The 144179-nt window shown below is 36.0% G+C and overlaps 1 pseudogene; it reads right to left on the bottom strand.

The window, feature by feature from the left end:
* Window positions 1–1386: 1386 nt before the first annotated feature.
* Window positions 1387–9306, bottom strand: LOC100719264 (small ribosomal subunit protein uS2-like; annotated as a pseudogene).
* Between the last annotated feature and the right edge of the window lie 134873 nt (window positions 9307–144179).

The raw sequence follows: 144179 nt of genomic DNA on the forward strand, positions 1-144179 counted from the left end.
AAAAATAGATCATGATTTATTTTGTGATAGCTTAACTATTAGAAAACAAAATTCTCTCTAGAAAAGTTCTGTAAATAAAGTAATTATTCTAAAATATCTTGTTCCTTTTCAAAACATCAATATGAAAGATGAAATAACTGTCTGCTGGCAAGAAAATACAGTAATTATTTCAAATATATCAAGAGGGAAGCTCAGTTCTCCTTATTTCTTTCTTCCATTTTGTTTTGTTTTATTTTACTTTATTTTATTTTATTTTTCAGTTCTGAGAATCAAACTCAGGACTGTGCACTTACCATGCAGGCGCTATGTCACTGAGCTATCTCCAGTCTTTTCTTTTTTATTTTTTAGCATTGTCTCCTGATGAGTCTAAGGGTTTTTTAAAAATGTTCATTAAATCATAAAAGGATTGTTTTCTTTCTCATTTTCTCATAAAGCTCCTTCCTCACTCAGCCAAACAAATGTGAATTGATTACTTGGAAAAGTATTTGAAGTTAATAACCAAGTAAATTTATGAAGATTCACACCTAGCTTTTGTATATCTGGAATGACACTTAGGAGTGCATTTCTAATAAGATCACCAGTGATGCTGACACACTGGTCACAAGGACTAGGAGAGTAGTAGGCTCAAGAACTTTTCTTTCACAATAGAGCAGATGTATCTTGGGAAGGTGCTGCAAGTACTATAATAGATCATCCCTATTAAACATTTCTTTGTGTGTTTTTTCAGCAATAAATCATGGATACAAAGTAATATTTATGAATTTTTGAACACAGAGTAGCATCCAATAGCACTGTGCACTGTGGTGTTTTTTCTTTTTAATTAGTTCTGAAAAATATTCAATATCATTTTTCTCTTACTCTACTTTCTAGCACTTTGATGCATATATAAAGAAATACTTTAAATTTATGTTTGAATACTGCATCCAGGTAACTTGCTGGCTCTTCCTACTCATTGTGATTTATTAGGTATAGTTTAGAATTTTTCTTTTATATTACTGTATATCAACCTCAAATAAATATATTTCCTTCTTTCAACCTTTATGCTTTTTTTATTCTCTTGACTAATAATTTTAGGAGAGTGCTAGGTTATAATAGTCTATGATAAATGTATCTTTCTTCTGTATTTGACTTTAAAGGAAATGCTTCCACATTTCATTTTATGTATAATGTTGATTTAGGGAATTCTCCGAATAAATCTCCTTTATTCTTTTTCTCTCTTTATCTCTCATACATGCACTTCTTTATGTGTCTGTGTGTATACACGAGTGGTTTAGATTTATAAAGCAATATTAATTCTGTATTTTATTTATTTAATTTTAGTTTTTAGAAACTGGTGTTTTATTTTCTATCATCCTCATTCCCACTTTGCTGAAGTGTCTGCAGAACAGCTCAAGACCACTCGGTGATGCTTCCTACCCATTCAGTGGTCTGCACAGTGGGGGCTGCAGACCAGTCTTCTGTGGCCGGCTGAGCACTCCAGTCTTCCATAGGGAACTGCTGGATGGGTAAGAGGGCACCTGCACTCCTTCAGACCAGTCTGCAACCTCAGGCTGAGTAGCAGTGAACTCGGAGGCTGGTGCAATCCATTCGCCCTGAAACTCTCCCTTGGTCACAGCCTGTTCTTCCATTTCAATCTCTTCAGGGTCCCTGTAGAAGTAGAGATCTGGCATAACCTCCTATGGATCTTCATGGGAGATGGTACCACACATGTGGAGCACTTCCCGGGCCAACATGCACATCACACCCACTGAGTGAGCTCCCTTATTGTTGCATGGGATGGCAATGTCCACGTGATGCAGAGGAAAATCTGTGCTACACAGAGCGATGAAAGGCAGGTTGACATAAGAGGCCTCGATGAGGGCCTGGTGGTCTGCCCCGGGGTCAGTAACCACCAGAAGACACCGCTCAGGGAAAGCTACCTGGTTAGTGAAGGACCTGGCACTGAAGCGACCAGTGATAGGAGTCCCTCTGTTGGCAGCGGCAAACTTCAGCACAGCTGGTGCTCCTGGAGTATATGACGCTGATGTCAGCAGGATTTTCCATGGCCAGTGTGGCTTGAGCAGAAGCTTCTCCCAGGTTGGCTTCAGATTTATGAGGTAGACCCCATCACTTTTCCTTTTGTAGATACACTGCTCCATCAGAAAATCCAGATTGGTGCCACTTAAGTGGGTTCCTGCAGCAAGGAATGTGAGGACGTCCTCCTTCTTTTGCAGGACATCAAGGGCTCCGGACACGTTTAGGTTACGATGGGAACCAAGAACAATGCCATATGGACCTGTGCCTGGGCAGCACGAAGAGATTAATTCTGTATTGATTCCTTTTATTCTGAATGTTTAAATCTGAAATTAAACACTGCATTTTTAAGTGACTTCCCAGCATGGAAATACCTTCCCTTTAAACAAAGTATTCTATTGAACTATATAGATATATTTCATAATCTTGAGTCATTGTTTTTCACTCTTGATCTGTACCTTACTTGCCATAGGAGAGTGTAGACTTTTTGATAATAACCTTCTCAAAGTAAAATTTATGTACAGCAAATGCATATGTATAAAATATAAAATCTGATAATCATGAGTGTTGTATGCATCTGTCAAAACCATCATTAGACTCAAGGTAAGAAATATTTGCACTACATTCAAAAGGTTTCCCCTTTTCACAGCTCATTGCCCTTGCTGCCCCTTGTTCCAGGAGCCACTGATTTGCTATCACTAAATATTAGGTTTGTATTTAGAATTTACATAAATAAAACTACATAGCATACATAATTTTTGTGGCTGCTTCTTTCACTCAACATGCTTTCAAAGTTGAGCAGTTTCATCACAGGTACATTCTTATTTATTGCTGAGTCATAGTCATTATACAAATATAGCATATTTCATTGTTCCACAAATAGCAGATCAGCATTTTCCCTCAAGGTTTTGGTAATTTGGGATAAAACTGTTTGTTTTAAGAATTTTCACAGAATAACTAAACGTTGTTTTTATTTTCTCTTGGGCATTACCTATAATTTAATTGATTGAATCATATTATTGATACATAGTTACTTGTATTTTGATGTTATTGTTGTTTGTTTGTTTGTTTTCTCTTTTGGAGACAGGGTCTCACTGTGTAGCAGGCTGACCTCAAACTTGCAGAGATCCTCCTGACACAGCCCACCAAATGCTGGGATTACAAGTGTGTACCACAAAGCCAAGTCCATATTTACATTTTTAAAAAACTTTGAAATTTTTTTCAAAGAAATGTCACCATTTTGTTTCCATCAGAGGAGCATGACAGTTGTTTGATATTGTCAACTGTGAGTAGTCTTTTTAATTTAAAATATTCAGTAGACATGTATGTCATTTGCATTTACTCTACATTTCTTGATGACATTGAGCCTTTGATTGCCACATTTTGGGCACTTGTAGATTACATTTTACTAAATATCTATTCAAATATTTTACCCACTTCATATTGGGTCATTTTTCCTCTTATTAAATATTGAGGTTTAGTAATTATTGAAATACTCTAGATTCAAGTTCTTGTTATGTTATATAATTTTCAAGGATTTTTCTTCATGTTGGTAGGTTGCTTTATTTTCTTAACTGAGAAAAGTTCAATTCATCAATTTTTAGTTTTGTATTACTGTTTGTATTATCGTTTAAAGTTGAGAACATTTGCTGCATCAAAATTCTGAATGTTTTCCTAATACTTATTTCTTCATCTTTCATAGTTTTTGCTTTATATTTAAGCCTGTCACCAATTTACAATTGATATTTTGGTATGTGCAAAATAAGAGCAGATTTTGTTTTTTTCTTTATTCAGCTAATTGTTTCCATACCATTTCCTGAAGTCTTTCCTTTTTACTTCCACAATCATTGTTGATTTATGACTATTTTTATGCTCTCTGTTCTGCCTTAAATCTTACAAGTACATTATCTATCAAATACAAATTATTTTTGCTACATAAGCTCTAGAGCATATATCAAAATCAGACGAGGTCCTCCAGCATCATACTTTGTTTTAAGATTACTTTGTCTCTTGTGCATAGTTCACATTTTCATATCAGTTTTACAATCAACTTGTCATTTTCTGTCTAAAACCCTTCCAGGATTTAGAGTGAGATTGGATAGAATCCATAGATCAATTGGGGAGAACTTGCATCTTAACAACATGAAGTCTTTCACCAATAAACACATTATGCATTTAAAAATTATTATTTCAAGTTTGCTGAGCAAACTTTACCCAGACATTTATCATTTTGACAGCTCCTGACATTCCCCTATTCCTCTGAGTACATCTAAATTTACTCTGATACATGTTGAGGCCTCAAAGCTTCAGAGTCACAATTTGAAACAAGAAACTTAAAAAAAAAAAAAAAGTAATCAAGCCACGGGCACTTATTGCAATGGTCTAAACAAATGCTAAATGCAGAACGTGTCACCTCTGTGCTCTGTTTCATTTTCTCTCAGGAAAGGGTGAGCCGGTAAGAACTGACTTTATCCACACCAGGCTGGAATCCCACTGCCAAAGGGGCAGTGAGGATAAAGCTTCCTCGCAGTTTTGTGGGATGGAGGCTGTGTGTGGGTAGAGCAGGAGGAGGCAGGAAAACGCAGGGAGAAAAAGCGCTGAGAGCTGAGGCCAAGCACTTCCTCCTGGTGATAAGGATTTGTAGGCAAGGTGCCTAAGGAAAGCCTTAGCTGAAGGGCCCAGGTAAACAGGTCTCACAATGCGGGCACCTGGATGGGCAGCCCAGAGAGTGTGGGCACAGACATCAGTGTGAGGAGCCCTTGTGTGTACAACACCCTTCAGAAACAGCAGTGCATTGGCTGTGTGCAGTGTTGGAAAGACAGTGTCCCCCAGTTTTGCAATCGCCTGTGGTTAGAGCTGAAAAAACAAAACAAAACAAAACAAACAAAACCCACATATGGGTTTTGGTTAGATGCACTTCTCAGGTATTATTTTCTTCTTCCTGAAGATTTTTTAACATTTGTATTGTGCACCTCTGTTGTCAAGACTCTCCAATTACAGACTTTATTTGCCTTCCCTCTTGATGTATGTTTCTGTTGCAGACTGACAGATTGATTTTACGCTGATAAAATGTTGCTCAACTGTTTTCTGTCTTGTGTAGTTGGATGAGAAGTCTGCTTTCTTCCTTGTCTTGGCCTCCTTTTTGTTTTGGTTTTTATTCTGCAGCTATTTTTAAGCGTATTTCTTTATTACAGGTTTTCAGGGATGTGATTTCGCTTTTTCTAGGCACGATTTCCATTATACTTTTATTATATTTAGACTTCAATAAACTCTCAAACTGTAGGTTTATGTTTTTATCATATTTGACAATCACAGACACTATTTCTTGAGCCATTTCCACCCTCTCCCCCATGACATCTTTGTTTGCTGGAGCTCCAGTTAAATTTGTATGACGCTGCTAGCAAGTTCCTGATTCTCTTTATATTTATGTATTTTTCTGTCCTTTCTCTGTTTTCTTCATTTTAGGTGGATTGTATTGCTATTTGTCTAATAAACTGATTTTTACTTCTGCAGTGCCTAAAGGCTATTCATCCCAAACCGTATATTTTTCCTTTCAGAGACTGCACTCTCCATCTCTGGACATTTTGTCTGTTATATTTTGGTTTCCATTTATCTCATAATTGTATCCATTTTTCTATCACTATTTTGAAGGCTAAGTAAAGTTTAATAATTGTGTTAACATTCTTCTCTGATAGTTTTGTTATCTGCTTCTAGATCACTTTACTGGTTGATTTTTCTCCTGGCAAAAGGCTGTGCTTTCCTGCTTATTTACATGTCTGATAATATTTTACTAGGCACAAGATGTGATAAATTTCCTGACTCTGATCACTGCATTTATTATATTTCTTTAAATATTATCTGATTCTGTTCTGAAACTTAAATATGTTAGTTAAAATCTTTTGGAATTTCTCTAAGATTTCTTTTTAGGTTTTTTTTTTTTAAACAGATTTAACCTTTTTATATGAAGCTCTTTTACCCTAAACTAAGGTAATTTGCCTTGGAGAGTCCTATCCAGTGCCCCAGGTAAATTCTATCAATGAGAAAATGGTCCAACTTCCAATTATGTGTGAGTTCCAGCTCCCTTTTTCTAGTGGCTCCTTCCCTTGTACCAGATAGTGTATCAATGCTCTTTTATATTTAGAAATCCACTTTGTTCATCTCCCTTTACCTCACCATCTGCCACTCACATTCCAACCGATTATCTGTGTCCTTGGCTCAGTATGACATGAAAGTTGCATTTGATTTTCTGCTCTTTGTACTAAGGTAAGTGATAGGGATCATATTGATTGCTATCCTTTTCTCGAAGCCATTGCCCTGTGCTACCTAATGTTCTAAAACAATTAGGTACTTACCTAGTTATGTAGGAAGGAATGGTACCAGCATCTTATTGTTCCATTTAAGCAGAATAAAAGTTCCTTTTAATAAATATAGTAAAACCATTGTTACTAAAATGTGCCTATCATTATATTTATAAATATTGTTTTATTATTAGTTATTATTATTCTTTTGTTTTGAACACCTTAAATAAGGCTGAAGGTTCTTTGGATGTAAAGTTATATATCCTTGTGAGTTCTTCTAAACTTTGCGGCCACCCAAAACAGTAAAGTGCTTGCAACTCAGAATCTCACTTTTCTACTCTGTTTTGTGGTTTCTATACAGTTAAGAAGCTAAAGTACAACAGGATCAGCCACATAACTTCTGTTATTGCAGTAGTCTGACTGACATCATTCTTGCCTAGCTTGCTATTTTGAAGTTTCCAAATTTATATGCTATTAATCTACCTAGTCTTTTTTCTTTGTTACAGTAGTTGTTTACGATTTCAACAACTTCAAATACAAATATTTCCCTTCTTTGGTCATTTATTTGTATGTTTAGATACACTCTCTCCATATCCTTTTGCCTGATATTTATGTTTTAGTAGTTTCAGCTAATAGGTACATTATGTTCTAGCTTTATCACTAACAAAATTTACTTCTTTTTCTCATAATCCTTACTGCTTTTGGAAATGTTTGAAGTAGGCATAAAAATGTCTTTTTAATACAAATTTAACTATTGAAATTCAAATGATATTTCAATTTAACAGTTTAAACTTTAAAGTTGTAGATATTTAACAACTGTGGTGCAAGAAATCAATGGCAAGCGTAATTGATTAACCAATAGTTAAGTGTGAAGATGGAATGTAGGAAAAGTCATTATATACACTTCAATGTCTTCTGTTGCTTTGGCTATTATAGTCCAACAATATCTGATTCTACAATGATATAGAATACACCTTTGTAAACTACAAAAAGCAAAACCATAAGAAAGTGTAAAATCAATTTAATTGATTGATCAATGTTTGAATCACCTCTATAATATCAAGTAATCATCCAATCAGATTTCATAAAAGTCCAGTTCTTGTAAAAAAAAGTACTCAAAGTTGTCTGCTGTCTCTGGAGAACTTTACTGTAGCATATTTATAGAGCACATGCCTTTCAACTAAATGTATCAAATTTTTTTCTAGAGTGTCTTTAAATCTGAACTCTACCTCATCTTGGAAGACTGTTACTCTCAAACTGATGCCTTTTTGACCTCTATGCGTATGACCAAGCAAACAGTTGAGGGACAGAATGACAGGATATGCAGTAGAAGTGTACCCACAAGATCTAGATAAGCAACACATTCTCACATTGCACTGTTAATACAAATTTTAACCTCTACATACTTCACCCACTAAAACCCATTTCTTTAGAATGGCAAAATAAACTGCTACTGTATAGAGCCCCTTCTCATCCTCATCATGGTTGAGAAAGAATATATTTGTAATCCCATGGATACTTTATTGGAATTCTAGCCAGTTAATTCCAATCTACCACTTCCAATGCAACCCAAGGCAAGAATAAAGACACTGAGATATTTATATAGTCATAGGGAGCTAGGGGTGTTCTAAGTCCAGCCAAGATGGTGGTTCACGGAACAAAGGCCACAACTCAGGGCCCAACCTAGGTTTTAATAATTCTGCATGAGGGGAGTGGCTCTGGGTGACAGTGAGAGTGGCAGCAAAAAGGCGCGTGCCAAGACCTGGGCTGGGTAGGAGGCCTGAGATTACCTCTGTGATATGCAGAGAAAAAAAAAAAAGTAGAGAGAGTAATCGGAATAAAACAACTGAATCATTATATAATATTTTGGGTCAGTGCTTCAGCTCTGGTGTACAATCTTTTCTGCCCTGGGAGGTCACAGCCTCTTATCTCAAAGTGGGGCATGGCTTTTGGGGGATAATTTGGAGATAATTGCTCTTCTTTCAAGGAGAGCCATCCAGTTGATTCCCAACTCTATTGATTGTATTTTCTTGGTTAAACAGTACTTGAAATTAGTGAACTAATATTTATTTGTTGAGATAAGTTCTAAACTGCCCCGTTTGACTTAATATTCATGATGTAACTGAAACTGAATAGCTTAGATTACAAGCATGCTGGATATTCACACCTATTTCTTTTCAAAAGAGAATCTAAAAAAATATATTACATTACATATAATTAAGTTCATGAATGGTTTAGTCTTACAGAATAAATATGGATGAGGAAGAACATGTGGTATTATTTTTTTCTTTCAACAGTTGCGGAGTAGGAAAACATAAAAAGCAGACTATTCAGCATGTTCAGAAGTAGCATCTCCTTTGTTTAAAGAAATAAGTAATTTATATACACAATTGTGGTAGATTGACAACTGATGGTTATGTTGTAATATTATAGGCAACCGAGTCAGATAGAAATATTATAGCAGTCAGACAGGGTTAGGCCTTCTGTAGTCCAGTAGCTACTTGACTTGCTTCCCCATTTGTGTCCCATTTTATTAATTTTACCTGAGCAATTACGTTCATACTCTAATTGGTTGACCATAGTTCTGTCCCACCTCATGCTGGCCTGCTTTGCCAGTTCCCAATTTTTCCCCACCTGGACTGCCTCACCTGTGGTTTTACCATATAAAAATCTTTGGAAAAGGAGGGATCCTCTACAATCCACTCGAGATGCCTTCTGTCTCTCTCCAGAACAGAAGCTGTCTTTCAATAAATATATTCTACTCTTAACCTCTCTTATTCCTAAAATTCATTATTCAATCTTAGAGAACACAAACTCTTACTGGGACATCTACTAGGTTGGGAGTTTCTTTCCTCTGTACCAGTAACAGCAGCTGAACTGAATCAGCATGGTGCTGAGAGTGGATGGCCCACCAGAGGATTGTTGCCAGCAACATAAAAAGGAGAACTGGGGAGGAAGACGTGTTGCTGTGTGGTGTTGCTGGTTCTGTTGCCATTGGCTGTCTTGGATGAGCTTTTCAAGTTTTTTCCCTGATATGAACTTGGTTGTTTTCATCAGAGGAGCTTGGGACCTGCATTTTTCAGGGGAGCACTAGTACTTACTTTGAGTATCACTTTCTGGCTCCAGTCAGATCCCTCAACCAACTGGCACAGACCTTTCATCCTGCCAACAGACATTCTAGCTTCCACCGCTGACCTTTGGGCCTCCCCATTGTAAATCCATGAAACAGAAGTGGGGGAGACATTTTTGTGAGCTCTAGGCCTCCAACTGGACTCATGGGAGGCATTGTCATTGGCTTTAGGGCTTCAGTTGGACTCACGCAGGACATTGCCATGGGATCCAGGCCTCAGCTGGATTCTCTGGGGTCTTTAGTGTATGCACAGAGTTCCTGCACTCTTTGTGTTTTGACTCTTTGGGTGACTATTATAAAGTAATTCTACAAATCGTATGTCCTGTATTAAATTGTTTTCCTTGCAAACCCTGACTACAACAACATTTTTACTTGAACAAGTAGTAAACTGCTTCAATTGGTTTGAAATAAGTAATTTTAAATGATATGAACCTGGGTTCAGTGTACCAAATTAAGATTATAATGATTTTATTATTATCTGATAATGAATTTACCTCACTATGATGAAATATTCATTGCAGTCTTTGCTAAAACAATAGTGCTATGTTAACCAAAGGTATTATGTGTCTTTAAGCATTTTATAAATTCATGCTGTAGCAAAATAATTTTTTCCTACAGAAATAATACAATAAATAAAGTCCACATTTGCCAGGAAATAGATTTTCTTGCATTGGGCTAATCACATAGTATCTCTGGGCCTTGATTTTCCCATTTGTAAATGCAAATGTTTAATCCTGAACATACTAGTTTTAAATTTTAATCATGGAATATATTTGCCAACCAAGTAAACATAGCACTCAACATATCAGAAATGTGTCTTACTAAGGAGGTGCAGGCCCAAGGAAAAAAGAAAGAGGAAAGGAAAACGGGACTCAGTAAGTCACTACGTTGCCATGAGCTGAAGGAAGACAGCCACTCAATCAGCAAAGACACCTGCCATTCCTAGGAATTTGGGTCTTTTCTAGAGAGGGCAGGACAAAGACTTCATCAGTGTGATCCTCCCTCCAACTCCATTCTGCCATTTGTCAAAATTTATCCTAAAGGTAGAGAATCTCCCCTTGTTCATAGATTACTTCCTACAACTCTTCCCAAGCTGCTCAATAAACCAGACTCTGTCTATGTGATATAGCATTTCATCCAAGTCAGGAGAGATTTAAATTCCAAAAAACGGTGGGAGTGGTAAAGTAACCACAGTGATGGCAGAAATAAAGTGAAGAGCAGAGATTCTTGCAGGTACTTGAAATAAAGGGACTCTGAAAAGCCTTATAAGATGTGCCAACACCACAGGCTCTCAATTAATATTTATTAAGGATTGACTATTAAGAAAATATGGGAAAATTAAATGATGAATTTCACATTTGATTTTTTCTATATATGTAGATATCATGTTGTATTCTGATGGTGCTACAGTTTCTATTAGCCAAAAATTGGTTTTATATGTTAAATTTGACACGTGTTTTGGATGCCAAAGTAATAACACTGGAGATGAAATCACATATGTGAATTTGGAGCTTAAAAGTAAGAGCTAAATTGCAGATGTAAAGTTAGATACTGTCAGTTTCCGGATGCTATTTACAAACATGAGAGTAGAGAAACACGTTATACCTTTAACTACTGCACAGTTGATTAAGTACATTATTTATTTTCTCTCTTTGATATAAAATCTATGGAAAAGGAATGTCTGTTTTGTTTACTGTGTGTTCGAGTGCTATGAGTTAGATAGAAATATAGGCAGTCAGACAGTTAGGTCCTCTGAAGAGCCAGTACAGAAGACCAGATACCTCACAACTGTGGGGCAGGGGCAGAGGGGAGGTGGGGGTGATAGGCATCTCCTGCTGTGGGCCAGATCTCAATACAAAAGATAAGACAAAAGCACCCACATACTTCCTAAGGATAAACATCAGGGATTGATCATCTGAACAGGTATGGATCACCCTGGGAAAGCCAAAAGGAGCCACTAACCCCACCCCCTATAGGAAGAGCCCTTGTTTCGGATGGATTCCTGTTCACTTGCTAAATGACTCACTTCCACAGTTGTCCCCAATTTAGTTAACCTGAGCAATTATCCTATTAATCTTACTTGTTGACCATAGTTCTGTCCTATTTCATGCCCACCTTGCGATTTTTCACTTTTTCCCACCTTAGATCTGCCTCACCCAATGGTTTTGCTCTATAAAAATTCTTAGAAAAGACAGTCCTTTGTCTTAGAAACTCACTCAGGAGCTCTTCTGCCTCTCTCTCAGACAGACGATCTCTTTCTCTCAATAAATATATTCTCTTCTTAACTTCTTTTGTTCTTAAAATTCATTCATTGATTTTGGAGAACACAAACTCATACTGGACATCTAGTTGGTTGGGAATTTCTTTCCCCTATAGCATTAGGAGTTTAGAATGGTGCCTAGTCAGTATGTGACAAAATATTTTCTGAATCATCTGGATTGGCAAATGACATTTGAAACCAGGCATGGTAGTAAAATTTCAGGACTCTGGGAGGCTAAGGTAGGAGGATCACGAGCTTTAGCCTCGCAAGAGTAACTTAGCAAGTTCCCGTCTCAAAATAAAAAATAGGGAATGTAGCTCAGTGTGAAGACCCGAGAATCACAAAATAAATGGGTATTACTTAAAATTAGAAGAAGGGAGAAAAACGTTGGAAATTTGGTGAAAGACAAGTCTTTAAATGATTTATCCACTTAGGACTTCAATGGGCAACAGAAAGGTCATGTTTACTAGACAAGGCAAAAGCTAAGACTTGTGATCACAACCTAAAGTGATTCCACTTTTTTTCAGCTGCCACAGGTGCAGAATTAGAGAATTAGAGTCCATAAGGAGTTGGATTTAACAAATAGGAGTTACTTCAAGTGACTACAGTAGCAGGAGATAAGGCAGTGAGACTCCTGAAATTTCAGCTGCCTGCGGAGTAAAGGTAGTGAAAAGGCATAGGATAACTAGATTAGAGATCTTGACAGATAATCGTCCACCTAGATCCTGTGTAGTAAACTAAAAATTAGTGTTCTAGAATGGAATAGTTGAGCTGGAAATCTGGGTGTGTTGCACTTATTGGAGTAAAGAGGAGGTACAGACAGCAGTATTTGAGACAAAGGAAAGGAACAGGTATCCTCAGTCAGGCTGAGCTCAAATTCCAGACAACTGCAAGTTACAGAAGTGCTCAGGTGGCCCGAGATGCCTTACAAAGTTGTAAATCTTATTCAGATTGCTGATCAAACATGTGCAGTGGTACATATAGGCCAGCTGGTCCCCAAAGTACACAGTAATTACAAAGCACAATGCCAGAGACATCTGCGTTTGCGAAGTTCTATAAAGAGACTCTTTTAGACTCCAGAAAAGAAAAACTTATATTCATCCTTCTATTGTAGTTAGAATCTATATCTAATTTAATTAAAGAACAGATTGAGTAGCTTAACATATTTCAACGTTCATATGGCATTGAAAAAATCCTATAGTTGGCAGCTGTGTAAATCAGCAGGAAATCAAGTAAAGTTAGGAAAGAGATGAATATTTAGAAGTGGAAAAAGATGAATATTTAGAAGATAGTGCTACTTCTAAAACATCCCTTGCTGCTTCCATGATAATGCTGATAACCAAGACTTGATTCTAATAAGTTACTAGAATGCACCATTGCAACACATTAGTAATTAAAGGATTATGATTTTTACTATCCACTTGAACATTTTTAATATAAAAATCTGAATACATAAAAGAGAAAAGCATGGATCTTGAGGTCTTCCTCTTTCCCTTAATATCTAAGTTTCAAAAATAGAAACATTATTATAATCAACACACTCTTTCAGTATCCAAAAATGCTTTAACTTTGCGAATAGCACCAAAATGACTTTCACATTAATCACCCTAACTATAAACCCATGTATAGTTCCATAATTATCATTGATTTGAACTTGGCTGAATCCTCTGTTTTACCATCTACCTTCAGTGTTTATCTGTGTGAAAATCCTCATGCCTTCTCAGAAGCAGAAAGAAATGTATGAAGGATTCCCATACATCTGTAATTTAGATGTTAAATTACCAAAGCTTTACCATTTTTTACTCTTTGCTTTTTTATTTACTTTTTACTAACCTACGTAAGATGTGTCAAATGTATTAGCACTTCATCCCTATGTATTTTACAACTACTAACTTGGGATTGCAGTGTCATTAAGTTTATTTAAGTAATTTTCAAATCTTTGATATAGTTTATCTATTGAAAAGTATATTTATACTTATTAATACATGCTTATCTCACACACAGAAAAAGCAAAAGTTTATAATTTTGAAAACTTGAGAGCACAATTTATTGGAGCAAAGCAGCCAATAAATAAGTCTTGTTTTTCATGGAACATATTTTAGGGAATTGTAGATTTGCATCCATTTGTAGGAAAGGTTACCAAACAATTATACTTACTTTTATTCAACAACCTCTTATGTAACATCTGACAAAACTGTAGCAGTGTCACCACCAGGATACTGATATTAATTCATTCAAAAATATAAAACATTTCCACCACCACCAAGTCCATCCCGTTGCACATTTACAGCCACATTCTTTTCTCTCCGGCTCCCTATTCCCTCCTTAATTCTTGATAACCAATAATATGTTCTCTATTTAAATAATGTCACTTTAAGAATAAAATATTAATGGGATTATATAATCTTTAGGAGTTGCTTTGCTTCATCTAGCAGTATTCTTGGGAGATTTATCTGGATTGATCAGTTATTTGATCCATTACATTGCTGAATCCTACCATTTATTGTACACAAGGTAAGGATGTGCCACCATTTATTAAACTTTTACATACTTAGAGACACATGTGTTGTTTTTAATTCTTCCTCTGATGCCATGTCTAAGAACTCTGTCTAGAGCTAGTGTTGAACACTGAGTTGATCAGTGGTGAGCGCAAACATCTCTACATTGTAAATCTGTAGTTACATCCTATTTTCATGCTGAGCATTGATTGCATCTTCTCATTTTATTTTTGTCAGTTTTTACAAAGGCTTGTCAAATTTATCTATCTTTGTAATGTATCAATAAAGTTATTGCTTCATTAATTTTCTCTACTGGATTCTGCTTTCAGTTTCACTGATTTCAGTTCTTATAAGTATTAATACTTTTATTAATTTATATATATTGTACTTATTTTTCTAGATTTATGAAGCAAAAGGTTAGTTTATCAATTTGAGACTTTATTTCTTTTTAACTATTTAAATTTATAATAGTCAATTTTCTCTTACTGTAGCAAATACCTGAGATGATCAATTTATACATAAAGTGTATTTTGGCTCCAGCTTCATAAGTTTCAGCCCATGATTAATTGGTCCATTTATCTGGACCACTGCCTGCACAATCCGCCATGTTAATCCACTCTTCAAATCTCTTATTTTGATACACACAAAACATTCAGTTTTGTATAACTACTATTGTATTGCGGCTTGAGCTTCTCTTCTGATTTCTTCTCTTTGTCTCTCTTTCATTTCTCGGGAGTTTCTCCCCTGTCTTTCTATGGGTTCCTTAAATATTTTTCTACAATTTCGTTTTAATTTGGTCATAATTTTTTGTTTTAATTTTTCACAGGGTCTTACTACATTACTAAGTTATCCAGGCTGGACACAGACTAGCAGTCTTCTTGCATGTGTCTTCTTAATTGTTGAGATTACAGAGTACTTTTAAATTTATTTCTTTCTGATTGCTTTAGGTGATGTTATGTATCACAGCTTTACTTTTACCAATCTGAGTGAAGTATGGAAACTTTGCCTACATTTATTTCCCTTTATCTTTCCTTGTTTATAATATAGTTGTCTTTAATATTTATTTCTACAGATACAATTGGATGTCACACATTGTCATAATTTTTGCTTCAACCATCAATTTATAATTCAAAAGAGGAAACAACAGTACTTACATATATCTTTCTTCCCATATTCTTTCTCCTTTCTTTATACCTTAAAGTTTCTTCTTTTACAATTTTCTCCTTGTTTAGAGATTTCTTGTAATTCTTCTGGAAGAGTTTAGCTGGAAATAAGTTTTCTCGGTTTTCCTATTTTGACTTCTTTCATTTCTGAATGATGTTTGTTTGACAGCTGCTTTTGGCTTTATAGTTCTCTTCCTTTGGCACTTAAAAATATTGAGCTACTTCTTTCCTGCCTCCAGCATCTCCAACGAACAACATTCTGTCATTTGAATTGTTTTATCCTCTTGTGTGAGGCAATGTTTTATTTTTTGGGTGTTTTTTGGGGGAGGGCTGCTTTTGCAATTTTTGTTCAATTTAATTTAATATAGCTGAATTATGATGCATTTTGTCATGGATTTATTCAATTTTATCCTGCTTGGTTTTTAATTAGCCTGAACGTTCAGATGGAGGTAAATCCATAAACTTGCAGCTATTATTTGCTCAAGAACTTTTTCCTCTGTAATCCTGCCCTCAGTCCTCTAACCTGCCACTCAGGTGACAAAACTTTTGGATGTTGTTGTTGTTGTTATTGCTGATACATGCGCTGAAGATTTTTGTTTGTTTGTTTTTAACCTTGATTCTGTCATTTAGAGTGGATTATTTTATTGTTTTACTTTTCTTTTAATTCATTCTTATTCCTGATTCTTTATTCTGTGTTGAGTTGATCCGTTGAAGATTTTCTCCTAGTTAATATATTTTTCATATGTCAAATTTTCATTGGATTCTTCTTCAATCGTCTCTTTATTGAAAATATTTTTCTTAATGCTAATTTTCATTTGTTTCAGGCATATTGTATTCATAGAAGTATTCATAGAAGCATCCTACCATTATTTTTAAAATTATTGTCAAATGATTCAAACGTCACTGTCATCTTATGATTATACTCATTATTTGTCTTTTTTCATTCATTTGTAGACTTTCCTCAGTTTTAGTATGGTGAAACCTAGACATATTCTTGTTTTGTCATATTACCTTTGAGCTTATTTTGACGTGCTGATAATGCTAGCTCCATCTGGGCACAACTCTACAGGGGAAAGGAATAGAGGCAGAAAGTCCTCACTTAATAGGGAAGAACGACTCCCTCCTACTTCCAACTGGGGGGTGTGACCCATTTCCCTCTTCCCACTGACACACAGGTGGGGATGAGTTTGTCAGCACCTAGCGATGGTTCTGACTCCTTGACAGGTCTCCTCCGAAACCACTTCATCAGTTGGGTGGAGAGGTACACAAACCCCTCTTTTTTAGCCCAGTGGAAATAAAGTCTCACTTTTCCATGTGGTCTCCATGGACTCCACAAGGATGGGAATGGGGCAGGAGGATACTCATATCTGACCAGTGAGCAAGAAAACCATACAAAATTTTAAAATTGTATACATTTACTGAGGTTACCTATTTGCTTTATAGCTCTGACAAAGTTGCCTCCTTTCTTGCTCTTTTTTGACACTATCTAGTTGGAATAGCCTGGTGTGGGTACAGACATACACACTAACTTGGCTCTTGTTGCTTGGATTGGAGTAGATTAGACCACCTTTTTCCCCCTACAGTAGAGCAATTATTACCTAATAGCTGCTAGCCTGGTCCTTACCTAGCCTGTTCCTTGGTCTACAGAGTTTAAACCTTTATTTTTTTGCCAAGCAATCTTTAGCATTTCCCGTTTGCTTGTTCATCTGTAAGTCTAAGATACACAATGCAAAGAGAAAATACAGAGAACCTTTCAATGTGTGAGTCCTCACAGTCCCAGCCCTGGAGCTGTCTGACTTCCTTCTACCTCTTAAACTTTTCTTTTAAAAATACATGTAATATGTAGAGTTTCAATTCATATTTAGTGGAAGAATAAAAGAAGTGTATGTATATGCCTTCCTCTTTAACAGATAAAATATCATTTTGAAGATGAAAATAAATAATGGTCATCTTTTATCTTAGATTTGTAACAACCCAACTTTCTATCACTTTTATAATGAAAAAATATAACAAATTAATGTTTCCCACATTCTGTTTCTTCAGTCATGCTTTTAGATAAAAGAAAAGTCTGAGTACCATTCATTCTAAAGGGCTCATGCCAACAAACTTGCTGGTGTATTCCATTTTTCAAATATCTAAGGGTGATTGGAAAACTTGACACATTCTAAGAGTAAATATTGAACTGAGGACCTCATGTCAGCCAGGTAGGTGTTATGCCACTGAACAACATCCATGGCCCTAAACAAAATTTTAAAATTGTATAAAGTTATCTATTTGCTGTATAGCTCTGACAAAGTTCCCTGATTTGAGATTGACTATTCACAATCCTGAGCAAGGTACTTAGTAACAAATATGACTGTCTATATATCTTTATTCTGGATAGTTATCAATATGGCCAAAGTTATAAGATAATTTTATAATCAACTATTTGTCTTAGGTAAAATCAAGATCATGAACTCCCTCAGAAAGAATTGTTAGAGGAATTTTCTGTTAGTTTATTATAAAATATACCCACTATCAATTTTTTTACTTGGTATTTCAATTATTAGTCTGCAAAATTGAACAATTATCTTAAGGTCATGACCTATTTTATAATCTATTCAAAAGTATAATAAAAATATGTTTTAGATATGTTTACTTTTAGACATGTTTTCTTCTTAATTTTTAGAGCATTTTTCAAAATATATTACAAGCAAAGTAAAATAGTTGTATACAGTGGTATGATGTGGGGAAAGATATGTTATAAATTACCCTTACCTTTGTAACTCCAGAGACTTTGAGCTCTACTAGGACACATGATTGCGCTGGAGGAAGGCTTGCTAAAGCACAATGTGTAAGAAAGTGTAATCAGGTCCTTAGTCCCAGTGGAATGCAACTGGGACAGCATGAGACACTTTGCTAAACCATGCCCTAAAGAATGGTGAGCATGAAGGCCAGATGTAACCAAAGATAGCCCCTGGGACAGTCAGTCAATAATGTTCTCACTGATCTTTGCATCACCCCTCTCATTTCCCATTTCTGCTTTTGTAAAGAGAAGAAAATAATAAAAAGCTGGAGAAAATTATGATTGAGGATCCAGCCCTAGAAATTGTGGCCCCTGATCTCATATGTTTACCTCTCTTATTTTCTTTTCATCCACTGCACCTCGTTTTCAGGACTTGGCTCCTCATACAAACCAGCAGTACGATCATTACACTTTTGTTTTTCCAGATTCTTGGAAAATGAGGTATTCGTTTCTTTTTCAATAAATGGTATTTGGTCCTTTCATCCCCCTTCTATTGTATTTGGTTTTTGTCTGTCTCATGGTTTGGCATCTTAACTAATTTTACCCATAGTAAATAATTCTATCATATAGTTAGTTAAACTTAGATTCACACGCCTTATACCAATGAATGATTGGAAGGCATTTCTCAGTAGTCTTTTCCTTCCTCTTAATAACTGCAAATTGTATTAGCAGTCGCTGTGTTTCAAAGAACACATACATGAGCTCTGAGAAAGTTAGAAAATGTAAGGAAACTCAGATTGAAAATCTGCCTTTAAAAATATTTTAAATCATAACTGTATCACTAAATAAAATGTTGTAACAATAATCTTTGATTCTTATTAAATAACAAAAGAAAATATAAAAAGCTAATGTGTGATAATATCTAAAGAGAGGGGTCATTAATCTTTCCAGCTTATATTTTGGTAAAAACCTGTCAAAAAAGAAGTCAGAAAGTTAGACAATATCTGACAGATTCTTTGAGCACTCTTTTATGTTAGTAAATAAAAGAAGGGGCAAAAAAGAGGATATTTTAAATTTGCAGCCTAAAGTATGATTGCAATATCCATGCCAGTTTATTTCTACTTTACCCAATTGGATTTATTTTTTCCCTATCAGTCTTTGACATTTTAGTAAATGTTGACTCTGAATTTGATAAATATTACTATTACTCTGCCCAAGCCAGCTGCTAAGGTTTATGGTTAGTGGAATTCCTGAACCCTTCTTTAGTCTCCTATTCCCAAGTCAAATAAAGAAACGGTTTCTACTGTGGGATTTCTAATGGTTTATTTGCAAAAGAAATCCCTTGACAATAGAAGCTACAAGAAGAGCTGTGACCTGCACCGTTTTGGACCTGGCCAGTAGTGTGAACTTTGTAATAGCAGCCGCTCTGCCACGAGTCCTGCCTCTTCATTTTATGGGGCATGCGTCTGTGGAATCATCTCTCCACACTACTCTGATGCCTCTGCTTGTTCCTGAATCTAGCACATGTTGTCCTTCATCAATTAGATCCAGATGGATGAACTGCAAGCTTATAATCATATTCTGCTTGGTCCTCAAAGGCGCCCTAAGAATGGTATTTCTACACCTGTACTTTACTTCAACTATAAATGGACTTCTGAATCTATAAATAACCCAATCAACACTGAACACTGTCCTTGTTAATGACAAGTCACTATTCACTAGGGGCTCATACTGAGTCTGCATGCTGTTTGCATCAGCAAACCTTTTCTTTTAAATCTACTCAAGATAGAGGTTTTGTGCTATTTACTTTGGAGTCTTTCAAAAAGAAAACTAGAAGAATCTGTCTATTAATCCTTTCAAAGAAGCATAGGAAATAATATTTACCAGGTTACTAGAACTGAGACAGCTATATGGTCATAATCAGAGAACTGTTCTTCATCAAAGCACTGTGTAAAAACTTGATTATTTATGTATATTTTATGTACGCTTTCTTAAGATTTTCATGATCTGTAACAATTTTTAATATTGTTATAGGAAACATTGGAATTCTGTCTAAATTATCTTAATTTGCACATCACATGAAACATGCAATTATTTAAAAGGAAGCTATTATTGAAACTATTGAAAGATATTAAAAATTGTTGAAAGAGCTCCTTTGTTCTAAATTTCTTTTTGAGGACACCCCACATTGCTCTGAATTCTAATTCATCTAATTCCCAGGAGAAATGGACCAAAATTTCCAAAGAAAAACAAAACTAGGGAAATGTATATTATTTCTGACACTAATGAAAGTCATCTTTTCAACTGTTCAATTTGAAACAATATCTGAGTGATATTTTATAGATACTACAATGAAACAAGAAAAATGTTAATGATCTGCTTATAATTTCTTTTTTGAAAAAAGCAATGTAATATTGTAGCTGAGTAAGAGAAATTTGAATGACCAAAAGCAACGACAGATTCAAGGAAAAGGAGAAAATATTCCTGGAAGCAGCTGACATCATTTCTTTATATGTCAGCAAAAAATATAAATAGCACTATTTGGAATTTAAGATTAAGATGTGCCATTTAAATTTTCTATACAGATTATTATCTTAGAAATGTTTAGAAATTGCCTGGCTGTATACTGTGGTGCACACACATAACCCCAGATACTCTGCAAGAAAAATACAAAATGTCACAATTTTGGACTATATGCAAGAAACCCTCACCTGAAAAATGTATATGCTAGCAACAGGGCAATATTTGAAATATTTTATGAAGCAATAAAAATACATGAAATGTGTTTATTTGGTGAAATATAATTCACATTTTTATCTTCATTTCAAAAATGTCTAACTGATAAAAGTTGTCCAAGTGTTACAGTTTATTATGTTTCCAACAAATGAATAACGTTCCTCAAAAGAATAATCTAAATCTTTTTAATTTTGAAGTTTTTCATCCTAGATTACTTGCCATATTGTAAGAAGTGTACGAATGATACTGAGTGTTCTAATTACAATTGATGTACAAGTTAGCCCCTGAACTTAATGTCATAAAAAAATCCATTTTATTACATGTCTATGTAAGTGAAATTTGCACAAGAATGGACTGAATTATTTTCAACTCTTTGTGCTGTTTGCTCGGGCTGCTTACTGTTGCTTCAATAGTGCACGGTTCAGTTTGAAGGTCCAAGATAATGCTGCTGACATTTTAAAGTGGATGACAGGCTGAGTCCCTTAGCACTGTCAATCAGAATGTCTACACATGTTCTCCCCATCATGGCAGTTCAATAGTACCTGGATTTTTCAAATGCAGGCTGGATTTCCCCAGAGCATTTTCTCAAAACAAAAGGAGAGCTTCCTGACATTTCTAACCTTGTCCTTGAAGCCATTAAACAACAATGTCCACCAGTCTTTTCTTGAATGTATATCATAAAGCCAGCATAGGTTTCAAATAAAGATTATTGCCCGCATCTTTATGGGGAATAACATCCTCATACTGTGAGAGACTTTATTGAATTGTTGATAAAGTTGGACTCAATTTTAGGAAAAATAATCTGGAAAATGCAATTTGGAAATTTTTTTTTTTTTATTTCTCATGTTCACATTGCTAATAAGTGACAGGTTTAAAATGTTAACCAGAGCCGAGTGTGATTCCATGAGAATTTTAAAATAGTTCTTAGAAAGAAAGACAGAAAGGAACAGAGAAAAATAGAAAGAGACACAGGCATGGAATACTCCATTATGAAAGATTTAGATGGAAAATTAGATTTTAAAAATAGCATGTAGATTGACATTTGCTACCTAAAATGTGTATCCATTCACTAAGAGTTTATATGCATCATTTGAATTAGAATCCATTAATGTGGGAGATTTATTCTTTTACCTCATCCTTTTTTTATGGTATAGAGTTTAATACAAAGCAGATAACCAAGAAAAGTTGCACGAATGCATAAATGTTATGTGAAAATACCAGCACAAAAAGACAATCTATATTTGGAAAATAAAGGAATAATAATAAGTAATTTTAAGAACTACAAACATTGGTCCTTTCTTTTAAGCTGCCTTTTGATCTATGAGATTATTTTTCTAAATCCTCAGTTTTCCAAGTTTAAAAATACACATTCATCACCCTCTTCTTATCATTAACTGCGTTAAAAATGATTAAAAAAAACATTTTTAAAAATAATCTCTGTGTACCATATGTTGGTTGTTTTGAATAATATCATGTTAAATTAAATGCTTGTAGAGAATTAAAATATTGCAATTAAATGGAGCAGCAAATCTTGACTATACTTCCGTATTTAAAACTTGAGAAATTGTGCAAATTTCAACTTGGTGTTGATCTTCAAAAAGTTATAGATTTTAAGTTATCTTTAAATAAATGTATATAAATTTATTTCATATGTAGAAATGCATTTAATAAACTTTTACAATGTTCCTTAAAAATAACAATGATTTTATTTCATATTTATGTATCTCTTCTAACACATGAGCTAGGTATGAGTAATGTTTGTTTCTAAATTCTCTCAGAACTTTCAAAGGCAGTAGAAAGGATTTTTTTTATTGGTTAAGAAGAAAGAATTTTATATAATTTGTTCGAAGGAAATTGTTCTATATGAGAAAATACAATATTGCTGTGACAGTATCTCAGAAAAATCATTCGTAAATTGCAATACGGTACAAAACCTACGCCACTGTATTTCAGAAAAGTTTTTCAGATTTTTAAAATATTTTTGAAAAATTTTTATAAGGAAATAGTTCGATAAATATTGATTTAATTAAATTCTAAACTTTTAATGACATCTTCTTGTCAGTTTTTATCTTTGCTTTTTTGAATTCCATTTCTTAATTTGAAAGTTGTCTAATAGTATGTGATTAGAAAGTTGGGATCACAATAGCTATGGGAGGAGCACCAAGGTGAAGTAGTAGAAAAGACCCTCTCTTGAGAGTTTCTGTCCAGATTCTGGAATGTAACAACAGGAGAAAGCAAGGATGAAGCAGGTCCCCTATACCCAGGAAGGATCTGAAGCTCAAACTGAAGCTCATGGAGAGCGTGAAGAGAGAACCTTCACTGAAGAAGAAAAGGTATCTGGTGATGTCCTCTTCTGCAGTTGGGACTCACTCTGCAAAAGGAGTAATTCAAACCTATGGACACACAGTGACCCAAGAGGCCTCCACAGAGAGAAGCAGCAGTAGAGGGGAGCAGTGGATGTGAAGGACTGCACGAGCTTGAGGGCTGAGTACTCAGTTGTTCCACAAGAGAGAGTGTTTGGCTAGGAGCCACCTTACAGAGGGGCTAGCTGAGCTTAGAGGCTGCGGGCTCCATCCAGGACTCCTAGGTGGGTTCAGGCCCAAGAAAGGTGCCCTGAAGGCTGCAAGCTAACTGAGTCTGGTCTTGGCAAGAATGCAGCCTGTATTTCAGGGGAAATAAAGGTAAGGCTTACGGTGATTATCCGCTACCCGCCATAAAGCTACTGCAGGCTTGCTGAGCTACATCAACACGGATCTGGGCTCTGTCTCCACAGGTTGCCTACCAGTCCAGTGACAGCAGAGACAAACCTGGAAGAGGACTTTTTTCCCTCGATTTTTTTTGTATTTTTTTCTCCTTCATTGTTTGATCTTATTTTAATATGAGTGTGATTATGATTTCTAGCCTCTTTGTGGTTGTTGTCCTGTTTTTTTTTCTTCCTTTTATCTCTTCTTTTTCTTTTTCCTTCTAGTCTTTTGCAACAGGTTTTCAAAGATAGCGCGATTCTCTTTTGTCCTCTAGTCTTACTTGTAATCTCTTCCTCTTCTTCCACTTCTCTATTTTGTCTCTAATCTGTTTTAAATTTAACATCTCAGGGTAAAAGTGATGCATTAAGAATTTATATATTGCAAATAATTTTCTGGTGTGTTTTAGATTTTGTTACATAACCACAAATCTAGTTCATATGGTTCAAGGTGGCAAATTAAAGGTTAGCTCAGTTTGTCATTTTCTAAGTTGTGTTTGGTGGTATCATTATTGCTGATGGCACCGCTATAGCTGAAAGTGACATAATTATTCTGAACAACTGTTCTTCCTGGTTTTCCAAGATCAAGATTGACTAAGGGTCATAGAAAATTCAGTGGCATGGTGCCAAAGAACCAGGTGCTAGACCAAGACAGCAACTTGTGATCTCCAACAAATTCAAGAGGGAGGATCTTGCAGCAGACTCAAAATTTTAAAAAAAATCTAGATAAACATTGAAAAATTTTTAAACAAGTTGTTCTCTCTCTCTCTCTCTCTCTCTCTCTCTCTCTCTCTCTCTCTCTCTTTCTGTCTCTGTCTTTGTCTCTGTCTCTCTCTCTCTCTATTTTTTTTTTTTTTTTTGTTTAACCAGGAATGTAACTCACAACCTCTCACTTGCCAGGACACTGAGATATATCCCCATAATAGTTATTTCTTAAGGATCTTAAATTCCATTAATAAAGAAACCAATTATAGATAATTTACAAACACCAACCCAGGAATTAGACTACAAAAAAAATGTAAAGAAACAAAAATGAGATACAACCCCAGACACCTAGAGGGAAATTAGGTGGGACTACCCCAAAAGCCACACACCTGGCTTCTCTGAAGTGACAACAAGGCAATTGAATGAGGCTTTACAAAAAATCAAATCAGAAATAATTTCTCAGATAATTGCAGAGACAATGTCCACAATGAAAAGTATGCTTAGTGACTCTAAGAGTGCTAGATACTTTTAGTGACTCTAGGGCATTAGAGCATTTTATAACAGATAAAAATAAGGGAATTTAAGAAAATTGTGGAAGCCATAAGTACTCAGCATAGCAAAGAAATGGAATTCATAAGACAGAATCAAGTAGATATCCACGCGAACAGAAATTCCATTGAAAGTATCCACTGAAGGATCAGTCAGTGTGAGGAGAGAATCTCAGATATAGAAGTCAGGCATGTAGTTTCCTGAAAAGAAAGATCTGTTAAAAATAGCAAGGAATGAGACATTAGAATACACATTCCTCTCAGGTCCACATGAGATGTTCTCCAAAATAGATCACATACTAACTTATAGAACACACTTAAGAAAATGCAAAGGAATTGAAATTATTCCATCCATATAATTAGATCATAGTGAAATAAAATTTGAAATCAATGGCAAAAGAAACCACAAGAATTTCATAAACACGTGGAAATTAAGTAACACCCGCCTGAGCAACCAATCGGTCATAGGTGATATTAAACAAGAAACTTGACAGTTTCTACAGTTAAATGTAATGAAAGAACAATATACCAGAACTTATGGAACACAATGAAAGTATTCTTAAGAGGGAAATTTATAGCAGTGCATACCCATTCAGAAAAACAGAGCAGGCACTAATAAACAATTTAGTGGTGAACCTCAAACTTTGAGAATAAGCAGAGCATGTTACACCAAAAGCTCATATGAAGGAGGAAGTTATAAAAAACACAGCAGAAATTAATACATTGGAGGCTGAGAAAATAATGTGAAGAATCAATGAATTGAAGAGTTGGTTCTTTGAAAGATTAAATAGCCAAACTTATCAAAGAAAGGAAAGAACGCACATAATTAGAAATATGAAGTATGAAATCACAACTGACCCTGCAGAAATCCAGAAGATCATCTACATCTACTTTGATAACCTATATTATAATAAGAATAGAAAATGCAGAAGAAATAGATTCCTACGTACATATGAGTTACCAAAGCTAAATCAACAAGATATAAAAATTCAAATTAAACCAATATAAATCAGTGAAATTGAAGATGTAATTAAAAGCCTACCAACAAAGAAAGGCCCAGGCCCTGATAGACGCACTGCTGCATTCTTCAAAAAATTTAGAGAAGACTTAATACCACTACTTCTCAAAATCTGTAATGAAATTGACAGGGAAGCAATACTCCCAAATTCATTCCTGGAAGCAAGCATTATTCTTATATCAAAACTGGAGAAGGATCGATCGAACTAAGAAAAAGGACTACAGTCCAATCTCAATAATGAATATAGATGAAAAATCCTCAGTAATAAACTGACAAACAATGTAGCAGATCATTAATAAGATTATACATCATTGCCAAGTTGGATTCATTCCAGGATGCAGGGATGATTCAACATGTATAAATCAATAAATGTAATACACCATATTAACAGAGCAAAGCACAAAACCTTATGATCATCTCAATAGATGCAAATAAAATCCTTTAATAAAAGTCAGTACCAGTTCATAATAAAAGCCCTACAGAACATTGGAATAGATGGTCTTCATTTCAAATGGATGAAAGCCATCTATGACAAACCAACAGCCAACATCATACTAAATGAACAAAAGCTGAAAACCTTGACTCTAAAATCAGGAACAAGATAAGGATGTCCACTGTCTTACTCAACATAATCCTGAAAACTTTAGCCAGAACAATTAGACAATAAAAAGAGATAAAAGGAATAACATTAGGAAAGAAAAGAGTTTATCATTATTTGTGGATGACATGATACTCTACACAGGGGACCCCAAAAACAATAAAAAGCTGCTAGATTTAATAAGTCAATTAAGTAACATTGCTACATAAAAGGTCAACAATTGCCTTCTTTTACATGAGTAACAAATTCACTGAGTGGAAAAGTAGGCAAATAGTACCTTTCATACTAGTACCCCCCAAAAAAGATACCTAAGAATGAATCAATCTAATAAAATATAAAAGATCTCTATGTTGAATACCACAGTACTCTGAAAAAGGAGATTAAAGAGGATATTGAAAAATAGAAAGATATCCCTTCTTCTTAGGTAGTGAAAATGGCCATAGTAGCAAAACTGTTATACAGATTGAATGCAATTCTGCTCAAAATTCTGGCAGCATATCTCACAGAATTAGAGAACACAATTCTAAAATTCATTTGGAACCAGAAGAGACACAGAATAGCAAAGGCAATCCTGGTCAACCAGGGCAAGGCAGGGGACATCACAATCTGGGATTTGAAATGGTACTATAAAGCTGCTATGATAAAAACCAGTGTGGTACTGGCAAAAAACAGTTCATAGGATCAGGGTAAGAGATTAGAAGATGCTGAAACAATTCCAGACATACTCAATCACCTTGTCCTTGACGAAGGTGCCAAACACATTCACTGGAAGACAGCCTCCTTAATAAGTGGTGCTGGAAACTGACTTTCCACATGCCAAAGATTAAAACTAGGCACATAAATATCGCAATGCACTATATTCCAAATAGATCAAGGAACTAAATATCAAAACGGAAACACTAAATCTATTGAAAGACAAAGTAGGTAGAAATCTTGAAGGCATATGGGTTAGGCAGAGAGTTCATGAACAAAACACAAACTACACAAGAAGTACTTGAACAAAGCAATGGCTGAAAAGACAACCCACAGAATGTGAAAATATTTTTCTCAGACGAAGGACTTCTATCCAGAACATAAAAAGATTTGAAAATGATCAGCTCCCCTGCAAATTCAAAGATCCAGTCCAAAAATGCATCTTAGACGATACGAACTTCTCAGGTGAAGAAATACAACTGACAAGTAAATATATCAAAAAATGTTCAACATTTTTGGTCATTCAAGAAATGCAAATTAAAACAACACTGAGATTTCATCTCACACCAAAAAGAATGGCTGTCATCAAGAAATTAATCAATAGCAAATGCTGGCAAGGCTATGGGGAAAAAGGCAGCTTTCTCCACTGATGATGGGAGTGTACATTGGTACAGCCACTGTGGAAATCAGTGTGGAGATTCCTCAAAAAAGTAGGCTTGATGGCCCCATTTGACCCAACTATTCCCTTTCCTAGTATTTTCCCAGGAGAAATGAAAACATCATACATACCACAGTGATATATGGACATCCACATTTATAGCAGCACAATTTGTAATAGTTAAATCTTGGAAACAACTCAGATGCCCATCAATTGAGGAATGGATACAAAATATGTGGTATTTTATTTTACTCCATATACGATGGAGTATTACTCAGCTATAATGAAAGATAAACTGGAGAGTTTTGTAGGTAAATGATGTAACTCAAAACCATACTCATAAGTGAAATTAATCAGACTCGCATGTGTAAATGTATTGTATCCCTAGTGTGAGATGCTGAAATAGTAAATAAAATCCAAAATGTACAATAGATATTGTAAAATGGAAAAAAAAAACTATTCAAAAGGAAATGGAAACTGGGATAGTGAAAGGAGAAAAACAGGAAAGGGAAAGCATATATATATATATATATATATATATATATATATATTAGTTAAGATAGTTACACTACTAATCTCTCTTAGTTCATTGAAAAGAAAGCTTTGTGCTAATATTGTTTGGCTATCTTGTACTCTAATAACTAAAGTATGTAAAAGGCAATGTATTAACCACTGTTACTCTCCTATTGTCTTGTTCTGAAATTGTTTTATCTTTTCTCTTTAAAATAAAATTTTAAAAGTAAAGAAACTTAAGATCATCTTTTATTGGCTTATGTAGAAGTAATAGAGAATATATAAACATCACATAACACTTATTTGATCCAAATATTCATGGATTTCTTTTGAGTATTCTTTTAGCTAAAACTAGCAATAGGTAACTAGTTCACTTTACTAGGTCTTTAGATGGAGGAGTGAAACTTGACAATTCAGTGAACAAATAGGTGAAACAAATTGTATTTGTTATTTCTCAGAACTAGAATTTAATGGTTGCTATTTTTTCAAAGTTAGCATTTACTCAATTACAAAAAGTTTGTACATTGGATTGCAAAACTGAATGTGATTTGATTTCTTTGGTGGTGGAATGACCCAAAAATTACTACGTATGGGTGGTGTAAAGCATAACTATCATCAAATTCATTACCCTTGAATCTCACCAGAAACTAGATACACATGGAAAACTGATCTTTACAGATCTCCCTGAATTTGTTTGTGCCTTCTATTACAAAATGATTATCAGTGCAGCAATCAGGTCTTAATATCTATTCCCTGGGCCCAAAAGAAAACACACATCACTTCCCATTTCCATAAAGACTAAAATTAACCTAGACATAAGTACAAAATTTTCAAATTCAAATTAAGTTCTTCCAAAGAAGCACCTGCTATAGAATAATTACAGCATTTCAACTTCTTTCTTTCCCTTACTAAAATGTCAACTATTACATATATATATAATAAATCTGGAAGAACAAGTTGTCTTGATAATTTAAAAATTATGAGCTCCTTTTTCATATTTCTCCCCAAAATTATTGCAAATCATACTTCCTTTAAAGTACAATACTAATTTTAATTCTTTGTTCCGTGTGGCAGATAGATAAGCTGATGCTACAGCTAGTTCTCTATAAATGCCATTTGAAATAGCAGTGCATTGAGACTAGGCTTTGCTCCTTGAAGGAAAGAGAAAATTAAATAAATTATCTCCAACAATCCCTGGCACCCATTGTTTTATGGATCTTTAACATATCTTTAGCAGCCATATGTTCACAAGTGTGATTCTTTGGTTTCAAAGCTGGAACTCATTCCTCACTTACATTTTCCCAATTATAGTAGAATGATTTCCAAATAGACACTCGACGGAAGAATACTTAGCAAAAAATGTTCTTAATCCATAGGAGTCAGTTACGATAAAGTGTCTTAGACAAAATACCTGATCTCCACAAGTTAAAGGAGGCAAAGTTTGTTTTATCTCAATGTTTGCAAAGGTTTCAGTCCATCATCTCCTGGCTCCCATGCAGGGTGACAAGGCAGAGGAGAAACAGATCATGGCAAAATAGGCAGAAAGTAACGAGCAGGGCGCCTGTCTGCCTTCTTTCCCCTTATATTCCATACTGGCTACCAGCTTCCTGGTTGGTGCCACCCACAGCCAGAGTGGGCCTTCCTAATAGCCACACCCAGAACTACACTAAATCAGTCAGTGGGTTAGGTATCACATACCTCTAATCCATATTAACACATTCTACATCCAGCCACCCCTGAAAGTTCCACCTACCAGTGCATGAGGCTTTAGGGAACCATCTACACATATAAATGACCTGGGTATTTTATCAAAGAAGAATGTTTGATAAATTCATTCAAATTTAGGCAACAACACAAAGAGATATTTATCATACATAGAAAATTGTCATTAGGTGATAACATGAACAAGTGTGTGGACTTTGTGCCCTGCCTGAAGTCCTGAGCACCCAGCATGTCCTCAGTCTCTAGAATTTTGCACTGGAATCCCTGAGGGTGATTATTGTAAAGGGTTTTCTTTGGTTTTCGAGCCAATTCAATCATGAGACCTATGTGCATAGCTGTCTGCAGATGCCAGAAAGTTTCTAGCCTTGCGAGCCGCTAACATGGAACGCAGCTGGTAGATAGCCACCTACAACATAGTCTCCAGAATCACAGCTGTGCTCCACAGGTTGAGCTTCCTTCTGCTTTGTTCTGTTTCCTCTTATATTTCTGTTTCCCCTTGCAGCTTGTGGAATCACTACTCTAACATTCATTGCCTGTCACTTTTTCTCAAGGTCCAGTGTATTCATTTGCTTTGTCCTCCAAAATCGCTATTTTTATGTTTCTTAGTTGCATTTTAAATCATTTATCTTTATTTAATTAATCTTTTATTCATTGTTGTTCAAAATGTCACCTGTGAGGTCCAATAAATTTCTTATGGATGGGTAAGCATTTTTATACAGGCCATTTTCAAACCAAATCTCTATTTTTAATAAAACACTATAAAATAAACGCTTAAAGTAAATTTCAATTGATTAAGTACTCTTACTTGTTTTTAGGCCAGATGGACAACTGAAGCACTGATTTCAAGGTACCTTTTGTCTGCAAGCCTCCAAGTATTTTGCAAACATGAGCACACTGTCACCTAACACCTAGATGTATAATAACTTGGACCCAGAAGTTGCATGTTTTCAATGTTATATTCTTAGGAAAATCAGAAATACCTAGAATATTCTGGTGTTTTAGGCACCAAAGAATTTAAAATCTCAATGATACAATTGTGGCCGTATGACCAATTTTTACAGAAAATAGAGAAATCATAACCAATTTTACAAGTAAAAACCTCACAGGACCACACCTATCAATTGCACTTTTAATTTCTTAGCAGCTTCTAGCGCCAAATAGGCTAACCGAGGCATTTTTTTACAAGTGTTTAAAATAATATCTGATCACATGCATAGAGACATATATTTTGTTAATTGCCTTGAAAAATTCAGAGGAATCTTAGAATTGTTTCCTTCTCTGGCGTAAGTGATAGTGTTATAATTACCCCTCTATTATTCATACTTTTAAGGAACATTCACTTTCAAAAAGACTTTAAATTTATCATTTCATCTATATCTGTTCTTATTTTCATTTTCGCAGTAGGAAAAGTGGTACTTCTAAAGGTTAAAGCAATTTGACAGGTATTGTGTGGAATCAAGACCAGCTCTAATGTCAATTCCACGTGCTCTATGTTAGTTCCACTTAACCTCACTAACACAACTGGAATGGTAATATTTGTACATTTGGAAAAATTTTCACTATTGTTAATTTTGCACTATCAGAGAACACTTGTATTGTCTAAAAAGAATAAAACATTTCCAGAAAGAGAATATTCTAAGTTTTACATTTATATCTCCAGTGAAAGGCACTGCTTGTTTGATTTCTTGGTGCTGAATCAAATTAAATTCTTGGATGAAAGTCTCCATCAAACTAGTTATCATGTTGAAAATTTAAGAAGTATAAATTCTGTGCAAATGATTTGGTCTTAATGGAAGAAGTGAAGTCACAGGTTTTCTTCGCTAATGCTAACATCTGGTAATTTATAGCTCAGTGTTCTGTAGTTTAGTGGCAATAACAAAAATACTGTCATGACTTCAGTGGTCAACCTACATGAGTAGTAAATGTTATTATCCAGAAAATAATCCCCTATGAAAATGTATTTCTGACTAATAGCAAAGCTGGCTCATGGGGACCCTACATAATGAGGAAAATTTGTTTCTTAGCAACAGAAGTATAAAGCATTGAAATGTGATGGAGTCTACAATGACAACGAATGGGGAGAAATCAGTGTAGCTTGAAAAAATCAGCAGGAGAGAAGCTGATAGGCATTGAGCACAGTTGTAGAATATCAGAGTTTTAAAAGATTTTAGTATAAATCCAGTAAAAAAGAGAGCATATACTATTTATATCTAAATAAAAATCATAAGGCAAAAATGTTGTGCAAGAAAAGTTCTCAGTTATTCTTTATTATACTAAGATATACAGTCTGAAAGTGGTGTATTAAGGAATGACAAAAGAAATCACATTTGTGTGTTTTTAAAATACTATATGGGTGATCTACTCAGTAAGAGTGTACAGATCATAACAGAACAGAACTAGTGATTTCCTACTGCGCATTTTTTTCTTCTGTAAATCTGTATAACTTGTACCCCTTCACTGTTTTTTTTTCTTTCTTTTCTTTTCTCCTTAAATAAAAATAAATTAAAAAAAAAGAGTGTACAGATCAAATGAAAGTTAAAAGATGAGCAGAGAATATTTAACACAAGGCTGCGATATATAAAATATCCTTTCATTTTCCCAAATGCATTTTAAGTTTTGATAAGAGAGGCAGACCATAAGCCTCAATTAAAACGTGTTATTCAATGCAATGGACATTATTGATTAATGGTAATTTTTTTTTTATTTTGGAAGAGCTTACTATAAACTAAGCACTTTCTAATCAATTTACATACATTTCTTTATTTGCTCTTTACAACACCTATAAGAGTGGGAATTACTGTCTTCATTTCACAAAGGAAGACAAACATCCAGAAAGATTTACTTGTAACTGATAGAACTTTTGCAACACCCCCAAGAATCTTCCCTCTTTATTCCCACAATTCTTTTTACGTATGCTGTGCCTAATTCCCCTCCGTTAAGTGTAGGCAAAACCTATGACTATGGACTGATAGTAAATCACTCCTGTGATTAGGGTAGCAACTAGCTGATTTTGAACTAATGAAAAAGATTATCTAGGTGGGCTTGATACACTCAGTGAGCCTTTAGAAAGGTCTGGAAACTTCCTGAAGGTAAAGAGACTAAAGGTTTGAGAAGTTATATGTAAGACTCATATACCAAGCCACTTCTATGAAATGAGAGCTGCTATTCCCAGGCCAACAGCTTACCAAACACTTAGGAACACTTAGGAACCATACAGCTGAGAAGGGAATTCTGCCCATGGCCTTTGAACATGGAAGATAATCCTGATACTTACCTAGAAATCAAAGCCAAGGAAGATGCTCTGATTTCACCCTGGCAAGACCGTAGGTGAAGACTGAGCTAACCAGTGCCTGGAAAAATATCGCTAACGATCAGATAATATGTAGGTGCTGCTTTAAGTCATTTAAAATAATTTGTTGATTTTAATTTGTAACCCAGCAATAAAAGCATAAAATGCTGTTTAAGAGTCTACTGCTGAAGAGTAACTTAAACCCTGACAGTTTGATTCCAATGGCCTGTGTCCAAACATCGCTATATCAATTTCCATATAAATTGGCTTTTGTTTGTAATCTGTAGGAGGTAACTTCTAACTAACTGAAATAAAAGTAAATGTAGAATAATTTCAGTTTATATGAAATCTTGGATTGCTCACAGAATAAAAAAAGAAAAGCTAAATAGTAAGTCACAGTAAGGACAAGAGAGAGAACTATTTCCATAATCACAGTAGAAAAATAGCAAGTCTTTTTAAATAATTGCTTTTGGATAATGGCTGCTTCCACTGCCTCAGGCTTGAAACGCTAAATTCAGATTCTCTAGAAAGAAAGCCTAAGGATGACAGCTAGCTAACATACTTTTGATCAGAGGGCCTTGAAGTATGATTGATAAAACTTCCAGAATCACAGAAAGTAGGTGACAAAAAAATGATGCCAGATTGCTTTTCTTTTATATTTTGTAAGAGTCGAGTGTTGTTTTAGAATTCTCCAGAGACACGGAGCTAACAGTGTGGAGGGATTGGTCAGAGATCTGTGTGAGATGGATGCATTGGTGAGATGACACCCGGAAATTCCAGAACTCAGGGGTAAATAGTAAAAGAGATCCCCCAGGGCCACAAGGATCAAACACAGTACCTTAAGGAACGAAGGCTCTGGCCCTCATGCTTTCTGTGTTCTAATCTATTACTCAGATTGACCTAAGGTCAGTCACAGCATCCTGACCTCCCCCCGCCCTTCGCCTGCCCCCTACATGAACTGCTGCACAGACATCATCCTTCCTTTCTCCTTCATCCTTGCTTTTGGGTTCCATCTGTGGAAAACCACAGAAGCTTCAGTTGGAGTGTCCTTACCACACTCTGTCACAGTGAGGGGGCTCAGTTAATGGCAGCCTCTCTGGGCCCTCTTGGAGTTGAGCTAGGACATTGACCCCAAGTAATCCTTTGCTTCATCCTTTCGTCTTGCGATGCTTATAAACTGTGACATGACAGATTATATAGAGAAATGGAGATTTATTTCAAAGCGTGCAAAGGTAGCCCAGGTCTGGCAAATCTAAAATTTGGAAGGCAGGCTGGAAGTTCCAGCCAGATGTTGCAGTCCTGAGACTGAAGGCAGCAGGGATGGCAAATTTCTTCCTCTACTGAGAGGTTCATTTTTATTTTTCTTAAAACCTTCAACTGACTATGAGTTTTACCCACATAGAGAGTAATCTTTATTTTTAATTTAATTAATAACATCAAAACACCCCTTCACTGAAACATCTCAACTGGTGTTTAACCAAGCAGTCCAGGGATTTAGCCTAGCCACACTGACACCAAAATAAATGAGCACAGGGAGTCTGAAAGTTGGGAGAGGTTTCCAATGGCTCCACCTCAGCTTTAAATAACCTTTTATCTCTACAAAGGAACCACTGAGAAGATTCTGGAAAATAGATAGGGTATGTTTCTGTAATTAATATTCAGTGTTATTAAAGATGTTTATTGAAAACTATAGAAACACAACAAATGCCCATAAATTTAAATTTTTTCAATTGTTAGAAAAATTAGTTCTTTCATTGAATTTTTTTTAAGAACAAACAAAACAAAACAGTAAATGGGTACAAGTAATACAGAATTTCAAAAAAAAAAGTAAGAAATCAGTAGCTAATAGATTACATATTGTCATCTTAGTAATAGTTAATCAAGTTACAAAATTAAGCATACAAAGTAGACATTCAAACAGCGAGACTGCAAACAGTTGTGTTCAATGATCCAACAAAACTTAGTAATATCTTACACACCTAAACACACTTGCAGTTGTGTCCTTTAGAGCACTTTCTTTTCCTCTCTTTTTTCCAATAACATTTACACATTTTGGGTTTTATTACTCCCATAGTTCTTCTTATTTTTTTATTGGAAGAGAATAAAACCAAATGTGACAAAACAAAGCAGTCAGTCAAAACAAAGGATGGACATAGTACATGATGTAAAACAGAATACAAGGTAATCAACAGTGGTTACCATAATGCCTCTTGCTACCTTAAAAAGAATTGCCTATATCATTAGGTATAATAAAATTGAACAAAACAGTACAGAACAAAACCAATAAAACCTAAACATTGGAAACATTACTGAACTTCAAAAGAAGATAACAGTCAAACCAGAATGGGCATCATAGTGAATCTTAACTGCCTTCAAAGTAGTTGCCTATATCCTCAAAATTGATAGTATCAAACAGAACAGAATAGAGTAAAATCAGTCAAAACAAGAATGTGAGAGCAATACTGGGCTTCAAATCGAGTTAATAGGAAATCAAAAAAGTTACTATAATATATTCTGCTAATGTTTTTTAATTTTTCCCTGAATTAAAAAAATAATAAAAATAAATAAATTTAAAAAGGGGGAGAGATTGAGATAAAAGAGGACATAACAACATAACAATACAGGTCAGAACAGAACAATTTCAGCAACATAGCGTTTCACCACAAGATAACCTGACTTAATAGTAGTTACCATAGTGTCTCTTTCCTTGAAATATATGAATATAACTGTGAGTATATGAGTATAACTGCTGTAGTATACTACAGCATCAAACATATCAAGACAATGTGAAACCATTGAAGAGGATGAAAGCATTACAAGGTATTTAGAACCAGCTAACAAAAAATGAATAATGGGTTCTATATTATCTCTTTGCCTATAAAAATTTTTATTTATGCAATCACATATAATAAAATCCAATAAGATACAACATGATAAAAGCAATGGAGATAGAAGAACAACAGTTTGATGGGATTTCAAAACAAGATGATATTAAATCAGCACTAGATATTATGATGTCTTGTTTTCCTTGAAATAGCTGTTCATATCATCACAGACAGTAATATCAAACAGCCCAGAATAAAACCATTCCAATTAATGAGTGAAAACTTTATAAGTCTTCAAAGCCATATAATTGGGGATCATGATTACCAAATACTTTTATGTATTTGTATCATTTCTTACACTAGGGAAACTATTTGGTATTTATACATGTGAGTTTGATTTATTTCACTTATGAGTATGGTCCCAAGTTGCACCCATTTATTTATAAATACCTCAATGTGATCCTTCTTTATAACTGAGTAGTACTCCATTGTATAAAAATATCACAACTTTTTTATCCATTCCTCAGTTGATGTACACATAGGTTGCTTCCAAGATCTGGCTAATACAAATTGTGCTGTATAAACATGGGTGCACATATGTCACTGTGGTATGATGTTTTCAATTCTTCTGGAAATATGCCTAGAAGTGGAATAGCTGGAAAAAATGGGACTTCCAATCCCAGCTGTTTGAGAAATCTCCACACTGACCTCCACAATGGTTGCACCAGTCTACACTCCCAGCAACAGTGTAGGAGAGTTCCTTTTTCCCCACAGCCTCTCCAGCATTTGTTGTTGGCGATTTTCTTGATCCTGGCCATTCTTTCAGGAGTGAGATAGAATCTCAGTGTGGTTTTAATTTGCATTTCTCTAATGAGTAATGATGAAGAACATTTTTCATGTATTTATTTGCCATTTATATTTCTTCATCTGAGAAGTGTATATTCATCTCAGATGCCTATTTTTGGATTGGATCTTTGAATTTGGGTGATCTGATTTTTTTAAAAATATTTATATGTTTTAGACAGAAGTCCTTTGTCTGAGGGAGAGTTCACTAAGATTTTTTCCCAGTTTGTGGGTTTTCTTTTCACTATGCTGGAGATTTCTTTTGACATGCAGAAACTTTTCAGTAAGAGATGATCCCAGTTATTGATTCTGAGAAGTATTTCCTGTGCGGTTTGACTCCTGTTCATGAATTTTCTCTACCTATCCCTATGTCTTCAAGGTTTTTACCCAACTTGTCTTCCAAAAGATTTAGTGTTTCTGTTTTAATATTCAAATCTTTGATCCATTTAGATTTTAATTTAGTACATGGTGATAGGCATGGGTCTAATTTTAGTTTTTGGCATACGGAGAACCAGTTTTTCCAACACCGTTTATTAAAGAGACTGTTGTTCTTCCAGTGAACATGTTTGGCCCCTTTATCAAGATAAGGTGGTTGAGTGTGTTTGTAGTTGTGGTTGTATCTTCTAATCTATTCCATTGATCTTTGGCTCTGTTTTGATTCCAGTACTGTGTTGATTTTACTATGGTTGCTTTGTAGTATAACTTTCAGTCAGGGATTGTGATGCCTCCGGCCTTGCCTTTACTGCTTAGGACTGTCTTTGCCATTCTAGGTCTCATCTGGTTCCAGATGAATTTTAGGATTGATTTCTCTAGATTTATAAGGTTTGTTGATGGTATTTTCATTGGGATCGCATTGAATCTATATAATAGTTTTGGGACAATGGCCATTTTCACAATATTTATTTTTCCTATTCATGAGCAAGGTATGTCTTTCCATTTTCTGAGATTGTCTTCAATTTCTTCTTTCAGTGTATTATAATTTTCCTTGTATAGGTCTTTCACTTCCTTCATGAGAGTAATTCCTAAATATTTCAGTTTTTGGTTACTAGTGCGAAGGGTGTGGCTTCTCTTATTTCTCTGTCAGTGATTTTCTTGTTAGTGTATAGGAATGCTATTGATTTTGGGGTATTGATTTTGTATCCAGCTACATTACTGAATTTATTTATTATATCTAAGAGTCTTTCAATGGTGTTTTGGAGGTCTTCTATGTAGAATATCATGTCATCTGAAAACAATAATTTAAATTCTTCTTTTCCTATCTTTACCCCTTTTATTTCGCTTGTAAAATTGCTCTGGCTAGTTTTTCCAGTACTATATTAAATAGGAGTGGTGATAAGAGACATCCTTGTCTTGTGACTCATTTTAAAATAAAGACCTTAAATCTTTGGACACTTAGTATGATACTGGCTGTTGGTTTGTCATAGATGGCCTTTATCATATTGAGGTAAGATCATCTATTTCTATAAAGTTATTATCATAAATTAATGTTGGACCTTATCAAAGGCTTTTTCTGCCACTATAGAAATGATCATGTGATTCTTACTTTTGGCTTTATTGATATGGTGGATTATGTTTATTGATTTATGTATGTTGAACCATCCCTGCATGCCTGGGATGAATTCCACTTGGTTGTGGTATAAAATCTTTTTGAGGATTTGCTGCATCCCATTTGCCAATATTTTATGAGGATTTTTGCATCTGTATTCATATGGGAGATTGGTCTATAGGTCACTTTTTTAGTTGGGTCTTTCTCAGGTTTTGGTACTAGAGTAATATTTGCTTCCAGGAATGACTTAGGAAGGATTGCTCCCCTTTCAATTTCATTGAATAGCTTGAGGAGTGTCGGCATTAAGTCTTCTTTGTACTTCTTGTAGAATTCTGCGGTTAATCTGTCTGGGCCTGGGCTCTTTTGTAGGCAAGGACTTAATCACATTTTCAATTTCATTAATAGAAATTAGGTTATTCAGGAGTTTTATATCTTCTTGACCTAGCAACGGTGCTTCATATGTTTCTAAGAACCTGTCTATTTCTTCTGTGTTATCAAACCTTTGAGAGTAGAGGTTTTCAAAATAGGTGTTGATGATCTTCTGTATTTCTATAAAGTCTGTAGTGATTTCACCTTTTTCTTTTTTTATTGCATGAATTTGAGCTTTTTCTTCCCTTTTTAAAATAAAGTTGGCTAGGGGCTTATCAATTTTATTTATTCTTTCAAAGAACAATCTCTTTGATTCATTGATTCATTGGATTGTTTTCTTAGTCTCTATTGCATTAATTTCTGCTCTGATTTTTATAATTTCCTCTCTTCTTTTGGCTTTGGGCATGACTTGCTCTTCTTTTTCTAGATGTTTGCTGTGTAACATCAGGTTATTTATTTGTATTCATTCTGTTTTTAGTATTTGGTAACTCAGTGCAATAAATTTTCCTCTGAGTACAGCTTTCATTGCATCCCACAGAATCTGGTAAGTTGTATTTGTATTTTCGTTTGCTTGTGTGTAGTGTTTAATTTCTTCTTTAATTTCCCTTGTGACCCACTGATTACTCAAGAGTGTGTTATTCAATTTCCATGTGTTTGTGGGATTTTTGCAGTATCTTTTATCATTAATTTCTGACTGCATAGCGCTATGATCCAATAACATGCAATGGATAATTTCAACTCTTTTGCATTTATTTAAATATGCTCTGTGAACTAATATATGGTCTGTTTTAGAGAATGACCCATGTACTGCTGAGAAGAATGTGTATTCTGTTGTTGTTGGGTGGAGGACTCTGTATATGTCTATCAAGTCCATTTGTTCACAGGTTTGATGCAGTTCTGTTACTTCTTTGCTGATTTTCTGTCTGGTTGATCTGTCCATTGATGTCAATGGTGTGTTAACTTCTCCTGTTATAATTGTGTTACTGATAATTTGGTTTTTCATTTCTGTTAATACTTGTTTTATATAACTGGGTGCTTTTAATTTGGTGCTTATATATTTAAGATAGTTATCTCTTCCTCTTGAAGTTTTCCCCTAACCAGTATATAGTGACCTTCTTTATCTCTTCTGATCATTCTTGGTTTGAAGTTCACATTGTCTGCAAACAGAATGGCTACTCCCGCTTTTTTTTGGGGGGGGGGGTTCCTGTTGTGTGAAGTATTGTTTTCCATCCTTTAACTTTCAGTCTGTGAGTATCCTTTTGGATTAGATGGGTTTCTTGTAGACAGCATATGGTTGGATTTTGTTTCTTGCTCCATTCTGCCAGTCTGTTTTAATTGGTGCATTGAGACCATTTACATTAATGGTTATAACTGTCATATGTTGGTTTATTGTTGACATGTTATCTTTCTGCTGTTGCATCTTTATCTTTCTATTCTGGCTAATTGTCTGCTTTGCTTACTGATTTTTTCCTAAGTGTATCTAAACTGTCTTTCAATATTCTTTGCAGGGTTGGCTTGGTGATCATGAAGTTCTTCAGCTGTTCTTGTCATGGAAGTATCTTATTTTTCCACCAATTTTGAAGGACAGTTTTGCAGAGTACATCAGTCTAGGTTGGAAATCATTTTCCTTTAAGATCTGGAATACTTCACTCCTTGACTTTATTGTTTGTACTGAGAAGTCTGCAGTGATTCTGATATTTTCCTTTATTAGTGATCTGTCTTTTCTCTCTGACAGCTTTTAATATTCTATTATTATGTTGGATTTCTGGGATGGTGATTATTATATGTCTAGGTGTAGTTTGTTGTTTTGTTTGTTTGTTTGTTTGTTTGTTTGATTTTGATTATTTGGAGTTCTATATGCTTCACTGATCCTGATGTTGGTTTCCGATCTCATGTTTGGGAAATTTTCAGCTATTACTTCTCTAAATACCCTCTTGACATCCTTTATGTTACCCCCCCCTTTTTTTTCATTAATCCCTATCAATCTTATGGGGGTTTTGCATCATCTTGCAGTATTTGAATTGTTATTTCCTGATTCCTTGCTATTTTAAAAAGATCTTTCCTTTCCTGTTTTCTAGCTGCAATCTTGTCTTTGAGGTCTGAAATTCTATCTTCACCTTCATTGAGGTGGCTTTTATAGCTTTCAATGGAATTTTTGATTTCCTGTATATATCTGTGTATCTGCTTTATGTATTCTGTTTGTTTCTTATATTTCTCATCCAGGGATTCTATGTTTTTGTTTAGTTCCTCCCATTTTTTAACTGTGTCTTCTTTAGATATGTTCAGCATTTCCTTCATTTCTTTTATCATTTCTTCTTTTACCTGGGAGATTATTTCTAGTTTGAATTCCTTTAAAGCTTCCCAGAGTTGCTTCTTTATTTCAGTTTCTATTATATCTGATATTTCAGGTATATGGCATATATTTTCTTCTATGTACATTGCTCCTAAGGTTTCTTTGGATGGGCTGGAGTTTTGAGATTGTAATTTCATCTTTTGTTTTGTCATTTTCCTATATTTCTGTGCTTCAAGTGTTTCAAGTGTTATTCCAAGCCTTCCCCAGGGTCTATTGGAGATCCTTTTCTATGCCCTCGGCTCCTGGGACTCTGGCCACCCAGCTCCCGGATTGAGAGAGTGTCATTAGGTGTGGTGAAGGCCAGCCCAAGCCCAGCCCCAGAACTGATGGCACTCCCTCACCCAGAATTCCAAAGGCTCTAAGCACAGCCAGGAGCAGGGAAGCCACCCTAGGCCCCCTCAGGACCGACTGCACTGGTCCAGTGCACCAGGAAGCCACAAAATTTCCTCTTCTGTGGCTAAGCAAGGGACCCAAGCTAGTTGGATTCAGGGGAAAGTGTGTGGGGCCCCCACAGCAGGCCGCCCAGCCTCTGGAACTGATGGCACTCACTTGCCTGCTCAGAACTCCAGAATCCACCAAGCACTGCAGGGAGTGGGGAGGCTGCTGCAGACTCGCCCAGGACCTGCCACACTGGTCCAGTGTAACAGGAAGTCACAAAGTTCCCTCTCTGGGGCTGAGCAAGGGTCCCCAACTAGCTGAACTCGGGGGAAAGTGCACAGGGCACTTACGCCAGGCCGCCCAGCCTCTAGAACCTATGGTGCCCACTTGCTTGCTTAGAACTCCAGAGTCCACTAAGCAAGACTGGGAGCAGGGAGGCCACCACAGGCCTGCCCAGGACCCACGGCAAAGTTCCCTCTCTGGGGCTGAGCGAGGGGCCCAAACTAGTTAGATTGGGGTTGGGGAGTGAGCGGGACACTTATTCCAGTCCACCCAACCTCTGGAACTGATGGTGCCCGCTTGGCTGCTCAGCTCCTTCATTGAATTTTCAAAGTGGAGGTTGGAGGGGACAAGTCATAATCATGATCAAACATTTATATGATAATTCCTTTCACCATATAGTACTTCACTATTAATTGAATGAATACCATATATACAGAAATATTATAATAGATTAATTAGATTTGTTCAAAAAATCTTTGGGAGTTCCCTTTGATATAATTTCAGAATCATAGTGGAGAATTAAACCATGCTATTTGTATTCATCACTTTTATATCACTGGGTCAAATTACCTGACACAATTTAAAGGCCAGATTTATTTTGGCTCATGGTTCATAGTGTTTTGGCTTGAGTCTATATGCTCCCCCAAAGCATCATGCACTCATAGGTGGGGTTTTTCAGAGATGCTGAGATTAAGAGTGCCCCACTCTGGATGTGGTAGTAGAACTGCTCAAAGAACTAGTAACCTGAATGGAACATAAAGGAGCAGAAAGAAAGCGCAGCTCTCACTGCGCTTCTGCTGTTTTGCTTCTTGCTGCCGTCTGCCTACCCCGTCACACCATGGACCATTTCTCCTCTGCAGTGCCCCTCTGCCATGCCATCTTGCCTTGGTGGCAGCCAATTATGGACTGAAACCTCTACACATTGTGAGCTAGGTAAATTTTTCCTCCTTAGTGATAGGTGTCAGGTATTTTGTCTCAGTAATGAAAATAATAATTAAGACACAGAAGATACAGTCCACAGTCATCTGGCTCCAAAGCACAACAGCATGGCAGAATTCCTTGACAGAGAAAAACTGCTCCACCTATTGTAGCCTGGAGGGAGGAACGGAGGGAGGTAGAGAGAGAAACCAGAGTGAAAGATAAATCTTCTGAAGGTAACCTCCAGTGACTTAACTTCTCCAACCAGGCCCCTTTTCCTTACAGCATATTCAGCTATGAACTGATAAGTGGTATTGATCCACTGGTGAGCATAGCACCTTCATAATTCCATCACCTTCCAAAGGCCCGATCTCTAAATATGTGAGACTTTAAGGGACGTATTACACCTAAACTACACCAACATTTTCTAAGAAAAAAATGTATGTTTTACTTCTTATGCATTTTTAATCAACTCAATTTTTCAAAAAACCATTTATTTATTAGTCCTCTAAAAAAATCTGCAGAGACCCTATTATGGTATATACTGTCTCTTCAACACTTGAATAAAGAACTTCAGAATCTTGATACATTTGCTCAAATTTAAGCTTGAATATTTTTTGCTAAGGAGAACCAAGTGACAAATGGTCCCTTGCCAAAAGTTGTCAGTTTTTAAAATGATGCTTCAATAGTTATTTGCATTCATACTCATTTAAACAGACTTGGGGGAAATTGTCTATTCATTTTGCAAGTTAGTATAATGAAAGCTGTATTTGTATGTTTGTATAGGTCTTGGGTTCCACCTTAGTCAGGACAAGTATTTGCAGAATTCCCACTCTAAGATAATTATGAACTGTATTACTAAGGGTTAGCTGCAAATAGAGGGCTACTTTTTTCAATTCAGAATGGGGAAAATTCTTTCATATTCAGGCACCCAGAACAACCTGAGATTATTGTCATATTCATTGTAATATCATGCAACGTCCTGAGAAAAAGTAGAAAATGATGTCTGCTACATCTGATTTTTTACTGTAATTTTAAGGAATGTGCAATATAACGAGAGCTCTAAAGTCATGACACCTGCCCTGAAGTCCTGGTCCTGCTTTTCAACACCAGTATGACACAACCTGTCATTCTCTGATTCTGTTTCGTTTCTTTTCAAAATGTGGATAATAGCAATAGTCTGTAATGAGAACTACATGGAAATACTGTGTGTAGAATGCCTTAAATTAGAGGAATGCCAATAAAAACTTTTACTGGGGAAAAAATGCACAAATCATAAAATTTGCCAGTTCCAAGATGCCAATGTGACATCAATAAACCTTGAAGTGGAGATGTAACAATCCGTGGGAGACAGGATGACTCACTTCTAGCACACTACTATTTTGACCAATATCTAAACATCCAAGAAAAGCAGTTACATCTTCTGAGTTCATCCATATTGTCACCTCTGCCAGGATTTCTTTTCGAAGCTGAATAATCTTCCACTGCCACTGTATTTATTACACTAGTTGGACATCTAAATTGCTTTTGTAGCTTCTCTATTGATCTAATGGTATGATGAACATGGAAGAACATGTGCTTCTTCAAAATGCTAGTTTCAGTTTTTTGGATACATACCCAAAAGTTGGAATGCGGGATCTGATGATAATTCTATTTTTAACTTTCTGAGGAAGCACTACACTGCTCTTTACAGTGTGTGCAACCTTGTAACATTCCCACCAAATAGTGCACAAGAGTTTCAATTTCCTCATCACTGACATTTCTTATCTTTTGCTTTGTTGATAAAAGCCATCCTAACAGCTGTGAAGAAATGTCTTATTTGATTTGCAGTACATGATGTGAAAGAAGGCAAAAACAAAAGGATAAATAGTACATGATTCCATTTACATGAAGTATCCAAGACAGACAAACTCAAATAAACAGAGAATAAACAGTAGCTACTGTGGGATGGGAGACAAAATATTGAAGAACTGATGTTTAGTAGATATTTCAGTCAGGCAAGATAATACACCGTGCCTATCATTAACAATATATCGTGCACTTAAAATTTTGTTAAGACTGGATATTAAGTGCTCTTCCAACAGTTAACTAAAGGATTGTTGGTATTTATATTTACCAAAAATTTACAATTGAGAATATTGCCATCCAACAGACTGCCAAACTGGGCTGACTCCCAAACATTCCCTAAGGTATGCACCTGTTTCATGGCATCTCCTGGTCAATAAAAAATGTTTTTGTTCTTTACATCTGCTCTTTCTGTGCTTCAGTTAGGTTTCTACGTTAGCTGCTAATTACCAAGGTCAGGACAATCAACAGCAAAAGACACCCCCAGTTCAACTCGCTGCAGCGCTGCCCACGTTGTAACAAATCTCCAGATGCTCCGCTTACCACTGTGCAGAGGCAGAGAATGTGTTTGTTTGTTTGTTTTATCACTGTTTTGGAATTAAACCAATATTCTTAGCAGCTACTCTATTTGCCTCTAAAATCAAAGATTCCATGATTTGGTTGATTGATTTCTAGATTTCTGCTGATTTAACTCTGTTTTCAGAAAGCTTACTACAGCCTGCTATGGTTTGGATATGGTTTAAATATGTCCCTCCAGTATTCAAGGTTTTGTGTGCTAGGAGCTTGCTAGTGTGACAGTGTTGAGAAGGAAACTTTAATAAGTCAGATACTTCCTTTTACTGCCTCTTTGTGTCTCACTATGTGAGCTCTCTCTCTCTCTCTCTCTCTCTCTCTCTCTCTCTCTCTCTCTCTCTCTCTGTGTGTGTGTGTGTGTGTGTGTGTGTGTCTAACACCTACCTCTCTTCTTCTCCAAGTCTTTTTCATTCATTCTTTCTCTTTCTCCCACTTCCTCCTACTCCATCTCTTCTTTGACTTCCTTTCCTCTCCATGTTTTTCTTTTTCCCACATTAAGGTGATATCTTTAAAAGCAGCTGCCAGTGCCATGCTCTTGAATCTCTAAATCTCTGAGCTACATCAACCTCTTTTCCTTATAAGACACCAAACCTCAGATGTTCTCTTATGACACCAAGAAAAGACTGAACTAGCACTTACATCTTTCTTACAGAGATGGAACACTGCCACAAAATCTAACACAAGTAATGCTATTCTTTCAAATTGAAGGAACTCTTTTATTTTAATTTACATTTCAAATAATTAATATCCTGATTTGGAGTTGTAGTCTTTCAGTCAGTATGAGAAAACACCTTTTTTATGAAAAAGGAGGTAGAAATGGATTATGGTTTTGGTGTTTAAATTACTCCCTGACCAAAAAATCATAACAAAGTCCACAAAATCCAGAGAATGTGATTCTATCACATGAAGCCTCTTTCCTCTCTCTTTCTAATTTCCTCACTCTAAAGCCAATTTACTTGATATTTGTATCATTGTACCATTAATCAAAAGTATTAATTTTGTGATTAGTGGGTTTTGAAACACAAATTGTGTTTAAAAACATTTCTATCATTTATGTAATACCTCTATCAGCAGTACAATATTTGACAAGGACTAACTAGTCCTGGGTTTTCATTTCTTTATCTGTAGAATGAAAAATTTAGAACGAAAAAAATTTATTCTTCAAGTAATTTGTAAATGATTATTGAATAAATAATAATAAATCTAGAGACAATTCTATTATCTTCGTGTCAGGGGTAATCAAAGAATACTATCCATTGTAATTCTTGAACTTTTGAATTTTTCAGCTGAGCAGGAACAGATTTTCAAGTATGAGAGCTCCTTTGTTAAAATCTTAGCCCTGATAATTGAGTTTGACAAATTATATAATCTGTGAAATGTATTCACTCAGTAAATAATGTGAGTAGCTTTTCTGGATCAGATAGTCTTCTGGACCAGCTTCTGGGCTTATACTATGATAAAATGTGGATTTGGAAACAAAGTCTCCATCTTTATCCAGCTTACATTCTGATGGATGAACACAAGAATTCGACAGTGAAATTAAGATATGATGTCAACCAAGAGTAAGATCTCGGGAAGGAGTCAGGGTCAGGGAATAAGACAAGGGCAGGAAAGGAAGGGTGAAAATCATCAAGATGTCACTTGGATATGCACAGTCCTAATTCACCAAGGTGACTACAATGACTTCCTATCAAAAATATACTAAGAATAAGAAAGTGTCAAAAAGAATGATAAAACCCAGAAATAGAAATATAGAATAATTGTACTATTATTGTAGATAAAGTGATCAAAAGATTTCCAATTTGTAGATAGATGAACACTTCCTCTGGAGAGCAGAAATCACCACCATATGGAAATGGGTTACAGAGAAGAGACCAGGCACTTTGCAGTGACAAAGGGAGACACTATGTGGGCTACGAGAAGGAACATAGAGAAACTAGCAGCATTTCCAGGGTCATCTTGAGCTTGTAATGTTGAACTGAGAGCACGATGTGCCAGCCTCAGATATTTGCTTGTACTTGCTTCTTTTCTCTCTTTTTTAAAAATCAATTTCAAAACAGATTTTATTAAAAAAAAAGTCCAAATGAAACAGAATAGTTTGTGCTGTTACTGTTTATCTGTTCATTTTTTTATGATTTTTTATTTAAAAAAAGACAGAACAAAATAGAAAATGGGCAGAAATAGTACATACTTTCAAAGAAAAGAAATAGACAGTAATAAATCACTAGCTGATGTATACATATTGTCCCCCTCGAAATAGTTGTTCAAGGTACACAAGTGGAACATATAAATGGGATTTCAACCAGGGAGACTGCTAACAGTTCTGTTCACTATCCAACAAAAACTATTATAGCTAGCAATCCTATACACTTAGACATGTGGGGATTTATCCATATCTTCATTTATGTTGAGACCCGACAGAGCATATTAGATTGAAATCCTTCTGAACAAAGATTAATAATTTTGCTGGATTTCACGTTATAACACACTCCGCAATCAGGATTGGATACTGCAGTGCCACTTTCTTTCTTTTAAAGTTTTTGTTCATTTCATCATGTGTCATCAGATCAGTGCTTATAAACGTTTCTAGGTTTTACATAAGCTTGAGTCTTAACATGTATTTCTACCCTTTCTATGTTAGACAGAAAAACATAACAAAGCAGGGTAGAACTAAACTTTTTTCTATAAACATATAAAACTAAAAAGACAGATAAATCTGCTGTATAAGGAGTTCTATCCTGGTCACTGTGCTGTTTCTTGTTATCATCAACCGAACTGGCTATATCATCAGATAAAGTATAATTGAGCATATCAGTACATGACATAATTAACAGAAATACAACTTTATAGATAGTGCAGAGCTACAAAAACAGGTAGTAATCAAATCAGAATGGATATCATGGCTAATCATTGTCATTTTCAGTACAGTTGTCTGTACTCCTCAACTTGTTGCCATCAACATTACAGGTTTTGAATAAAATCTGTCAATAACAAGCAGCAATCAAACAAGTCAGATTTAACTAAGATCAGTCATGATATAACAGTACAAGTCATACATGGATCCTGATTGAGTTAATAGGGAATTAAAGATGTCCCCTATGCTATGGACAGCCGTCTGTGCCCCTCAGATCCAATGCTTGTATACAAACTAGGACAGACGAGTTCCAAAAAAGCAGAGTGGTGTGAGTAATAGAGGTTTTAATTCCTGATACACTATTAGGTATATCGTCTGCTGTTTCTTTTTTGAGGACTGTTCCTCCCTTTTACTCCCCCAGAATGAACTGTGCATTTTTGGGTCTCCCCAACACCACAGTTTTATTTTGGGGGGGCAACATGCTATTTACTTAAGTATTTCTGAACTTTCTCACTTCTGGGATGGATTTCTAGTTATATTTCTTCATTTATTAAAGCCTGTCTGTTCAACCTATCCATATATAATGGTTTAGTTACCCATTACTTTCTTGTTCCCTATCACATCGAATTGCACTTTCTCATGTTTGATTTTGGTCCATATAACCTTCTTCAGGCTAATTATATTTCCTATAAAGAGCCTCTCGGTGGACCCTGTCTCTTGATCCACTCTGCCTGCTATTCTCTATTTTTTCCCTGAAGTTAGGGTATCTAGGCCATCTATATTAGAAATTATATCTAACCTTCTCTACCTCATTTCTGTTGAGCTTTTGTTCTGTCATTAGTTGTCTGTTTGTCTTCTTCATTTCACTTTCTGCTTCATTCATTGTGGCCTCTCTGTTACTGTTTTTGGAATGTTGTTATTTTTCTCTTGTAGAATATCTTGCAGTATTCTCTGTAGAGCTTGAATTGGTGGTTGCAAATTCCCCTAGTTCCTCCTTATCCTGGAAGCACCTCATTTCTCCATTAGTATCTAGGGACAATTGTGCAGGATATATCAATCTTGGCTGGAGGTTATTACCTTTCAAAGCTTGAATTATTTTGCCCCATGCTCTTCGTGATTTGATGGTTTGTGACGAGAAGTTTGCTGTAATTCTGATGGGTGTTCCCTTGTAAGTGATCTGTTTCTTATCTCTAACAGCTTTTAATATTCTGTTCTTATATTGGATTTCTGGAATTTTGATAATTATATGCCTGGGTGTAGTTCTGTTTGGGTTGTTAGGTGGCTGGGGTCCTGTATGCCTCATACATCTGAATATCTTTAACTTTTCCTAAATTAGGAAAATTCTCCTGGACTATTTATGTGAATAGCCTTTGTAGTTCATTTGTTTGTTTCCCTACTTCTTCCTTTACATTCTTAATTCTTAAGTTATAGATTCTTTTGCCATCTTCTATCCTTTGTATTGTTTCTGCTTGTTTCCTTGTTATTTTTAAGAAGTTTCTCCTTTCATGCTCCCACATTACAAATCTGTCCTCCAGTTCAGATAATCTATTCTTAGTTTATTTCAAGCTGTTATGCCAGCTAACAATAGAGTTTTTAGTTTCCTGGAAATCTCTTTGAACCAGCTTCATGTATTCTATGTTTTCTCTATTTTCTCCATCAAATAATTCTCCCCTTTTTTTCTATTCTTCCATTTCACCATCTGCTTTTTCTTGGGCGGTGCTTAGCATTTCTCTAACTATTCTACTTATATATTGCTTTACTTCATTAAATACTTCACTTTTGAACTCATCTATGAGGCTCTGGAGATATTGCTTTATATCTATTGATGCTGTGTCTGATATTGCATGTTTTCTGTCCTCATTCTCCTTTGCATTTACCTTTCCTGGATCAGTGTTCTCAGGATTGGGGACCAAAGACCCTTTCTTGTTGCCTCCTCTTCTCATATTTTTTGTTCCTTCCATACAGGCGTATATAGGAGGCCCAGTTTCTTTCTTTGTGGGTTACAGTTTGTTTGAATCATGCCAGTAGGTGTTCCTGCCCACTGTAGTGTACTAGAGAGACACAGAGGTGGGCGGCCTATGCTGGACCTGCCTCTCCAGGTCAACCTACTGAAGGCTTCACTGCTAAGGTGCACCACCAGGTGCAGGGACCTGGTATGGGCTAGCGGACTGGGTCTTATTCCATAGCGTCACCCAGGACAAGTGCTCCCCACCAATCTCACTTAAGAGGGGAATATGCAACTGAAGTCACTGCAGCTCCTGTTCTGGCTAGTGTGCCAAGTCCCAGAATGTCCTCTGTTGGAGCCTCCTTATCTATGGAGGGGTGCCTATTCCTCTCACTCACCATAGGTCGATGCAGGGCTCTCTGCCAGTTCTCCTCTCAATTCGGCCCACCGGTTCCTGCTCTCAGAGCTTTCATGTCTCTATTCCTGCTGTGCCCATTCAGATGCAGCAGTGGTGGCAGGAAATTCAAATTGCAGCTTCCAGGGGCGTGGGTTCCAGCTTTGGTGCTGAGATTTTATCTGTTCTGGTCATAGCACCAAGACTGTATTTCCAGTTGGTTTCTCTCAGCTTAGTTCGTTCCTGGGTCAGCAAGGAATATCACCCCCTTCTTAGGATTCCCCACATCGCCCCATTCCTGGATTCTAAGCTGGCTATTTCGGAGAGCCTCTATAGCTGTTGTTATCTATCTGCCATGTTCTCCACAAGTCCTCTTGCTTCCTTTCTTCCATCCCAAAATTGCTCTCTTGTGTAGCACATATGTTTCCTTTTTCAAAAACCAAAACTTGAGTATATCATTTATGAAGCTGAATACTTCTGGAATTATAATACAAAATCAAAATCATCTGAGATTAAATAACCTGCAGAAAAGCCTGACTTCATCTCAGATTTAATGAATCAGAATATTTGGGAGCAAGAATGTATTTTTTAAGTGTTAACTAAAAATTTGGTTTATCATCCAGATTTAGAAAAAGCTATAATTAATTACAGAGTGTCTTTTGTTAAATTCCACAAGCATTTTCTTCAAGTCTTTGAAGAACTTGCTCTGAACAGAGATCTCCAGCATCTCCACTCCAAAGGAGTCTCAGGCATCCTGGCAATGCCCTCTCCACCTACCTGGTTTAAGTAGATTTCTGACTGAATGTAAGCAGTGGTTGCAGCAGTGACTTAAGGACAATTTTGCTTAAGGCTAGGAAAGACATCCAGTAAGGTGTCACTTAATGAACATGTTCTAAAAAGTCACTGGTAAGTGACTTTTTCATCATATAAGCATTACAGAATGCACTTGCACAAAGCTAGGCAGAGTACCTGACTGCACATTTGTGTAATAGTAGAGAGCCAGTGTATCCTGTGCCCCCAACCTGTGCATTGTGTTACAGTACCAAACACTGTAGGCAATGATAACACATGGTAAGCATTTGCCTCTGTAAAAATGACTAACCACAGCAAAAAGGAAAAAAATAGAATAAAAGGTAAAAATAGCTGAGCTTGGTGGCATATGTCTATAATGTCAGCAGTCTGGGAGGCTGAGGTAGGAGAATCACAAGTTCAAGCCCAGACTGAGAAACTTAGGGCCTTAGGGAGACACTGCTGAGAGAGAGAGAGAGAGAGAGAGAGAGAGAGAGAGAGAGAGAGAGAGAAGCAAAGCAAGGCAGGCAGGCTAGGATATAGGTAGGTATAAAGGCCTTGGGTTTAATTCCTAGTATGAAAGAACAGAAGGAGGAGGGAGGGAGAGAGGGACAGAGGGACAGAGAGGAAAAAAGGAAGGAGGAGAGCGACAGAGAGAGAAAAAGAAACAACAGAGAGAGAGAGAAAGGAAGGAGAAAGAAAGAAAAGAGAAGAAAGAAAAAGAAAAAGAAAATAAGTAGTGAGTAAGGGAGAAGGGAAAAAAGTGGAGGGAGGAAGGAAGGAAAGAGAAGAAAGAAGAGGAAAGGAGATAAAAGAAGAGAAAAGGGAAGAGAGAGAAATGGAAGGGAGGGGAGGAAAGGAAAGATAAGAGAAATAAGAGAAGGGAAGGGGAGGGAGAGGAGGGGAAAGGGAGGGGAGGGGAAGGGAAGGGAAGAGAAGAGAAGAGAAGAGAAGAGAAGAGAAGAGAAGAGAAGAAGAGAAGAGAAGAGAAGAAAGAGGAGTGAAACTGCAGGACATGAAGTTGGTCTGGGCTGGTCAGTGAGTGTTGAGTGACTGGGAAGACCTTCAGTATTACACTGCACTTACTAGACTTTACAAACACTGAGAATTTAGGCTACTCTAAAAAAATAATCTAACTTGCTGTAACTATTTTACTTTCCAAAATTTGTAACATTTTTACTCTTTTGTAAAAAAAATAGTTTGAAATACAAACACATCTTATAGTTGTAGTTATATGTAGTTATATGTTCTTTCATTATATCTTTATTCTATTGTTTCTTACTTTTAATTTTTAATTTAATTATTTAAACTTTTGGTAAAATTAGAATGCAACCATACATGTTAGCTTAATCATATGCAAAGGCAACATCCTGAATATCTTAGCATTCCACCTCACATCTTTTCTCCCTGGAAAGACTTCATGGGCCATAACATATCATTAGCTATGATAACTGTGACCACTTCCGAGTTCCCTCCAGAAAGACAGGCCTGGAGCTGTCTTTCTAGTTACACTTATTGTGTAATAACTAGCAGTGTACTCTAAAATAATGATGAAAAATGCAGTATCAGAAATACATCACCAGCAAGAGTGGTGCACGACCACCATCAAGAATTATGTACTCTACACAGCTCTATGATGCTTTCCAGGACTGGAAACACAGTAAATGTGTTCATATGAGTGTCACTACAAACATGTGAGTAGTGTGTTGCTCTATCACCATGCTGTAACACCCCTGGGGAACAGGAGAATTTAAGCTTTAACACATTTGTGAGACCTCTCATATTATTCAGTGTATCCTCAGGTAAAATATCATTATGTGTCACATGACCATACAAGAAGGGACAGCCTTTTCTTACTGTAGCTGTGATTATTGTAGCACCTGAGCTAGCTGTAACCCATTGGCTGCCAAAGTAGGGTTGAAGCCAGCACACAGAAGGCTAAGGGAAGAGAAATATCCACAGAGAAGGTGAGCCAGGGTCCAGGCTATACAGCCCAGGCCACCTTGCCCTGTTGTTGGATGAGTTAATATGTTTCTATTTTGAAAACCATTTCAAATAGGAATGGTGTTAAATCAGTGTGTTGTCAGAGACCACTATGAAGCAGCTCTGAGCAGGATTTAAAATTAACCAATTGCAAGAGTGGAGAAGATGGTGGATAGATAACAGCAGCAACAGAGGCTCTCTGAGATAGCCTACTTAGATTCCAGGAATGGTGTGGTGTGGGGAGTCCTAAGCAGAGGGAGATATAACCTACTGACCCAGGAACGAACTAAGCTGAGAGAAAACAATCAGAAATGCAATACCGGTGCTACAAATGGAACAGCTAAAGTCTCGGGGCCGCCCCTAAAACCTGCAGCTTGAATACCCTGCCATCGTCATGCCTGAATTGGTGTAGCAGGGATAAAGATGCAGACGTTCTGAGAGTGGGAATCAGCGAGCTGAATTGAGTTGGTGGGGAGTCCTGCATCGACCTGCAGTGAGAGGACCCTTAGGTAGATAAGGAGGGTCCAACAGAGGATATTCTGGGGCTGGGCAGACTGGCCAGAACAGGGTGCTGCAGTGACTTGTCACATATTCCCCTCTCAAATTGGTGGGGAGCACTTGACCCGGGTGACGCCACAGGCTGAGACCCAGTAGGTTAGCCCAAACCAGGTCCCTGCGTCTGGCAGTGCATCCTAATGCAGTGAAGCCTTCAGCAGGTTGACTGACTTGGAGGGGTGGGCCCAGCATAGGCTGCCCAGCTCTGTGTCTCCCTAGTACACTGCAGTGGGCGGGAACACCTAGCCAGTGTGATTCAAATAAACTGTAACCCACAAAGAAAAAAACTGCACCTCCTATATATGCCTGTATGGAAGAAACAAAAAAATATGAGAAGAGGAGGCAACAAGAAAGGGTCCTTGGTCCCCAATCCTGAGAACACTGATTCAGGAAAGGTAAACACAAAGGTGAATGAGGGCAGAAAACATGCAATATCAGGCACGGCACCAATAGACAGAAAGCGATATCTCTGGGACCTCATAGATGAGTCAAAAATGAAGTATTTAATGAAGTAAAGTAAGATACAAGTAGAATAGTTAGAGAAATGCTAAGCACCGCCCAAGAAAAAGCAGATGGTGGAATGGAAGAACAGAAAAAAAGGGGAGAATTATTTGATGGAGAAATTAGAGAAAACATAGAATACATGAAGCAGGTTCAAAGAGATTACCAGGAAACTAAAAAATTTATTGAAAGCTGGCATAACAGCTTGAAAGAAACTAAAGATAGATTATCTGAACTGGAGGACAGATTTGTAATGTGGGAGCATGTAAGGAAAAAGTTCTTAAAGATAACAAGGAAGCAAGCAGTAACAATACAAAGGCTAGAAGATGACAAGAGGATCTGTAACTTAAGAATAAAGAATGGGGGGGGGGCTGGAGGTTTAGCTCAGCAGCATAAGCGCCTGCCTTGCAAACAGGCAGTCATGAGTTTGATCCCTGGTACTGATAAAAAGGAAAAAGACAAAAAAAAAAAAAAAAAAAAAGAATAAAGAATGTAAGAGAAGAAGCAGGGGTAAAAACAAAGGAACTGCAAAGGCTATTCACAGAAATAATGAGGGAAAACTTCCCAAACATAGGAAAAGGGAAAGAGGCTCAGATTTATGAGGCATACAGAACTCCAGCCACCTACAATCAAAACATAACTACATCCAGGCATATAATATGATTCCAGAAATCCAATATAAGAACAGAATATTAAAAGCTGTCAGAGACAAGGAACAGATCACTTACAAAGGAACACTCATCAGAATTATAGCAGACTTCTCGGCACAAATCATCAAATCTCAAAGAGCATGGGGGGAAATAATCCAAGCCTTGAAAGGCAATAATCTCCAGGCAAGATTGATATATCCTGCACAATTGTCCCTAGAAATTAATGGAGAAACATGGTGCATCCAAGATAACGAGGAACTGGGAGAATTCACAACCACCAATCCAACTCTACAGGAAATACTGCAGGACATTCTAAAGAGAGAGAAAAGTACCAGGATACTAGAAGTAATGGCAGAGAGGCCACAATGAATGCAGCAGAAAGTGAAATGAAAAAAACAGACAACTAATGACAGAAAAAGAGCACAACAGAAACGAGGCAAAGAAAGTTGGATATAATTTCAAATATAGATGGCCTAGATACACTAACCTAAGGGAAAAAAGAGAGAATCGCAAGCAGAGTGGATCAAGAGGTAGGGTCCACCAAGAGACACTTTATTGGAAATAAAATTAGCCTGAAGAAGGTTATATAGACCAAAATCAAATATGAGAAAATGGAACATGAAGTGATAGGAAACCAGAGAGTAATAGGGATAACTGGGCTAGTATTTATGAACAGACAGGATTTAATAAATGAAGAAATATAACTAGAAATCCAGTCCAGGAGTAAGAAGGTACAGAAATACTTAGGTAAATAGCAGGTTGCCCCCCAATATAAAACCATGAGTGATGGGGGAGACCCAAAAATACACAGTTCATTCTGGGGGAGGAATAGTCTTCAAAAAAAAAAAAAAAAAACAGCAGAAGATATACATAATAGTGTATCAGGAATTCAAACCTTTATTATTCACACCACTCTGCTTGGTTGGAACTTGTTCCATCCTAGTTTGTATACAAGCCCTGGATCTGAGGGCACGGACAGCTGACCTGAAGATATCAGGACATAGCTCAGTGGTCATCTTTAATTTCCTATTAACTCAATCAGGATCCTTGTATGACTTATACTGTTGTATCATGACTGATCTTCATTAAATCTGACTTGTTTGAATACTGCTTATTATTGACAGATTTTATTCAAAACTGTTAGGTTGCTGGTATCAAGTTGAGGAGCATAGACAACTATACTGAAAATGACAATGATTCACCATGATATCCATTCTGATTTGATTACTACCTGTTTTTGTACCTCTATCTACAAAATTATGTTAATTCTGTTATGTACTGATATGTTCAATTATACTTTATCTGATGATATAGCCAATTCGGTTGATGATAACAAGAAATAGCATAGTAACCATGGTAGAACTCCTTATGCAGCAGTTTTATATGTCTTTTTAGTTTTATATGTCTATAGGAATATTTAGTTCTGTTCTGCTTTGTTCTGTTTCTCCCTCTAATGTAGAAAGGATAGAAATACATGTTAAGACTCATGCTTGCATAAAACCTATAGACAGTTTATGAGAACTGATCTGATGACACACGATGAAATGAACAAATTCTTTGAAGGAAACTAAGGGGCACCACAGTATCCAGTGCTAATTCTGGAGTGTTATAATGTGAAATCCAGCCATATTATTAATCTTCGTTCAGAAGGATTTTAATCTAATAAGTTTTGTTAGCTCTCAACATAAATGAAGATATGGATAAATGTGTACATGCCTAAGTGTATAGGATTAACACTCATATTAGTTTTTGTTGGATAGTTGAACAGTGGTTTACAGTCTCCCTGGTTGAATTTCCATTTATATGGTCCACTTTTGTATCTTGAACAATTATTTGTGGGGGGATAATATGTATATATCAACTAGTGATTTATTACTGTTTATTTCTTTTCTTTGAAAATATGTACTATTTCTGCCTGTTTTCTATTCTTTCTCTAAATTAAAAAAAATTAACCAATTGGCTTTCTTTGTTTATCTGTGAGTCTGTCCTAGGCCTTGGCCCCTCGCCTGGCGATGGGAGCTGATTCATAGTAAGTGAATCTCTATGAATCACTGATCCTTGCTGAGGTCTTAGTGGCCTGTGAGGCCAGAGATACCTCAAAAGGCAAGATAAGGACACTTGGCTCAAACACCAACTAAGTAGACAGAGACGTCAAATGCAGGCATCTCACTCCTGCAGTCTCATTCCCGGCATAAGTGTCATCATGGAGATATGACAGTTCTCCTAAATCAGCATAATTTACACTTGGAGAAGCCTGTGAAGTGATTCTCAAGGACCTGCTCAGTTCCCACATTTTCCTCAGTTTCCCTACTCTTTTTTTGGACATAGTAAATACAAGCGGTCCAGAGACGTCTTTGTTTTAGCCCTCAGAGGCTCAGACTTGACTAAAGGGTTTCGATCCTTCTGAAGGCCTAAAATCATACCATTTGTCTCATTTATTTAAACCGATGTTGTACACTTGTTTGAGAGATGGGGGATCTAGGTCAGGACCCAATAATATGTCACATTCGATGCAAGAGAAACTTCTTCAGAACAAGGAATAAACGTTCAGAGAACTGCTTGCTTTACCTCACATGCTGTAGGAAGAACAGTAATGAGAAAGGATTACAAATGAAATTTATTAGTGCTTACTTGTGCCAGGCACATTTAAGAACAGTTTTACTGATAATAATCTTTATTGGATAATAAACATTTCTAAAGATGAATTGCTTCGATCATTACAGGAATCTTCTGTTCTTTGCTTTCCTATTTGAAGCCTCCTGTCCTAATTAACCTCATTGCTAAAGACAAATTAACCCTTGAACAGGGTGGCAGGGCTGGAGGACCAGCTGGAATCAATCACAAACAGTACTCAGGCCAGCTGCCTCAGAAATTTCTAAAACCACGTTTGAATTTGTACTCTGAATGTTATGTCTCCACCCACTTGCCCTTACTTGAGTTCTGATTTTAGGAAAGTCTCTCAAAAATGCAAATTGATGAATTCCCTACATAGGCTATTATACAGAGTTTGTAATTTTAAAACCTAGGAGGCATTAGAACATTGGGTACTCACTGTAAACATGGAGGAATATAAAGTGATTCTACTTCTATACAAATCAGGAAAAAGAACACACAACATGAGCTCAGTAAGCATGTAAGTAAATGATTGTTTTTTCTGCGTACCAATAGAAGATCCTTAAATACCACTATCGTCTTCAACAAAGCACAAAGACCTAAATTAGTCTTTTCTATCAGAAAATACTACTTGATGTTGTTTTCCGTTAGGTCACTTGTCAGATTTCACAGTGAGTCTTTTCAAACTTAAATCTTAAAAAGCAAAGAGAATGAAAGAAGCTAGACGTGAAATGTCAGCCTCCATCATGAGCTCTCTTATGACGAGCCCCAGGTAACAGCCCTTCTGTCTGCCAACCTGGGTCCCTTTGCTTCCTGAGCGATGCTTGCCTATTAACCACGCCTAACCTTTGGGCACATTTCATTCTCTCTATTGAGCTCCTGTGGAGTTTTCTATTTGCTAACGTTGTGTAGGTTTGCACTGTGTTTCATACTGTATTTCTAACTTCTAAACTGTTTGATTTATGTTTTAATCCTTGTCTATGACCTTTTGCTAAATACAAATTTCCTGAGCTTTTTCTTTTTTCCAATTCCTACTCCTTCATTCTATCTTCTCAATCTGTTTTCCATCCACACAGTAAATTTCAGAGCATAAGATTATACACCTGGATCTATATAATATCCTTAAATGTTTTCATTAACTCCCTAAGTACATGGAACATAATGTATACAATCCACAAGCATGAATTCTCTTATATTTTAGGTATTCCAATCATAGAAAGTAAGCAGAAAATCCCATTAGCAACCATGTAAATCGTATAAATTTTGTTTCATCATGGGTAAATTCTTTATTTGTTCACCTTAGGGTCAGTTGGCTCCAAAGACATTCTCACCTCTATACACTACTCAGGATACTCTACAAATATTTTTATTGTCTGGTATAATGTAGAAAAGTTTGGAAGAACTCAGAGAATCCTGAATTTGAAGATATTCCAAATGGATACTGGTCATCTACCCTGGCACAAACAGTGCCTCAGGAATTGAATGCAGTGGGAAATACTTAAAGTTTGCTCATTTGTTAGGAGATTTTATCTTTCTGCATTGTTGAACATTCTGATTCATGAATGAGCATGAATCAATGAGATTCTAACACTGTTAGAGTGTGTGTCACTTAATAGTAAACTCAAGCACAGATAAAAGTTCAAACATAGAACTGCAGGTAAGCCAAGCTGGGGCTATGTACTTTCTGTTTTTCAGAAAATAGGTTGGTTTAGTTGTAATTCCCATCTGAATGATGTATTTTATGTCACAGCTTTTGGCATTTACCTGTCTAATTAAAGCAAAATATCAGGAGATTTATTTCAGACCACATTTTTCCATACAGTGTGTTTCCTGCTAAAAAAATTTCTCAGAACGTCAGTTGAAAAAAGAAGGCAAATTCAGTACTTTAAACAGTAGTTGCTAAAGTAGATACGAATAATTAAAGACAATAGAGGATTGAGTTAAGTAGGTGATATTCTAAAATTAAAAGCAAAATTGAAGATTCTGCCAACACTTCTAATCAAGTTTTTGTTGAATGGCTGCATGTAACTAAAAGAGGACATGTCATCACACGAAGATGATTAGTATATGTTATTATCAATCCTTAGTCTGATTCAATCACCTTAAATATGAACAAACTAAAAGACCCTGAAGAAAATGCTGAGTATTTATCACATACTTCATACATTCTAAGAGAAAATGGATAAAATTATGCCAAAGATTTGGGGAATGATTCACAGTACTTCCCTTTCATTAGCCTTGCTAGCGTTTTAAAATATTTTGAATGCATCTCCATCTTCAGAATAATTACGTTCTCTATGGGATAGATCTTTTCAATGAGAAATGTTTCTTGTTAGTCAGCCAATTACAGGGTGGTATTGATTATTTGAACAAAATGATGTTAATTCCAATTTTTGTTTTACATGATATTTTCTGAAATGTAGGATGCACCTACTACAAAATAATTTTATGTGGCATATGGGCACAGTATTTTTTTTGTTGTTGTTTTTTGTTTGTTTGTTTTGTTTTTATTTAAGAGGAAAAAGAGAAAAACACAAAACAAAACAAAGCGGTGTAAGGGTACACGTAATACAGAACTACAAAAAAAAAAAAAATAACAGTACGAAATCACCTGTTAGTAGATTACATATTATCATGGGCACAGTATTAATAGAATTAAATTGCATAGTGAGAAAGTTATTGCATGTCCAGTTCGGTCTCGCTATCAAGTCAGTTGACACCTTGGTTTGATACTAATTTATTTTCCTTAGTTTTAATATATGATTAAAATTTAATTACATTTAGCAATCCTGAGAAAGGAATGCACATATGTCATTCATTAATTGAAGCTTCTATAAAAAGTTTTCATCCTGTCCTGGACCCCCAGCTCATTTTGGAGGTAAACATTTCTTAACAGTTTCTTCAATTATTATTTTATTTACCTAAATAGTGTTATGTGTACTTCTACGCTTTGGTTTTTCTTACATTATTACTTGAGTTTTTGTCTTTGTGGTTGTTGTTGGCTTTGTTTGTGACAGGATTTGTTATGCAGTTCAAGCTGGTCTGCACTATGTGGTCCAGGCTGGCTTATACTCCCTATTTTAAATGCTTGCAAAATGTTGAATGGTCCAACTAACAGAGAAATCATGTATAGGTGCTCTCATCAGAAGTCTCCTCATGCCTTCCCCACCACATGGTCATCTGTGGGGGTAGACTTTTTGAATGATTTCTGCCATTAGCCATCTGAGACACTCCAGGGATCCAGATTTGGATCCCCTAGACATCATGAAACACAGAGAAACAATCTTCTTAATTTCCAAACAACCAATAAACATGATAAAGTAGCTGATATGCTATATCACAAAGTTTTGGGGCAGTTTGTTACTTAGCAGTAACAAATTGGCACAAGCATATGGCTTAGTTAAGAATTTTTCTGCCTCAAATAAATGAATTTATAATATATGCAATATCTACATGGATGTTTTCTTTCTTCAAACATTGCATATTTAAATTTTAGCCACTTTTCTGTAGGCAAGCATAGTTCATGTGCCTTCATTGCTGTATAATACTCTGTTTTAGTAGAAAAGCAATATAATTTGTTCATGCATTCTGTTAACAATAGATGCTTGGTAGGTTTCCAGGACAGGGATTACTAAAACCAAAGATTCTATGATTTTTTTATATTTGTAATTCCTAGTAAACAGGTACACATAATTAGTGCTGAAGACTGTTTAGGAAAGCATAATGTTTGCTGCAGTAGCTGTCACAATTTACTCCTTCAATTTTCTCCCAAACACTTACCGACAAATTTTTTGATAGGATATACTGGTGTCACAGTGGTGTGAATTTGCATGTTATTGATTACTAATAAAGTTTAACTGTCATATATTTAAGGTTTATATATATTTCATCTTTTGTAAAATGTTCCCTTTTGTATTGCATTATCTATTTCAATTTTTTAATTTTTTATATTTATTTATATTTTTGTTTATATTTGAAGGAATATTCCATATAATCATCACACACTAGACCTCATTGATTATTTATTTCAAGTAATTTCAATGTTTCTTGTTATTTTATTTTCATCATTACATCTTTTGTAGAATGGAAATTCCTAATTCTAATATAACAAAAATTGCAGACAGAAAGAGTTTGTTAGGGAGGGAGGAATTTTGATCAGTGTGTGTAATGTAATAATTTAATAGGAGACATAAATTTTGGTGTTCTATGGCACATTAAGTGGATGTAATTCACAACAGTATATTACATATCCCAAAAGAATTTAAAGACAGGAATCTGAATATACTTATTATAAAGATGATAAAAGCTTATAACGATGGATATTCAAATAACCCTGAGTTGATGCTACACAATATTTTGTGCCTCTAAGCATCCTATTTTACTTTATACAAATATTATGTGTCAGTCAAAAAAATTAAATTGTCAATTTTTCCTTTGGTAGAGATAATTTCAGAGGAAAAAATTGCTGCAGTTTGAAAGGACAAAATGTGTCTTCTTTACACAAACTGCTTTAACAAAAGGGACGGACTGAGTCTAACTCTATAGAAAATAAATATGAACTAAATGTGAAAACTAATGATGAGACAATGTAAACTGACTACAATGGATATGAGGACAAAGAAGAAATAGAGGACACATGAAATATGAGGACAAAAAAAGAAAAGAAGAAACCCTTAGTCCACTTCAATTCATCAAATGAAATTCTGTATAAGTTTATAGTGCCTGTATTCAGATTCTAGCATGTCAGGGATTCGATGTATGACAGAGTATTATAATCACTACAGATGGTTTGGCCATTCAATTGAAGTTAATAAGATGACTAGTTTTCTTTTTAAAAATATGAAGAGAAACTTATTATACATCAGACATAAGAAAAGCCACACTGGATCAAGCATCTAAGTGTGAAAATATTCAAACTGTTGTAATAGAGTAAATCACATGCTTATGACCTGAGATAAGGAAAGATTTCCTAAGCAAGAACCTAGAAATACAGAGAACAAAGAAAACACAACCAATTTTTATCATGTGAAAATATATGCACTTATTTTATCAAAGTAAAAAAAAGAATAAACCAAGAAAAAAGCAAGCCACATTTTGAGAAAATATACGTGCCACATGTAATATAAACCAGAATCAATTAAGAATTATGGACTAAAAACTGACTCAATGAAAAAGTAGTCAAAAGTTTGGAAGGCCAATTTAGAAAAAAAGTAACAATTGCTAACATTTATTTGGCAAGATATTTTCATCACTAGTTGATGAAATAATCTGAAGTACAGAGAAATATTGCTGCAGAATAATTACATTGACAGACACACAAAATATTTAGAAAATCCTAGTAACTGTAATTTATTGACGATGTGGAAAAAAAAAAAAAAGAACTCTCCACCATTATAGATGGAGTTAATGGGGTACACTTCAGAACAATTTGTCAAAATTTAGGGCATTGAAAATAACCATTTGTGTATGACATGACCATATGATGACATGACATGAGCCATTCCTTGCAGCAGTTTTTGTGATATAAGAGTTTTTTTAAAAGCCTGATCTACAAACAGGAGCATGAGTGATCAAACAGCCACCTTCTCTGTGTATCAAGGGAAAGGGCTTGGTCAGCGGATACTAAGTTAATGATAAGCCCTGGCTTTGGGTAATGGAGAAGAAATAAAACCAAGATAACAAAAATCATATTTTCATTTATATAATGTTTTACTTCTTTCATAGAAAAATATGTACCAAAATGAAATTGATTGATAGGGGCATGCATATCCAGGCTTACATTTCACCAAGAACAAAATACAAACGTGCTAATCAAATGACTGAACGCTAAAAGTGGATTCTAGACTTTGTAGGTTTCTGATGGCCTGAAGGTATTAATGTATCTATGAAAGGGCTATTTATTTCCTCTTGAACTAAGCACATTTGTTTCAGTTTAGATGATAGGCAAAGCTTGTCTTTTGTTTCACATATTCTGTTAATTGAGAGTATCACTTTCTTTGAAAAGCGACTGGATATTTTGCATCCATTGATTCATAAGTGAACTTCAAATTGCTTTGAAAGAATGAAGAACCATATGGGGTATCTATTATTACTACTGCGGGACAGCTGTTCACTCCCAGATGCCAACTATGCACACGGTGTCTTTTCACCGCACACAGACTAGTGTGGATTTTGCTTCTTTTGTCAATTTTTTGGTAAATAAAATTGCCAATTGTCTGCACCTATTTCAATAGTATATTTAAATTTGTGCTATTCTTTAACCTTTGTATCACAGAGGAAAATCAGAGCACTGCTAATCTTTATTCACATTGTGTTTTCTCTTCAAGAGAAAATATATTGCCATCTTTTGTTGCTGTTGTCTTGGTTACTACTTGATGAGAAAGCTCAATTAACTAAAATGCATTTGATGAGACCAGAATTTGATATGTGTTCTACCAGGCTCTGTAAATATAGTAATGAATGGAATTTGGATTCTGCTTTGAAAGTTGTAGCTGCCATAATGTCTGCCCAAGAATCTTTCAAAAAAAAAGCATTTGCAATTATTCTAAAACATTTTATGCCTTTTATATTTGCAAGCTATTATTTAGGCATTTCATTAAATATTAAATATGAGTAAATATTAACTAAGTTCTGAGAAGGATGAGATGACTAAATAAAAATACATGAATGTCTCTGACATTATATACTAAATTGGGCTAAAGCACAATAAATTTTAAAGAATTAAATATAAGCATAATGTCAGTAATATCCCTACACAGAAACAAACCAAGACTTCTAGAAAGAAGAGCCTAAGAATTAGCACTCCCTTAATGACTGTCAGGAAAGTTGTAACCAGAGGTTGGTAACAGTTGTGATACTGAAAACAAGAGACCTACTCGAATTATGAAAGAAAAATTTTTAACACTGGATTTTATAGAGCTCCAAAAGACTCAATCTCTGCAGGCAGCCCTCCCTGGTCATCCTTTATCCCAGGACACAGTTCATCCTCAAATATTGGCCCTCACTTGAATGACAAGAGGGGAGAGACAGACAGGGAGACAGAGACAGAAAAAACTCGATTGCAACCAAGTGTACTAATTTCATGAAACCTCATAGTGCAATGCAAAGAATTAACTTGTTTTTTAGTTATTTTCAAATAAATTTTATCTGAAATAGTAATGTACTCTACCAAGCACTTTTCTTCATTAAAGTCAAATAAATCTAGTTTAAAGCAAACCTGATTTACATTCTTTCCCTGAAGCTATTTTTCATAAACTATTTCAATAAGTTTAAATGTATTTTACCATATATATTAAAAAGAAAACACATATTTAATATTTCATTAGCAAATTAAAGCACACTTTGAAAGCACCCTTACACGATGAGGTGACACAGGCTATTAAAAACATCTAATAAAAATGTAAGTGATCACTGAATTAGCTTTTTAAAACTGAGTTCTCTATTTCATAGCTTCTTTAATACAATCAGGTAAAGACATGGTTATACATAACAAATTGCATTGATAATGGCAAACATCTCACATAGGATGTAAATGTCTAAAAGCAGACATAGCTTGTCTGACATATCGATGAACAAGCTGAGTAGGTAGCAAAGGAAAAAATTGATAATTTACTCATTTAAGTTATGGGAGGTTGACAGTGTCAGGTTGATGCCGCCTCTTTACGTCATAGCCTAGAAACAATATTAAGCCATTAAGAAAGGAAGGAAAGACGTGAGTTATGAGTGTAGGTGCACCAAAGTGTTAGAGCTAAGCAGAGGCCAACTGAAAGAGACAACAAGCAGATAAGCATGCCATTATTGTCTGGTACATTATTACTGAATGTCTCTGAAGTCTATTTTAATTATCATTAAACTGTTGACCATTTGTGCCAATGAATTGCTTCATGACAGTACTGACTCCACTTTTGTGACATCCATAATGACTGAGCAGACTGAATGCTGGGTAATGAATGGATTAATCATTTATTTTAGTCTGCTACTTTAACACAAATAGGTTTAATACATGTGACCTGAAAATGTACTTTATATTTAGTTTTACCAGCTCTAACTTGCAGAGAAGTTATCCAGTTTTTATACCACTCTTTTGTTTAACTTTTTTATATTTTACTTTGGATTTTAGGTTAAAGCCTTTCACTATTTAACAAATTATTTGTTGAAGGTTAGTAAGCCAAATCAGAGTGGTTGAATTTCACTTAGTCAAGAATAACATATATAATATTTATAGCATATGGATATAGAATGAACATGAAAAGCTTCAGGGCTATAAACATAAACTATGTCTATAATTAAAGCTGTTTTATAATAAAGTTTTATTTTTTCTTGTGAATTATAATTGTTACGGTTTGTGTTTCAATTTCCACCTAAAGCCTCAGACAGTCACTGGGGCCTGGCCTTTTGAAGGCAGTTGAATCTAGCTTTGTGATTGGTTTATTGTGTAGTTCTGGGATTGGTGGCATGAATGCTGCACTCTCTCAGAGGTGAGCAACTGGCAAGCAATATAAAGGAGGGAAGGAGGCATGTTATTCCCTTTTTGCGCTTTCGCTGTTACTTGCTGACATCATGAATACTTGCCCCTTAGCCACCACCCTTTCTTGGAGCCAATTGAGTATGGACTGAGACCTCCACAAACTGTAAGCTAAACAAACCTTTCCTTTCTTCATTTTGGTTGTCAAGTATTTTGTATCAGCAATGAAATAAAAGTAACCAGTGCAATAATGCTAATATTTATCTATTTTTATTATATATAACTGGGGGGGGGATTTCATAGATATTAGTAACATTGTATAGACTTTATGATACATTGTGCCTGCTAATATTTTGTTAAAGTGTTTAAATTTATATTCATCAGATGTACTAACCTGTGATTTTCTTTTCCTATAGTATCTTTATTCAGTTTTATAATAGGATAAATGTTGGTCCCATTAAAGTAAGTTAAGAAACATCTCTTCTGTTTTCTCAAAGAAATTGTGGAGAATTCCTATCATTTATTTCACACATACTTTACTAATACATGCACTTAATGTTACAATTTCCAACTAAACACTGATTTTATTGCATCCTTCATGTGATGATTTTTGTTATGTTTTAATTTTTGTTATGCTCAAAATATTTTTAAAGTTTTTCTTCAGAATTTAACATTGATAGTTATGTTATTTTTAAGTGTATTTTTGATCTCAACATATTTGGGGGGCTTTACAGATTCCTGTTTATCACTGTTTTTAAGTTTAAATTTATTGTGTTCTAAGAACATACATTTAAGTTTCTATTTTATGTTAAGGTAAGTTTTATCATCAAGAATGTGGTCTATCTCTCTGAATATTTCAAGTCAATTTGAAATAATACATTTTCTCCTGTTGGATGATGTATTTATCAAAATGATTTATAATTAGTTAACTAATGCTGGTGTTTTTTCAAGTATATTCTTAGGAGTTTTTATTTCAATTTGGGAATAGCTAAAAGAGACACACTGAAATCTCCAATTAAAATATGGACTTGGTCAATTTTTCCTAAATTTCTTATTTTTCTACCTTCTTTGCTTAAACTAAACATTGTATATGTTATTTTTTCTCTGGTTTATATTAATTATGTTTACCATTTTAAAAAATTCTAAGATGGTGAAGATGGTACCTGCTATCTAATGCAGCATTCTGGGAGACTGAGATTGGCGGATTGTATATTGGAGCCCAGCCTGGGATAGGGATCTTACTCAGTGCCTGAAGGCTCTGAATTCAATCTTTAGTACTGAAAAAAAATCAGTGGTTTTCATAGAGTTTGAAATATATATTTTACAACTGATCTACATCTACTCTTAGACATACTGTGTGATTCCACAGGACCACGTTGGTCCCAGATCTGTTGTAAGAGCTAGCCTACAGTAATCAGAACAAAGGTGTGGTGGGAATTCATAGTCCAGCATTCATATCTGAACTTATGAGTGTGTTTGGGGTTTTGAGTAAACCAGCAATACAGGATCATGGCACTTTTGCTTATACCTACTTCCCAGGAGTTTAGTTGGGACTTGCATAATTTGTGAAAATTACCATGTGAGTGTCCCTGTCTGTTTATAGCTTCAATATTATCTATCCTATGTAAGCCCATCTTAGCTGGAATTCCCTACATTTAGCTTTGAAGCTTTCTATCTTTTTCCTGATAATAGTGACCAAGAGAATTGTTGGATCTGGTTCCATTGTCTCATTTGTCAGCTTGTAGTTAAATTGCTCTAAAACTCATGGGGTTAGAGCAACTTCCTGAAAGACATTTCAAAGTATTACAACATTTCTCTCTTCTATCCCATGCATCCTTGCAGTGGGATATTGTAAGCTCAAGTCTATATGAATATGAATTTCTTCTCTTACAATGTGAGGATGAACGCTGCCTTGCCTCTCCGTCTGTCTGTCTGTCTGTCTGTCTGTCTCTCTCTGTCTGTCTGTCTCTCTCTCTCTCTCTCTCTCTCTCTCTCTCTCTCTCTCTCTCTCACACACACACACACACACACACACACACATATATCCATGCTAATACTGCAAATAAGTTTTGTGGGACATGGTGGACCTGTTCAAAGTAGGGCACAGTGCCCTGTGCAGTCACAGATACTCATAATTTCTAGAAACACGACACAGTCTGTGTAGAACCTCTGCAGATGCTTTCTATGTGGAACATGCTTCAAGAGGCCCCATCTGATTGTAGAAATTTTTGCACTGCATTCCATAGGGCAGGAGGCTGACCCTGAAAGTTATTATTCCATGTTCCTTTCTCAAGCAAAATGTCTTTCAGTAGGATTTACTCTGACTAGGAGTAGTCATTCTCAATTTATGCCTAATCTCCAGTGATTTTTCAAAATTACCATGTAAGGCCAGACATGCCTATAATCACAGCACTTTGGAGGCTGAGGCAGAAGGATGACCCCAAGTTCAAGACCAAACTGGCATCCATGAGTTCAAAGCCAGCCTGAACTACAAAGCAAAATCCTATCTCAAAAAAGCAGACATTACCATTAAAGTGTCTCTGGTCCTTTATATCTAAATGTCATCCCAAAGCTTTAGGTGCTTGTAGGTGGGGCTATTGGGAAGTGCCTGGATCATGGATGTGTGATACTCATCACTTGATTATCCCACTGATGTGTTTATAGCTAGGGAGTCAAACCTGATAGCAAGAGGGGGTCCCTGTGGGTGTGGCCTGCAAGGGTACACCTCCTGCCCCCTCCTTTGGTTGCCACCAGCCATGCCAGGAGCTGTTCCCCTTCTGTGATGCTCCTCTGCAATGCCACCCTTGGAACCAGCCCACTACGTACTGAAACTTCAATTAATTGTGAACAAGATAGACCTTTCCTCTTTTAACCTGTGAGAGTTGAGCATTTTTTTCCCAGCAATGAGAAAGTAACTAAGATAATTTTCCTACCAGTCTAAAATTCCAATATCCATTCTACATAAGTGCATCTTAGCAGAGATTCTGTACGTTAAGTTTTGAAGCTTTCTCCATCTTTCCAGATTTAGGGATAACAATTTGTCCTGTAAATCAAATCCAACAAAATTCATCGCATTTTCAGATTATTCAGCATTTTTGTTGGCATAATGTTAAAGAGGTGCCCTCAAAACTCTGCAGTGGAGGAGCTGAAAAAATTAGCTATATCTTTTGAACTTGATAAGAAAAAAAAACACACAATCTGACAGGATTCCAGAATGGACAGCAGCAAAACTAATGATGTGTCATGAAAAACAGATATTGTGTACAATTTGAAAAATATAGCAAAAGAAAAGCAGCCATATGACGTACACTCATCAAATACTACATATTTGTGTCAGTGGAATTTCAGTGATGACCGAAACACTGACCAGGGTTTCAGGTAAATATTGGCAAGTATGGAGAGTTCACATATTACCAGACAATCAACAGGTAGTTCCACAACAAAGAAGTACAAAAACATGGAAAAATTACCACTTACTTTTTACTTGTGTTTTACCTACAATTATATTATTTAATAGTGAGTAGATAGTTGGATCCAGTAATACAACGAAGGAAGGAAGGAAGGAAGGAAGGAAGGAAGGAAGGAAGGAGGGAGGGAAGGAAGGAGGAGAAAATAAGGAAAAGAGGAAAGAAACAAGCAGCACAGATGTCATGGAATGTTACCAGAAAAGAGACAGAGTGAGGTGAGTGTACCCAGCACCCACAGGTTAAAGAGGGAAAGATTTAATTCATCTTACATTTTTGTGGGGTTTAGTCCATGGTTGGCTGACTCCCAAGCAGAAAAATCATGGCAGGAAAGGGTGACAGAGAAAAAAACAGAGTAGAGTCCATGAAGGAAGACGTGAGAAACCAGAGTTGGACTCCAAGACCACAACTCCGTGACCCACCCATACACAGCCAGAAATGTGTGTCACCAATTTCCCCCGAAAATTTCAGCAGATCCTAAAGTCCACCAAGCTGACATTCCACTTTAGCAGCACAATGAGTATTAAAAGAAAAAAAGATTCGAGAGGATGATACTTAAACTGGACTATGGAAAATAAAAATCAATTAAAAGGTAAAAGGAAATGAAGCAATGAATTCCTAGGATATTATAAAAGACAAGTAAAGAAATTCTTTAGTGAAACAGTGAACAGCATCAAATTCAGGATAGAGCAGGGATAGAATCTGGAGACATCACAAAATTTTAAGAACTGATAGTACATGACAGCACTTCACACACTTTAAATGATTATTGGTGAGTCACTTTGAGACTATAGAATGAAAGCTATACAGTTTCTCCCTAGAAACTATATAAATGCAAAATTACATATTATAATTTTTATGATATGTACTAATACATTGAAACTTATTTAGATTATATTAGGTGATGTGTCTGAGCACAGTGAACTGTGTATACTTGATAAAGACCACTTAAAGAGAAGAAAATGAAATGAGAGCTCTAAAAGATCGAGAAGAAATGATCACTGCAAAAGAAGGAAAAGAAGAAAAAAAATTATTATTCCAAAGAGGAGAGTGTTGGACTTAGTCAAATGTATCATAGGCTTCCAGAAAGACAGTGATTGAAAAGAGTCAATTGACTGTGAGCTCTGTGAAGCTATGCAACTTCACTGGAATACTGAGTACTTACAGGAGATTGCTGCAGACCTAGTGAGAGGGAAATGATTGTGCAGGAGTGAGGCCCTGGGCTGACCTGAGAATGAGGGGAAGAATGGAATAGGATGGAGAAGAGGGTATAATACAGGGGGTGGGGGAAGACTGTTATTTTACAAAAGGAAAATGTGATATTTTTCATAGGATGAGGTTGGGGACAAGGATGGGAGTGAAGTCCCAAGAAAAGCAGAAGCACTTGACCAGACTACAGATGTACTAGGTTAGTATGAACATGAAAAGTGACAATTCAAAGGCCACAGTGACCTCACTAGAGTAAGCAGAGCACGTCTCCCTTATCCACCACCATGTTCCTAGCACAGCACCTGGAAAAACGTCATCTCCCATGAAGGCTTTTTTTTTTTAGTTTCTATGAAAAATTTAAAGTAGTTCCCGTGCACAAGGAATTTCCCTTTACTTGCACAATTTTGTTATGTTCAGTCAAATAATAATTTATTAAGGCATTAAAGAATCATCAGAAAGACAATTATTTACATGCATTATAAATATTTTCAGTTATAATAGAAGATAGATGAATGTAGAGTATCTAAAAGTAGAAAATATTTGAATAAATTGTAATATGGTAACGGAAAGAACAAAATGGATCTTTGTAAGTAAGGATATGGCTATAGCTTAGGGGTACAGCACATGTCTAGCATGTACAAGGCTTTGGATTCAATCTCCAGTATTTCCAAAAATAGGATTTAAAAGAAAAAGTAAGCTGCCTTCACCAGCTTCCAAATGTTGAGAGTGGAAACTGCTGCCCTCCAGCCCTGAAGCCAAGCAGGACCCAATATTCCTTAGGTCCCCTGGTGGACCAAAACCTGGCTAAACCTACTTATGCGTATTTTCTGGATTCTGTTCTATCCTTCTGTAAGTATGAGCAGTTCCACTAGACAGAGGGAGAGGATGGACTACTACCTTGCCAATCGGGCCAAATTGTGAGCAAACTCATTTCTCCATGATTGTGGGCTTTTCTTCATGCTGCTTCTTTGCAGATGGCTGAAAAAATGCAGGTAGCCAGAACACAAAGCCAGGCCTTTGATCAAGCTCTGCTGACACTATATTCAAATATTGTACCTATTGGAATTTTGTTTTCTGTTTCATTTATTGTTTCTGGATCACAGTGCTTAGTAAATATTAGTTGAATAAATAATCATTTAGAAGACCAGCTTAAGATAGGCCCATTTATACATGTTCATATCTAATCAAGAGAAGGATTCCTAACTCTTATAAAATTCCACTTTAGACTATAAAAATTTCAACCTGTTACTCAATGCTTCGGTTAAAAGGACTTTCAGGAGCCAGGCATTGCGGGGTTTTCCTATAATTTTAGCACTTGGGAGGCTGAGGTAGAAGGATTTAGAGTTTGAAGACAGCCTTTACATAGAAAGACCTTGTCTCAAAAATTTTTATTTTTAAGGGAAATTCTTTCTTATTGTGTGTCTTCTGCTTGTTTTGCTATAATACAGGCATGATTATCAGGTAGCAAATCCCAGTACAGTAAAAAACTCTGGTCCACTAACATATATAATGCCTTGCATTCAAAGGTCATCATTTTGCTCCAGCCTGATTTGGAAGGTAGTTGCAAACAGATTATTTTTAATCATGCCCCTTTATGCTCTCTCCTACATTATAGGAACTAGAGTCTGCTAATACCATTTTTGGAACAGTTAGGAAGCACTCACACATGATAAAAGTAGATGAAAAGAAAAGGTATCCATCTCCATTGGCTGGGGCAGACACACCTGTGCTGGTGAATTGGTTTGCTGGGAAATCTCTGAAGCGCTCGCATAAAAATGGCCTAACTGTATCCTTTAGATACTCATTTGGCAGCACTGTAATTTCCTGATTTCTTAAAAGCTGGCAGCAAAATAGGACGTATGTTTGGCCCTGCCTAAGTGTTACACCTCCCCATCCTTATGAAGCTTTAAAACCACCTGTAATAAAAATTTTCCTACTTGAAACATCTGAAACAGTTTATTTTTTCCAGATTTAGCACAGATAAAATGGCCTTTTAGCTGGAGTGAGCAGGCTAAAAATAAACAAAGAGTGTACCTGGCTTGCTACTTTCTCCTACCATGTTTGGTAATTTTTTTTTTTTTTTTTTTGGACTGAGTCTTCTGCCCTCTGTATCCCATACTCTCTTATCCTGAATGTGGTGTCATTGCAACACTGTTGAATGTTATGGTAAGGGTTAGGGCAGACATTCCATTATTGGGAAGTTAGAAGAACTTAAGTCTTTTTTGAAAAGTCATATTTAGAGGGCCGCTGAACTGTCTAAGTTTTCCTGTTATTGATTCAGTGTTCCAATCAAAGTTATTTATTATGAATTTGTAATATGCTGTATTTACTGAGTAAAATCATAACCTGTTCCTTCAGACTGATACCTTCCGTGGTGTTCTAGTAAGAAAATAGTGGTGAACTGCAAGGTAATAACAGAGCTTTGAAAATTATTAAATATAATATTAAATATAAAAGAATATAAAACCTTTTAATTTATCTTACACACTGCCATCAAAATATTCTTTGTGAAAACACTTCTGATTAAGGGATAGCTATGCTCAAAATTTCCAAGTCTTACTATGAATGCAGAATACGTAACTCCTGAGCCTGACATACAAATTCTTCAGTGATTTATGTATTTTAACACATACTTAACCATCTAACAAGACTGGACCCCTGGCAATCAGCCAGACTTTGACAAATTTAGTGGTTAGTGCATGCTTTTCCCTTTCATAATTGCTTGTTAAAATCTTCATTGCTCCTCAGAGTGCAGACTAAGTAAAGACAATTTTTCCGTAAACAGCCCTTAACCCCATTAGCTCTTTGTCTTAAATTCTCATGGAACTTTTTCTTTATTATTTTCATAGGTTTGAGACATTTAAAACTGTGAGAAAAGACAGCCTGGAACCACAGATTAGAATCTAACAGGATAACCAAGACTGACAATATAGATTTTAGAAATTAATACATGGAAAGTTTAAATTTAAGCATTTAGTAGGTGTATTAAAATACATGTTATTTTAGTCTGTTTTGGAAATTATAAAATGGAAGATATTAGACTTGAATATATAATAAAAACTGAATTCAGTCACTCAGTAAAATAGGTATAAATATATTCTTGCTTCCTTGATAAATATCCACTAAAGTGCCTTATACACTACATTTGGTGAAATCTTGCATAATTTTTTTAGTGTTTTTGAAGAAAATTTAAGCATATTGAACAAGACTTTCTTTACTTTTCACAACTTTTTTTTGTAAAGTGTGTTTTGTTTTGTTATTTACTCATTCGTGTATGAGCCCTTTGATTTCTGAGCATGCCTGTCAGGTAAGACTCAGCTATCAGCAATGCAGGTGGAAAAGGATTGGTGAGTTAGACCAATGGTGTGCTTGACTGCCCTCATTAGAGAGGAATAGTGGAAAGAGAGATTTCAAAGGGTCAAATACAGTCAGAGCATAAAAGACCTTTGATAACTAGGCAAAAAGAACTAATTTATTCAAAGGGCATAGTAAAATAACTGTAACTTTTGGTCAGGGAGGTAAGGTGATCAGAGATACAGTTTAGAAAAAATATGACCAATAAAGATAGAAGATTGGAAGCTAAAGAAATCCTTAGAAATACCGAAGTCATCTGTGGGATAGGTGATGACCATATTAATATTTTGGATTGGATCACTGAACACAACTATTTGCAGTCTCACTGTTTGAAAGTTCACTTTGTATGCTTTGATCCTGTGACCTGAATCACCTTTTTAAGGATGATAGTGTGTAATCTATTAACTGGTGATATCTTACATTTTTTTTTTGGAGTTCTGTATTACTTGTACCCTTACACTGTTTTGTTTTGTTCTGTTTTTTTTCTCTTTTTCCTTTTAAATTAAAAAAAAGAGTTCATGCTAATACATATGTTTGATGGACTAATTGATAGTATTCCAGAAGTATGTATCAAAGAACCTAAAATATTAAAAGACAAATATAAACATTTAAAAAATGCAGTAGAAAGAGAAAGGAAGAATAAGAGATGGAGAAAAACTTTGAAAGAAGATGATCTAGCACTGTAATTTGGAAGCAGATACATTGAGCAATGTATGGTTGATTAAAACCATGAAGGGTCCAGCACAATGGACATGAAAAACAAACATGTAGACTCTTTTATCAAAAGGCAGAAAAAAAGTATCACTAAAGGTATTAAAACATCAAACTAGTTCCTTTGTAATCTTCTTACCTGAGCTGTTGATGTAGCTCAGCTAGAAAGAATGGAACTGGAGCTCCAATATCATGAAATTAAACAAGCAAACAAATAAATAAAAGTTTATGATATAAAATGGTAGAAAAGTAATACATATGCCTAAATAAGAACATAAACTTCAAAACTGAAAAAATTTTTATAATTATATATGATACAATAAATAGTAATACTTTATTAACATATTAATTAAACAAGATTTTTCTGAAGTCACTTTTGTTATTATAATTTATTATTTTAATATAAAATATACTACAGCCAATCACATAACTGAAAGTGACATCAGTTCCTTTTGTTAAATTCAAGCACTCAAATAATTTCTCAAGATCTCAAGTGTTAACTTAAAGTGTTATCTTAAAGTTAACTTTAAGGAAAATTTCTTTTATAGTGCAACTATTATTGGAGCTCGTAAGAGCATTTCATAAGTTGGGGAAATATTGGAATGGATTTGTGATAAAACTGTACAAAATATACACAGGATATAACAAATTTGTGAATTGTTCTGTAATAATTTTTCTGAAAAAAATTCAACTGTGCATAACAGTCAATTTTCTATAATTTGCTTATAAGTGTAAAATTGTGACTTATAAGGCTTTTAAAAATTTTTTAATAATGTAAATGTATACCATTTCCATAACTTGTGCAAATAATTTTCTATAAATCATGAAAACAGTTTCATACATTAAAACACCAGTTTGAGGATTTTATCACATATTACTTTCACTTATAATATTTTCAGTTTTAAGTAAGTATAAATTGTCTTGTTCATTATTTTTCTTTGAGCTTTTATTGAAAATATGTTCTTTGTCATCAAATGTGACGATTTCTACATTTTACTTTTTCTCCTGATCCTGTGTATATACATTTCATAATATGGCAGTGTTTTTCAGAACCTCTTGAGGTATTGTGGTAACGCTAAGATGTGATCTATTGCAGTGTTCATGTGCACACCTTTATATAACTACTGAACACTTACTTCCCGGTTTCTCGTTGCTCCCGTGCCACACTCAGGGTGGAATTTTAACACTGTGCTCACATTATATAGACCAAGAAACAAAAGGGAAGGTAGCCCCTCACTCAAGTGCATGGGGCCTCTCTTCTCCACCATAGGCAGGTTCATTCTAGCTACCACTGACCCCTGGCCACTGTCCATGGTACAGGCTGGCCATTTCCTCAGGACTTCTGGCCCACAGACTTCCATGGGAGAGAAAGCTGCCTTTCCACCAGCACAATGCTGAACACTGTCCCCTTGCCCATACCTACTGCAGGCCACAGCTTCATGCTTGGTATGTCTCCTCTACTCATGTGTGTGCTCTGGGTCCCATCACACCTGAGTCATGGAAGTTCAAAGATAAAAGGAAGTAATGCCAGTGGGTGAGAACAGACTATTGGATCAACTGCCGGGGCTGTTCACTGACTGGGGTGTGTGGGACCATGGTGGCCACCTGCCAGTGAAGCCAGAACAGGGCTTCAGGAAGAGTAAAGGGTCTGACTGAGTGGTGTGATGATTAGTAGAATAATTAGTTTTCAACAGGTAGGAATGAAAAGAGGCAGGAGGTAATGAGTGAACTCTTAATTATCAACTGAATAGGGAGGTGAAACATAAAACTAGCCAGTTTCAAGCAATGAGTCCTTCAGATGGAGCGAATGAAAGAACATACTTATCACTGAGGTCACCCCTGGCATTTTAGCCTTTTGTTGGTCCCCTGGGCCATCGAGGATTCCCAAGTGAAGACTCAGACATCACAAGCAAAGACAATTGTTTGGATTGTTATTCCACAAAATCAAAACAATAAAATGACTCATCTTTATCATTAAGTTCTAAATTGGTTTGCAACTCAGTAATAGTACCTGACACAGCCTTTCCAACACAAGGTGAGGCAAAATCAGAACTTTCTTTCACTTCTCGGCTAATTGAGGTATGTTGGAGTAATTTGAAGATATTTACCAAAAAACTAAGGGTGACCAAATAAAATAAGGAATATAGGAAGTACAATAAAAAATCTTAATCTGACAAGGGTCATGTGTCCTGAATGAGAACATTCATTTATCAATACACACACATTTTCATATGAGACTGCAGGGAAGTTTGTTTTTAATTCTTAAATTATTTTTTTCCACTCCTCTTCCCTTTACATCTCTTTGTTGAAAGCAGAAAAGTGATGAAGCTTCAACTGGAAAGTGAAAGTGGACACATTCTTAGGTGAACAACATGGACAGCATCCTCCAGGATGGAAACATCGATCTGATCTTAGCAGGGAAACCTTCTCATCCTTTCCTCTTCGTCTTTTCTTCGTGAAGTCAAGTAACGCCTCACCAAACAGATGACAGTAAAATCAGGTCACAAAGGACAATATATTCTGGAAAGTACCCAAGACTCTGCAAATATTTTGAGGAAAAAGAGTAGTGACCAAGAGCGGTCATGTCCTGTTGTACAACCCAGGTGACCAGTGCTAGGGTCCCTAAGGCAGTGCAACATCACCAGGGCTCTATTTGCTCAAAACCAGAACCCAATCATTCCTCAGCCAAATCACCCACTGAGAACATTTTTGGGGAAACATATGAACCACTGATAATTATTTGAACCTGAAACTGTACTCTTATAAACTTTATTACCATAGAAAATATGTCTTTTCAAAGTTCCTTGATTCCTATTTCAATATTTAATTACATGGCTAACATCATTTATTTTAATTGAGTATTAAAATATCTATAATGAAGATTTTTGAAACTTCTGTAAATTTCGCTAAAATTCCTCATTTATCCTCTTCTGTATGTGATTTGAAAAATCAAAGCTATTTTTTAAACTTGAAAGACCACTTTACTAAATAAGTGTTCATAGGGCTTGCAATTAGAGGAATAAAAAGCTACTCAGCCAACTAAAGAAGAAATACTGATTCGAGTTGTTTGATTTTTTTAAAAAAAATTAACTATATTAATTCAAACAGTAGGACGCCTGTGTTCTACATGCCTCTAGTGTATTTGCTTGTCTCCAAACACGTGGCATAGGACAGCGATAGAGAAGAAGTGGGAATTTGTGCTAACAAGAAAAACCAGCTGTCACTTCTTTAAAAATTCAATGAAGGACATTTTGCCTTTGTAAAAGCGTTTTTGTCTAACCCCAAATGCAGGAGTCCTCTTGCTTCAAACTTCCAAACACTGATTTATTCAATATTCTCTTTGACAACAGTTATCAACATAGGAAAAATGGTCCTCCTATCTTCTGTATGTCCATGGAGGCTTATTCATTAGTTAAACAAGAGGCTCCAATTTCCCATATCTCAAAGCTCTCTGCAGCTTTTCATGAGATGCTAATAACAAATATTGCAATGCCAGAGATAGAATACAAGTGTTTTGTCCTTGAATTTTGTTTTAAATTCATGAGGAAATTATCAATAAATAGGCTTAACTATGCTTTTGTGTTATGTAAATCCATTCTAAGTTGACAACTGGCAAAAATATTTCTATCTAACTCTAATTATCTTTTTATTGAGTGGAAAAAATACCATCATCATAAAAATTTATCTTCCTCTCTCTCGCCTTACTCACCACCTGTTTTTAATATTTAGGAATCATTCTACGCTCAGATAACAAATCTAGTCATCTATGCTACAGCATTTGCATATAATTAGTTGTTAAATTTGCAATTTAAGCATTTTATAATTTCCACTGAAAGCAAAATAACATAATGAAATATCAAGGCAGATAATGGATCTGTGGTAATTACATTGAATTATCAATTTGTTTGGTTTGGGGTCCACCCAGGAATTGGTGAAGCACATTTTGGGGTGTGTCTGGATAGGTCAGGAAGCCTGACCTTGAGTGTAGATTGCTGGCTTCCTCTTCTCAGACTGCCCATGGTCTGTTTTCTGGCTCCCCTAAACAAAGCATCCCTTCCCTGCCTTTCCACCATAATGATTCTGTCTTGGAACCTGCTAAATATACAGTGAATCCCCTGAAACCCTGAGCCACACTGAGCCTCTCCCCTTTTAAACTGCAGATGTCAGGCACTGTATTACAGCAGTGGAAAACTGAACTAATATAATGCCCTAAGATTTGGTTTAAAAAAAAAAAAAAACACTTTTCAGCCACTTTCATCTTTATTTAACTAATTTTTAATCATCATAATATCAAAGTGTACACAGTATAGGTCTGCTGAAGAGTAAAGGAACATTCTTTTCATTTCCTGGCACATTTAGCAATATCTATTTTCAGTATGTGACGTATGAAGTATTTTCGGCATTTTACAGGTAAGGATAAGTCAGATTTCTGTCCTTCAGACTACATTAAAGGACAATAGAGGTTCAGAAACAAGGCAAGGTCATTTGAAAAGTTGTCGGATTCACTGATGACCAACTTCTTGGAAACTGTATGTCAATTTTTTAAAGCGCAACAAACTTTAACACCAAAAGTATGAAAATAGTTTCACAGTGAGCTTTACTTTATTTATTTATTTAATTTATTTATTTTTCTGCCTTTTTTTTTTTTTAACTCCTTCATTCCCAGCACTGGCAATGCTGGGCATTTATGTATTTCCTTCTCTGTGTTCAGTGTTATGCTAACTGTGGCGTTGTTTTTAACCATCTTGAGTACCAGACCTGGGAAAGATTGAGAACACAAATGGCCCTGACAATCGTGAGACTCAAGTTCACTGCTTCCAAAGATGCCTTTCAATTTCTTCCTTTGGCAAGAGTAAAGGCGATAATCTCAGTTACATCATGTATGCAAGTCACACAGCATCTGTATTAGATTGCTTATTATTCCCTTGTCTGTATTCATGTCCCTGTCTCAAGAGACTTTAACTCTCCTTTCATCAAGAAGCAGAATATAATTTTCTCATAGAATCTCAATCAAGGATCACATTGTAATTTAGTTTTTCTAGTAGAATACAAGGAAAGCAATATGTGCAAATTCCAGCGCTAGGACTCAAAAGATCGCATGCATCCATGTCCGCTAGGATCTCCATACTGCCATAGAATTGAGCCCAGGCTGTCCTGCTGGAGGAAGGAGGACCACCTACAGAGAGGGCCTGTTCCCCACTCATCCTGCTTCCCGGGGTCCTGACAACTTACTCCTGTACAAACCAGAATAAGCCTGGACATTATCAGACTAGCTGTTGCGAACAGAACAATAGCTTGTCTCAAACCAGTGCTCTAAGTTTTGAGCTTAACAAATTTTAAGCTATTGTGGTTCTGAGTGATATAACACAGCAAAAGGGAACTGATATAACACTTTGTCATAATTTATCACCTTGTAAAACTCATGAAAGTATTGAACAACTAGAAATATACAAACATAACTTGCCTTTTTTCTCACAGTAATATGTCAAATATATCTTTTGGCTAATGTAGAAAATGTGTCTATTAGTAAAGATTATGCATGAGTTTTATATTAAAGCTATCATTTACATGTATAAATTTTCCATCATATAAAATTCCAGCCAATAAGATAATAACACCATCTATGGCTGTGCAAAGCATTACCTAGAACAAACTTAATGATTAAGGTGCATTTAGTTGGCCTTTTAAAGTCATATGAATAAGGCAGCTGAAATACATTACAGCTCAGCCATAAAAAGGAAAGTCTTGTAGAGAGATGGATACATCTATGACCATAATGCTAAGTGAAATTAATCAGACACAAGTTTAAACATAGTTTCTTTTATAAGATAAATCTAGTATCTAAATATGAAGTGAAATATAAGCTGGATGATAAGATGTCCTCCAAAATTTCTAAACAATATTTTATATTTCTTAATGGTAACAATAGAGACCAATTTAAAGTAACTAAAGTGCCTTCAGTTTTATATTAAACAGATGATAAACAGAAGCATGTGTATTTATTGGTTTTACCTTAAATATTGCTTAGTACTCATCAATTATAATTTTCTTAGAGCATATCTTACTCTTGATTCTGAGCCACAGTTGTACCTAAAATATTCTTGACATGTTCTTATTTTCTTAATCTTTTCCTATTACTTTGTATACTCATGTCTTGTTGAAGTTATAGTAAATGCTCAATTTATAATCTGTGTCTCACAGATTCTTTCTCTAAAGGATATCCTTCCTTCTTGTTCTTTCCAGACCAGGAGCTGTTATTTGTCTAGAAGTAGGGCTGGCAAACCCAATAATATATGGTAGGCAGTACCCAGAACCCACTTACCTTTAAGGTGATCACAAATGTTTCCATTGTAATTGATTTTAAAATCATAAGCTAAAAGTACAAAACTAATGAATTTATAAACATCAATTCAGCCTAGGTTATATTTATATTGACTTAGTCATAAAATGTAATTTTTAACATTTTTAAGTGGAGGAAGAGATGTGCCTGCAAGGTGACAGTACTTAGGAATGGGAATAAGATAGTGAATCCTAAGAGATGACTTCCATGCTGCACCTCACAGCACTGTGTGTCTTCCCACAATCTCTGGATGGATACAAGGGGCTTTATACATGCCAGAGAAGAGATTCAAAGGTGGGAACTACATCTATGGGTTCCAGGAATCAGGGGCCTGGATAGAGGAACCTCATAGCTGAGCATTCATACCCAAAGGAAAGAGCAAAAATACAGAATGCAGTAGCACATGTTGGTAACAGGGGACGGACTGAAACAATTCATTATTGTTCAGCTTTCCTGACCTCACCAGGCACCAGCCCCCTGCTGCGGCAGGGCTAATGGGGCAGCACAACTTCCAGAGACCTTAGCATCGTCCTCATCTCTACCTTGATGAAAACGTTATGGTCCTCTTCACTCCGGTGCCCTCTGGGCAAGCTGGGTAGGAAGGCAAAAAATATACCTCGGAGGAAAATGTTTTTAAACTCTTTCTTACCAATTTAAACTTTAAATTCTTAGATTGACTCAACAGTCACTAGTAAGGAGAAAGTTTTAAGTCAGGAGAGATTTATATATTTTACTCAGTTATGTGATGTTGGTGTTCTGCCTTCAAAGCTAGTGCAAGCTCCAGAAGAAGATGAAATCAGCTAGTAGTATAAAGTTACTGTTTTTATAGGATACTCTCAAGAGAGTAGACACTTTATTTCATTTCCCCAGGACAGGAACTACCGAACTTCCTGCAGATTCCAAAGGCTGACAGGCCACATGTCGATGCAGCAATATTTATTAGAAAACTAATACGTCTACTGTGCATATAATTAGCCAGCCACCAAAGGATGAAGGTAAGTAGAGACTAGAAAAAGTCAATGTTATTTTTCCATTCTTCATCAAGAGAATAAGAGCTTACATTATTTTATCAGGACTCTGCGGCTAGAAAATGACAAAGCTAATATTTGAATGCTAGGCTGTCTGACTTGTAAATCTACATTTTTATACCATTCACTTGTTCACACCCACTTTTAGCATCATCATCTCTGTATCTCATAGGAACAACGTATCTAACATATTCCAAACTGTACCCATCATCTTCCCCAACCAGCCTATTTTCTTTCCTGCCGTATTGATTTTCTTAGAGATACAGCATTGCTTGAAATAGAATCAACGTGAGATTTCTCAATTTTACGCACATCCTGACTTGTCCAGTACATCCAGTCCTTCTAGTCATTCCAGCGCTCCCACTGCACAGACTACTCTGTGCTCATATATACAGAACAAGAAATACCCTCATGTGTATTCCACGTTCACAGACAACCGTGCTAAGCACCATGGCTGAAAATTTTCACCATCGCTCAACACCAGTTTGATGCCTACAGCATGCTAACCCATGCACAACATGGACTCTAAACGTTTTCCTAGAAATTAGTTTGACCTCTAGGAAAAGGATAATGAGAGTCGGAAAACAGTAAGAATGTCTATTTGTAGAAAAGGCTCAATGAACAGAAATCCAAAGAGAAGTACAATTTAAAAACAAGATAAAGTATGTAAGGAAATACCTTGAACCTGCTTCTGGGTAAGCGAAACATAGTTCTCTGCATTGCAAAGGAATGCAATGCATTCGAGAGAAAGGTACATTCCAGTACTTTCTGGCAATTATAATTCTGAGTTCTCCCTTCTCTCCCCCCGCCTCCTGTCTCTTTTTTTTTTTCTGCCAGCCTTTTTTCCTAGTCCATTTGTTTGTTTTTACAAAGTAAAGTATACTGGAAATTGTTAATAACTAATATATAAACTATATAAACTAATGAGAGCCGGCTATCATTTACACTCAAGAAATACTCGATAAAACTATATGTATATATTATTTTGAAATGTCCTTTGATATTTCCTCATCAAAGAAAAGTGAAAAAAATATTAGTTTACATTTCTTTTTGTGCTGCATATAACTTGCACTGAAAGTTTTGTGTGTTCGTCTTGTCCCACTTCATGTTCATTTCCTCGTTCATGGACCTCCTCCAGAGCGCTCATGAACTTGCTTAGCGTTCACTTTAAATAAGAGTTAGAGATTTGCTTCTCTCCCTTCACCCAGTGCTCCGTGCTCGTAGCCTGTTTTAATCACCACATGACCGTATTTTGCTCAAAAGCAACTCCAAAATGTACCTTTAATGACCAAGTCACTGCTTGAGCTGCTTTTCTTTCATTTGTACCAACTATTAAAATCTATATCTTCAAAGAAAGGAGAAAAAGGAGCTATAAACTTTTTGCAAAGAAGAAAACTGGCAGGTATGCCTCTCCTATGTATTAATGAATAGGAACAGAATTTGACTTTGCTTGAGGTTAGTTTGAAAAACTAGACATTTTGCAGAATGAGTAGGAGGGCTGGGAACCATGGGTTTTGCTAGGTGGGTGGTAACAATAACCCGAATCATACACAGAACTAATCCGATGAAGCGACTCGTCTATGCACTGGTCTCTGAGGATGCAGCCTGCACTGTGGGTGCTGCTGCCCAAGAACTACTGCTGTGAGAGGATCAGACTTGGCTTTTTTGAACCCAGCAGACCCCATATCCATCTTTAATACATTAACATTGCAGTTGCCATGCCCAAATACAAAAACAGAAGGGAAACTGCATGTGTGGCATTTTAAGTGTCTGCAGTATGAGAATGATTCTACCGTATTGAAGACCCGTAAGATCCCACAATAGCATTTCAAATATAGGAAGATACTTCAGATGCTATGCAGACAAAAAACCAGAAAAGTATACTTTTTGAACAGGACCCCAGTGATACAAGAAATAACACTGCAGATCAACAAATGAGATCATATCAAATTTTTAAAAAATTCTTTGCAGCAAGGAAAACAACCCAGTAAAGAGACAATATACAGAATGGGGGAAAATAAATTTGCTAGCTATTTCAACAAAGAACTGACATCAACAATATATAAAGAATTCACAACAATTAGATGCCCCCAAATAAGTGACTCAGTCAAAAATCAATAAACCCTTCTGAGAAATACAAACGACAGATAAATACACCAAAAAACCATCATCACTTGCCATCAGAGAAATGCAATTAAAACAACACTGAGATACCATCTTATTTCAGAGAAATGGCCACCATCAAAAACCTGATACTAAATGCTGGTGACAATGAGGGGGAGAAGGACTTCTACTGCACTGTTGGTGACAATGCAAACTTGTACAATGACTATGGAAATCAGCGTGGAGATTCTTCAAAAAAGTAAAAGAAATTGCATTTGCCTCCACTGTCTTCCTTCTAAGTATTTTTTCCTGAAAGAGTAAAAATCATAATATTCCAGGATACCTACATCCCCATGTTTGTAGCAGCACAATTTATTTATTTTTTTAAATTTTATTTAAAGAAAGACTAAGCAAAACAGAAAACAAAAAATAGATAAAAATAATACATACATTCAGAGAAAAAAACAGTTAAGAAATCACTAGTTGATGTTTACATATTGTCATTTTACACCTAGCTGTTCAAGGTACAAGAGCAGAATATGTAAAGTGGGAGTTCAAACAGTGAGACTGCAAACATTTCTGTTCAACAGTCCAACAAAAACTTAGTAACATGGTTGTGAATCCTATACACTTAAACATACATGCAGTTATCCGTATCTTCATTTATGTTTAGATTAAACAAACTAAAGCAGGCTAAGATCATTCTGAACAAAGAATAATAGCATTGCTGGATTTCTCATCATGACACTCTATGATGAGCACTGGGTACTGTAGTGCCTTTTTAAGAAAATTTAATTAAAAGAAAGACTAAACAAAACAGAAAATGGGTAGAAATGATACATAATTTCAAAGAAAAAATAAACAGTAAGAAATCACTACTTCATGATTACAGATTGTCTTCTTACAAATAGTTATTCAAGATACTAAAGTGGAGTATATAAAGTGGGGATTCAAACAGTGAGATTGCAGTCAGTTCTGTTCACATACCCAACAAAAACTTAAAAATAAGGCTATCAATCCTATACACTTAAACATACATGCAGTTACCCTTATCTTCAATTATGTTGACATTAAATAAACCCAAGCAGGCTAATATCACTCTGAAAAAAATAATAATACTATTGCTGGGTTTCACATTATGACACTCTAGAATCAGCACTGGGTATTTTAGGGTATCTTTTCTTTCAAAGTAACTGTTCATTTCATCATGTGTCATAAGATATGTTCTCATAAACTGTTTACAGATTTTACACATGCGTGAGTCTTAACATGTATTTCTATCCTTTCTATATTAGAGGGAGAAACAAAACAAAACATGGCAAAACAAAAATATTCCTATAAACACATAAAATGGAATAAACATATAAGACCATTGTACAAAGAGTTCTACCATGGTTCCTGTGTTGTTTCTTATTATCTCTAATAGAATTGGCTATATCATCAGACATAGAATAATTGAATATATAAGTACATAACATTAATAAAAACACAACTTTGCATATAGTATAGAACTTCAAAAACTGGCAGTTATCAAACCAGAATGTGTATCGTGGAGTCTTATCATCTTCAGTGTAGTTGCCTATACTCTCAGACTTGATACTATCAATCCTATCAGTTTTGAATAAAATCTTCTCTGCCTCATTTCTGTTATGCTCTTTTTTTGCCATCAGTTGTTTGATTATCTTCTTCATTCTGCTTTCTGCTCCATTCATTGAGGCCTCTCTGCCATTGTTCCTGGAATCCTAGTACTTTTCTCTCTATATAATGACCTACAGTATTCTCTGTAGACTTGGATTGGTGGATGCGAGTTTCTCAAGTTTCTCTTTGTCTTGGGAGCATCTTGTTTCTACATTAATTTCTAGAGACAGTTTATCAGGGTATATCAATCTGTGCTGGAAGTTATTTTCTTTCAGGGCTTTGAATATTTTGCTCCAGGCTCTTGACTTGATGGTTTGTGTTGAGAAGTCTGCCATTATTCTGATGGACATTCCTCTATAGGTTATCTGTTTCTTGTCTCTAACAGCTTTTAATATTTTTTTCTTACATTGAATTTCTGGGATCTTGATTATTATATGCTTGGGTGTAGCTCTGTTTTGGTTGTAGGTGGCTGGAGTTCTGTATGCCTCATATAGCAGAATATCATTTCCTTTTCCTATGTTTGGGAAATTTTCCTTAATTATTTCTGTGAATAACCTTTGTAGTTCCTTTGTTTATACCCCTGCTTCTTCATTCACATTCATTATTCTCAAAATATAGATTGTCATCTTCTAGCCTTTGTATTGTTACTGCTTGTTTCCTTGTTATTTTTTAAAAGTTTTCCCTTTCATAATCACACATTGCAAAGCTGTCCTCCAGTTTGGATAATCTATCCTTAGTTTCTTTCAAGCTGATTTGCCATCTTTCCATAGAGTTTTTAATTTTCTGGTGATCTCTATATATTTTTTATATTCTTCATCAAATGGTTCTCTCCTTTGAGTTTCTCCCTTCTTCCATCTGTGTCTGCTTGAGGGGTGCTTAGTATCTCTTTAATTAATTTTCTTATATATTGCTTTATTTGGCTAAACATTTCACTTTTGAATTCATCTATGAGGTCCCAAATATATCTCTTTATGTCCACTGGCGCTGTATCTGATATTGTATGTTTGCTGTTCTCATTCTCCTTTGTATTCACCTGTCCTGGATCAATGTTCTCAGGGTTGGGACCTGGGGACTTTCTCTTGTTGCTTCCTCTTCCCATCTTTTTTGCTTCTTCCAGGAGGCCCCAGTTTCTTTCTTTGTTGGTTACAATTCACAGGTCGATGTAGTAACCCTGCCAACTCAGCTCTTCCTTTGGCTCACCAGCCCCCAAATTCAATGTCAAAGCAGCAGCGGGACCTCAGACAGCTCGGCAAGTCACAGCAGGACCTCGTCAATCCGTGGCAGGACCTCGGCAAGCTGCAGCGGGACCACATCGGGACCTCAGATGGTCGGCAAGTCACCTTAATTTCTTCTTGGAATGAGACAATTCATCTCCCTCTGTTCGGGGCTCCCTACTCTGTATTATGTTGAATTCTAAGTTGACTGTCTCAGAGAGCCTCTGTAGCCAGTTGTTATCTATCTGCCATCTTGCCCCCCCCCCAGCAGCACAATTTCTAATAGCATAATCTTGGAAACAGCATATATGTTCATCAATGGATGAATGGATCAGGAAAATAGAGTTTATACAAAATATACACCACCATACAAATATACACTACCATAAGGAAAGATAAATTTGAGGCACTTGTAGGTAAATGAATGCAATTTAGAACATAATGTTAAGTGAAATAGGACCATGAGCTCCGATATTGCAGGCTTTCTCTTATATGAGAAAAGCATATACCTAGTATATGTGATATATTATATATATATATATATATATATATATATATATATATGATATATGTATAAACAAATAAAGAACAAGATAGAAGGAAAATAAATAGAAACTAGGAAGAAGGCCAAATATTTCCCCAAAGTATATATTCCATCATTTTAAAATATTGTAATGTATACGCTAATTTGTTTCACTTACACTAATAGTTTACAGTACCTCACAGAAAAGAAAATTTGTGTTATTATGTTTCTTTTTTGTAGGAATTTTTTTAGTTTATGTCTTGTACTGAGTAGCTAGTTTGAAGATAATAATACACAGAATAATAGCTATTGTAATTATCATTATTTGGTTATGAAAACTTATTTTACTATTCATAAAATAAAAACTTGAAAAATAATCCACCATAGTGTCTGGGTTCAAAACTGTTTCCATATTGAGCAGTATCATAAAATCTAAGACACTGTCAGACTAAGAATCACCAATGTGGCCTAAACACGTATTTTTATTTATCCATGCTTTTTACCAATTTCTCATAAGACACACACACAAACACAGCACTACATACCACAAGAAAATAAAATCCCAAAGACACTGCTTCTAAACTGTAATTTGTCAAAATGCTAAAATATTCCATGAAAAATACCAAGTGAATAGAAAATTGTTTGAGAAATTTTGAGAATGACTTTGTTTTTGTGACTGTACATGATAGTTTAAATGTCACTACTTTTTTTTTGTCTTTTTGAGACAAGGTTTCACCATGCAGTTCAGGTTGGCTTTGAACTCACAGTGATCCTCCTGTCTCAGCCTCCTGAATGCTGGGATTATGGGCATCTGGCATCATGCTTGTTTTACAACTTTACAAATAAATATTGGACTAAATGCATGGAATATAATTGTGTAATCGCATTTCTGGTAAAGTCTCTATCGTTACTGCAATAGTGACTTCATGAATTTCTAGCCTGTGAAAATACAAAGGACATATTCTTCATTTTAACATGGAAAGCTCAAAGTATTAAATATAATTGGTGGAATGTTTTTCTGTACATAAACTACTAATAGTCTTAATTTATATTCATGAAAATTTAAATGGATAGGATATTGAAGAGTAAGCCCACAGAAAGGAAAATTCAATTTTCATTTCCAGATTTTTTTAGAACTGAAATTTAAATATTTATGTATTATGCCATATTAACATTTCTGGTTCTTTGCTTTGTTTTCATCAGGAAAAAATATCTTGTTCATCACGTTAATTATTTCGAGCAAGGGGAACAGTTGAAATCAACCTAATATTCCAAAAGGGTCCTGAATCGCCACTGCTGAAAGCCCACCCGCGCCCTCTGTTGGACATGGAGGGTAATAAATGTGGTCGCCAAAGCCACATTTTAATGTCATTAAATTCTGGTGTTTACCATGCAGACACCGTATTCGTTGTGGGCTTACTCTTTTGAATACGCTGACATTACAAGGTATTCATGGAGAAAATAAATTTCATGTATAAATGGAAATAAGTGTAAAAATTATATATGCATTTTCTATATGCATCCTACTATTTATCATCTTCAGGGCATTAGAATGAAGAAACACTTTCAGATCCTGTCTCATCTTGCTAAACTGATACGCCAAAACCAGGAAGTTATCCAGGTAACCAAGACATTTTAGCACTCACAATCCATAAGCTAGCCTAGGATAGCTCACACATCTTACTCTAGAGCTCTGAATTATTGCCATAATGAATTGTTTATAAAGTGTTTCTAGCACAGAGTCAGCAAAATAAAGAGGCAGCTTAATTTTTAAATATCCAGTGCCATAACTCCAGCTATTGTTTGAAATGCCATATATTTTGTAAGAGAAGCAAACCATGATTAAGACCAAGGTCTCTAGAGCACATAGTGTTCATAGATCACATGTACTTATGATTCCCTCTGGTATCTTAAATATTTTAGGGCTCCTTTACCTATCTATAAATTATTTCACTTTACAATAAAACTGTTGACTTATTCAGTGCTTGTGATATACCTTTGATGTCTCTATAGTTCAAAGGACTTAGAATAGATATGTCGCTTAATGCTCATAGCGACCTTTCAGATACTACTTTTTTGTTGTTGTTGCTATTTTACTGATGAAGATAAAGAGATACAAGGAACTTAAATACTCAAAGATCAGGATTCCACCCCAGAATATCTAATACTAGACTTCTTCCTCCCCACCCACACAGATCACAGGACAGTCTCATGGTGAGTGCATTTCTTTAGAATGTTGGCAGAATAGAAAATACTTCTGAGCAGCTTTCAGAGTACCAGATAGAGTAGATACACACACAGAGGACACCTGGTTATCCATGGCCCAAGACTTATTTTAGCGTTCCAAACTGGTTAGTTTGTAATGTACAGCCATCGAAATGATTCTCTGATAATATAAATCTCATCATGGTGGTGCATATGTTGTTGCTTGTGACAGTCCTAATTTCTCTCAGTATACAGCTTTTATACAGAACATTTTAGAAATATTTTCTTACTTCTAGGCATGAACATCTCTAATATAAATAGCTGATATTCTTTTAAAAAAGAAGAAACTCACTTTATTTATTATTGTAACAAGTTAGTAACTCTAATTTAGCATTAGTACAAAGAAAAGTGCTTTTGCTTAGCATTGTTCTTACAACAAATTTTATATGATTTCCATGCCCAATAATTTGTCTTACATTCCTTTAATTTATTAATTCTTCTTATGTGCTCCCTGCATTTTCTTACACGTTGTATTTTATTTCATGAATCAGTAACTTACATAATACCAATTTTAACCACAAACATTAACTACCTAGATTCAAATGATAGTTACTATCAGAAAATTACCAGAGATGCTTAATTTAATGACAAATATGCCAGTCTTAGTAAAATGAAGATGCCTCGTAGCAACTATCTCTTCTGCTTCATTAAAACACAAATGCTTATGACCTAGTTCAAATTAGAAATTGATGTGATATTGTTCACATAATGAGTCTCAATGACAATTTGATTAATAAAGGAGCATTACACTGTCTTAATTGGGTAACTAAAATGATACAAATGGGAGCAAAATATGATAATAGAGCAGATATGTCATTATCTTGGGAGATTAATAATAATCAAATAATAATTTATATAATATCATTTGGCTAAAATCATTAATAAATATTCTAAACATGTATTACATAATGTTGGTGAAAGTAATATTTCTGGATTTAAATACAAACACCATTGTACTTTTTTATACTTACTTTCAGTTCTGAAAAAGGCAAAAATGATATGTAAGCTGTGGTGATGTACTATCTTAAGAGCAAACTTATGTTTTACAGCACACCTAAATAGTCAATCTAAAGAAGCCAAACAAAATCACTTGTTGCTATTCACAGATGATGATTTGTTAATACCACTCAAATCAATAAATTAATGTGAAGAATTTTGAAACTAGACAGATGCTAAACCTCATTTACCCTTAAAGAGAAAACTTATGCATATTCCATTTGAATTAACCAATTACACGGGGTTTTTTTCAGTATTCAAAATAAAGCATTGGTCTGATTTCATTTGTGACATATTAAGAAAAGAAAATTAGTCAGCCTTTTCTGACGTTATTTGCAGAAAATGCAGTTGATTGATTGACAGCAAGTCAGGAAGGAAATTGATTCTGGGACCTAGAGAGAATTAGGATGCTCTGGGAGAAACATAAAGGACACTGATAATACTAGTGTTTGCTCAGTTATTACTTTAGTTGTACATAGGGCTGTACTTTTCATGATAACTCTTTAAATGGTACCCTATATTTATGTGATGAGTCATTTGTTTTATGTACTGCCTGGTCTGAATTTGAAAACTAAAGATTAAAATGAAAAAAAGTTTTAAAAATTCTAGATGAATTTGTGCCCGTTATGTTTGATAATTACAATGATCAATTATTTCTTATTTTTCTTAATGCAATAAGTATGTTAAGTGCACTGGTTTCCTAGTCCTTGATTTGTTTTAATAAAGTCTGTTTTAAACAAAAGATGGAGAAGTATAAGACCAAGTTAAAAATAAATTTTATTTTTTTTCACATTAAAAAGTCTTTGACGCTTTCTCACATTAAAAAGTCTTGTAAGTTGGGGCTGGGGATTTAGCTCAGTGGCATAAGCGCCTGCCTTGCAAGCAGGCAGTCATGAGTTCGATCCCAGATACCGATGATAAAAAAAAAGAAAAAAGAAAGAAAGAAAGAAAAAAAAAAAAAGTCTTGTAAGCAAGGAACATAGAAGTAATGTGATGGCCTTGCTCAACGAATTCTCCAGTGACTCAACTTTCTCACTGCTCTCTGTATCACCAGCCCGAGCTTCCTACTAACCTGAGTCAGATTTTCAGGAGTGCATTCAGGCTCCAAGTAGAGGATGAAATAAACAGTACAAAAGAAAGGGAAGCTGCAGTGTGTTTGTGTTCGTGTCCCATTGGTCAAAGCTAAGTCACGTGACCACACTTTCCTGCACGGAATGTTGGGAAAGGTAGTCTCTTTTCAGATGTCATAGGCCTTAATAAACATCTCATTACTGTGGAAGTGGAGAAGAAATCAACCTGAAAAGTACAAAGTGAGTGAGTGAAATGTAGCAGTATTAATCATAGAAAGAGTCTTCATAACGAGTCCATTCACATAGTGTTTAAAAACTTTCTCTTGATTTCAAGATTATCAAAACGAGAGCCTTCCTTTATTAATCTGTGTTTTCCATTCCTTAAATTATTTCAGTTCACAAGCTGAATGTTTAAGGGCCATTCAGTATCCAAAAGATTCTCAATTACATGTTCATATAATACATTCAAAGGAACACACAAGCAAATAAAAGCAATATAGTTTCAATTTTTGTTAAATTATTGCTAAAAGTTAAAAACATTTCTGTGAATAAAATTATTTCTGTTTTGTTATTGATCTGTTGGCTATATTCTTTTAGTGCAGTTCATATTTACTTCCCATATGAAGATAAATTTTAGTAAAAATTTTAGATAGTGAATTGGAAATTTCTTTTTTAGTGATTATCATTTGAACTTAATATTGCATAAAAACTCTAGTTTATTTTTCAGTATTTTATGTAGGTATATCATGTTAATTTGAGAAAACTATTAAAAGGTATTAAAAAGCATTCATTAAGGGAATATTATTTTTCAGATTTTATTCATAATCATTTAATACATTATTATGAAGTAAACACAGGACTATTAACTATTCTTCATTTCTGAACACCAGTTACCAGTGATAAGTCAAATCTGTCTCGCAAGTAATGTTTTAAATTTTCTCAGCAGCACCAATAAGCTAAAGTACTAAGTCTGTGTCTCCCATTATTCTGTTGCGTGTGACTTTATGTACGTGTGACATACGACTACCATGTCAGAAGAAAAATGAACAAGAAGAAAACATTCAACTATATATAGGTATATACTTCTGTCCATAATTGCTAAAACTTCATACTCTGTAAACTGATACACTGCACTTCTTTGATTAACACAGAAAATTCATCTCATGGGTATTGAAGTAAAACACATGGTAATATAGGAAGGCTTCAAACACGAAGTGCTCCATAATGAGTCCAATCAGAAGCTGTTTCTTGACAAACCCTCTGTGAACACTTTGTAGTTGTGTTTGCATCTTCTATTCTGCTCCATTGATCCTCGGGTCTATTTCTTTGCCAGTACCATGCTGATTTTATCACTGTGGCTTTGTAGTATAGTTTCAAGTCAGAAACTGAGATGCCTCCTGCCTTGCCTTTGTTGCCCAGAATCACCTTTGATATTCTAGGTTTCTTTTGTTTCCAAATGAATTTTAGGAGTATTTTCTCTAGATCTATGAGATATGTTAATGTTATTTTGATGGGGATTGCATTAAATTTGTATAAAAGTTTTTGGAGTATGACCATTTTTACAATGTTGGTTCTTCCTAGCCAAGAGCAAGGAATATCCTTCCATTTTCTAATATCCTCTTCAATCTCCTTTTTTAGCACAGTACAATTTTCAGCATATAGATATTTTACATTCTTAGTTAGGCTAATTCCTAAGTATTTCTCTTTTTTAGATGCTACTGTCTAAGGCAATATTTTCATAATTTCTCTCGGTGAGTTTTTTGTTTGTGTACAGGAATGCTATTGATTTTTGAGCATTAACTTTGTATCCAGCTATACTGCTGAATTTATTCCTTCTAGTAGTCTTTTAATAGACTTGTTTGGGTCTTGTATATAGAGAATCATGTCATCTGCAAATAGTGATTATTTAACTTCTTCCTTTCCTATCTTTATTCCTTTTATTTCTCTCTCGTCTGATTGCCCTGGCAAGTATTTCCAGAACTATATTGAATAAAAGTGGTGAAAGTGGACATTCTTGTCTTGTTCCTGATTTTAGAGGGAAAGATTGCAGTTTTTGTCCAATTATCAAAATGTTGGGTGTTGGTTTGTCATAGATGGCCTTTATGAGATTGAGGTAAACACAGTGTATTCTGAGTTTCTGAAGGGTTTTTATCATGAAAATGTGTTGGACTTTATTGAAAGCTTTTCTGCATTTATTGAGATGATCATGTGGTTTTTGTTTTTGGCTCTGTTGATATGGTGTATTACATTTATTAATTTGTGTATGTTAAATCATTCTTGCATTCCTGGGATCAATGCCACTTGGTCATGATGTATAATCTTGATGATTTGCTGCATTCTATTTGCCAGTATTTTATTGAGAATCTTTGCATCAATGTTCATTAGTGATAATGGACTGTAGTTCTCCTTTTTGGTTGGATCTTTCTCTGGTTTTGGTATGAGAGTAATACTTGCCTCCAGGAATGGTTTAGGGAGGATTGCTTCCTTTTCAATTTCATTGAAGAGTTTCAGGAGTACTGGCATCATATCTTCTCTAAATTTCTTGCAGAGTTCAGCTGTGAATCTATCAGTACCTGGGCTTTTCTCTGTTCATAAGTTTTTAATCACATTTTCAATTTCAATAGCTCATATTGGGTTATTGAAAATTGCTATATCTTCTTGGTTGAGCTTTGGTAGTTCACAAGTTTCTAGAAATCTGTCTATTTCCTCTGTGTTTTCTACTCTATGTGAGTAGAGATTTTCAAAGTAGGTATGCATGATCTTTTGCATTTCTATGGGATCTGTAGTAATTTCCTCTTTTTCATTCCTTATTATGTGAATTTGGGTTTTTTCTTTCTTTTTCTTGACAAGGTTAGCTAGAGGTTTGTTAATTTTGTTTATTCTCTCAAAAAAACAGCTTTCTGATTCATTAATTCTTTGTGGGTTTTTTTGTTTGTTTGTTTCAATTGCATTGATTTCTATTCTGATCTTTACAATTTCCTCTCTTCTATGGGCTTTGGGTTTCACTTGCTCTTTGTTTTCTAGAAGCTTGAGATGAAGCATTAGGTGGTTTATTTGTGCTCATTCTGTTTTCTTAATATGAAAATTTATTGCCATGTATTTCTCTCTTAAGACCACTTTCATTGCATCCCACAGATTACACTATGTTGTTTCCACATTTTCATTGAAATGTAGGTCTTGCTTTATTTCTTCCTTAATTTCATCTGTAGCCCACTGGTTGTTCAAAAGGTTGTTTAATTTTCATGCATTTATGCAGCTTTTGCAGTTTCTTTTGCTATTAATTTCCAATTTCAGATGCTATGATCAGATATTATGCATGGAGTGATTTCAATACCTTTGCAGTTACTTAAGAATGTTCTATGGGATAATATGTGGTCTATTTTGGAGAATGTCCCATGTGCAGCAGAGAAGAATGTGTATTCTGATGTGGTTGGATGGAACACTCTTTAAATATCTATAAGTCCAATTGTTCACAGGTATGATTCAGTTCTATTATTTCTTTGCTGACTTTTTGTCTGGTTGTTCTATCTCTTTGTGACAATGGGCTGTTAAGGTCCCCTGTTGTAATTATGTTCTTGTGTATTTGGTTTTTCATGTCCATTTGTATCTGTCTTATATAGTTGTATGCTCCTGTATTTGGTGCATATATAGTTATGATTGTTAGTTCTTCCTCTTGAATTTTTCCACTACCGAGTATATAGTGATCTTCTTATCTCTTTTAATCACTTTAGGTTTGAAGGTTACATTGTCTGCAATGTCCTGTTGCATGGAATACTGTTTTCCATCCTTTGACTTTTAATCTATGAATTTCCTTTTGAGGCAGATGTGTTTCTTGTATGGTATATTGTGGATTCCTGTTTCTTGATCCATTCTGTCAATCTACTTCTTTTGATAGTTGAATTGAGGCCATTTACATTTATGAATATCACTGATATGTACTGGCTCAACTTTGCCATGTTATGTTCCAGTTGTTTGCTTTCTGCTTTTCCCCTTGTTTAATTGCTTGTCCTGCCTGGTGGTTTCTTTCTGTTGTTGTTCTGGGGATTGTGATCATTTTTATCTCTCTCTAGTATGTCTTTCAATACTCTTTCTAGGGTTGGTTTGTTTGACGTGAATTTCTTCAGTTGTTCTTTGTCATGGAAGTACCTTTTTTTTCCATTAAATTTGAATGAAAGTTTTTCTGGGTACAACAGTCTGGGTTAAAAGTTGTTTTCTTTCAGGGCTTGAAATACCTCAGTCCAAGCTCCTCTTGATGAGGGTTTGTGCAGAAAAGTCTGCTATGATTCTAATGGGTTTTCCTTGATAGGTGAGTTGTGTCTTTTCTCTAACAGCTTTTAGTATTCTGTTTTTATGCTGTATGTCTGAGTCTGGGTGTAGATTTATGTTGGTTGTGACTGTTTGGCATTCCATATGCCTCACTTATCTGCATATCAGATTTTTCCCCATGTTTGGGAAATTTTCTTCTATTACTTCTGTGAATATTATAGTTATGTCATTTGCATTGACTCCTGCATCTTTACTGATGTCTATTAATCTTGTGTTGTTGTTCTTGGCATCATCTTGAAACTGCTGGATTATTATTTCATGCTGCTTTGTTATTTTTAAAAATTCTGTCCTTTCATGGTCACTAATTGCAATCCTGTCCTAAAGGTCTGAAATCCTATCCTCAGCTTCCTTTAAATGGTTTTGCCAGCTTTGAGTAGAATTTTTTGTTTCTTGGGTGTCTCTTTGAGTTTGTTTCATGAATTCTGCTTGTTTTCTATATTGTTCATTCAAGGTTTCAATCAGTTTCCCATGCTCCTGTACTTTTTTTTCTATTTCTTCTTTAGCTGTGCTCAGCAACTCCTTTACTAAAGTTGTTATTGCTATCTTTACATGGGAGAGTACATCTAATTTGATTTCCTCTATAACCTCATAGAGTTGTTTTTTAAATTTCACTCTCTATCTTTTCAGAGATTTCTGGTGTGTTACTTTTGAGGTCCTCTATTTCAATGTCTCCTGTATTTGGTGAACTAGCTGTTTGAGATTGCATTTTGCTTTTTCCTTTTGCCGTTTTCCCCTTTTGAGTTAATATTTGGTCCTTCAGTCCCACTAGTGACAGCTGTTGGTAGTGTGTATCTTGGGATCCTAATGTAAGGTTGATGTTTGTCCAATTTCTGGGTACCTTAATGAAGAGCTGGGCCAGTCACTTCCCACTGAGGGCCTGTTGGGTGAGTCCTATATTCTTCCTGGGCTGACAAGCCTAGTAGTATTGATGTAGGTCAACTTTTAGTTCCTGCTATTACTTTATCTTCAGGTTATTCCAGGTCAGAAAATCTCTCTGTCTATAGTGTTTGTCTCAGCTGAGGCCCTCCTGTGTCCCTATTGTGTGCCTGTGTGTCTCATAAGCCCTTTCAATTTCCTCCAAGTTGGTGGAGTCCTTATTGGCACGTTCTTCATTCTGCTTGATTTTTTTTTTTTTTTTTTTTTTTTTTTGGTGCAAGAAGGTGTCACCCACATTCTTGCCAGACTCACCAAAGTCTTACAGTTAGTTGGAGGGAGCTTTACTACTGGCCCTATTCACCCATTGTACACCTGTATTTTAGGAGCATACTCACTGCACTGACTGGAGCCTGCTGAGATCTTATGTTGGGGTGAGGCAGTTACTGAATCTCCCTTCAAGCTAGCAGAGTTAATCCTCTGTAGTCCAAGATTCTGGGATAAAGAGTGGGAGCTGAAGAGCAACAGCATCATTAGGTCCAGGAGGCAGGGAGTGTGCCCGAGGGGGGCCAGCATATGTCCTGGGTCCGGGTATCCACTGGGCATGGGCCAAGGTCCCAGGGCAGCATGGAGTTTCTCAGTGCCAGCTGGAGTCACGCCTATTTCTGGGTTTTGAGCAATGTTTCAAAGCTTCCTCAGTGCACTGGGAATCACCTGGCCCACTTTTGGCTCCGAGGGCAGACTTCTGGGAACTTCATGGCACTTGGAGCTCACTGGGTGTGGGCCAGTTGGGCCTGTGGGAACTCTATGTGTCCTCTGATGATTTCAGACACAAGGCACGGTCTTTCTTCCTGGGAGCTAAGTTCTAAGGCTTCCCCAGGCACTGGAATTCACCCTGCTCATGATTCTCGGCCCTGCTGGCTGCTTGGAGTTCATTGGCGAGGCCTGCTCAGTCATTTGTATCACAGGTGAAATATAGGCTAGGTGAAAGAAATCAAGTAATGTTTGTAAAGCACTTTGCATGTATCAAATGCAAAGTAACAACACATGAATTAGTTTCTGTAGACTTATGTGTCAGTATATGCATAGATATGACATTTTAAAAATGGAATGGAGGAGGAAACCTAAAAATTGACATTGTTCCATGTCAAAATATGAAGGAGGATGAAAGTAATTGAAATATCCACCTCTTGAAACGTCTTTACTCCTTGTTCCATGATTCTGATTGCCCAGTCTGACTTGTGATCCTTTTTCATGTTTCCCAACTAACAATGCATAGCCAAGTTCCAAAATGCCTTGACCAGAGCATCTTCACGAATAATCAGCATTTGGATCCCAACCCACTTTGAGGACCTTCACTCTTTCATCCATCCTCCCTCCTTTTTCACCCTATCACTTTCTCTCTACTCAACACAACATGCTTTGCTGTTTCTGTAAGTTTGCATAAGCAATTCTCTGGATTTAAGTGTCCTCCCCTGGACTGTCTCATCACTGAGGAAGTCCTGCTCCTGCTTCCTCAGGAAGCACCTCAGTCGTTATGTTCCCGTCATTCTGAACAAGGTCAGAGGATCTGTTCTCTGAGCTCCTCCAGCCTTTGTCAGAACTTGCTGCAGCACCCATCCTATCTCATGTGACTATTTTTTATTCCCCTCCAATCACTGGTCTCTGTGCACCTTGATAAGGGAGATGCTCTTATTTTGTTTTCTCCAGTGCTCAGCACACGTGCTTGATGCAAAATCGAGGAATCATTGTAAATACAAGACAAACTCAAGTTGCTTCCCAGAAAAACTGAAGCATATGCCAATAACTTTGATGCAAGGACTAAACAGTGAGAATAAATTGGGAAAATAAAATGTGACAGCAACACTGAAGAAAGGTAGATAAATGTTACTCCATTCACACACATAGATGCACCAAGATTCTTCGTGTGTTGAAACACCGTTATAATACTTGGAAGGAACAAGGAGAGTGTGAGGCAGTTGTTTCTCTTGGTAGTATTCAGTGAAGAAATGAAATGAAGAAGCTTATGGAAAGCTAGAGATGTTTGGGAAATAAATAGTTGAAGCTAAGTTAGCATACTGAAGATAACTTTCTTGAGGTGAGGCTAGCTTTTGATATCTAAAAAGACAGTGTTTGTATGAGTTTGGGGGGGGGAACAGATGGTTTTCTGGAAGCGTGAAGTAAGGGCAGGAAGCGGGAGGCTCCTGTGTTAGGAAAGGAACTTCTGGAACAGAGCTCAGCGTGCATGCTAGGAAGTAGTGGGAACTAATGAGAGATCAGTGGGTCGAGCCTGATTATAATGAAGCTTTTAAAGTTCTAACCACCAGCCAAAGTCTGAACATTTTTATGGTAACTGAAGCAAATGATGGATTGATGAAGGGGGAAAATCATTGTGTTGATTAAATGTTGACCATTATAATTTTCAGTGCAACAGCTGCTACTGAAATTGCAGTAATTCAAAATGAAAAATAGACACTGTCGTTCTAAAATAGCTTGGACTATTTGCAACCCTGTAGCATGATTTTATACTGTGTAGTTTTGCTGGGAACTGGATGGGGTGCATGTTCCTTTTCTTCATTTTATCAAAATGATTTGTTCTATGGGTGGAGAATTCAAGCTGAGCAACAATTGCACAGCTAGAGTTGGAGTGTGGGTTGTAAAAAGTTGTAGAAGCACTTTCCAAAGATATAAAAACTTGTCCTAAACACCTAATCACAATTTCTAAGTAGAATGACATTTGAAATAGATACAATTCTTAAGTTATTTATCTATTAAATATTTATTGTCAACTCATTATTTGTACTGTATTACTTGATTAAAATTATCTTCTGAAAAGTTAAACCCTGAAGTTTCACAATCTTTTTCTCCTGTCAAGATAAATATCTATTACCCTACATTATGCAACCTACCAGGTAAGAATAACTTGTAAATATAATGTACAGTTAAACTCATGGTTAGTTGTTACTATTCTGAATGAATAATGTATTTCAAAATCATCATGTTAGCTTCTTCTAAATTAGCAATACATATCAAATCAAGTTATGATTCAACACTGACATTCTATACATCCTTGTTTATTACTAGCACATCACACCCTCTATTTATAATTTACTTTGGATGGTTTGTCACATCAAGACATTTGGATGTCATCCCATAATAGAGATTTGAAAACGGAGAAACTGGAGAAACTCCAAGCAGTGTTCTAGAAAGGTAATGTTGACAACAGTAAGAGGAAAAGTTAGAAGGCAAGAGAAGAGAATTGCAGGCAAAGGGAGGTATTATACGATAAACTGTTAGGAGGAGCGAATTATGTCATGAGAAGAAAAGGTACAAGGAAGCATGTTAGGAGTTCAGTGGGAATTATTATTGATCTGGCGGAATTTATAGTTGCATATAAAATGATCTGTCAGTGGCATAGTCTCAAGCATGGAGTTAGGACAAAAATGGAGTTCTGGGTACTGCAAGGAGAGGATGGCAGGGGTTTTGCACAGGAACAGGTTACTATAGCAACAGTATCCTACCAAGTGCCCAGTACATTGTCTTTGCCAGTGACCAATAAACACTCTCAGATTGCAAAAAAACCATATTAGCATTCTACACCAACTAGCTTTTTTATGTAAATGTGATCATCAAATACATATTATAAACACCGTTAACACTTGAACAAAAGCAGGACTTCATCTATTCAAATGTGCATGATCCTGATAAAAACACATTTTGTCTAAACAAACATTCATTAATCCTTTTACTCTGAGTTAGCATAGTTGCATAAAAGCTCTATGGTTCATATTCTCATCTGCAAAACAGAATAATAACCATATCCTACTGATACATAAACTTGCATGTTGCTTAAAACATGCATGACACATACTAATGTAAATGCTATGTATTTTTATCACCATCCTCACATAAGTAAATAGCATACGTGATGTTCCAGAGCATGACCCCTGGAAACAGAATATCTTTTTTTTGTCTTTTTCCTTTTTATCAGTACCAGGGATCAAACTCACGACTGCCTGATTACAAGGCAGGCGCTTATGCCGCTGAGCTAAATCCCCAGCCCCAGAAACAGAATGTCTTACAACTAGTATGTTTAGTATGATATTTTAGCTGTGTGAGTCTGAGCAAATTATTTAATCTATTTGTGTTTCAATTTCCTCATCTACAAAATGGGAAACAATAGTTGTACTTAGTTTATAGAGTTTTTGTGCAGATAAATTGAGTTAACATTTGCAAAGTGCTTATATCAACACTAGGCACATAGCAAACACTAAACATGTAATTGTTAAATAAACAAAACAAATGGAAATGCTGGGTTAGCTTTCTCTTGCATCTGTTTTTCTTTAAATTTTCTTTTAAAGGGGATAAAGCAGAATACAACTAATCAAAACAAATCAGTGTAAGAGATACAGGACTTTAAATATTACACAGTCAACAATGGTTACTATAATGCCTTTTAATGTCTTCAAAATAGCTGAAGATAACTTTGGACATAGCAAAAATGAAGCAGAACAGAATAAAATAAAAACAAAACAATGAATGCAATAAAGGATTTCAAAACAAACCTATAGTAAAACCAAAATTGCTACCGTAATATATCTTCCTGTCTTTCAAATAGCTGCTCCCGCCATCAAATTTAACATAATGAAACAAAACAAAAGAGAATAAAACCCAACCCAACAAAAAATGCAAATGATAGAGGACTTCAGGACAAGACCATAGGGAGTCAGAAATGGCTGCAACGCTCAGAAGGAGATCCCCCAAACCCCACACTGCACTCTCCTTGCTTGCTGGTGTGGTCTTGCTCTCTCTCCCCCCAGTCTGCTAATGGCACTTCCTCTTGTGCTCCTGTATCTTCCATATTAACTCCATTTACTTAGTAGTCTTTTAAATCTTAATTTGTTTTAATACTTTTTTCATGGATTCTGAACTTAAAGAACGTTACAACAAAGGTAAAAAGCATTTAACTAAAATTTTTGCATCTCTACTTCATTCTAGGCACTCTCAAAGACATTGTCTCATTGAATATTCATAGAAACTACATGAGACCAGTGGTACCCCTGGTGAAATAGATTCTGACAGCTGATATAACCCCAAATTCTACTATCAACATTGTTAAACCTAGAATTTAATCCATGTATTGATTCTAATATTAATAATCTTTATTATTACATATTCATCAGATATATTTAAAATAAATAATACTACTTAGTAGAACTTATAATGATAAGGTGGGAAACTTTTATTATCATCATACTCTTTTGTATAGATGACATTTTTTCTACACATTGCAACAGGCACCAGATTATTAAGCTGCTGTATCACTCCAGACTGATATGTTATTCACAAGAGAGAAGCTTACTGCTTAATTCATGTCTGACTCATAAGATGGATTCGATGGAGAATATATCCTACTCATGACTTAATGGGCTCACTGAAATGCTTGGATACACCTATTTTTGTACAGAACCATGTCATTTTATTTTTTCAGACCGCAGTGTACTATTTTTTAATTCTCATAGAAAATATTTGTAGCAATTTACTTCAATAGTCTTATTGTGTTCTTAGGCTATGGTTTGATTCATTTATGCCCATTCAGCAGAGCAGCTATCTATTAAAATATTTTTAAAGAACTAGTATATAATTCAAAATTTTAAGTTCATCATATACAAGACAAGGACTCCAACATAGTGAAGTATCTGAGATACACAAAAGCTATTATTGCTCTTTGCAGTATCACTAAATTTAGACTTAATACAAATAACTTCAGTTGTTATTTTACTGCTAACTTACAGTTCAGCATTTTGTCAAATGTTAGTTATAGCTGTCACCCCCACAAAAGCAGAGAAACTTTCTCAGAGAGCAAAGAAGGAAAAAACTACTGCTATTTGTCCTCCTCCAAGATCAAGGAGAAAATAGATATGATTTTAGATGTCAATGAAAAGGTGGAATAAACTCTTTTCTTGTCACTGTCCTGTATAAGTTACAATCTAATCAATAGAATGACGTCAACAAAATACACAGGATATCATCTTATGTCAACTCGAAAAGCTTAAGTAATCAATCGTGTACACTGAGTGTTTTTTAGAATGCTCAACTAAGATATGTCTACCTGCACATTTGTTAGTGTGCATTTGTTCTTCATTCACATCACTTAAATCTACCCTTAATATGGAAGTAACATGTTCATGAATTGTCTTCTGCAAAACAGAACAACAAACACTCAAAGTTAATTAGCCTTTTAAACTCATTTTAACAAGTGCATTATTTGGATTTCACCAGTCATTGTGGAAAACCAGAGCATTTCCCTGTCCCCCAAATATAACCCATACTTGAGTTAAATATTTATCTGAGTAATGAGTACAGCCTTTCAGACAACCTTTCAGACAACCGACAGAAAACATATTCCTAGAAAATTCATGGTTAGGTATCATTTTATGCTATGAAATATAATCAAGTCTGAGCAACTGGAATTTTTCTTAAAATGACCACTTCAAGACATGGTTTTTAAAAAGTTGGAACACATCTAGTGCCTTCAATAGGGTATGATTATAATATTTGTAAACAGAGATGGAGAAAAAAAGGCAAAAGTGTAATTGAAAAATTCAGCATGAAGAACAGAAATTACGTATCTTCAGCTATGTCTTAGCATATTTTTCTCAGGGGAAAATATCCTGCAGTGGGGAACTTGTAAGGTGAAATACTTTTGACACAATGAAATGTTGAATTTGCTTTCTGTGTTCCCTGCATCTTCACACTCTATGCTTCTTCATCTGTTCTGTTTCCTTTCTCTGCACAGCCCCTCTGAATTCTTGGATTTGGCCCACTGAAGGATTTGTGGGAAACCTCCATCGAGAGGAGAGTGGGTCAGAGTATTTATTCTCAGGTTAATCCTTACTAGGCTGCAAGTTGGCAGGCTTTGTCACTTTCCCTCAAACCAGCTCACCTGGGTGTCATTTCTCTTCTATGGTCACAGTCACATCTAAAGAAACAGTGACATTTCTTTCTGATTTCTGATGCCCATTCACTTTCTAATCTTGACTGATAGAAGCTTCCTAGAGTAGTTAGCCCTGAGGTATCTCTTACTGGTTTCCTAAGCTCAATTTGTAAACTTTGTAAACTGTTTCTTTGTTTAACTATCTATTCTTTATTACCCTTTTTGAGTGTGCTATCTTCCTTGCTGACAAATATGTGGGGCAAAAGAATTAATTCCCAAAATTAACATCAGAATCTCTTTCTTGAACATTAAAGAAATAAACATGTCTTTAGAGCAATCTAAATGTTTTTGCAAATTTCTAGATAATAAAGAACTGCATTAGATTAGATATGACTGGTAAAAATCAATGATAATTTAATGCTTAATTTAAAGTGTAAGGTTTAGTGGTTTCCATACAGGAAAAGTATTATATCAAGAAGATAAAACTAAGGCAATTTTATTAAATTTCAGTCATAAAATTATGAGACTTTTTGATGTGTTTTGTTTTTGATCAGGTATAATTCCCTACCTTTAAATAATTCAAATAATGGACCTCATTTCTAAGGCTTAAAAATTGTATTTACCTTACACATCATCTTTTAATCAAAGGCAGTATTTTACACTGATCCTACTACATTTGCGTCTTTCATCAATAGGTCGATGTTCACATAGACATCAAAGGACGCTTTGGTTATAAGACCCACAGCAGAAAGGCGTCAGGCATAATCAATATAGGCAAGCTGTAAGAATGACAGAAACGTTCATCTTCAGTTCATTTTAAAATATAAATAGTTAACATTTCACAACTGTCCCAATGGGTCAATAGTCTTTTAGCACTAAAACATAATTGTTAAATCAATCACATTCACAGCAGTGAGCTGGATGTATGGGATGATGGCTGTGAATTTGTGGCTTCCACTTAATAGTATGGCTGCATCATTAAAGCACTGCTAAAAAATAATCTCTATTTCTAGCTTCGAATCTAAACTTTAAAAATCAGAAAGCCCTCAGACATGAAAACAGCAGGTTGCTACATACATGTTTTAATGTTTTCTTTCTTGAATTTTTTTATGTAGTATGTATACTTATTTGAACATGCTATTCAGTATTTGCTCAATTCTATTAATTTTTTATTTGATAAAAGCTCAAAGGTAAGTATTCTCTCTTAAACTTAATATGGAAACAGAAAATTCAACTCATAAGGTTTGATCACTCAGTCTACTTATATTTAAATAGCTCACATTTTAATAGGTTTGACCTGATAAATATGTACAATTCACAACATGATATCACTATACCTATCTTCAGGCTGATGAAATAGAAACTCAGACAAATAATGTGATTTTTAAAAATTTTAATAATGAATAAGCTCAGAATTTGACTTTGAACAGCTGTTGAACATGATTACAGACTTTATTCAGAACACCTTGAAAACACGTTGACCAGGAATAGCAGAAGGCCATTAAAGCACTAGGTATCCGAGTCAGGTAAAGCGAGAAAAGAAGAGGCTGAGACCACCATAGGAAACATGGCACATTCCGAATTTTTGCTCAGACTAGATTTATTGGAGGAAATAAAAGTCTCAGAGGTGTGCTTAATTTAATATCCTTGTCACTACCACCTTTAAAAGGTGGAGCCTCAGTAGACACATAAAAATAAAAAGTGTAAAATATCTTTCCCCAACATTCTGTCCTATACCTCACCTATATTATCTCTCAAGGTGAAGAATTAAGAAATGGGTTAAACCCACCAAGGAAGAAAATAGGAAAACTATCTTTTTCAAAATATCTTTAAAAAGCTACTTAGCAATTAACCTAACCAGGAAGCTAAAAATTGTCTATAATGAAAACTGTATCATTCTGACAAAAGAGATTGAAAAGAACATCAGATATTGGAAAGAAACCCCTGTTAGTGGCTAGACTGAGCCAATGTTGTCAAAATGGTCCAGTATGTAAAAACTGATTTATGGATTCAATGCAATCCTAGTCAAAATATCAAAAACATTCTTCACTGAAGTAGGAGAAATATTCATAAAATTTATATGGAACCAAAAGAGACCCCACAATAGCAGAGGTAATTCAAAGCAACAAGAACAAAGTAAAAGGAAACACAGTTCTGAATCTCAATATTATAAAGAGATGATGATTAAAAACAGCATAGTACTGGTACAAAAAACAGATATGCAGATTGATAAAATAGAATTTAAGATGTAGAAACAACTCTAGGAACATTCTGCCAGAAAATCTTTGATAAAGGATCCAATAATATATGCTGGAGAAGAGATAGCCTGTTTAACAAATGGTGCTGGAGAAATTGATTATCTATATGCAGAAAGATGAATTAGACTCCTATTTCTCATACTATACTGAAATAAAATAAAAATGGATCAATGATTTAAATATGGAGACAAAAGCAATCTTCTGGAAAGTATAATGGGTACAATTCTTGAAAACAAAGGCATAGGTAAGGACTTTCTGAACAAAATCTCAACTTCACAAGAAATAATACAGAGAATCAACAAATGAGGTGGTATTAAATTTTAAAACTTCTACATAGCAAAGAAAATCAGCAGAGTGAACATAAGAAAAAATTTTGCCAGCTACTCTTTGGAGAAAAGTTTAATATGTAAATGTAAAATATATGAAGAACTCAAAAACATGCCCCTCAATAAAAGACTCCAAAAATCAGGCAAATCAAATGAACAGATTCTTTTTAGAAGTATATGTGACAAATAAATACATGGAAAAAAAGTTAAAATATTTAGCCATTAAAGAAATGCAAATAAAACCAACACTGAGATTCCATCTTACTGTAGAAAGGATGGCTACCATCAGAAACTCAAAAACAAAACAAAAAAATGTGCTGGCAAAGTTGTGGGAGAAAAGGATTGCTTCTATATTATTTGTTGGAATGTGAACTGGTACAACCACTATACAAATCAGTAGAGAGATTCCTCAAAAATCTAAAACTGGATGTTTCACCCACCTATAATTCTTCTAGGTATCTTCTCAAAAGAGTTAAAAATATCATATACTGAAAAGGTGGCATATACATAATTCAGCCATGAATAAGGATAAATTTAAGTCCTCAGTAGAAAAGCAGATACTTCTTAAGACCATAATGTTGAGAGAAATAAATCAGACACAGAAGTTTACATAGCACATAGTTTCTCTTAAACCTACAGTATAAATAATTTAGGGAGCAAAATAAAAGAGAGAGGTTAAGGAACAGTGACAGAAAACTTATACAGATGAGTAGATATTATACTGGATACACTGTGTCACTTGAGCAGTTTAGAAGTGTAACTAAGAGACTCAGCAGGGAGCCAGGGTTCTTACTTTGCAAATATCCTCATCCTGCAGGAGAGGAGGGCGCAGAGATTTTGTGAGTGCTACATCTGCTCTGGAGGGTGCTGGGGGGTGGCCTGCACACAATACAAGGGAGGAAAAGAGGCTTGTTTTTCTCTCCTTTTGTTCTGGTTGCTTTTGCTGCCTGCTGCCTTTAAGTGTTGCCATGGTGCCCTGGCTCCCCGCCTTATAGCCAACAGATTATGGACTGAAACCTTCACAAACTGGGAGCTAAATAAACTTTTGCTTCATTCATTTTGTGTGTTGAGTATTTTGTCCCAGCTATGAGAGACAAGTAAACAAGACAGAAATAGAGGGATGGAAGGAAAAAGGAAAGGAGGGGACATGGAAATAAAAAGGATGAACATGTCCTGTGTCTACGTTCTCCATCTTCATAGTTTACTTCTGCTTATTCACTACAATTTGTGCATTAGAAAGTCATTGAGAAAATTCTCCAGCAAGGCTTGCTACTATGATTAACTGATTTTAAAATGTTACAGAATTTGATCCTAAGTGACTGTGAGATTACATGCCAGTTATTTTTTTCAGTGTAGCACTGTCTTTATTCACATATGCACGAGCACCCCAAATTTTAATGAACATTCCAAAATTTGATATCACATGGGGAGGTTTTTTGTTGTTGTTTTTTAGAATTGTTCTGTCTACCAGAAGAAATTAATCATTATTTTACTAGATCAACCTGGAAATTTTTGTTGAGCTCCAAAATTTAGCAAAGAAGAAAAGTAGAAATATTTTCATAGTACTCAGAATTAAACAAAGTAGAATATTAAGTAGACTGAATTACCTTGACGGTGATGTTTGAACACATGTGGGTGCAATATTGATTCATTCAGCTGACATTTGCCAAGCACTTCCCATGTGCCAAGCACATGCCAGCGCTTTTAGAACAAAAGAGAACTCTTCCAGGTGTCAACTGCTAATGAGCTAACGAGTTGGAGGAAATGCTGCGGTACCAGGGTCAACAGAATTCTAGTGTTAATGTTCTCCAAATATGATCACAGTCATACATATTTATAACACTACAATCCTGGTGCTCTGAGTCTCACCACATGAAAGCAAGACCTGGTGTTTTCTCTCATGGAATGCACTATGGTCCTAACTCTTGTCCATCTGTTCCACTACCTGGGTCTTTACTCTAACACCTGCTCATTCCCTGTTCTTCAGCATTGTATTCTTTCCACTAACACCTCATTAGCTCTCTGTGAACGACAGTGCAACTGCCACTCTGTCTGGAGATGAATGAAGAGCTGGGACAAAGGTGAGCATCTTTTTCATCTGGTATTATATGTACCAGGACAGCTTCACGGATGCTACAGTCTCACAGGTCCCTCCATTTGTAGTTTAATGCTGTCTAATCACTGTGTTGAAATTGTTACAATTTTATTTTTGAACTTTTGCTTGGTAAGTGATGTTCATTAAGATAAAAGAGCACACTTGCTGGACGAGGACCCTCAGCCCCCACATAATACTGCCTCCTACCACCTTCAAACTCTGTGGCTCTGAGTGCATCTATGGCTTATCTCCTTTCACCCACTGTCTGGTCTCTGCCCCCACTACATCTAGAATAGGGAGGTCATATATAGAGGCAGCTGCCTGTATTCTCTTGTTTCTCTCCACTCTATGGACTAACTAAGCAGAGGTCATGAGGAAGTTTCTCTTGCATGTTTCCTGGAATATCTACAGGAGGAATATGGTGCTATCACCATTATCACAGTATATTTTGGTGGAGCAAGTTTCTACTCCACAGTAGATGTAGGTACAAAGGGTCTACCATTTTGGAGTTTGCCATGCCTTGGGCTGATTCAGGCATTCATGGGTTGGAATGATGATAGAGAGTGAAGAAGATAAAATTGCTCCTACTTTGCACTGGGGCTGGGTGGTTAGGTAGATAATGGATGTTCCACAGCTTAATGTGCATATTTGTTGTTTGTTCATTGTGTTTTTTTCTGGTTCTCGGAAGGAATTAGTAATTTTTTTTTACTAAACCAAGCTTCAAATGTTTACCAGGCTCCACAATCTGGTCCAGTAACCTGCATGATAATACTGGATATCATTTTAAATAGAGGAAATTATTGTTTCTTTTAACATGACAGCATAATGGAGAGGGGAACTCTAATAATGTTAGAATAACACGAAATTAGAGAAACTACATCTTGCTGCACAGCTGCAGTTGGTCTGAAGGAGTCTCTAGGCATGGATGAGTAAAGAAGATGAAACGTGGTTAAGAAATTGATTATATACACAGATATAAAAACTAAGTTAATATGCTGATAATTATAGGTACCAGATTTTTATTAAGTTTATTTATACACTTTAGACATACATAATGATCATAAGGGATCCATTCTTGTACATGGCTTATACTATAACTTGATTCTTCTTTTTTCCCATTTCCAACCCTCCCTTCAACCTCTCTTCCATCCTTAATTACAAAAGTTTTGTTTCCATTTTTCCTACTTTTCTCAATATTTTTCCTTTTCCTTTCCTTTCTTCCTTCCTCCCATCTTCCTGGTTTCCTTGCTCAGTTGAACATTTTCTTCCTAATATCTAATATATAACAATATCTAATATACATTTTGGTCCTTATTTACATTTTCAATTTTTCACACCCGGGAAACAAAGTGATGTTTATGCATCTATGTCCAACTCATTTTGCTTAAGAGAAATGTCTCAAGCTTATTTTTCTTTATAGCTGAGTAGTATGTCACTCTATAAAAAGAACTTCACATCTTTTTTAAATTCATTCATCAGTGTGTGGGAATTTAATCTGTTTGCAAGAGTTAGCTATTACAAATTGTACTGCTATAAACATGTGGGCACATGTACACTGTGTTATGATGTTTTTAATTATTTCCGGAAGACATTAAAAAGGGAATCATCTGGGTAAGATGGAACCTCTAGGTTTAGTTTTTTGAAAAATTTCACACTGTTTTCCACAGTTGCATAAGACTACACTCTCACTAACAGTGAGTAAGGGTTTCTTTTTTGTTTGTTTGTTTTTGTTTTTTTTTTTTTTTTTTTTTTTTTTTTTGCCTCACAGCCTCACAAGCATTTATTATTGACTAATTTTGTCATAATTGCCATTCTTTCTTGAGAGAGATGGAATCTCAGTGTTGTTTTATTTTGTGTCACCCAAATGACCAGTAATGTGGAACATTTTTTAATATCCATTTGCCTTTTGTTCTTCTTCATCTGAGTTTGTTCATTTCAGATGCCCATTTTTAGATAAGGTCTTTAAATTTGGGAGGTTTGGGGGGTTTTTTGGTTCTTTATATAGTCTACATATTAGTCCTTTGTGTGAGAAATAACTGGCAAAAATTTTTTCCCACTCTATGTGTTGCCCTTTAACTCTGTTGTTTTCTTTTGCTGTTCAAAAGCTTTTCAGTAAGATGAACTCCAACTTGTTAATTCTTTATAATAGTTCCAATGCCACCAGAGGTTTCTTTACAAGGTCTTTGCCTATGCCTTCAAGAGGTCTGTTTTCTCTTCCAGCAGAATTAGTATTTCTCTTTTAATATTTAGATCTTCAATCCTTTTTAAAATTTTTATTTTAGAAAGAATAAAATCAAGTCAAAAAAAAGAACAAAGCCAACCAAAACAAGATAGCACAAGTGACACAGGACTTCAAAACAAGACAATGGGAAATCAACAGTGGTCACCATAATATCTCCTGCTGTCTTAAAAATAGCTCCCCATACCTTCAGACACAGAAAAATCAAACAAAAGAGAAACAGAACAGAATCAATAAAAACAAAGCAATGAATGCAATACAGGACTTCAAAACAAGACAACAGTAAAACCAAAATGGCTACCATGACATATACTGTTATCTTTGAAATAGCTTCTCATGCCATTAGACACAATAAAATCAAACAAGATAAAACCCAACAAAACAAAGCAATGAGAATGATACAGGATTTCAAATAAGATTGTCTTGGTTACTTTCTTCTCATTGCTGAGACAAAACACCCAATCCCCAAAATAAGTGAAGAAAGGTTTATTTAGCTTACAGTTTTGGAAGTTTCAATCCATACTGAGCTGGCTCCAAGGCCAGCTCATAGTGGTCACAAGCAAAAAGAATGAAGAGGGTAAAAGCATGCCTCTTCCCCTCCCTTATACTGTATGGCAGCTACCCTCCCGGGTAGGTGCAGCGCTCATACAACTAATCCCAGCACTAGACAACAAACCAATCACAAATGCTAAACTCAGTCACCTCCATAACTGCATGAGGCTTGGGAAAACATTTAAACAAACCACAACGTTCTGCCCCTGACCCCTCAAAGACTTATGTATACCCTTTACGCAAAACACATTTAGCCCATCTCTAAGAGTAGCCAAAGCTAGAAGTTTCAGAACTGATGAAAAGTTTGTCTCAAGTCTCCTCTGATCTAAGGCAAACTCTTATCTGTGAGCTACTGTACAAATGAAAACAAACATTTTCAACATTCAGTGTCACAAAATAAACATTACAATTCCAAAGAGTACAAATAGGGGCATATAAAGAATTGAAACCAAAGGAAGTCCAAACTCCAGCAGGCCAAAGTAAAATCTTGGAGTTCCACACCAGCATCTGAAGCAATCTCCTTGTAAGTTCCAAAGGCTTGTGTGACTCCATCCCACAGCACTTCCGGGGGTTTTAGCTTCCAGGCCTTCTCCATTAGGCCTGCTCTGCTCAGTTCTCCCAACTTTCTTTAGATGATCCATGCTCCTGGCTTTTCCAAACTTCTGGGTTCTCCACTGGACATTCAGCTTCATACTCAAAGCTTCGCCCCCTGCCCTCTCAGGAGCATACTACCTGACCTCCCAAGTCCTCTGCAATTGGGGTGTGTCATGGTTTATGTCTGTGTCCCCCAGGCCTCATGAGTTTGAATTGTGCATTTGTTATTAGTTCATTGTATAGTGCTTGGATTGATGGTGTTAGTGCTACACCCACTTAGGGGTGGAGCCAGGATGTGATGTAATGGCAGGAAGAAGGTGTGTCTTGCTCTTTGCTAGTTCCTGTTTGCTGTTGGAGGCTGCCATGAACTGCAGCCCAGCCATGCCCGCCCGTCTTAGAGCCAACTGAGTGTGGACTGAAACCTCCAAAACTGTAAGAAATAAACCTTTCCTTTCTCAACTTGGGCTTCAGGTATTTTGTCTCAGCAACTAGTAAAAAGTAACTAATACAGGGTGGAAGCCTTGCTCACCTCAGAACTATGTTGCTGCCATTTTGAAATCTCATTTGGCCTCTGATGCCATTCTGGAACATGGTGCTTTGCAGCTTTCTCCTCCAAGCAGAATCTTTCACTTGTGCAGTTTTGAGGCTGCAAAGGGTGGAGACCCTCTGCCTCTTCCTGTGATGCTCACAGGCCATCTTTTTATTTTTTTGTTCCTTCTCAGTAATCAAGATCTCAGCTCTATCTTTACAGTGAACAGCTTTCTCACCAAACTCAAAACTTTTAAATCACCCTGCTGAGCACTTTGCTCTTGATTTACAATGTAAGTCTGGCTAAAAGCTCCCCAACAATAGCCATGCCATCACCTCAACATTGGACTGCCTTGAAATTTCTTCTGCCAGATTAATCAGTTCACCACCCTTAATCTTAATCTCAGCAAAATCTCTGGATTTAAGCAAAATGCAGACAAATTTTCTGCCAAGTCATAACATCAATTGGAGTCCAATAACCAATGCAGTCCTTCTTCTCATCAGGAACCTCGCAAGACTAGTCTTTACTGTCAGGATTTCTATCAGCCTTCTGATTCTGGTCTTCTAAGCTCTGACCAGAATCCTCCACACAGAACCTCCTAAAATGTTCTGGTTCTACTCTTTGAGGCAACATCTCCAAACCTTTCCAAACTCTTCCCACAAACCATTTCTAAAAGCTCTTGAACTACACAGTCAGGTACAGACACAGGAAAGGTTTATTTAGCTTACAGTTTTTGGAGGTTTCAGTTCATACTCAGTTGGCTCCAAGGCAGGATGGCATGACTAAGGGCCAACCATTCTGGTGGCCACCAAGAACAAGAGTGGACAGAGTGAAAAAGGCCTAGACATGTCTCCTTCCCTCCCTCATACTGTCTTGCATCTGCCGAGCCCTGGGCAGGTACAGCACTCACACCTCCAGTCCCAGCACTAGACAACAAGCAGTCACAAATGCTGGACTCAGTCACCCTCATGACTGCATGAGACTTTGGGGGGACATTTAAACAGACCATAACAATGATAATAGGGAATTAGCAATGGCTATCACCCTCAGAAAGAGACCCCAATATTTACTACATTTCTTGTTTTTATCCTCTGAATAGATGAATTCACCACCAGCTTTAGGCCTGCAAAGTCAGTTAAACACTAAACACTATATAAGCATTAACTTGTATTTTACCTCATTTGCTATCATCACAGCCTGTGTTTCTCCAGATCAGTCAGGCTCTTGTGGTGGTGGTAGGGAATTGGCTCTGCTTGTCTCCCTTCTCATGCACCAGAAAGGGCTGGCATCTGGCTCTTTACCAGTTAGCTTATGCATGACACTGACTCACAGGAGGTATTAGCTTCTTGTTCCCCTCTCCCACAGTCCGTGAATTGTGTCAACTCACAGGAGAAGGCTGGCATCTGGTTCTCCCTTAGTCAGCCCACACATGGTGCCAACTCATAGGAGGTTTTAGCTTCATGTTGACTTCTTGTTCTTCTCTCCAATCCATGAACAGCACAGACTCACAGAAGAGAGCTGGCATGTGGCTCCTCCCCAGTCAGCCAATGTGTGGTGCTGACTCAGAGGAGGTCTTAGCTTCTTGTTGGCTTCTTGTTCTTCTCCCTTGCAGTCTTCTAATGGTGCCAACTCCTCCAATCCATTCTGATTTTAGTTTAGTGTATGGCCTAACACATGGGTCCGATTGTCGACTTTGGCATGTGGAAAGCTAATTTCTCCATCACTATTTATTAAAGAGGCTAACTTTCTTCTATGAAGATGTTGGGCCCTTATGTTGGAAAAAAGGTAGCTGAATGCCAGCTGTGTTCCTATGCCTGTGATTCCAGCACTCAGGAAACTGAAGCAGGAGAATCATTGAACGTTTGAGACCAGCCTGGGCTACAGAGTGAACTCAAGGCCAGCCTGAACTGCATAGCAAGACTCCATCTTAAAAAGAAAAATGAATAAATAAATAAAGTAGCTGAGTGTACTTGGAATTATTTCTGCATCTTCTAAAATGCTCTACTGACTCATGGGTCTGTTTGCTTGTTTTTCGTTTGTTTGAGTTTTTTTTTTTTTTTTTGCCAGTATCATGCTGTTTTTAATAAGTAAATAACCAATAAATGTTGATACATTTTTTATAGAATCTGAAATGTTCATTGAATCAAATGCAACCATAAGAGTATGTCTTATTTGTTTTTCTTGTTGCTGAAACAAAATACCTGCACCCAAAAGTAAAGGAGGAAAGGTTACAGTTTGTACAGGGTTCAGTCCATAAACGACTGGCTCCGAGGCTGAGTGGCATCACAGAGGAGAAACACTTCTTGGAAGGTAGAAAGCAGCAAAGCAGCAAAGGAAAAAGCAGCTTCTTTCTTTGCCTGTATATTTCTTCAGGATACCTACTTTTTATGTGGTAAACCCATCCCCAGGGTAAGAGATCCTTAATCTCAATATCACATCCTTAACCCATGTTCACACATTTAATCCTGGCACCTTGAAAACTCTTCACATATGACCTCATGAGTCTTTGCAGGGGTATATATATATATATATATATATATATATATATATATATGTATAACACAGCAATCAGACTCCAATAGGAATGAATTTATCTTATGCAAATATTGAGGTTACCTCAGAAAGCAGAAGCAGGTAACTATTTCAAACCTCTTATTAGCACAAGACATCTGAAATACAACCAAATTATCATAGTGCTCATAAACAAAATAAAATACGTGCTTAAACATATATGCATAAACAAATATAGATTTTATGTTATGTCACATTTCAGAAGTTCTAAAATTTTGCATTTTGTATTTAGGTATGTTATTCAACTTGAGCTAAATTTTGCAAAAGTTGTAAAATTTACATCTGTCTGTATCATACCTTGAATACCTAGCAACCCAACTATTAAGTGTTTTCTTTCTATAGGTTAAATTTTATTGCTTCACGGTATATTATACCCAAACATATCATTTATCCCTTTTGAGGTCATTTCCACATACAGTAACATTTCATAATTCTTCTGTTTTCACCTATTCATTGGGCTTATTCTGTTTTGAAGATACAAACAGTTTTTGATGAATTGTTGAGTTATTCATCCTCTTCAGTTTATTGAAAGCTTGGATAATCTTGTATTTCACTTGGAGAATATAAAGCAAAACATAATTAAAACATATAACATTTCACGATATGCCCCAAGCATCTAGTTTCTTTCTGCTTTGCCTCAGACAATCGCCACAAAATAAATAAAGGAATAAATAAATAAAGCTGAAATATCAAGATTCAAAACATTTTGTTCCAGAGAGCCGGGAAGCTCATCTGAAAGGGAAATAGAATCAGATAATCCTATGATAAGCCAGCACACATAATACTTTCTGGCTGAAATATGTTTGCTTCAGTGAAATGTGTGAATTGTATTTATTTTTGGCTGCAATAGGGAAAAAGTGTGAAGTGGAGGTCAGAGTAAAAGTGGTATTGCCAGAGAAGCCGTCCCAAATTTCAATGAGAGTTCATGAAATAACACAAATAATTAGAAATTCATAGACATGTGGCTTTCAACACTGAAAATTAAAGCAAGAGTTCACAGCTTTATGAATATACTGGAAGCTATATTACAATTATTTTCAATGAAAACTCAGTTACATTGTTCTACTTTTTAGAACATTCATCCAGATTTAATATCTTGTAGAGTCTGTCAGTTACTTGAACTGATGATATTAAAATGTGAAACTTCAGATACATATAAGGGATAAACAACCTGAACTGTTTACTTGTATTTGTTCTTAGAAGTTAGGTCTTGTGTGGCAGTTAAATACCAGTAATATGAATGTGTCAGTTTCCAACACTATAACCAGATCATTGAGATAATTAAATTATACAAGAGAAAAGGGATAGTTTGGCTTTCAGTTTTGATTGATTGCTCTAGTTTTTATAACCTGTGGTTAGGCAGCACACCATGTGGGAGCACTTGGCAGAGCAGGTCTGTGGTTCCATGTTCTCCTCATACCCTCAATGACCTAACTTCCTCCCACTAGGCTCCACCCCTTAAAAGTTCCAAAAGTGCATGCTGAGAAAAGCCTTAAACACACGGGCCTTTGGGAACATTCAAGATCTAAACAATGGCAAAAGGGCACAGAGAGACTGAGTTAACTGAGAAACACAGTAACAGCAAGACGAATGTTTTTTCTACTTAAACAAAAATGTTCAAGAGCACCAGTCTCCACTGATGCACCAATGAGAGACAGCCAGAGTCTACTTCAAGTTAGACTTCCCTGTCTTCTTAGCAGTACAGTGGCTTCAGGCTGCCTCAGATGAGAAATTTGTTGTGTGGGTGGTTATGTGTTTGTGAGTGTGTTTTATTTTATTTTATTTTATTTTATTATTTAATGGCAATTAAGTGTCAGAAACAACATGATCAGATAATGTAGATCCAAGAAGTTCCATAGTCTATAAGTCATTGTATATGAAGCAATAAGGGGGCGGGGAAACAATATTGTAAAGAAGCTCAATGCTATTTCTCCTTTAAGTCAGGACTGATAGTCAAAGACATTGTTGTAGAACTAGGTTCTCCAGTGTCCCTGGGGATACACTACAGTTCCACAATAACAGAGGCCTTACCAAGCATGGCCATTCTGGTCTTTTCTCCTCCATGGGCCTTTTGTTCCCTTCATTCACCATCTACAGTGGCAAGCCTAGACTTTCTGAATGAGTAATGTGAGTCAAGGTTCCAATGGCTAATATAGCAGCAGATAAGCACCATCTCCAGAGGCCTTTTCCAGAATATTTCATCACATATTATGGGAAAATAACTTTGTAACAATCTCCCTTATCCAACTTTATATTTCATGCTTTTGCTTCAGCACCCTGTGGATGGAGTTCTACATACATTCCTCTGTTCATATTGCCCTTAGTAAGCCTAAAACTTGAGTGGGGTTTACTGTTAGTGGATCCTACACTATAGTGGATCAAGAAGTCGTAGAATTAGATTTTATGTGGCATACTTATTGTGTTGCAAAGCAACCATTCTGTTTTATTCTCAAGTATCTATGAAGGGACTTCTTAAGGTCCAGACTGGTAGAGATGACTAGGGTTATGTGGCTTTTGAATGAGCAGACTAAGATGTTGTATCCCAAGTCCTAGGTTCCATTCCTTCCAAACTCTCATCTTGGTGGAGCAGACTTATTTAGTTTGAGAATTTGAACTTCTCTACAGCTCAGCTATTCTTATAATTAAACACTAGGACCAAAGCCCAGCATTTTCTAGAGAAGATATGAACATCTTTACAGGCTGCAAAGGAGCCTTGACTTTCAAACTTTGCCTTAAACTGGTGACGAGTCACTTTCACACTTTCATGGAGTCATCTTATTCCTATTGTTCTAACTCTCTAGTTTAACCCCTAATACCTGAAATACTGCACCAACAAATGCTTTTCCTCTACCATTTTTTTCATCCTCAACTCTACTGAATCAGACTTTTCTCCTAACTTTGCCAAATGCTCCTTGGAATGCAAAAGGTTAGAAGAAGCATACCACTGAGAACTGCCGCAGCTCATCCCAGTTCATCATCAGTGGCAGTTTCAATAACCCTGTTGCCTCAAAACAGCAGGTAGTGTTGACTCTTGGTCTTTTGCCCTTGATGGTGTTTTTATTGTTAGTAGACCTATTGGAACAAATTACTTGCTCCCAAATTTTGGTTTTGCATTATTTTTCTGTGGTGTACGACTGGCACCAACTGTTACGGTTACACCTAGAGGGGAACTGATTCTGGTAAGGACCTTTGTTTGTAGGAAGCTTTCTTGGAGTTGGTGGAAATCGCATGGATGGGGAAATGAACACTTTCCAAGATGTTCAAAGTAAAGCAACATTAAATCAGCCAGGACTGGATGTAGATTGACCTTGGCTCCCTCTGATTGAAGTCTCTGTTTGACATACAGCAAGCCAGAACTTTTGGACTCTGGAGAAATGAGTGTTTCACACAAATTGTGCACAGATCATCTACTCTAAGGATTTAAGGAGTTTTATTTTGCTTGTTTATTTTAGTGGTCTGGGGATCAATCCCAGGAGCACTCTATCACTGAGCTACAGCCTAACCCTTTTTACTGTTTTATATGGTTACAGGGTTTTTCAAATCGCTGGCAGTCATTCACTTAACAAGTATTTGCTGAGTGCCAGCACTATTCTAGATGTTAAGCAGTGAGTTTATACTGATGAATGCTGTTATTCTGCAGTAAGAAAAATTAATTCTGTGTGGAAAGATAAAAATCAAATGTCATACCACAAAATGTAATCTGATGTTGATGTTTATTTTTAAATATAGTATATATTTAAAAATATATATATCAATGAAAAGAGCCAAGCTAATGTAATGTAAAACAAAGTTTCTCAAGGTCTTCATGTGGGTTCTCAAAGAGTCTGTGGGCTTGTGTTTTGTGTTTGAATGTCCTCCCAATGCCTCATGCAATCATGGGGATGAGGACTTTCCAGTCTTTGTGATTGGTTCATTGTCTAGTGCTGGGATTGGCCAGTGTGAGTGCAGCATCCACCCCGGGGTGGATAATCTGCATGCAATATAAGATAGGGAAGTGGCTTGCTCATTCCATTTACCCTTTTGTTCTAGTTGCTTCTGGTATCTGTGCAGCTGCCATGCTTCATGTGGCAAACAAATCACCAGTGCATTTGTTTGATTAGTTTGTTTATTTAAAAATCAGGCTCCAGTGACAATTCTCTTAGAAAAGAAATATCAATTGCTCTGCATTTAAAAAAAAATTTATTTGGTTCATTTTTGTTGTGGGCAGTGAAGGATGTCAGAATTAAGTATCTCCATGGTAGTGATGTTGGTAGTTTTTAAAAATATTTCCCACTGATGATATTTTTAAATGTCCTTCATCTTAATGAAACCAAGCCATCTTTAGCAAAGAAATTGAGAAACTTTTAAAGAAATGCTTATATGAAGCAAATATAATATTATAAACTATTCAAACTGTAAAATGGTTCTCAGCTTAGTCTGATTTTTTCCAATGTCTGGAAATCATTTTTATTGTACTTATCTGAGGGTACAGGGATGGGATTAAGGAGGTATTACTGATATATAGTGAGGAGTAATCAGATGCTACTACATGTGCAACAATACAATGAACAGACCTCCAGAGAAAAGAAATATACATTCTAAATTAGGATAAATTATTTAGAAATAAATTATTTAGAATAAATTAAGTTAGAAATGTCCATTCTAAATTAATTGTCATAGTGCTAAGTTTGAAAACCTTTGATTTAGAAGAAAAATAAGCTATAGATTTAATTAATCATTCTCTGATGCTTCCTAATAATACTTTAAATTTGTAGAATATAATAGTCATATCACCAGTATTGAATGTATATATTTTCAGATACAAAGCTGAGGACAAAATATGGAGCAAACAAAATAATACATATAACCTTTTAAGCCTTTCATTTTGGCATATAACTTCTTTATAAAGTCATTACACATCTGTGAGACTCAGCCTTGTTTACTTTCTGCCTTTGTGTCCTCCTCTTTGAGGAGGAGTCCACTGACAGTTTGGCACACACCATCTGTCCCTCTGCAGTTAAGAAGTGAGCCCTGACCTAGGCAAAAATAGCCACATCCTTACCATTTGCTGAGGAAAAACACTGCATTGCCTGCTGAGTTCTGAGATTCATGGAGAAACTCTGACTTCAGGACTCCAACCTTGTCCATCTGTCCTTTTTAAGGACAATCACACGAATCACGTGCCAGATTCAGGAGCCACATCTTTCCTTCCATCACTAAATAACTATCATTTTCTTGACCTTGGCTTTGAATCTCCTCTCTGCTTTTCACTTGGGTCAGTTACTTTTCCCAGTACCAAGACCCTACTGGAAATGAAGTCCTTTTCTAGACCCTATTTTGGAGATAATTAACAGATTTTCACACCTGCCTCTTTTCTAAACTTCAAGCCAAACCCCAACTATAATCGTGCTATTAACATGATGACTCATGACTTATTAACTAGAAGATGAATGCATCTCACAGTGCTGACTAGTGGCCACAGTTTGAATTTAGACTCTCCGACACTTTCTACAAAACTTTATGGCCCTGTAACATTTCAGTGCTTTACAGTGATTGCTTCTTTATTGATCTCTACTCAAGGAATCTAGGAGCTTCCTCAGGAGAGTGACAATTTTACTCTGTGTGTACAATCACCAAAACAGAGTAACAGACTTCAAGAAATGTGTCTTAAGTAACAAATACCAGGCTGAATATTTAACTACAATTTTGTCTTGGGCCAATAATTGCCCTTCTAGTCTTTGAAGTCTTGAATTGACCATGGTGCTAGTTGATTGTTCCTGCTTCTGTCCTGCTCGGAAGCTCAGTTCTGCCTTCTCTGAATTGATATGAACATCCCACATTGCTTTGAGGCTAAGGCCTCAAAACATAGTTAAGTAACCAACCAGAAATTCAGACAAATATTTTATAGTACTTCTTTAATAAATGTGCAAAGAACTAGTGATTAATTTAATTGCTAATATTTCTGTGGCTGTAGCAATAAAGGCCATTAACAATGAAAATCATTAGGCACCAAGCTGATTGCACAGAAAAAAACTATTCTGTAACGAATGACTTGTAATCAAAAGTCCCAAAACTGTCACTGGAATGTGACAGTTCATCCAGACACAATTAAAGCTCTTACTTGAATAAGAAACAAACAAACAAAAATTCCAGGAGAAAAATGAAGGCTGGATTAGCATTTGCACAAACATGAAAGCATGACACGGCAGCACCAGTTTTGAAATAATGATGATAAAGGAGGTGGAATTGGAATTACTGAGTTTTTAGGCTGAACAGTAATGAACAAGAAAGGTCTGTTCTACAGATATCATATAGTGGATAAATGGGCATTTGTAGCAATGCTTTGAAGTGGAACACTATGTTACGATTGTATCTTAATACTATGACTGTGTGTATTACAAAGGGTGAAATATTACCTAATTACTGTTTTGGGAAAGATTTGATCAAATTGTTCACATTGGCATATGAAAAATAAATATATATATGTTAAAAACCTTTTTGTCTTTATTTTTACTAAAAACGCTCTAAGATTTATGAAAATTAACTTGTGCCAATAGGTTTTAAAATTTAAGAGAATCTGAGATTACCACAAATGTCAACCAATTTTTAAATGAAAAACATATAATTTAAAAATAATACTTTCTTGTAACTAGAGTATCCAATAATGAAACCATTTTACAATGGCCTAAGGATTTTTAAATGTATGCTTAGCTTAGAACCAGCATTCAATAATTCTTGGAGTTTAATTGTACCTGAATGGTGACCTTCATGTTATTTTGACCCATTTATAAATAACTTTGTTTTGAAATTGACAGCTACATTAAAAGTATATAATTCAAGATAAGATATAATTCAAAATGAGCAACTGAGCTAATTGACAAGTAAGATCTCAAGAGACTAAATTCTCTTGCAAGTAAGGCTGGTGATGTTCTTGAGTCCCACTATATTTCAATGCCTGGAATGATATTTGCCTAGAATGGAGTAGGTGCTCAGATTTATTTATGGAGTGAACTAATGTCACTTGGAAAATCATTTTAACTTTTTCCTGTTTCAGTCGTTTATTGAGATAGCTACCAGAACAACCAAAATAGAAAGTCTCTTTTGTAAGGATTTGATCTTTAAAAAACAAGGTTATTTACAACATAGGAATTTATTTTGCTAAATATACGCATTGATTGGGAAAAAAATAACACTGAATAGGTTATGTGGGAAGAAATAACCAGGCCACCACCAACCAATTTACTATGATTTGGGATATAAGTGGAAACCGATTAGAGAACAGTGAAGTAAATTTCTGATTCCATCTGATGATTCTTCCTCTAAGAAGATTGCCAAGGACTGAACACCATACCTTTGGAAAACATATGGAGTTACTTAATATGCTCAGAAATTGACACAGATTTCTCTGACAGGCACAGGATGGCTGCCATACCAAACAGAGATCAGAAATTTTATCTTTTCCATTTTCCATGCAATATGTCATTAAAATGGCAAAAAAGCTAGAATGAAGCTTATATTTTTCATCCCTCCTCACTTAGAGCAGAGTTATGAAATGACCTCACAACTTCAGAGAAAAGAATCACGCTTATAACATTAAACCAGTGTTGACTTTCTTGATAAACACAGACAAACAGTATATGATCATCATAGCGATGATGATCATGGTGGTGGTAGCTCCACATAAAACCTAACAAGTTTTTTGGATCAAATATTGTTCAAGTATTGACATTCATGGTAAAACATGGATGAACTTCAAACATGCATTAAAATTTTTTTCTCAAACTGAAGTTGATAACAGAAAAATAAAGTATTGAAACCAAAACACAAGGTCTATACTCCAAGGAGACTCTGCCTCCCTGTTTAGTGCATTAGTGAGAGAACCATTAGAAATTCTCTGGAGCCACCAAAATATATTATTCTTGATGTTCCATTATAATTACTTCTGCACAAATCTAAATAAATACTGTGTGAAGAAGTTTGTAGTGAGGAATCTGAAGAAAATTTGGAGAAAAATAAAATCCAGTAAAAAAATTATAATTAATGAATGGTCTAGTTTGTAAATAGTATACATACAGAAAACAATAAAAAGCAAAAGGGACTTAGTATCATCAGTGCTTATTGAATGAGTTATTGAATCAAAAGCAACATATTTCATGACAGCAAATGGAATTACTTTTAAGTCAGAAAAAGTAGGAGTGCACTACTCCCTCCATTTTTATTGAATGCATGTTACATAGTTATTAGGGCAATAATACCAAACTATAGCCCACATAAACAAGTATCAGAAAAAAAAGTAGCTCGCAAAAAAGTAATTTAAATATTTCTTACTAACAAAATCAAGTAAGACACAATGGAAACTCATGCATGAATTCTAAATATCACTAATTACTAAATTCTAACAATTTTGATAATCTCCTTCATACCAAAAATAGTGTTTGAAAAAGTTAAGTACAAATACATTGGTCAAGGGCTAGGGATATAGCTCAGGGGCTCAGCAGCCCAGCATATGCCTGGCAAGTACAAGGTCGTGAGTTCGAGTCCCAGTACCAAAAAGTGAATAAAGAAAAACATGAAGGACATGGGGAATGCTGCTTCTGAATCTACACAAGTACATTGTTCATAGTATTAATACAAGTATGAATAACTTTAAAAATTATAAAATATGAAGTATAAAAAATCCATTGGATCCCACACACAGAGGTAGATGATATAAACTATAGCAGTGGCGCCTATACACTGTATGTTTGCTCTAATATGTTGCAAAAATAAATTGCTTTTGTTTTTTTTTTTGTCTTTTTTCTTTTTATCGGTACCGGGGATCGAACTCATGACCGCCTGCTTGCAAGGCAGGTGCTTATGCCTCTGAGCTAAATCCCCAGCCCCGCAAAGATAATTTCAATAAAAATCACTGAAAAAGTGTTTTGTAAATTAAAAAAAAAATGTTGCCAAAGCTTATGTAATTGAAAAACTAAAATTGTCTAAATAAATTTGTCTAAATAAATTGTCTATTATTAAAATGCTTCATAATTAAAATAAAACATCAAAAATGTGTTGGAGAAAGATATGAAAATGAAAATAAAAAGAGAAAACTCTCAAAGAAGTCTCCAGGTAGACATGTTAGGGCTGTCAAGGAAGTGCTAATCATCAAAATCTAAGCTTCCCTGCAGGATACGTCAGTGCATAGCTCCAGTCTAAACGTGGCCCCACATTTTGGTCCAATTCATTTTCTAGAACATCTTCCATGACTCCCATATTTCAAAGAAGAAAGTAAACAAAGCAAAAGAGTAAAAGTGATTCTTCATTGATGACAGACATCCCATTAATAAGTCTTCCTAGACAGCCCGTGTGACAATCTTGTTGAAATCCTAGAGGCCCGAGATCTGGGGTGCCCTCACTGGCCTCTCTGCGTGTCTGGAGGACTCTGGATATCTCCGCCCAGACTGCTGGAGTTCCCCCAGGCTTCCAGGTGCAGTGAAGGAGAGAGGTGGGTTTAAGGCTTCCACATCAGCCTCCCCATTCCCGGCTTCATTTGGAGACCTGCTGAGCTCCCGATAGGTGGGCTGGCCCACACTACCAGCCTAGCCCAGCCTGTTTAGCTGCCGCGCCTGGCCACAGGTCTGCAGAGGAGGAGCTGGGCAGATCTGGGGTGCCCTCACTGGCCTCTCTGCGTGTCTGGAGGACTCTGGATTTCTGCGCCCAGACTGCTGGAGTTCCCTCAGGCTTCCAGGTGCAGTGAAGGAGAGAGGTGGGTTTAAGGCTTCCACATCAGCCTCCCCATTCCCGGCTTCATTTGAAGACCTGCTGAGCTCCCAATAGGTGGGCTGGCCCACACTACCAGCCTAGCCCAGCCTATTTAGCTGCCGCGCCTGGCCACAGGTCTGCAGAGGAGGAGCTGGGCAGATCTGGGGTGCCCTCACTGGCCTCTCTGCGTGTCTGGAGGACTCTGGATTTCTGCGCCCAGACTGCTGGAGTTCCCTCAGGCTTCCAGGTGCAGTGAAGGCGAGAGGTGGGTTTGAGGCTTCCACATTAGCCTCCCCATTCCAGGCTTCATTTGGAGACCTGCTGAGCTCCCGATAGGTGGGCTGGCCCACACAACCAGCCTAGCCCAGCCTGTTTAGCAGCCGCGCCTGGCCATATCTGCAGAGGAGGAGCTGGGCAGATCTGGGGTGCCCTCACTGGCCTCTCTGCGTGTCTGGAGGACTCTGGATTTCTGCGCCCAGACTGCTGGAGTTCCCTCAGGCTTCCAGGTGCAGTGAAGGAGAGAGGTGGGTTTAAGGCTTCCACATCAGCCTCCCCATTCCCGGCTTCATTTGGAGACCTGCTGAGCTCCCAATAGGTGGGCTGGCCCACACTACCAGCCTAGCCCAGCCTGTTTAGCTGCCGCGCCTGGCCACAGGTCTGCAGAGGAGGAGCTGGGCAGATCTGGGGTGCCCTCACTGGCCTCTCTGCGTGTCTGGAGGACTGTGGATATCTCTGCAACCAGGGAGGGTCCACAGGTTCCTGAAGCACTGCGGCCTGTGGTGAGTACCCTAACCCAGCTGCGATTGAAGAACTGTGGAGCTTCCAAGGGGCAGGTGGGCGCACAGTGTCCCTGAGGCCCAGCTTGTCTGGAACTGCGGAGTTCTGAGCAGGCAGAGGAGGGCCACTGGTTCTGTAGACCTAATGGCTTGGAGTAGCGTGGCGCCAGAGTCCCAGTAGCTCCAAACATAGAAGGGGATTTTCAACAGATCCTGAGGAAGCTTTCAAGTAACACTTGAAACACAGAAATATAGGAAAATGACAAAACGAAACACCAAATTACAACCTCAAACCTCCAGCCCATCTCAAGCGATGTATATAGAAGAAAATAGGAGCGATGTATATAGAAGAAAATATATCCCATCCACCTCATATATCGGACACAATAGCCACTGAAATTGACAAGCAACTCCAGGAAGCTTTAAAGAAATTCAAGCTCGAAATAATCTCCCAGATAAAAGAAGAAATGATAAAAGAAATGAAAGAGATTCTAAATATATCTAAAGAAAACACAGATAAAAAATTGGAGGAACTAAACAAAAAGATAGAATCCCTAGACGAGCAATATAAGAAACAAACAGAATACATAATGCAGATGCACAGAGATATACAGGAAGTAAAAAGCTCTACTGAAAGTTGTAAAAACCGCCTTAATGAAAGTGAAGATAGAATTTCAGACCTTGAAGACAGGATTGCAGCTAGTGAACAGGAAAGGAAAGATCTTTTGAAAATAACAAGGAACCAGGAAACAACAATTCAACAACTGCAAGACGATGCAAAGAAGAATAACATAAGAATGATAGAGATTAATGAAAGAGAGGGAGACAACATGAAGGATGTCAGGAGGATATTTAGAGAAGTAATAGCTGAAAATTTCCCAAGCATGAGATCAGAAACTGACATCAGGATCAGTGAAGCATATAGAACTCCAAACAGTCATAACCAAAATAAAACTACACCCAGACATATAATAGTCACCATCCCAGAAATCCAACACAAGAATAGATTATTAAAAGCTGTCAGAGAGAAAAGACAAATCACTTATAAAGGAAAACCTATCAGAATCACAGCAGACTTCTCAGCACAAACGATAAAGTCAAGAAGAGCATGGAGTGAAGTATTCCAGATCCTAAAGCAAAATGATTTCCAACCAAGACTGATATATCCTGCAAAACTATCATTCAAAATAGATGGTGCAATACGATACTTCCATGACGAAGAACAGCTGAAGAACTTCATGAACACCAAACCAACCCTGCAAAAAATATTGAAAGACAGTTTAGATACACAAAGGAAAAAACCACTAAGCAAAGCAAATAATTAAACAGAACCGAAAGATAAAGATGCAACAGCAGAGAGATAACATTCCTACAATTAACCAGCATTTAACAGTAATAACCATTAATGTAAATGGTCTCAATGCACCAATCAAAAGAAACAGACTAGCAGAATGGATCAAGAAACAAAATCCAACCATACGCTGTTTACAGGAAACCCATCTAACCCAGAAAGATACTCACAGACTGAAAGTCAAAGGATGGAAAACAATTCTTCATGCAGCAGGAATCCAAAAAAAGGCAGGAGTAGCCATTCTGTTTGCAGACAACGTGAGCTTTAAACCAACAATGACCATAAAGGACAAAGAAGGTCACTACATACTCGTAAGGGGAAAACTCCAAGAGGAAGAGATAACTATCTTAAATATATACGCACCAAACTCCAGAGCACCCAGTTATATAAAACAATTATTAACAGAAATGAAAACTCAAATTATCAGTAACACAATTGTAACAGGAGACCTTAATACACCACTGACACCAAGGGACAGATCAACCAGACAGAAAATGAGCAAAGAAATAACAGAACTGAATCACACCTGTGAACAAATGGTTTGATAGACATATACAGAATGTTCCACCCAACAACATCAGAATACACATTCTTCTCAGCAGTACATGGATCATTTTCTAAAATAGACCATATATTAGCTCACAGAACATATTTAAGCAAATGCAAAAGAGTTGAAATCATCCCTTGCATATTATCGGATCATAGCGCTCTGAAATTAGAAATTAATGACAAAGGATACTGCAAAAATTCCGCAAACACATGGAAACTAAATAACACACTCTTGAGTAATCACTGGGTCACAGAAGAAATTAAAGAAGAAATAAACAATACCTAAAAGAAAATGAAAATGCAGATACAACTTACCGGAATCTGTGGGATGCAATGAAAGCCGTTCTGAGAGGAAAATTTATTGCACTGAGTTCCCACATCAGGAAAACAGAACGAATACAAGTAAATAACTTGATGCTACACCTCAAACAGCTAGAAAAAGAAGAGCAAGTCAAGCCCAAAGCCAAAAGAAGAGAGGAAATTATAAGAATCAGAGCAGAAATCAATGCAATAGAAACTAAGAAAACAATCCAAAGAATCAACGAATCAAAGAGTTGGTTCTTTTAAAGAATAAATAAAATCGATAAGCCCCTAGCCAACCTTATTAAAAAAAGGAAAGAAAAAGCTCAAATTCATGCAATAAGAAATGAAAAAGGAGAAATCACTACAGACCCAATAGAAATACAGAGGATCATCAACACCTATTTCGAAAACCTCTACTCTCAAAAGTTTGATAACACAGAAGAAATAGACAGATTCTTAGAAGCATATGAAGTACCAAAGCTAGATCAAGAGGATATAAAACTGTTGAATAACCCAATCTCTGCTAATGAAATTGAGAATGTAATTGGGTCCTTGCCCACCAAGAAGAGCCCAGGCCCAGATGGATTCACTGCAGAATTCTACAAGAAATATAAAGAAGACCTAATGCCGACACTCCTCAAACTATTCAATGAAATTGAAAGGGAAGCAATCCTTCCTAAGTCATTCCTGGAAGCAAATATTACTCTAGTACCAAAACCTGAGAAAGACCCAACTATAAAAGAGAACTATAGACCGATCTCCCTAATGAACACAGATGCAAAAATCCTCAATAAAATATTGGCAAATAGGATCCAGCAAATCATCAAGAAGATTATACACCATGACCAGGTGGGATTCATCCCAGGAATGCAAGGATGGTTCAACATATGCAAATCAATAAATGTAATCCACCATATCAATAAAGCCAAAAATAAGAATCACATGATCATCTCTATAGATGCAGAAAAAGCCTTCGATAAGGTCCAACACTTATTCATGATAAGAACTTTACAGAAAATTGGAATAAATGGTCTTTACCTCAATATAATAAAGGCCATTTATGACAAACCAACAGCCAGCATCATACTAAATGGCCAAAAATTGAAAGCCTTTACTTTAAACTCGGGCACAAGACAAGGATGTCCTTTATCACCACTACTATTTAATATAGTACTGGAAGTACTAGCCAGAGCAATTAGGCAAGAAAGAGAAATAAAAGGGGTAAAGATAGGAAAAGAAGAAATTAAATTATCATTGTTTGCAGATGACATGATACTCTACATAGAAGACCCCCTAAACTCCATTGAAATACTCTTAGATACAATAAATAAATTCAGTAATGTGGCTGGATACAAAATCAATACGCAGAAATCAATAGCATTCCTATACACGAACAACAAAATTACAGAGAGGGAAATAAGAGAAACTGGACTATTCACATTAGCAAGCAAAAAAATGAAATATTTAGGAATTACTCTTACGAAAGAAGTGAAAGACTTATACAGTGAAAATTATAATACACTGAAAAAGGAAATTGAAGATGATCTCAGAAAATGGAAAGACATCCCTTGCTCATGGATAGGAAGAACAAACATTGTGAAAATGGCCATTCTCCCAAAACTGTTATACAGATTCAATGCAATCCCAATAGAAATACCATCAACATACCTTATAGATCTAGAGAAATCACTCCTAAATTTCATCTGGAACCAGAAGAGACCTAGAATCGCAAAGGCAATTCTAAGCAGCAAAGACAAAGCAGGAGGCATCACAATCCCTGACTTGAAGTTATACTACAAAGCAACAGTAGTAAAATCAACATGGTATTGGAATCAAAACAGAGCTGAAGATCAGTGGAATAGATTAGAAGATACAACCACAACTACGAACACACTCAACCACCTTATTTTTGATAAAGGAGCCAAGCAGGTTCACTGGAAGAACGACAGTCTCTTTAATAAATGGTGCTGGAAAAACTGGCTCTCCATTTGCCGAAAACTAAAGCTAGACCCATGTCTATCACCATGTACTAAATTAAAATCTAAATGGGTCAAAGATCTGAATATTAAAACAGAAACACTAAATCTATTGGAAGACAAAATAGGTAGAAACCTTGGAGACATAGGAGTAGGTAAAGAATTCATGAACAGAACTCAAACCGCATGGGAAATACTTCCCAGAATCAATAACTGGGACCACTTCTTATTAAAAAGTTTCTGCATGTCAAAAGAAATCTCCAGCATAGTGAAAAGAAAACCCACAAACTGGGAAAAGATTTTAGTGAACTCTCTCTCAGACAAGGGCCTCTTGTCTAAAACATATAAAGAATTAAAGAAACTCAGACCTCCGAAATTCAAAGATCCAATCCAAAAATGGGCATCTGAGATGAATATGCAATTCTCAGATGAAGAAATGCAAATGGCAAATAAATACATGAAAAAATGCTCATCACCATTGGTCATTAGAGAAATGCAAATTAAAACCACACTGAGATACCATCTCACTCCTGAAAGAATGGCCAGGATCAAGAAAACCGACAACAAATGCTGGAGAGGCTGTGGGGAAAAAGGAACTCTCCTGCCCTGCTGGTGGGAGTGTAGACTGGTACAGCCTTTGTGGAGATCTGTCTGGAGATTTCTCAAAAAGTTGGGACTGGAAATCCCATTTATTCCAGCTATTCCACTTCTAGGCATATTCCCAGAAGAACTGAAAGCATCATACCACAGTGATATATGTGCACCTATGTTTATAGCAGCACAATTTGTAATCGCCAGATCTTGGAAACAACCCAAGTGCCCATCAACTGAGGAATGGATAAAAAAGTTGTGGTATTTCTATACAATGGAGTATTATTCAGCTATAAAGAAGGATCACATTGAGATATTTATCAATAAATGGGCACAGCTTGAGACCATACTCATAAGTGAAATAAATCAATCTCGCATGTGTGAATACCGAATAGTTTCCCTAATGTAAGTAATGATTCAAATATATAAAAATATGTGGTAATCATGATTCCCCATTAGGTGGCCTTGAAGCCTTATAAAGTTTTCACTCATTAATTAGAAAGGCTTTATTCTGGGCTTCTTGATATGAAAATATTTGAAGCTAGAGTATATGAAGTTTTACCCAAATATTTCAAGGAAAAAGACACTATGGTAACTACTATTAAGTCAGGTTATAAGGTGGTGAAGTACTAGGTTATTGAAACAGTCATGCTGTGACCTCTATTGTTATATTGTTATGTCCTGTTTTATCTCAATCTCCCCCTTATTGTTTCAAAAAAAAATTATTTAGTCATTTCTTATGTTTGTCTTAATTAAAGAAAAAATTCAAAAAAATTAGGATATATAAATAGTAACTCTTTTCGATTTCCTATTAACTTGTTTTGAAGTCCTGTAGTACTCCCACGATCTTGTTTTGACTGATTAGACTCTGTTCCATTCTATATGATAGTATCAAGTTTGAAGACATAGGCAACTACTTTGAAGACAATAAGATTCACTAAGATACCCATTCTGGTTTGACTATTGTCTTCTTTGGAAGTCCTGTAATGTTTACAACGCCTAAGTTTTATTGGTCTTGTTCTCTACTGTTTTGTCCAACTTTATAATATCTAATAAGATAGACAATTCTTTTTAAGGAAACAAGGGACAACGTTGATAACCATTGTTGATAAACTTGTACTCTGTTCTACACCATGTGCTACGTCTATCCTTGGTATTGACTGACAGCTTTGTTTTGCCATATTTGACTGTATTCTTCCCCCCCCCCAAAGAAAGTAATAAGCACTAAGGAGTAATAAAATCCAAGATGTGTAAATTTTGTTGTAAAAAAGAGAAGGGAAAAAAAAAAAGAAAAGGAGCTCTAACGGATATAACAGCAAGTGTGTTTGGGGGTGTTAAATAGCTGACTTTATCAATGTTTTTGGAACATTGAACACAGCTGTTTGCAGTCTCCCTGTTTGAATGTCCACCTTGTGTTCTTTGATACTGTGATTTGAGGAACTATTTTCAAGAAAATAGTGTGTAATCTACTAGCAGGTAATTTCTTACTGTTATGGTTTTTTGTTTTGTTTTGTTTTGTAGTTCTGTATTGCGTGTACCCTTACGCCGCTTTGGTTTGTTTTGTGTTTTTCTCTTTTTCCTCTTAAATTAAAAAAAAAAAAAAAGAAATCCTAGAGGCCCTAACCCTAAGTCAGACAGGTGGGGGTGGGGAGGATGGGGAGTTAAGATTGGATGGAGTCATAGAAGACTTCAAGGATTCCTTTTCCTGAGATCCACATTTCTCTGGGTATTTTGAATACATAATTAGCTGGCCATATGTTCTTTGACTCAAGAGAGAAAAATGGAGAGTAATATCAGAGAAATCTCACTAAAATTTTATGTCCTTTACAATCTCTTATACATCTTATTGGGACAAATAAGATACAGAGATTTTCTACAACACTTGAGGGGTGTCTTTTAATTATTTCTCCTGAAAATTTATCCAGAGGATTAAGGCACTGTAATACACCAAGAAGATTCTCCCACTTTTCTTCCTTTTTTTTAATGTTTATCTTGATATATGTAGGAGGTATACAGAGATCAAGCCCTTAGAAATGAAATGAGAGGTTGCCTGAGAAGGAACCCCTGGGCTGCTCACCCCTAGCACAATAATTGCTGGCTATATCAGATTTTACCACAGCTATGAAGGTGTCACAGTCACTTACAAGGTACTCAGTTTCTCCTAAGATAAGTGGTGTTGGCTTTATGTTTACAACTTACATTATTAAGCCAAATGATTCAACTGAGTCATGTTCTCTAGCTAATTTTCCTGCTTTCCACATCTTCATGCCCCTGTGCAGTGCCAAGAGAAAACCTGGGTCCTAGAATAAAACTGTAGCATAGGGTTGGGGATTTAGCTGAGCAGCATAAGCGCCTGCCTGGCAAGCGCGAGGTCGTGAGTTTGATCCTTGGTAACAAAACAAAACAAACAAACAAAATTAAACAGTAGTATGCTCCTTCTTTTCCATTACTGGTCAAGTTCATTTCCACCAATGCAAAGGTTTTATGTGAACCAATGGGGCTCAGATTCTGCCACTGCAGAAGCTAGAGTCTGAGATTAGAATTCCAGCACAGCTGGGTCCTCTTCTAGGTTGCAGGCTTACTGGATCTTCATCTAATGAAGGAGTGAAATTATATTTATTCCAAATAGTCATGCCATAGTTCTTCTTTATACCATTCAGCTAAATTTGTCAAACATAATTTTATAGTGATCATGAAATCAGAACTGAGCCCATAAACTACAATGTCCGCAACATGAGATAGATGAAAATCCTTACCGTTTCTTAACAACGTATCAGCAAAAATGTTATCCACTGAGTAAACAAGTTCTTATCGTAAAAGAAATTTAGAATCCCAAGAAAATTACTTTCTGAAAAATAGGCTTTTTTCTGCCACTGAAACTCTTAAAATCACCTTAGGAATACTTTAAACCATTTTTTTCATGTATCTGTCCCATTGGCCAAAAGTGAAAGACGTCAATGTAATTTTTAAACATTAATCAAAACCAAGTTCTATTCTAAAATGAATAATATTTAGTTTAATTGTATTGTGGGAATTTTTTTCAATAGCACAATTATAGTAGTGGGATATTTTTGTACTATTTCAGTGAGCCCAATTTTGAATGACAAGTACATTTTGATTCGTTCAAATGAAAATGATCTATCAAAAGGATAAACCAGTTAAAAGATCTTGCTGGTGAGTCTTCTGAATATACCTCTAGGGAACTTTAGGCTACACCATCTCATCTTGAGGTAAACATCATTTCTAACTAAGTCTTTCCCCTTATAGATTTTTCACTTAACTTCTTTATGTTTAACATTTGTGATTGTATTTTTAAGCAATGCTCATAAGCTGATTGCTCTAAGTAGAGTTTATAAATTTGGTGCAAGTACTTAATCTAGTAGGTTGGTAATTAATTTAAACTAATTGACCCCTATCAACCCAGATAATTGTGCATTTACATTCAAATGATTGTAAGCTGCTTTTCTGTCATCATTGCTCATAGGGTGTTTGAACAGTTTGATGTGGTCTTTGTTTTAAAGCATAGAAACTGAGTTTCCTTATTAATTAAACTCCCTAACTACTCTTGCTAAGTCTGCATGGATGAGTTCTAACACATATCAGCCCCCTGTATACTTTAGATTTCAGCAGTTAACAGTTAAAGTCTAGCCCAGAGGTCCCAACTGTACATTATTATTTAATATCTTCAAATTTTATTGCTTAATCTTCTATTTCTCTGCTATCTTCTTTACTTTTTCTCCCCTCTCTCAAAATCTACCATTCTATTTTCTAATTATTCCTAATCAAAAGGATTCATAACTTACCAATAATAGGAGCAGTATAATAAAGATATTATAAGTAAATTTACACAATATAATTTAATGAGTGAAATTTGGTATAAAATAAAGTCGTACGAAATAATTAAAGACCATGCTCCAGATGTGATGTTGCATTACCTGTAATCCCAGAATTTGGAAGGCTGAGGCAGGAGGATCATCATGAGTTTGAGGCAGCCTGGGCTACACAGTGAGGTACAGACCAGCCTGAACTACATAGCAAGACTCTGTTTTAAAAAAAATAAACAAAAAGAAAATCAAAATCCATTTTTAACATTAAGAGCTGTCAAAGTAAGCAAAAACAAGTCAGGGGATTAGATGCCATTAACAATATTCTCTGTAAGGCTAATTCTGATGTTCAGCTTTTTAAAAATTTGTATGAAGTAAACTTCCAACAGGTGAAAGTTCACATTAATTTATGCACTATACCATATCAGTACTGAGTACTTACTTCTTTTCCAACTTTAACATAGTAGGTGAATTGAGTTAAATTATACAGAGAACAAAAAAATATGATCAAGCATGATTTATAAAAGACTCAAAACTAATCTAAACATTTTAGTAATCTAGAACACAGAACTATAATGAATTTTCTTCTGGGAAGCAATAGTCTCTGATAGAAACATTTACAATATTTATATACTCATGAACCAAATATACATAGAGAGGAGTTGAGCTATGTGTGAAGAATCAAGGACTTGCCTTCAGGAAACTGAATATCTGAGAATATCTGAGAATAATTGTAAGGGGATATTAAATAAAGATTCCAAGATACATTGGTTTTACACCTTAGTGAGATCATTATAATCCAGATACTTTTCAGTGACTGTAAAATATGTTGCAAAATGTTGGAACTATTACAAAAACATTAAAAATATTTTTAAGTAAATAAAAGATTTGGAAGATGTATTACCTAGTTACTTAACAACTTTATGTAAGTTAAAGCAAAATCATATTGATTTCCATATTTCTGTTTGTCCCAATTTGGAACTGAACAGAAAAAAGCCTACAGTTTATGCATCCTTCTTTCATATAGGAATTATGAATTTTTCTTTCATATATGTAGAAATTTCTTAAATGCTATAGTAGTTAGACTGCCTCATACAGAGAACATAAATCATTTTTGTCCAACTGGGCTTTACCAACTTGACTCTTTTGGGCAAATTTAGCTGACATACTAGATGATATGAAATATGTAGTGTATGTATATATACCCGTGTCCACAGTGGGCACATGTCTTGTCCATTCTGATTAATTTATCACTTATATATTACTTTAGATTGGCTGTATGAGGATATGATAATATTCCCAAATTAATTTTTAATCACATTGAGTTTTTTCACCTTTTGCTGTGGAAACCAACATTCTCATTATGTTTTGGTCTAGCTTTTATAAATGTTTTATGAAATATAATAGGGCTCAGATGCTTTTTATTTTAGAGTGGTATTTAGGACCGCTAGTTCAATGTACGTCTTTAACCTATTCATTAAGTATAAAGGTTCACACAATACAGGGAACAAAGAAAAATACTGTAAATTTACCTGTAGTTCAAAATACTGAAGACATAGCGCCATCTGGTGGGAGAAATAAATTTAGAAGAAAATACAATGCACAGGATCTCCCCTGACTGCAGTTAAAATACAGCAGGATAAATTAAAAGGTACGAAAGGCAAAGACGCAACATTGCTTCTTAATCCTCACATTCCAGTTTGTTGATAAAGACACTGCCCTTTGGGAAGGTTGAAAATCTGCTGCAGCCTGGTCCCCAGCCGTGCCATGTTGAAGGTATCAGAAATAGGTAAAATTGTTTGAAACTTTACTTTCTATAACCATGATCCAGTCACTCTTTCAATCAATTCTTCAAATGTTCATTTAATCAGTACCTACGATGCACCATTCTAAGAGCTGAACATATAACTATGAAAAAAAAGTGGACTACCTCCTTCGTATCATGCAGCTTGCATTTTGTGGAAAGACGGGCTATAAAAAGCAAATTAGTGATACACCCGGTATCCAAAGGGGAAATAAGCAAGATAAGACTCCTGCATGTTAGCTTGGGGAAGAATAAGGCAGAGATGACATAGCCAAAGACCTCTGTCTCAATATGATCTTTGAGCAATTTGGGTCAAATATGAAAGCCAGTCATGAAGATAATGGCAAAGCCTTTCAATATGAGAGAGATCAAGGGCCAGGGCTTACAGGAAGGCATTAGAATTGTCAAGAATTAGAGAAACATGGTTAGAGCAGTCTGAAAGAGGAAGGACTTGTATGAGAAGGAGCAGGCAGACAGATCAGCTCTTCCTGGGTGCTAGCACACCAGCTCCAGGAACAGCTCTCAAGGAGGACACATTAATATGTGTGTGTCTCAGAGAGGAGCTCATTCATTACTCTAGGCCGAATGAAGGCAGGGAACAATCACCTCATTTGTGAATTAAATAAATTTGTATGAGTGGCTATTAATTTCTACATTTTACCCAAAATGCTGAAAATACACTTTATAAATGTGATGTTCTTAATTGTGTTAGTCCACTGGGAATGGTAAGTAAAATAACAACGTGAATTAAATATATATAAATTCTATAGACTGTCTATGGAGCCACAAGAGAGGAATTCTAGGTATTATTTGGGGGAGTCTTCTGAAAAATGACAAGACTAAGATATATCTTGAAGACTGTATTGTAGCTTAATGACAGAAGAAGACTTGGACGTATTCCATTTTAAGCAGAGGAAATAGTGTAACCAATGATATTAACATTTACGATGTTTTTAACTGTGTGCCAGATATTTTTCAGAGTACTTAAATATATTAATTTATTTCATCCTCATAACTGCATCATGTGGAAAATACCATTACTAGCTTCATTTTATACATGAGAAAACAGGTTCAGATACATTGAGTAATTAGTCCAAGTATTTAGAAGTGTTAGATAGAGAACTGGAGTCTGAATGGAGCTGGTAACCCAGATCTAATTAGTATCTTTCTGTCTCTCTGTCTCTGTCTCTCTCCCTTGCTAGAATACATGCACACACAAACATGCACACACACACACACACACACACACACACACACACACACACACACACAAAGGCAAGAAGCATACTTGAGAATAACCATGAGACAGGTGAGCAAAGATGTATAAGTGAAAAACTTAAAAAATGATTCCAACAGGCATTCAGTGATCCTGGAAAGAATTTCTCATGAGAGACACCAACTTTTTCAGTGCACCACCAAATGCCAGTGGTGATTTCCATGAGTCATGTCCCATGTCGGCATACCCCAAGTAGTCCAGGATAGGGATCAAAAAGTGATGTATTGTGATATTAGATTGACAGAGGGCAGAATTAGATTGACAGAGGGCAAAAAGACAGACATGTATTGCATGACTGCTATCCAAAGATGTGACCACAAACATCAGTAATGCATATAGCATCCAAGAATAGGTGAGGGCTAGTACAGTAGTTGCAGATGCGTCAGGAAAAGAGACCAAATAACCATTCTCAAGTAAAAAGATAGATGCTAGTAGTATGAAGTTAAATTTGACCTGAATTTTCCTTAGATCTTGAGTCCTTGCTAGAACACTACAAACTAACAATATAGTACCAACCAAATTTAAGTCAGGAGTGTTACAAGTGCCTGTTTTACCACCAATCACAAGCAGCCAAGTCTTGGTCAACCATATGGATCTAGTTCATCACTCCAGGAAGTAGGCAAAGTCCAAACCAGGCAGTCACCACAGCGGACAAGTGGATTATTTCTTTCCTTCACGTCTACACTGCTCACCCTGCTGACTGTAACTCTCTAAGCCACTTCAGGCTCTGCGCTGACCAATTCATGAATTGTTCTTCAGTCAAATTCTGCTGAATTTATGCTAACAAGTTTCCCTTTCAGCAGTAATAACAGAGATTACATGGTAGACACCTCCCAGCAGCCATCCCGATATTTCCCCGGTTCCTGTCTTTCTCCAGGAAGAAGAAAGTGAAGTCTTTTAAAGGAAAATTCTCACATTGTTTAAAAATGCTTTGGAAAAAAAAAAGGTTTTAAGCTTAAAAGATGAATTTAAATGACTGGATAATGCCTTTTCTGCTCTTTGTGCAACTTGGAATGAGCAAGAATGTTAAGTTATTGCTTACTTGAGTTACAGCATGTAAATTTTATATTGGCTTCTTATCTAATGTGTTTTTATAAAACAAAAGAGCACAGAAGAGTGTCCTAGAATATCCCTCAGAATGGACAATATGTAAATCAACATCTTCCCTCATCAAGCTTTAAAAAAACTTCTACTTAGAACCAACACAGTTTTATTTCTTTAGCTTCATTTGACCAAGTTATCAAAGTTGAATCTAGTTTTTAAAACCACGCTGTCACTGAGAAAAACGTATATAAGCAAAAAAGAAAAAAAAATGTTTAAAATATCCGTTTTCTTTTAAATAAAGATTCCTCGGTTCATGAACTGAATTCATTCCATGAGTCTGGAAAAGATGCTGCTTTCCTGTTCCTGAGAGAGAGATGCCCAAAGTCATGCTCATCACCTGATGCAAAGTTTGTAAACAAAACCAAGGTTCTGCCAATCACTTCCGTTCATGAAGCAAACTGTTTGCATACAAAAGCGTTAGTGAACTGAGGTTCTGCTGTACCTAGCAAACTAATAAGCACTACATAAGCCTCCACTGTCTCTTTGATGGTGTCTGACTCTAGAGGTCTTTTTAAAACAGAAACGGAGGCTGTCCTGGCTTTCCTGATGATAGGCCAGCCTGCGTCCTCCAGGGTCTACGTTCATCCTGCTTTTTCTGCTTTCCTTGGCCAGCATTCCATCTGCAGAACCAGTGTCTCCTTCACTCTTCATGTTTATTTTTTAAATAAACTTTGCCCCTATGTTTTGCTCATTTCATTCAATTATTTGTTCAAGGTCAGAAGAACCAGAAATCTAATTCCAGAAAGAGCCATGAGCACCAGAAAGCCCTATGATGTTTATTTGGCAAGCCAGTTTTAGAAGGAGCTGCTGGGTAGCATTGTCTGGCATAGTCAGCCAGGAAACAAGTTAAGAACCCCAATGGACACATTTTTCTTCCTCCTTCTCCTCCTGCTCTCCCTCCTCCTCTTCCTCCTCTATCTCCTTTTCTTCCTCCTCCCTCTTCTCTAAAATGTCACAAAGGCTTATGGATTTTCTCATATTCTTCCCCTTACACTCTTTCCTAGGTCTGGAATTCAGACAACTTCTCGGTACGGAGAACTGTTGACTGCTTCTCTGGCTGGAAGATGGGAAGGGAAATGACATAGGTTTTGTTTTCCTTCCAGCTGCAATAGTTCTTTCTTTCTTTTTACTTTTTGGGGTTTTTTTCTGTCTTGTGATATGCCTTATTGAATGCATGCTTTTTATTATTGGTTTTTTGGAAATTACTCTGGTCTCTGCTTATCCCAATTTTGTAAATGGCTCCCCCAACCTTTGTATTTTAGTGTGGTGCCAGAAGTAAAGGTGCCTTGACCTGGGCATTTCTTCCTTGGTTTGTGTGATTCTGGGATTAAGGGGTGAAAGATAAAAGGACAAGAATGAAATGGCATTTTTATACAATGGAATGCCACTCAGCTATAGAGATAACCTCGAGGCTCTTGTAGGTAAACAGATACAATTTGAAATCATGCTCTGGGGTGAAATGGTTCAGAGTCACATGGGTGAGTATTGTGTAGTCCTCCTACTATAAAAACTAAGGGAGTTAGTGGGATCCAAAATGCACAATAAGTATTATGGAAGTGAAAGGGGAGGATGCCTAAAAAGAGAAGGCAGTCGCCAGTGTTAATCCATTATCATGATTTGCAACCAATGTTGTTTTCATTGTTCTGTTTGATTTTATTCTGTTTCACTTGTCTAATTTTATTACATTTGATGGCATGGAAAGCTATATCAAAGATAACAAAATATATTATGGTAGCCATTGTTGATTTCCTATTATCTTGTTATGAAGCCCTGTTTTGCTTTCATTGTGTTCCTTTGATTGATTTATTCTATTTTAATTGTATCATGTCTGATGGCATAGGCAACTACTTTGAAGATAACAAGAGACATGATGGGAGCCACTATGGTTTTATTATTGTTCTTAAGTCCTGTATTGCTTCCATTGTTTTGTTTTTAATGGTTTTATTCTGTATTATTTCATTTTATTTTATTATGCCTGATGGTATGGGTAGTTATTTTGAAGATAACAAGAGGTGTTATGGTAGCCATTGTTAATTTCCTCTTATCTTGTTTTGAAGTCATGCACCATGTTCATTGTTTTGTTTTGATTGACTCTATTCTGTTTTATTTGGTTTTATTCTTCTCAAAATAAAATAAAATAGATAAAAGGACACAGATGTAATTAAGAGTTTGATATCCTGGTTTTTCTGACGATTGCTTACCCTGCATCTTCTATGGTGTACTTTTATCTTGGTTTTTCTTCTTTCATTTGATCCAACCTCCGTCTGCAGACTAATTTTTCCTTCACTCTTCACTTTTACTTTTTCAAATAAACTTCATCAGAATTTTTAAAAAGGCCGATTAGAGTCTTGAAAGAGGTGTTACTTTTCTGTCAGTATAACAAAATATCTGAGATAATCAGTTTGTTATCACAGAAAGTGTATTTTGGCTCAAGCTTTTGGAGGTCCTCATCCATGGTCAATTGGCCCCTGCACTTTAGCACTGCGACAATTCAGCACATTGTAGGAAGAGTCCAACAGAACAAAACTGTTTCTCTCGTGGTCAGAAGCAAAACAAGATAAAACTGCAGAGGCCACCAAGTCCCAGAGTCTGAAAGCAAGCTGCATCTGGGCCCCAAAGCCATGTTACAGGACACCTCTCTAAAAGGTTTTACCTGCTTTGAGAGAGAGCCAAGATCCAGCTATAGCAACATAAGCATATATAATCACCCATGATTAATGCCAGCTTTATAGAATAATGATGTAACAGTGATAACTACTTTATAAGCCACTAAGTATAATTTATTATTCCTCTATTCTCTGTATCTTGTTGTTGTACTTGTATCCGAAATAGCTGAAATGTCTTCCTTGTTTCCTTGTTTTGGCATTTACAAGGAAATCCCTACCTAAGAATGCATTAAATGAATTATCCAACCTTTAAATGTGTCATTTTTATGTCTGACTTACTCCACTAAACATTTGCTTTTTAAATCCTCACGTTAGCTGGGCATGGTGGTGCACACCTATAATACTGGCTCTCCAGGGGCAGAGGCAGGAGGATTGCTGTGAGTTGAGGACAGCTTGGGTTACAAAGTGAGTTCGAGGCCAGCTTAACTCTACAGTGAAACACTGTCTCAAAAAAAAAAAAAATCACATCAACAATTCTCATTTTATAAATCATCTAAACAAAAATGCAACTGAAGAGTAAATGAAAAAATCACTAGGAATAAAATTCCTAAATAATAGGAGGGTTATGAATAACAGTAGGATGCTATCACATTCGTAACGGTGGTTACTGTCTAGTTAACTAGTCTAAATTATATTAGAATTTCAGTGAATATAAATTAGGTTGAACAGATGCATTTTGAATATTTAATTTGCTTACTTGTACCCTCATTTGTTCCTCTTGTTGTGAGCACATTTTGGGGCACATCATAGAAAGAACATGGCATTTGGAATTAGTTTGGTACGATGTCATAATGGAAAAAAAATCTTGTCCTGTAACTATCTTTGCATCTACAAATGACAGGAAAATTCCACATCGCATAATGCAAGGGTCATAGACTCTGGGTATAAAAATATTTGCCTGAATGCTTGCCTGGCTGCATACCAGTTTTGTGATAGTTGGCGTACGGTAAATTGAGAATGATAATAACACAAGACATTACATAATAATAAGACTCAGAGTCAGAGAAAAATTGTGAGACAAATATAATATGATGTATAAAATTCTTAGTACCTTTGGGGAAGGTTATAAACAAAGTTATTTTTTTTTAGTCTGTGGTTAAATGTGCTTTCATTCCATAATTAAGCTGAAGATTTGTAATTTGACCATAAATCATGAAATCCCTATATTCCTTACTCATCAAGTTAAAACTAAAAGATGTATTTCTGAGAAATAAAATAGAGAATTAATTTTAACTTAAAAATTTTCTTATTGATTAGTTTTTTAAAAATGAATGAAATAAAAGAACTCAGCTGTAAAGATGAACTGGAGGCTTTTATAGGTACATGGATGCACCTGGAGACCACACTTTTAAGTGAAATAAATCCGACTTGCATGCCTAACCATAGTATTTCCTTCCTACTATAAGAAAACTAAAAGATTAAATAAGACCCAAAAGGTAATAGAAACTGTGAAAGTGAAAGGGGAAGAAACTGCTCAAAATGAAAGAATAACTGGGATGTGGAAAGGAGAAGAGAAGACAAGGGGAAATACATATACATACAGACAAGATAGCTAAGGTAATTGTACACTCATCCTATTGGTTCATTGAAAGAAATAGTGCTTATATTGTTTGATCACGTTTTTATACTTTATTTGATAATCAGAGCAACTATTTTGAAGACAACAATATGAAATATAATAGCCATTGTTAATTTCCTATCACCTTGTTTTGAAATTCCATATCATTTTTGGTCTTTTTTTTCTCTTTATAATAAAAAGAAAAGATGGAGATAGGGGGTACTACCAGTGATAAAAAAAGGAAATTATAAACATATTAATGAAGATTTTCTTTTGGGCCACTTCTATGCCAGTGTTTTGTAGGGGTGTGTGTGTGTGTGGTGAGAGGCAGGTTGTCTGCCCGCACGGCTGAGTGAAGGAACACACACTGCTGGACTAAGAGGGGCTGTTCCTCATCTCTTTGTAGTAAGAGAAGCCCCTCTGTTGGTCACAATATAGGAATAGCTATTTATAAACCAATAACTTTTAAAATGACTCTTCAAATCTGTCCTAAAATCCTTACTTGCCTTCCATTTCTTAGGCACAAACACCCTGTGCAATATTCTTCTTTAACTACGTGATAGCCACAGAACTGCAGGGACTCTAGACCCCCCTGGCCCTGGGCTGGTGGTCACTCCTCGCTGTGCAAAACCACATTTCAGCGGACTCCTGACCTTCTAACATCCTCTAAGTTTTACTTCAGACTTTGCTGTTTGTTCCCATCTAAGGTTCTCTCAGATGAAACAAATAACCTACATTTGATGTGTGTTTTTGCATGTTGCTAATCTACCATCAGAAAATGAAGTGGAGGATTAGGTGCTGCTGCCTGTTACTTTTGTATTTTGTAGGTTACCATGATGATCACACTGTTGAAACATTATGGGATGTTTGTAAACCCTAAATTGAAGTACAGAAAACATTCTGAGCTGTTAGCTAGGAAAAGCCCTCCCCATTTCTAGCATGACACTGTTTGCTCTCAAAACATGAAGTCTTAAATTGAGAACAGATAGTACCTGGATTGCAGATTTGTTTATTTATTTGTAGTAAGTGAATTATTGTACTTAATTTATCACTATTAAGTTGGATTTTCTCCTAAATGCATTTGAATATATTTTTAAAAACTTAACCAGAGAAGTTCAAATAATGTCAAATAATTAATTTTGTTCTGAGATTTTAAAAATATAGCACTGTTTTTTTCTAAATATAAAAGAAATAAGAGTATAAAAGTCTTCGACTGATACTTCAAGAAATGGAATTTGAAGTAGGGTTTTCCTGATACTCTAGGTACACAGGTTTGCTATCAAGAATTAGTCCTTACTCTGAACTTCAAAGTAAGCTCCCTCCCCTTCCATAGGAGAGAACAATGCAAAGTAATCTCAGCTCTTAGCTATTAAGCATCACCTTCAAACCTGGTCATCTTAGGCAGGCCTTACATGGAGACCTGGTTCTTCAAAGGAACCAGAAGCACAGCAAGGCTTAAAGCATCACTCATCAGAAAGA

The sequence above is a fragment of the Cavia porcellus genome, unplaced genomic scaffold (assembly GCF_034190915.1).
Source record: "Cavia porcellus strain 051 isolate PalLab524CR breed Dunkin Hartley unplaced genomic scaffold, mCavPor4.1 scaffold_21, whole genome shotgun sequence".
Classification (NCBI taxonomy): domain Eukaryota; kingdom Metazoa; phylum Chordata; class Mammalia; order Rodentia; family Caviidae; genus Cavia; species Cavia porcellus.